At 39.4% G+C, this 144,179-nt stretch overlaps 1 protein-coding gene across 3 annotated transcripts; it reads left to right on the top strand.

Moving 5' to 3' along the window:
* Nucleotides 1–62,309: 62,309 nt before the first annotated feature.
* On the top strand, nucleotides 62,310–133,725 carry LOC127440087 (protein FAM222A-like). 3 transcript variants are annotated; one of them, XM_051696472.1, is made up of 3 exons: nucleotides 62,310–62,522; nucleotides 105,462–105,619; nucleotides 130,399–133,725. In XM_051696472.1, the coding sequence occupies exons 2-3, from the start codon at nucleotides 105,514–105,516 to the stop codon at nucleotides 131,844–131,846; spliced, it is 1,554 nt and encodes a 517-aa protein (XP_051552432.1). In that variant the 5' UTR covers nucleotides 62,310–62,522; nucleotides 105,462–105,513; the 3' UTR covers nucleotides 131,847–133,725. The 3 variants fall into 3 exon arrangements, with proteins under 3 accessions (XP_051552432.1, XP_051552431.1, XP_051552433.1); XM_051696471.1 differs by having other exon boundaries at nucleotides 62,310–63,342; XM_051696473.1 differs by lacking the exons at nucleotides 62,310–62,522; nucleotides 105,462–105,619 and adding an exon at nucleotides 113,105–113,468.
* The last annotated feature ends 10,454 nt before the right edge of the window (nucleotides 133,726–144,179 follow it).

The following is a 144,179-nucleotide window of genomic DNA, read 5'->3' as shown; positions in this document are numbered from 1 at the left end:
AACCCCGATATCCCAGGTGTGGATGACTTTCTTTCTTCTGCAGATCACATCTGCATCAATATCTCAGCTCAGTAGGTCCTTAAAATGCAAGTGGATGGTGATCAGACTTTTGAAGTTCCAAAAATCACAGATATAGCTGTGATCTCAGCATAAATGTCATCTATACTTCTCCAGTGGTTAAACTGTCTTCTAAAGCGATACGATCGTGTGACGTATTCACGTTGCCATGTTACGGACGTAATCTCATGTTCTCCTCTCGGTTGAGACATCCAGGATGAGCACAAAAATGCACCATTGTGAGTAAAGAAACAGATACAAATACAAATCTAAATCAAAACCAATGAAGATTCTGCAAAGCGATCCTCCTACTCGGTTGTAAACAGTGCAGCTCTTCCGGGTGTGTCACACAAAGGTCAGTTCTCGTGTGTCTCATGTGCCAATCTAATTACGTCATGCACATACCGCTGCTGAACGGAAGCATTTATTTTGAGTTAAAAATTTCTTAAATATTTATCTTTTTTGCACTTTGTCGCTTAAGAAGACATTGATTTAACAGCTGGAGTCGTATGGGTGACATTTATGCTGACTATCTGTTCTTTTTGGAGCTTTAAATGTCGGATCACCATCCACTTGCGTTTTAAGGACCTACTGAGCTAAGTATTTTTCTTAAAATGTGTTCTGCTGAAGAAAGAAAGTCATACACACCTGGGATATCATGATGGTGAGTAAATGATGAGATAATTTTTGGGTGAACTAACAATTTAACATTCAAGATTTTACGTTATTACATATATGAATGTTAGAAGGGAAAGTGTATATTTAAGTTGCTGTAACTGGTCACCATTTATTTCAGTTTTTTACCATTATTAATCAGCTTTTAGTTTTTTTTTTGACAGATCACTTAAAGCTGAAGTGTGTAATTTTTCTGATGTTAAAAACTTTATCCTATCCCAGCTAAATATCCCAAACTAAATAATAAACAGAAAAAAAGAAGATTTGGTTCATTAAGTGGACTTTTATTTATAAATAAGCCCAAAGCACTCAAGGGACTTTTATTTTGATGCAGACTTGGCTCCGCTACAATGCTATTTATTTAAGTATTTACCAAATTAATCTTTATACAGCCTATGTATTCACCAGATTAAGGGTTTTTATAAATATATACAGTATATTTCACCAGATAAGGTTTAATGAGGAAAAAGTTCTATTATTATTCACAAGATATTAAGTTGGAGACATGATGGGGCACGTTTCCATATAGTCGCAGTTTTCTTTGCATGCCCTCTCTTCAATTTAGAACATCTGATTATCTAATCAAAATAAAAAATATGCAGTGAAGTAAGGGTAAAAATGTGGATGAATTTAGTCAATGATGAATGATTTAGATTAAGCAAATCCCCACAGGACTGGATTTATTTTACCTCTAGATGAAGCTATTATACTGTAGAACCAAGCCGTTCTAACTGTATAATTCTCCAGTGCCAGCCACAGTGGAACACCGTGGAATAAAAAAAAACTATTGGCATAGATTTAGCCGATAACGATGGTTCCAAAAAGCAACTATCGGCACAGATTAATCCGTAAAACTGATATCTGTCTTCTTCTGTGCATACTGTATATTGTTGTCCCTTTATAAACATGATGCAATTAAAAACTATAATACAAGAATTAGAAAAAATATTGCATATAATAGTTTTAGATGGAGTAAAACATGTCTCACTGCTGTCTAATTACTTGAAATGCCATGTCAACTACCCAGTTATGATTAGTTTCATTTTGGGCATTTGAACATTACATATCTATGTGCACCTCCTTCCACTTAATCATCAGTTGTCCATTGGCTACTTAATATGCTCATTGTTTATTTATTTTGTTATTTGTTTTTTGCTTTTTTCTTAATTTATGGTCTTTGTTGTTGCAATGGTAGTGCTTCTTGGTGAAGAAAAACAGCTCTAATTCTGCCTCACAATATAAGTTTAATTACAGTGCAATTACTTATTCATCATTACTGCCAATAGGCATGTGGTAGCAGCCCTCACAGATGAGACCGAGCTCGGGTGCATACGAATGCTCCATTCCACACTGGAGCCAGTCTGGCCCTGAGTGCTCAGAAATAGAGGAAGAAAAAGTCAGACTACGCTTTACGGCGGTCTCCAGAGCTGCTCCTTCAGTAAAGTAATTAGGTTTTATTCTCTCGCGAACAATGGAGGCTTTTCTGTACTGCTGGAGGTGGGTAACAATTGCATGTTGGATCTGGCCTCTTTTTTTTTTTTTTTTTTTTCAGAGATCTACAGTTTCTCTCGGTAGATGAATCAGGCCAGGAAGTGTGTATTTAGTGTGTATTCAGGGGTCGGTCCGGTGCACAATAAAACTGAAATTAGAGAGGCAGAGAGAGAGAGCCAGCTGTGACACAGGTCGCCTTGTTCAGACACATGTGCATAATGGATCGCTTTCATTCCGCAGCCATTGCATTTGCACGAGAGAAAGGGGGGAGAGCGGGAGCGAGAGAGAGGGAGAACAAATGGGCATGGCTGTTAAATTAAGTGTGGAATGAATGCATTATGACCTATTAGGGCACAGAAAAGGAGTGTCCTATAAGACACAGGCGCATAATTGTAAATTCTGATGCTGGATTGTGAACAAAGCCCAACGGCATGTCTTTTGGACACAAAATTGCCCATGTGCTCCGGAGGCCTGATTTGGAATGGAAAGGGGGTTGTCAGGGTGACAGCTTTGTACAGTAGAGGCGGAAAGGGAGGCATAAGCTTTTTTTTTTTTTTCATTTCAAGCATTTAGGTCAAACTTTACCTCTGGTCCTCAATCCATCTGGCCCTGGTGCTCTAGTGTAGGTGCCCAAAGCCACAGGGCGTCATTCTGGCATTTTCTAGAGTCGCGTAACCTGTCGAGCATAGATTGCCCCCAGTGTGAGATTTCCTTATCGTGGGACTTTAATGCAGTGTTACCTCTCAGCACGCCTCTTCCTGTCTTAATAGGTAAGCAACCCACTCTTGCATCTGAGTTTCAGGTGTTTTCTCTGTTTAGCTGCATTCTCCAGGGAGCCGCAACCTGAATGGATTAGGCCACGTTTAGATGGATGACTGCTGGCAACCAAAGCTTTAAATGTATTAATCCCTCTCTTATCAAGCAGGAAATTATGAATCGGCTGAGCTTGCTCCAGGCTAAACTCTGCTGTCGTTTGAACAGAATCAAAGCTTTAAATCACACACACTGCAGCACCTGGAGATGTGTGTGTATGAGTGTGATCTGTTCCCTGTTTTAAAGTGATTTAGTAACGCTTTGACGAGGTGAGGGAGGTTAGGAAATGAGTATGAAAACTAAATTAAGAATTCTACGTAGGTTTTGATAAATAGAACTGCTGACTAGGGAAACTTCTTGCGGCTGTTGTCGTGCTCAATCCAATCTGATAAATTTCCCCATGGCTGCAAACCAGGCACAGCAGTCAATCAATGCCTTTTACAGCCTCTTTTTCATGTGAATTATGTGCTTTATGGCCCTGTCTGGCACCTGTACTCTATTCCTCAATGCCCTTTCCGTGTACTTCAGTGTGCACTTCCAAAAAAAGGAGCATCAGCACTCCGATTGCTCCCTCTGATGAGGAGACGTTCAAGATTCTGCTGTTCGTCTCGTTTATCATTTATGGCTTCAGGTTATCATCACGTCTGTGCAGCTGATAATGCTGTACAAAACAATTTCCGCACAGCATCTGAAACACATTTTGCTTCGGTAAACATTATGAAAGGTTTATAAGCACCAAAACAAAATCAAAGGCTTGTTTGTCCTGCAGTCTGAAGGCTGCTTTAATATTTATATTATAGTAGGAGACCAGGGTTAGGAAGTATCTCAGTAAGCAACTGAGGTTACATTATATCAGTGGCATACATTAAGGCAAGGGTCAACCATATAATGAAGGTACAGTTTCAACCTTCATAAAGATTTTTCATAAATGTCAGGATGGGGTAATTTGTCAAAAAATAAATAAAAAAATGTATTGCGTCAGGTTGTCACGTGTTTTAAATGTTGTAATTTTATATAATTCATAAAAAACAAAGGTTTGATATTTTTTATGTTGCTTTTCACTTTATTTGGTGTTTCATTTTCAGTGCTTCGTAATTATTTTACTGCTTAAACTTAACTAAAAATCCATTAAATTGCATATAATTGCCTGTTAAATGGCAGGTTCCTATTGTGACAACTGTAGGTCAACATGTGTTTAATGAGTTGTATCTTAGTTCCTGAGAATTAAGATTGTAGAAATATTTAAGCCAAGACTTTAAGGTATGTGTCTATATAGAAGTTAACTTTCAAAAATAAACCTACCCTAAGAAATATTCACTGGAGTAAGTGTGACAACTAGCCTTGGTCACCCTTATACCTTTAAAAACAGAGCAGTTTTTGTACAATATGTTGGATCTACAGCAAACCGTCCATATTTTTGTTTCTTTCCCCAATCTGTCCTTTTTCAGGGAGTATGAGAGCTATGCCATATTTTCACAGACAGGAAGACATCTCTGAATGTCTGTCTCAAAGAGACACAAAAATGTATTAAAGGCAGCAAGACCTGAGTCTTCTGATATGGCCACTTTAGAGGGGACCTTGGAAAGCAATTCAAAAGTGTTTCCTGGGACTTTTTTGAGTCTTAAAAAAGGCAGCAGGTGGTTGCGTTGTTTATTACGAAGAGTGCCGGGCACAATTTTTATTTTAAAGATTACCGTTGTATTTCACTCTGCCTGTTGGATTAGCATTATGTAATAATGCTACACCCAGGCCCATCTGTTATATTGTCTGTTGTGGCATTTAGAAGTGATGGTTTGATGATTTTCTTCGCAAAGGATCAATCAAATTTAAATGTCAAGTCTTTATGGTGAAATTCAATGTCACTTTATTTCAGTTCATAAAGTTGTAATTTTTGAGCTCCAAAACTTTCCTCTTGATAGCTTAATGGTGCCTGTGGATGTATTATTGAATTTGCACATTTAATCATATTTACATGGCATTAATCAACTGCCATTTTGATTCATTTTCATACCCACACGAATGAAGTGTACATGAGTGTGTTTAGAACAGTCAATAAATTGAAATCACTCACAGTAGTTTGTTGTAAATGTAAAATAGAAAAGTTTGTTTAAAAAAATACAGTGCAATATCTCTGATAATCAATGCATTTTTATATTCACTAAATCACCTTTTATTTTTGTTTCAAGTTATATATTTAGATGTTCCTTCATTAAAATGATTTTAAATGCAATATTTCAAAAGCAAGATCAAAAGAGCCTTTCAAATATCTCTTAGCAGACAGGGAATGTTTGGTATCTAATAACAAAGAAGTAGGACAATGATTTATTTTATTCAACATTAAGGGATTAATCATTTCTCCATGACATTTCATCTCAGCTGAAGGTGAACGTGTTTTTGTGTGTGTCTGTGTGCTTCAGTAATAATTTAATATAATCACTTTATCTGTATTTATATTAATTTTTTTTGTCACAATTGTGCTCTGTCTCTTAGTAGCTGTGAAAGATTCTCAGGGGGATTTATTAAACATGATAGGAATATTTCACACCAAAATGAAAATTCTGTCATCATTTATTCACCCTCATGTTGTTCGAAGCTTGTACAATGTTATATTTTATGTGGAACACTAAAGGAAAATTTGAAAGAATCTTCATGCAGTTCCACCGAATAAAGAAAGTAATGCTTGTTTGCAAAGACATGGCCATGTGGGTGAATAAATAATTACAGAATTTAAATTTTTTATGAACTATTCCATTAACAACATAATTGCTATATTTCTCCTTTTATATCATTAAACCAGCTGTCAGTCTATCTATCTACGTATACGCTGTATTGTTCAATATTTTTACCACAAGTCTTTAACGAGTGATTTTCATTGAAAGTGAGACTGCATAAAATATAGAATGGTACTGACTCATGGGCTGCAGTGAATTTTAATATGTCCCCATCTGCATCTGGGGTTTGTGGGTAAACTTGCGGACACTCGAGACAGCACCGAAACGAGAACTCCATTTGAATGTGTGGAGGTCACAGGAAACATTTGCAAATTATCTCACCGATGTGTCTTCCTGATCTCCACGCAGATACTGGAAAACCAATCTGGCCTGCAGATTGGTATCTTATCTGGCTGCGCTTTGGAAATTTTCACAGTTCGGTGCAGGGACAAAAAATTATCCCCCACTTCTCTAAATAACATTGAAATGTGCAAACACATGTGCCTTTTATTCTCTTCAGCTATAATTTATGGTAAATAGCCAAAGGTATATTGATAATGCTTGTTGAACATTTAATTTCAACACTATGGGCATTAAGGGCTAGTTCACCCAAAAATGCAAACTCATTCAGTATTTACCTTTATTCATCCATGTTGTGCAAAACCCATATTAGTTTCTTTCTTCTGTGGAAGTCAAAAGAAGATGCCAGGCAGAATGGTAGTCTCAGTCATGATGATAGTGGTGACTGTGGCTGTCAGTCCCTAACAATCTGCTTTCCTAATCTTAACATCTTTTTTGTGTGTTCTTGTGGATTTAGAACTACATGTGGATGATTAAATGATGAATTTTCTTTTCGTTTTGTTATTTTTTCATTTGGTCCCCCCTTTGCTACTCTAAAAGTCTGGGCTGTGTTTCCCAGATGCATAGTAAGCCATTGGCGCCAGTGGTCTCTACGATCAATTTAAGCTTTCAATGCTTTTGGGAAATGCAGCCCTGGTCAGTAGCTGTAAATAATTATCTGGGGCATTTATGAAAAGTTAGTGGAATATTTCATCCAAAATGTAAAATTCTGTCATCCTGTACCTATCTCTGGAACATGGATGCAGGGATTTGCTACCATTCAGACACGAACATCAATAAGGTCAGACATGACGGGGCCTGGCATGCAGTCTGCTTCCCAATTCATCCCAAAGGTGTTCAGTGGGGTTCAGGTCTGGGCTTTGTGCAGGGCAGTCAAGTTCTTCCACACCAGACTGAATAAACTGTTTCTTTATAGACATTACTTTATAGGGGTATTATGTAGGAACATAAAAAGGCTCTTCCCAAATTGTTGCCACAATGTTGTAAGCACACAATGCTCAAGAATTGTGCCAGCTGTTATGATATGCCTGTTATTGTATGCCAGAGAATAAAGATGTGTCATCATTGGAATTAAGTGGCCACATAAGTGGTCCACATCCTTTTCGCCATGTACTCTAACATTTGGAAGACAACAAAAAATATGAAACCGTTTCAACATTTTTAATCTGCTATGAGAAACGATGAGAAATGTACACTGTTTTGACAACTCAGTCTTTTTATAATATTCAAGAGATTTAAGACACTATATACATAGTGCCTGTATGTCAAATGCAATGTGGTAGAAAAGGCATATCCCTCATTCAGCTCTTTTCACTCTGTTTACACTCTGCCGTCTTCTTTGTGGTTCTTCATTTACATGGAGCTCACCCAGAACAAACCTGACTTAAATTTCACCTCAGAGATGAAGTATTTAAATGCTTTGTTCTTCCAAGTGGGGTTGCTGTGCAGGCAGACTGTGGGCAGTGTTGACTTTGTTTCTGTTATCCTTTAGATGAATGCTGCTGCCGCTGTGGGCATTACCTCCCTTCGTGCGGGGCCTATTAATCAGGGCCATGGCAATCTAGTACCTGCACAGGATTACTGTCTCCACCGTTAGTCACAATCCATGGCTCCGAGACAGCCACGGCTAAAATGTCCTTACAGCAGACAGACTAGCTTTACTTTTTGTTTATTAAAGAAGATGCTTGTATGGAAAACAGTAGTTTTACGTCTGATGCTTGGCAGACTTTACTCAGATAAAATACATCTAGGAGTGTCTGCACCTTGTCAAAGTAGATATTAATTTCAAAACGCTCTGGCTTGTGATGGAGATAGCTTTACCAGCTTTGCAGGTTTACATTTTAATAGATCAATGTGAGGTTTGGGTATAACTTCAAAATATTCTGCCATATAAACTTAAGCTTGAAAGATGAATTAAGCTTAAACTTAAGCTTAAAAGATGAATTCATTTGGGTGATTTGTGATGAATAAATTAATATGCATTACGGAAAGAAAATTTCTTGCACTAGTAAGTAGTCATTTGAAGGACACTTTTGTACAAAGCAAGTTACAAAACAATTATTATTTTCAGTTTCGGGTAAACTATCCCTTTAAGTACCTTGTTTAAGTGCAAAATGGTGATGGCTCATGGGTCACCCTGTGTGATATTATTTCATATTTCGTGCTTTAGATTCAAAAGAACCGACTAATAAGGGTCATTCATTTGGGAATCGGGCCACACTGGTCACGCAGTATTTCCTGAGCTGCTGATAAGTAGTGGTGTTGCAGTCCCGCTGAATGGTAACGCAAGAAACACTGTTAGTGTATTTTAGTAGGCAAGGTGTCTGTAAGAATACACATTTGAGAACCGTTAACGAAAACAGAAGTCAATGAAATAATTTGGTTCTGGTATTTAAAAAAAAAAAAAAAACATGGAACCAATTTTGAATAAGAAGATGTTCTCGGTTCCCAACCCTAACTGTATCACATAAAATTAGCTCACTAAATAGGCAATTTTTGCAGTAGCCTGCGTTAGGCACCAGTGCGGTTTAAACTGCCTCATGTTGCATGCTTGCATCATAATTATGTGGCTTTTAAAAGGAAGGAACATGCAGACATGTCCTAGTGTTTTTAGAGATGAGGCACAAGCTCTTCCTCAGACGAGTTCATGGTTGTGGTAATGGGAAGCTGATAAAAAGGACGTACTGAACTCTTCCAGCTATTAAGAACTATGTTTCAGTAGCTCACAAAGATCTAAGCCTCATTTTAGTTTTTCCAGTTGTCTTCCTTATCCTGACCAAAAAGACTTTGCATCCATGCTTGGATTATGAAAAGATATGTCCTTTTTTCCTTGTTCAAATTGAGTTATTACATTCCACTTTGAGGAGAGTAAATCAGGTAAATCACACTCTTTCGAAAGCAGATGCGAAGCAATGCCAATATTTTCTTTCCTCAAGATTTCAAGGTTCCATGGTGTCTGATATACTATTTTGAAAAACAGCCAACATATATAGCCAACAATACAGACCTTCATATAGCATACAGTTCAAACTATTCTACAACTGGTAAGTACACAACCCACAATGATATTTGGATTTCTTGACATATCATTTACCATACATTTGTCAGAATGCATGATTAAAATTGGCAGTTTATATTGTGTTTTGGCCTGTTGTAATTTCTGTCCCCTGTGCAGAAGGACACCCAATGCAGTTCGGTCTGATCCTCTTCAACCCCTATTTTAAATGCAAATACTGAGTGTTTATCTGAGCTTCTTTGCCTGTTTTGTGGCAGTGGGCTGTTGACCTTAAGGAAATGGAAATTTGCCATAAGTGAAGCAGCAGCCATCTGCCCTCCATCTGCAAAACAGAGGGAGAGATATCCCTTTCCCTGAGAAAGATGGACAGAGAGATTATACTTGTCTAATCAGAATAATGTTATTAGACTCGTAGAATCAGTGTAATTTTGTTAGACCGATAACTCTTGTTGCTTTTTAGATGCATCATTAGAGGAAAGCGCAAAAGTATTTTGGCCTGGAGCTCTAGTATTTATGTCCAGACAGATCTGAGTTGAAGCTAAAAGCGATCCATAGCAATATGGAATTGCCTTTTAAATTCCAGGGCTCTCAGATGGAAATCAGCTGCTTATTGACTCAATTGATTCAATTTTATTGATCTAGTTGACCTCTCTCTTTTTAACGTTTTATCCTGATTTCTTTGATATTGCCTTTTAAATGATTGACTAATTCTTTGTTTCCAGCTCTTCCGAATAAACTGGCAGACAAATTGTGAAGTCTTCAATGTCAATCAATGAGCAAGTCTTACTAAATCTTTACCAAATGCAGATGTGACTCTTTTCGTTCCCATTGATCAAGGAGAAGTCTGCAGGAATATTTATTTATTTTTTCACCTTTTCACCTTTATAAGGTGGTGAATGAGAGTCGATAGACAAAAAGACATTGATTGAATGGAAGCTGGAACAAACTGGAGTCGCTTGTTTGTCCATTCACAGCTGCAGCCTATAATTGGATCTGGAGTGAGTGACACCGAGATTCTAAAAGATACATCTGGCCAGCTGTCAGCATCTGTGATTCCATCTTCATTCTGTAGCCATTACTCATAAATTAGCCACCAGAAGTGGAAGGAAGCTCATCACTTAGATGAATGGTTTGTTTTTAGAGTCATGTTGGTCATTGGGGGGGATAAAAGAGTAGGAGGAATAAGTGGTGCTTAGGCATCATTTGTGCTATAGACATGAATGATACCTCAAATCATATGGCTTGTTAAAGTTGCTATTACTTTTCGAAGAAATCAGAATTACAAATTACATTTTTGTCTGGTGGGCAATTAAATGCGAAAAAAGACTTGAAGGAGGAACTCAAGTCATATATAAGGACCTGAATATCATGGAGACAGTGTGATTTTATTTATTTATTTATTTATTTATTTATTTTTTGGTGTGCTTATTACTTGGGCAAGTAAGCAACCACCTACAAACCACTTTTTACATAAATGTGTGTGTGTGTGTTCAGATAAAGTGTAACTAGAAAAATGGATAGCATAGTTCTTTTGGTCTTTGATGGGAAATGTTTGTAGTTATTAGCGTATTACCGGGCATGTAAACATAATTATTTTTAGATGATTCTAAAACTCCAGAGAAGAGATTACAGGTTCTTATCTTTTTTGATAATGCTACCTACTTATCAGACGTTTATCTGGATAAAAAATTCTTTATTAGCACTCTACTGGATCTCATTGCTGTCTTGGAGAAACAGTTGACATATTAAAGAGATCTAATTTATGATCATTCTTTCCTAAGACTACATGTAATTGTTTTTTTCATGCAGAATTTGTCCAGCTAAATGTTAAGGGAGACCAGAATCATTGAGGCTTTCTGCGTAGGTGTGTGTGTGTCTGTTGATGTATAGTTGTAGATATTAGGGAGGTTTGCAGGTTCAGCATGCCTCTGTCTCCTGCTGCTTCTCTCTGGCAGGAAGTAAAGATCATGCTGAAGGGGTGGACGGCAGCATCACAGGCATATGGGTAAATTGAGCTGCACAGCTGCAGCTCCCTGCTGTGTCCTCATTGGCCCCTGCAGCCCGTTGCCACAGTACCAAATGCCCAGCCATGAAATATGGATTCAGATCAGGCCGCTTGTTGTCATAAAAGAAAATAAACCCCAACCTGAGAAAACACAGAACTCGTATTTTCCAATTCTACCATCTGACCTTATTGTTCTATTAGTATGTTCATTATACAGAATCTCTTTTCCACCATATCATAACTGCCGGCAATGATCTTTGTTTAAGACCTCATGAAACCAAAACTGTAGCTTTTTACTCTATTTGCTTCTAAACTTTCTAGTGTATTCCTAAAAGTTGACAAAATGTCTTTCTCTTGAGGGAAAATGGAATAAACAATTTGATGACTCACCTTGCACTTCACATTTTGTCCAATCATATACAGTATTTAAGAATAAGAATACTACCTGCAACCAAGAAGAAAGTCATGGTTCATGGGTGTGATGTAAATAAATACTACTGGCTATTTAAAAAAGGCAGGGACGATCCATTCGATGTGTCCTTCCTAAAATGCCTGAATCAGAAAACTGCACTCATCAAACGATTTCATGCATACTAGTTTAAACATATTACACCTACACATATTTGAGCACGTGGCCAACGTATTGCCAACTCGTGGTTCTGTTGAACATGCTTACTGTGCGTTCTTGCTTTCTATGTTAGTAACAAACCTTGGTACTCAAGGGGCTGTAGAGTTACCTTCAAAAGTCAGTGCCATTAAACTGGATGTGTTATTATTCTGGTAATTTGCTATAAATATATTGACTTTACTCAAACTGTTGCTCAGCCATAACAGTAGTTGGCTTGAAAGATAAAACTTGCCGTGGAAGCTGACAGTTTACACTAAAGTCTGCTATAGCACCCCATGAGGCAACGGCCGAAACACTACGCAAGTACGTGAATGCAGACACTTCTAGTTATGCAAGCTCAATTTCCTATGTAGTTGCATTCCAAAATGTCTCTGTCTGCAGTTTAAAATTGCTTTTAGTTCTGTTACAGGCTGTTCTAGTGTCAGTGTAGGTTTGCCAGGTGTAAATTAGCCATGATAATCTCTACCCTTCACAACGATTCTTCTGCTGTAATGACCAAGTCTGCCAAAGCATGCTGTAGATCAAACCAAAAGAAAGCTCTGTGCTCCTTCTATACAAGAGGCTATAAGTGTGTGTGTTTGTGTATGTATGCGGTTGTGTGTACATTTATTTCAGTCTTACCTTCAATCCCTATATTTGGCAGGCCTGTTGGAGAGCCCTATACACACACACACACACACGCTGCTTTTGTAGAGTCGTATTATCTTTACTACGCTTCACGTCACATTAAATTTCCCCTCCATTTGTGCGTTTCAGCAATTAGCCATAGGGCCCAGAGCTGCTCTTCCCATAATGAAACCTTCTGTGGCTCGCCTTTAGCTTTGATTACCAAATGCCTCAGGAAATACTCTCTATTTAGTGATATTAAAATCAGATTAAAAGGTGACCAGTATCAATGTTATATCCTAAAGTTAAAGTGCAGAATTTTGCAGGCATCAAAAAAAATTTTTTGCATTGTAGCTTAATATACAGAGACAACTGGAAGTAAGCCATTCATAGCATGGATCCCTCGAAAAGTGAAAACACTGTTGCTCTGTGATGCTTTAAAAACATTGCTCTGTTTGATTGAGCATCTCGACTAGCCCTACATTGCAATATTGGCTCAATCTGTTTGTATGACCAATGGAAGGCTGTGAGAGTATTCAGTAAACCAAACCGATTAAAAAACAATCTTATTTTTGCAGTTCTGACGCAGAAATTACACACTTTACCTTTTAAAGGTTGAGATGTCCCAAAGAGAGATTTGGAGCCATGCTGAAGTTTCATGGTCCATGAATCACCAAGGTCACAGGTTAAATTCCCAGTGAACACACAAATAGATAAAAATGTCTGCCTTGAATGCACCAAAGTTGCTTTGGATTAAAGCGTTTACAAAATGCTTCATTTAAAAATGTAAATGAAAATGTAAATTATTCAGGGAATCATGGTTTTGGATGCCAAACCATCACAAGGATGAGGTTAAAAAGATGCATTTCTAACAACATGCATTACATGTCACTGATATGAACATACACTGATCAGACACAACATTAAAACCACCTGCCTAATAATGCATAGGTCCCCATCGTGCCGCCAAAACAGTGCCAACCCGCATATCAGAATAGCATTCTGTGATGCTATTCTTCTCACCACAATTGTACAGAGCGGTAGTCTGAGTTACCGTAGACTTTGTCAGCTTGAACCAATATGGCCATTCTCTGTTGACCTCTCTCATCAACAAGGCATTTCCGTCAACAGAATTGCTGCTCACTGGATGTTTTTTTGTTTTTGGCACCATTCTGAGATAAATTCTAGAGACTGTTGTGCGTGAAAATCCCAGGAGATCAGCAGTTACAGAAATACTCAAACCAGCCCGTCTGGCACCAACAATCATGCCACGGTCCAAATCACTGAGATCAAATTTTTTCCCAATTCTGATGGTTGATGTGAACATTAACTGAAGCTCCTGACCCGTATCTGCATGATTTTATGCACTGCACTGCTGCCACACGATTGACTGAGTAGATAATCACATGGATGATTGTTGGTGCCAGACGGGCTGGTTTGAGTATTTCTGTAACTGCTGATCTCCTGGGATTTAAACGCACAACATTAGAATTTACTCCGAATGGTGCCAAAAACAAAAAACATTCAGTGAGCAGCAGTTTTGTGGACGGAAATGCCTTGTTGATGAGAGAGGTCAACAGAGAATGGCCAGATTGGTTTGAACTGACAAAGTGTACAGTAACTCAGATAACCGCTCTTTACAATTGCGGTGAGAAGAATAGTATCTCAGAATGTCATTCTGAAATGCGGGTTGGCGCTGTTTTGGTGGCACGAGGGGGACCTACACAATATTAGGCAGGTGGTTTTAATTTTGTGGCTGATCGGTGCACATGCTATTAAGGAATTTGCTTGGAAAATGGCAATCATATGGATGCATCAGATTACTTCAGCTGGTTGATTTCTGGTGAGCCAGTATGTGATTGTACCACTTTCTTGGGGAAATTCTCTCTTCAGAATCCACTATGGAAACAGCATTCAATTCATTTTTTAATAATTTGTCCATACATGAGGGAAATGAGCCATAGAAAGTTTTTCTATTCTATAATTTGTAGACTGTTTTCTGAGAAAATGCTGTGTGATATTCAGAATATTCTCTGCTGTTGTGTCGGGAAACAATCAACTATGGATTTGTTGGTGAAACCTGTTCAGTCAGACATGTGACAGGAGGAAATGACACGTAGCGTCTGGTGGAAACTTACCCCCATCTGACTTAATGGCCAATGACCATGCACACAAACAGAGGAAATTATGTGTGAGATGCCGGTCTGCACACAGGAAGCGAAGGACTGCATGTCATTACAGATTTATATGACTAGGTTTCTATCGAAGGAAACCTCCCACAGAATTTCAATATTCCATATTCAGAGAGAAACGTAAATCTGCAACAGAACCTTTAGAATAAAATGTGACTGTAGAATCAATCAGCATTTTGAAAATATATTATATTTTACCCAAATATAAAAATCTGTCATCATTTACTCTTGACCCTCATGTTGTTCCAAACCCATATGACTTTCTGTCTTCGACTGAAAACAAGGCTATTTTTGCAGAATGTTCATGCTCTCTTTTCCATTCGAAAGCATTTAGTGACCAGGGGCTGTCAAAAAGCTCAAAATAGGACAAAAAGCACTATAAAAGTTATCCATGCTACTTGTGTGCTAAATTCTAGGTCTTTAAACAAGATTTTCAGTGAATAATGAATTTTGGTGTCTCTGCCTTTTGATTGCAGCACAGTTAAAGATATTGTTGAGATCGCTTCTGAAACTAGAGAAGACGCATGCAAGATTACTCACTTGGCTTTAAAGACTTGGAATATAGTGCATGAGGCATGTGAAAAACATCAATGACTTAGTGCTTTTTTTGTCATTTTTTTAGGCTTGCACTCTCTATTTTTATTGTGTGGAAAAAGAGCCACATGATTTTGAAAAACATCTATTGCATTCCACAGCTGGGAGAAAGTAATATCGGTTTGGAAGACACGAGAGTAAGTAAATGATAACAGAATGTTTATTTTGGGGTTAACAAATCCTTTAAAGAATTAGAAACATTAAAATGCATTAGCATACACCAATCAATCACAACATTAAAACCACCTGCCTAATATTGTGTAGGTCCCAACAGCGCCAACCCGCATCTCAGAATGCATTCTTCTATTCTTGATCGGTGTATTTTCCCCCTTTTTGTCCTTGTTTAAAAGTCTAATTTCCCTGGTATTGTAATCAGGTTTGAAGAAATGAGTCTCTTTTTATGTCTTTATAAATTGAAAGATATTTTCTAAAACAACCTTTGAGGTGATGAATCACAGCTGTGTTCTTGCGTTCCAAATCCCATTAAAAAAAATTATAATAAAAGGAGACGAAATGTCAAAAGCTACTCCCACTCTCTACTGCATGAGGTTGTCTGAAGAGGTGAAACCAATTTGTTTTCAATCTGAAAACACGACTGCCTCTGATCCCCATGCGTTCTTTAAGACAGGCCTTGATTATTGTTCTACGGAGGCCTTCAAAGTCAGTCTCAACGAAAACCATCTCACAGACATGCCAAAAGTACAAAGATTCAAAATAAACACTGTCAGATTTGACAGGTCGCTCAGCATGTTGTTTTTCAATGCTATATTGACTGAAAGAATCTTAATTTATATGTTAGTCTTTGAATTTCCTGTTCCTTGGTGATTTATTGAACGTTAAGGTCAACATGAATTTACATGATTTTACTTCTGTAATGTGACAATTCAGTGTGAAACAGAATATTCAATGAGAATTATGAAAGAAAATTAAATATGCATTAAATTAAAATACAGTAAACATACTACCATAACAAAGTAATGCTCAATTTTATACAATATGAAACAGGACCGAAAAAATACAGTTTCATCGAACAAAAAGGGAAATGTTAGGTAGGATGACATCCTCAGTAACCATTCACATTCAATGTGTGCAATGAAAATGAATGGTGACTGAGAATAACATACTGCCAAATATCTCCTTTTTGGTTCCATTGAAGAAAGATAGTCATACAAGTTTAGAACAACATGAGGGTGAGTAAATCATTTTGGGGCAAACTATCCCTATCTGCTGTGTATTGAATGGCTGTGTGGGGTCGCACAATATGATATCACTGTATGTGTGTGTGTGTGTGTGAAATTTGAGTGTGTGTTTGATCTGTAACCAAAGCCGTGGTCTTCCCTCACCTCTCTCCTCTCTAGAGGGCAGTGACTGACGTTCTGTTCTCGCTCATCTGCCACATCAAAAGATCTCATTACCTGCTGGCATATCCAACCCGTGTCTCTCTTGATTTCTTTCTCTCTCTCTTCCCTTTTCTCATGACTCTCCTTGCTTTACATTGAAACACAGAATTATAACAGTCAATGGCACACTACACTCTCCCTCTGATGTCTGTGTGCGTCTCTCTCTGCAACCTCCCTTACAGCCCTCCACCAGCCCATCACAGACACCCCTCTATAAAATTCCCTTTTATTTATGGCTTGTTTGCTTTTTATTAGGTGGCAGCGCAGACCTCAGCCGCTCCCTGCCGTTTGATGTGTGCTGCTCTCTTGTCACTGATTGCGATTCACATCTGCAAAAAGACAGAAAATAAGGAAGACGGGCTGTTAAAAAGAAAAGAGCAGAATCCCACTGCAGACTCGGCTCCTGCAACATAGAAGAGCCCATTTATTTACTGTCCTTCTTTTGTTTCTCCATGGCTCATACCTCAATCCATTCTTTACCCTGCTTAAAAAAACTGCCTAAGCTGGTTTGCTGGTCTAGTTGGTCTCCTCCTCTGTTGGATTATCTAGATGACCCCGGTGCTAAATTACACCCCTCTTTCTACCTCAGTATGACACAACTAAATCCACTAACAGGTCTGTTCTAAATATTTACAACTGGTTTTTTGCATGTTCTCCTTTGCACATATCTGTGAAATTGGTTTAGGACTAGGGATGAGAGATTGCTTTTGGATTGGTCCCAGTTTTCTAATTCTCTCTCTCTCTCTCTCTCTCTCTCTATTTCAATCTCTCTCTCTGCTCCTGCTTGGCAGGCCCACCTGGAGTCATTAATATCAGCAGTTCCACCTGTTAGCTCCAGGGTGGTGCGGCTGCAGCCAGGGCTGTCATTAGCCTGAGTGAGGTTGTGCTCCCAGCCTGCGACCTGCCTCGTTTGCCTGCCTAATTTATTTACTGCGAGTCAGTGGCAGCGTTGGACTCGCCAGGGTCTTCCAGAGCACTCTGTCTCTCTCTCCCCCTCTCCCTTACTCTCTCTCTTTCTCTCTCTCTTTAAAAACTAAAAAGAGTAGGCACCGTAAATTATGTGAATGGAGCTCTTTAACAGGGTGGGGTGAGCGGAGGCAATGATTGGTCACAGTTTAATGGGACTCCGGGTGTGCTTTAGAAAGCTCTTTAAAGCTGCCCGGCTTCGGTCCGACTTTTGCTTCACAGCATGCACAAGCACAAAGTAAAGTAGCATCTGGCTTCCTGACACTGATAACAATACATGTCTGACATGGCGAAGTGGTTTCATTTTCTAGGTAATTGGCTTTCTAAATACAGAGTTACTAAAAGATGTTTTGCATGTGTCATCTGGTGATTTTGTTTAAATAATGTGCCTCCTTTGGTATTTGTCTTTACTGTATGGATTGAGTAGTCTCGCATTGTTAGACTTATGACTATCAGAATAAAGCCTGGTCCACTTTGCAGATTTTTAGAGGTGCAAAAATCTGAAATAATTGGTACCACAATAACAGACTGGCGTGGAAAAAATAGTAGCAGAACAGTGTCAGTTGTACAGTAAGTGCGTTTACATGCATGATCTTACATTGATTATGCTTAAAAACCCGATGACGTATGTGGTCATGTAAATTCCTTTAAGGGCTTTCCTTTGTCGGAGAGAGGTTGTAAACAGTTTAAGCAAAAAACAATCGACATTACAATCGATTTTTGCCCATTAACATGATTACGTGTTGCATTTAAACATCTTTACCAGTGTTCTTACCAGCTTATCCAATGTATGCAAGTGATGAGCATATTCCAGTGTATGTTTTCACATCAAAAACATAGAATAATAGGATGATTTCAAATAACATGTAAACATTATTTTCTTGCATTGTCTGATTTTTTTAATTAAGCAAATTTTTGTAGCTATCAGCGTATTGGGGTGGGTGTTAACATACTCATTGAAGAAATGAGTGGAAATGTGTGTAGACTTTGTAATCAGAAGTATTCAAAAGTACAGATTATTTTACATATTAGCAAACAAAGCAGATTTACAATATGGTACCTCAAACAAAACACTGAAGCTGTTTCTCAAATGATGCACCATTTAGCATCACCCTAAATGGAACACTAGCATTATTTACTACACAGAATATTCGCTGTATTTTACCTGACAGAAGTGACATTTTAAATGCACACAATGTGTTGCTGCTATCTTTGGCACGTGAGCCAATCTCAGTCCAAAATGTATACCTCAAATTATGTCCATATTTACACAGTGTGGGATGATGTCAACTCACATTTGTAAGGTAATGTCCTTAAAGAAGTTTAGCTAATTTCACCATTAATTAAGATTGTTTTGTCAGGCCAATGTCGCGGCCAGGTAACCCTGCCCCGATCGCTATGTAGGGCAAGCTGTGACAGCTGAGTGTATTTAGAGTCCAACATTCCACACTCCTTTTTTTAGATTGAAGATGTGTATGATCCAGGCACTCATAGTGCTCTTCTTTTCGTTGCATTTTTAGTGTAAACACACTACTCACACTATTTACTCTACAAAATGCCTTAGAATAGTGTCATTGGGTGATTTGGGACACACCCTCAAGAATCGTTCAGAGACTTAACTCCACTAACCACGTAAAGCAAATCCAGTTGATTAATTATTTTGCAAAAACACACTTTGTAGCAACTGGGTACCTTGTAAAGCACATTTCCAGATGGACTGGTACACCGCAACTCCCAGAGGTTGTGTAAAACCAGCCAATCAGATTGTTGGTGTGCTGTCTGAGGCTGAGACTACGGGTTAAAGTGTCCCTTTTACTCTTTCCTTCACTTCAGAGGTAAACAGGAGAGCTAGGCAGAGCTGTGTGTGGCCAAAGACAGCACTGTAGCATCATGAAGGTGCTTTGAAGAGCAGAGAGAGGTGATTAATGTTCTCGTAAAGTGGAGAGCTGATTTTGATGGAGGACTTTATAGATTCTGCTGCCTTGCGGGGTGGGAGGCGGGGTGAGGGGTTCCTTATCCATTTATTCAGCATTCTAGAGGAGACGGGAGGAGAGTTAGGACTTGAGGGAAAGCTGATTTAAACAGTGTTGGAAATCTGGAGTTACCAAACTTACATTTGCTAAACCGCTGCCAGAAGTCCACAGAGAGCTCAATATGTCACCACGGGCCATCTCAGTACAACTGAGTCCAGTTAGCCATGCAGTCTCTGTCTTTCAAAACAGACAGTCTGAGCCTTTAGGGTGGGTACCCCCAGGGGCGTACAGACTCACACACACACATACCTACAAACACTGCAACAACAACCTCTGTAGCCCAAAGAGCAGCTGTTTGTCATATGGCGCTATCAAGAGCTAATCATCCAGGAACGGCTGGCCTCTAACAAACAATAAATCAATAGTTACTATGGCTATGGAATCTGGGGGAAAACAGCACGGCTTTTGATGAAGGCAGGTAATGAAATGATAATACCTTGCAGATGGAACGGTTGTCAAGGAGTCGCTGACCTTGAGTGGCTTTGTCACTTTTCCTGCGGGTGAAAGAGGAGAGAGTTCTGTCAGCAGGGATAGCGGGGGACCTCAGGGGAGCGTTTTCTGCACATGCACTGATAACATTTGTGTGTGTGTGTGTGAGAGAGAGAGAGAGACAGAGAGAGTGCATTTAGGTGAATGAAAAATCTCATTTGTTTATTCCTTTTTAAAATGGTTAAATGTCCTTCAGGTAGATTTCACTTATCCTTTTTAAGGGGAAGCGTCATTCTGTCACTTTTTTTGACAACCTTTCTTTCAGCATTTCCTCTGTCTCTGGAGACCATCTGGATTTAAATGCTTTTTATTCATGGTGGTTCCCAAAGTAAAATGCAAAAATAAAATGACTGAAAAACAGAAAAAGTTTGGGTAATTTATTGTGATGTCAACCATGGAGTGTCGCTTTTAATCAGTATTTCCAAAAATTTCCTTTAAAGAAATGAAGATACAAATGAGAAGATAAGTCCAGCAACACTTGTCAAAGGGAGAAATTTATTTAAAGCTGCACTATGGAAGATTTTTTGGTTAAAAATTAACTCAATGCTATTATTGATTGAGTATATTAAAAAAACAGTGTTCAAAACAACGTCCTTACCTCACCCCGATTCACTACGGTAAGCCTTCAAAAATAATTTGTATTTTGAGCTGTCAGGTCGGTCTTGACACGAAAACGCTGGCTTATGATGTTCATCCACACGTCATTACATCATGTCCGTAAACACAGAAAAGAAGTTCTGGCTGATACATGTTCTGGCAGGATAAACTAAGCTCTTCACTTCAGTTCAGTCAGTCCCTGTCACACAGTTCAGGACAGCATCACTGCAGCCTGGATGGATGTTTATCAATTATCTGTTTGGCGAAGTTGTTTACCTGATATAATGCTTGGATATGTTTACTGGTAGGGTTGTTGATGCTTATATTGCTTGTCATGCTCGTATGAATCAAACAATACTCGTGTGTTAACCGATCATGATGTACATTATATCTACATTGTCCGGTGAAGTTACTGTAGCAACTTCAACTTACTAATATTCATGACTTCTAAGTATTTTATAACATTGCTGTAATTTCTAGGTTCCCTAAGTGTGTGTGCCACTGTTTTCTCATTTCTTTTGCCCCAGTCGCGGAAATGCACAAGCTATCACTTATTGTCCTTTTAGAAGATTGTCTGTTTACAAGTCTGTTTAAAAGCCACTATAGGTACAAGCAGGGTTGGGGAGTAATGGAATACATGTAACGGGATTACATATTTAAAATACAAAATATAAGTAACTGTATTCCACTACAGTTACAATTTAAATCATTGGTAATTAGAATACAGTTACATTCAAAAAGTATTTTGATTACTGAAGAGATTACTTTGCATTTTATTGTCATTCGTTTCATTTAATATTTAGTCCTTTCAGATGGAAACATTTATACATATAAATGATGCGATCCAAAGTGCATTTGAACAGCGGTGAAACACTTTCTTATGATGTGTTACATTCATACGAGCAGACAGAGAAGTACGTTTGAAGTAAGTCTGGAGCAGAAGAAATAGAAATAAACCTTGTGTAAATTGTCAGCTTTACACTAAGCTAAAATGCTATTTCTAGCAATTTTACATGCACGTTACCAGGCACGATCATATTTTTATCAAGAAATTCATGTTGGATCATAATTTCTTTTTTTCTAGTAAGACCTGATATAAGGGCAAAAATCATATTCTTGATAATAATTTTTTTATTGTTTTCCTGTAAAAATATCTCAAAAATCCTTAAAACAAGATTTTGAACAATTTATCTTTTTTTAGAATTTGATTCATCTTGTTTTAGAAACAACACTGCATAAGATATTTAGGTTTTTCAGAGAATGTATTTTTAACGTGTATTTTGTCTTACTGTACTGGTAGAGTTTTTATAGTCAAAACAAGTGAAAAAAAATCTACCAGTGCTGAAGAAGTAATCCAAAGTATTTAGAATACGTTACTGACCTTGAGTAATCTAACGGAATACGTTACAAATTACATTTTACAGCATATATTCTGTAATCTGTAGTGGAATACATTTCAAAAGTAACACTCCCAACCCTTGGTACAAGTTACTACAAGGTAGTTCCCCATGAAATGTATAATCATCTCAAGTTGTTTAAAATGTACACATTTCACAGTAATGTAAATATTAATTTGCTTAGTGTGTAACCATCTATCTATTATTACTTTACTACTAAAGAAATGATTAATTAAACGTATTATTGTCATTTTTATAGTGCATATTTCTGCATATTATTTTCATGTTTAATGAAATATATTTAATCCCTATCATTATTAAATCCTCTTTTTATATTTTTAGTTTACAGTGTTACTGTGTGCTGTGCATAGAGGTACTATTGTAATATTATGTTTTTACTTGCATTATCAACTGAGGCTGTACAATATAACTGTACAATATAATCTAAAAAAAAAAAAGTCTTCCATTGAACTCATTTCAGCCATATCATTAGTTTCACAACGTACATTGATAAGTGTAATACAATACAAACAGTAATAGTAGATAAAACACTTGAATAAACATATTAAAATATACTGGTAACTGGTGGTGGTCACCCTGGAGTCCCTTGGTCTTTATGTAATAGCACTATGAGTGTAGTGTCAGAGAAGCACTATTAGTGTAAAATTAATTCATTCAAAATATGTAAAAACGAGTGATGTTTATCTTTCAAAGCAAGTAATATTTTGGTTTTAAATGTTGAATAGAATAACATAATATCAACATGAAAACAGAACAAATGACGCTGGCTCCGAATATCTCCCAATCATGGTCACACACAGGCAATGTCCAGGTAGGCTCAAATTATGAGCAGAAGAGCAGTGCCAAAACACAACTCAGGTAAAGTGTTCTTCTGTAAATTGCTTGCAGTTTTAAGTTTCAACCACAGACTTCACTAGAGAGCACAAAGGAGACCTGGCTGGAGTCACTCAGCATGCCCTGGATTCGAACTTACGACTCCAGGGGTGGTAGTCAGCGTCAGTACTCGCTGAGCTGCCCAGGCCCCACCAAAGACCTTTTTTACTTGGAATTAATGCTTGGCAATTTTAATCTCTGACCATGGGAGCCAGGAATGTCTCTCTGAGATATGAAACATAATATCAAGCAACATTCAGTACCATCAGTATATGTAAAAAAAATTAAGACAAAATTGCAAGCTATCACATTAATGTGACAATTGATTGAATTTGCATTCATTCTTTTGGTTGCAAGATTGCAAAATTCTTTTGAAACTAAAAATTTCCCTATTTTCTCAGGTGGAATACTCATGTGTTACTCTAGTCTTGCATCCAAGTTCTCTCGGTGTGGGGCGGCAGTCACACAGGGGTGCAGGGTGAAAGGTCACGCTCCAGGAAGCACTTCAGAGAGGAAGTCAAACTGAGCAATTGCATTGTGAAAACACAGTGGGTGACCGTGAGTGTTTGTGAGAGCGATGGAAAGAGAGAGAGGTAGAGGTAGAGAAAGAGTGATGGAGAGTTGAAAGTCAAAAACTGGGATTTTGCTTGCTGATTAAATTGAGGACTGTGTAGAGTTAGGTGAAAATCAACGGGCATGACTGAGCAGATCTGAAAATTGCTTTAGCACAGACCCAATAAGGAGGAACAGATAGCGAGAGAGGGAGAGATAGATTGAGACAAAGTGAGGGAGACAAAGAGAGAGAGAGAGCGAGAGGGCTCCCTGCAGGCCTCGGCAGCTCAATCCTATTTATTGATTTTCTGTCCACTCCTTCAATATGTGGAATGTGCGCAGGCCAATAGATGATGACAAACGGGGCCACCAGGGAAGGCAGCGGCTCTAATTGAACTTGATGGAGTACAGCTGAGGATCAAAGGTTGCACACACTCTGTGACATTACAGGTTCTCTTCTGTCGGGGAGAGAGGTTGGCTGTGTCCGAAACCTATTGCGGCTGCCTTGCTGCCTTGGCACCTAGTCGTTCAATTACTTCCCAGGCAGTGTTTTGTGTATGGTGGTACCTCCGAAAGAAACTGGTTTCAGACTGACATCCAGTGCACCATAAGGTCCTGTCAAATGTTTTCGAACAACTTCAAGTGAGCTTTACACCGTGTTCTAACCAGGCGCAACACAAAAGATTTCAGCGATACATGGCACAGTCACAGCCAATCAGAAGAATTTTGATGTTAAATGTAGTGGGATGAGGAGTGGGATTTTGGACCAATGAAATTCCACTTAGGGCTGCGCAATTTATCGAATTAATGCTTCTGATAATAATTACAGCTGCCGCAATTAACTAATTGAAGAAGTGTAAATTACAGCATTCTACATAGATTTACTCCCTTTGCATAAATGTTTTCAATTGATAATGTTTATTTTATTTTTTAATCACGGACATGTCTTTTGCTAGATTTTGTGTACAATGTATTAATAATTTAACAGTTTTGTTTTTTGTGTTAAGAAGAGGGCCAATGTGAATTTTACTGTTCACATTAGGTACATTTTTTTTTTTTTTTTTTGTAGTAGTAGTATTAAACAGTACTATTCAGGAATACAATTCTCAGCTTGTTTTGGATGTGTATCCTTTAAAAAGAAAATGACATGCAGGTGCACCACACAAAATAAGTATTTTAATAATAATTATATTAATTTTAATTAATAGCAATTACAATATCAAGGGAAATACTCTACAATTATGATTTTTGTCATAACCGTGCACAGTGGTCGACTGATATGGGTTTTTCAATGGCGATATCGATATCTAAAGAGCAGCATGGCTGAAATAAATGCAGATAAACTTGATATATTTTAACAACAGCAAATTAGAAGTAAATAAAATTTCTAAAGTGAAACAAACACTAATTTATGCAGTATTTACTCCAATTTGCATACACTTTAAAAGAAAAAACCTTCCCTATCCATTGGCAAATCTATTGGTAGATTTTGGAATGGACACAAGGGAAAGTTAACTCTCTTGTTAATCGGCCAAGTGTTCATGGTTTTCGGCCAATGCCGATAATCGCAAAATGGCCAAATATCAGCCGATTAATTGGCCTGGTTGATATGTCGTCTATCATTAATCTTGCAGCCCTATTGGGGCTACTTGGCCCAGTGCAACAGAAATAGAAACAAAGTGGCTGGTTTTGTTCCTCACGTTGTGTCTGATTAGGACAGTGTTAGAGATATCCAAGCAAATATTTAATAATGACTACAGTGCTTGTTTATGAGTTCAAATGGAATCATAAATTGATAAAAAATGAAAAACTAAAATTTTTAATTAATCTACTCTTTCTTATCTTATGTACTATTTTCAACCACTCCTTCAAATGCAGATTTGTTCACCTGTCACTGAACCAATCACACAGAATTATTAGACTGTAGGTAGCAAAGGATGCATCTATAATGGCTTCAAACATCAATCAAAGTAAATGTTTTAATAGACAGGATGTGATGCAAACAATGGATTTGAACATGCCTTGTTGCCTGCCTCTGTATACTGCCTGCATAGCATAATTTTTCATCTTTCGGGTACAGCTGCATATATCAGAGTTTCTATGAGTGCCATATGTGGCAAAGTAAGCATGCCAGGCATTAGAATATTTAGTGATATAAGTCAAGTCATTTTTATTTGTATAGCGCCTTTCACAACCACATCGTTTCATAAAATCACACATAATTAAGTGATATTATTGGTAAAAATAGCTTTAGCGATGTCATGAGCAATTTCAGGCCATTTTCTATCGATTTCCTCTTTTACATAGACTTCATCCAATTTCTGAAGCTTGCACCTAACCCAGACTTTCTCACTTGCACCCACATACTGAAAAGGCAAGCTCTGCCAGTGGGACAGTGATGGAGAGCGTGGAGAGGGGAGGCTTATGCCGTGGAAGAAAAGGTGTGATCCGGTATTCCAGCCCTTCCCTCCCTCCTGTTTCTCCTCCTTTTACTTTCACTGCTCGGTCAAGCACAATGGAACCTGGTGCTTTACAATAACAACCTCCTGCCAAAAGCACAAGAAAACAAGGGTAGAAGAAAAGCTCTTTGCTCAATTTTGATGAAAGTAACAAGCACAGCTTGTCGTAAATAGGCTTTCTGAGGCCCAAGGCAGCTCCTCCCCCCAGGGGAGCCGCTTTTTCTCTCACTCGTTCTGTCTCTCTCTCTCTCTCCCCGGGCTGCTGTCGCCAAGAGGACCTTGCAGCTGACACGGGAAAAAAGCACAAACAAGAAGTGTCTTCAGCTGTTCTGACAGAGGGAGGAAATGATATTTTCCGGGAGAATGCTCACTTGTTCACTCAGGTTTTTCTCCCCACCTCTTACGAGGGAATAAGATGTGAGGACGACACGGTGGAAAAGCCCAATGTGTGTGTGTGTGTGTGTGTGTGTGTGTGTGTGTGTGTTTTTTTTTTTTTTTGCTTTTTTATGAATGAAGTGCAGCATCCTAGTGTAGTCTTTAACTTGAGTTTTTCTGGAATTGGAACCCCAAAGACTTTTGTGAATGTGTGGGCTGTGTTTTATATTGTTATCATCTGTTGTGTTATATGCATTTTGCACAGTATAGTGTTGTGATATTTAACTTTGACGGTTTGTGTAATTTTTATTTATTTTTTTCACTTTCTGTTAAACTGTACGTCACTGTGTTACATTTTACGGTGCTGTTTTAAAATCTAGTTTTATTAGGGATATTAATCGGACGCTCCAATCAATTGTCCACTAATACATTTAGGCTGATATTCAATTCCTATGATTCGATCAGTGGTCCCATAATTTGACCAATGTCTTCAGTCCCAAAAGACGCAAGACTACTTTTAGACCTCAGCATCACCATTATGTCATCACGGGTGTGAGGGACCATTGCCCGAATGTTGTAGGACAACAATAATTGATTTACAATATACAATATTTAAATATTATAACACATTGGTAAATAAAATATGAATAATAAAATAACGAATGATAATCATTTATAAAATAGTGACAATGAATAAATAAACAAAACTATTGCATTCAATTTAAGTACAACTATGGGTTATCAGTTTGACTCTAAGCTGTGTTCATTATAGGCCTGTGTACTCTAATATCAGTAGGCCTAATATTTTGTGTAAGCCTGCTTGTTTTAAATAAGGCTGGGTAAAATTATTGAGTTTCTGATTTACAGTGACCTTTATTTTAAAAGATCCGCTATAGATTCTTAAAATCCCAAGAACGCTAATTTACTCCATGCACAACCCTCGACAATGTTTGTAAATCGCTTATATGTGTGACCAAATTCCGTGTTATGTGACTAAATGTCTGCAGTGCTGGGTAGATTACTTCTGAGTTGTAATCAGGGTACTGATCGGGTTCAAATTTCATGACAAAAATTGCAATCAGTAATGTAATCTTGCAGATTACAATTTTGTGGTAATCTAATACGATTACTTGAAGACTACTTTTGGATTACTTCCAACCTAGTAGTGCACCCCCCCCCCCCAAATCTAATGTTTTTAGATTAAACATTTAAAAGATTTAAAAAAGAGAAAAAATTAAGAATGAAGAAGCGATAAAGAAGCTGTGCGACCCCACTCCCCTTAATATGCACTCAAATAAAACATGTTGGTGAGACCCTTGCTGAACTGCTGCTATTCTTAAAGAAACAGTACTGGTTTAGCATATGTTCTAAACATCAATGGAAATACTTGTAAATAGTACAAATAACGCATGAAAACAATAAACATTTATTGGCAGCAAAATCGGTAACATGAGTATAGTAGTATATTAGTTAAGATAATATAAGTGCAGTGATGGACTGGCCATCTGGCACACCGGGCATTTTCCCGATGGGCAGGTCAAGCATTTGGCCGGTCAGTTGCCCCACTCTTATTTATTAAGTGCTGCCATTTACTGCTGTGCATGGAAAATGCCAAATACTCCATAAGTATGATGAAACACTGCTACCCGATTAAACTGTGTAGCGTGAGAGCAGAGCAGGACCGGCCCTCCCACGCAGCGCATCCACTGGCCGCAGTGCGAAAGCCAAGCGGGACCGGCCCTCCCGTGCAGCACATCTACTGGCCGCAGCACGAGAGCCGAGTAAGAAAGGCCCTCCCACGCAGTGGTGATGAAACTGCTCTGCGCTCGCACCGACTGCGCAGAGCAGTTTCATCAGCGCTGCGTGGGAGGGCCTTTCTTGCTCGGCTCTCGTGCTGCAGCCAGTCCTGTGGTAAACACAGTGTAAAATATAAAAACCTTCAAGGCTCTGTGCAAAGCACTTTAAACAGCAGTGATGGGGTAAACAGGAAAACATTGTCATTCACAGAGGTAATTACATTCTTTTCAATCCACACATCACCATTTTTTTGCATTGCAGTTAGTAACACTAACTGTATGGGGTTTTGGCAGAATATTTGAAATATATGTCACTTTAATTATCATCATACTAAATATTGTATATTAGGGGAATATGTCGATTTAATGGCAGTTTTTTATTTATTCTCTACTTGGATATTGTTTTTCATCATTTTAAATTCCATAGTTCCATAAGGAGCATGGTTTTACCTGTGATCACCATGCTCTTACTAATACCACAGTTAAACTCTGGATACCACCCAACCCTGAGTGGGCAGATTGGGCTGAGTAGTTCCAGGGCCAATTGTTTGTCCCAGTCCAGCCCTGTACAATTGCATTGTATCGTATTATGTGAAAATGTGCTATGTTGTGTGATGCTGTGTTGTGTTGTGCTGCTGTGCAGTGTGGTTCCATGCTCCACTGGTGAGGGCCAAGCTCAGCTTGTCACGCTCTGCTTGTCTGTGTGCACAGGTTCCTGATCTCTGATAACCCAGATGTGTGCTTATTCAAATGGAAGCAGCTCCAGGCTTCCCCTTGCAAATAAGAGGCCATCCACATGTATTGTCACACAAATTAAAAACGGCCGGTTGTCTGTCGGATAAGAGTCTGCGAGAGGTGTGTGCATGTCTGCGTGAGAGAAATTGAGAGCAGGAGAGCGAGAAAGGTGTGGACAAACTCCATTCGGGAGTGTTTGATGTGCACACCCGTTCTCCTCCTCCACTGAACCTTGCTACTTCCACTTCTTCCTGCTGCTGTCATCTCCGTCCCTTTGGGATACAGGAGGAAAGAAAGACAGAAAATTATTTTCTCTACTCCGCCATCTGCATTTGAGAGCCTTGATATTTTGGTGGTGGTGGTGGTGGTGGTGGTGGTGGTGGTGGTGGTGGGGGGGGGGGGGGTGTTCTCTCTGAATAAATCTTCACCCTTTTTCTCCCCCGTTGGCTTGAATCCCCAGCCGTATAAGCCAGTTTGATCCTTCCTTAATAATAAAAGTATTGCTGGCCAGTCTCTGTGAAAATGGGCTCAGCACATATCTAATTCACTTTAACTACCAGCACATTCAGAGCCCTGAATGAACGTCTCGTTAAACACACACACACATACACACACACACAATGCCTGTCTTTTTTGGTTAGGTCTCATGGACTGTTCTGTCTGTTTGTATGACACTCTGGAGTGAATCTGATCTATGTGTAAATAAGGAGGTCAGGCTGTCCCACATATGGAAGTTTAAATCCACTGTCTTTCTCTTTATCTACCTCTCTTTTTCTTTACCCTACCCTCAGGTAAATCTGAAATCTCCCACAAGCTCGCCCCTCCCTCTCTGTGGATAACAGCTGGTATCTGTGTGTTTCCAGCTGTGTGTTTGTGGAAAATCTCTAAAGCTGGCTACAGTATAGTGGACAGAACCACCTGGACACAAGCGAGACATGTCAGAGAGATTGGATTAGGATGCACAGGCATATTTCATTGTGAAATGCCCATTCCTCTCTTAATGAATGATGATGATGGCATTTTATCCAATGTGGAGCAGCATATAAATGTTTTCTCAGCCCTGTTTGAGGGGGCAGTTTCCCTTGAACAGCTTCGGTGGAGCAGTATATGGAGATTGGAGAATTATATTAATGTTGGTTGCCAAAAGTATGTTGTCTTTGTACTAACTCAGTGGTAAATGTTTTGATGGCAAACATTGCACTAGCTAGAGGGTAATTTGTTTATTTCCTGTTGCGGCTGGAACACTTATCCAAGGCTCTCTGATTTGTCAAATACTATTGTGCATTCTTTTCTTACTCTTTTAGTGTCCTCTGTTTAGCACAAGCAGTGCTTACCCTGCTAAAAAAAATCCAGCTTCACCAGCATGCAATTCCCATGCTGGCTAATGCTGGTTAGTGCTGGTTTGGTGCTGGTCTAGCTGGTGGACCAGCATATCTGTGCTTTTCACCAGCAAAACCCAGGTGGTGAAGTTGCTTGACCAGCATGGTCTTTCAAGTGAAGCTGGTTTAGTTAACTAAAAAGCCTGGAAGAGTCACCACCAGTACACCAGCATGCTATGCATCACTCAAAACACAACTTAAGCTGGTGACCAGCAATGCTGGATTTTTTAGCAGGGAATTTTCCACCATTGAGCTGAATGAGCACAGTTTTGAGCACAGTAGCATTTCCTCTTGAGCGCGGTTCAGTATGATAAGATTACAAACTGTTCCTGGCCTGGATATCTTAGCATTGTTAACTGACTGTACTCAGGACAGAGAACCGTGCTAGTGAAATGGCTTTTGTGGCGTGGCGACTCACAATTGGACACTTGGACACTCAGACTGATTTAGTGATGATTAATGCATATTGAACATTAGAACATTGGTAGCATGAAATCTTTGAAAGATACTCAGAGTTATGTTTGAGACACTGTGGCGAGCAGGGCGGGGCTGAGCGGCATCTGGGCAGAGCGAGACCGGGAAGATGAGTGATGAATGAGCTCTACCTGTGTGCCACAGCGTTCCAGTGAGGGGCGGTGGGAGCATTTGTGGAGAGGAGACAGCAGCAGAGTAGGGAGAGAGACACACAAAGCTGTCTGTCTGTGTGTCAGTGTCGTTAGTGTAATGCTGAAAAGCAATATGTGTTGGAGCTGCTAAAAAGCAGCTGTGTTGTAGTGTTTAATGTCCACTGAAAAGTGTCACAATAAAGTGTCTTACGTGTTTGTCAAGCTGGTCCCAGCTTCTTCCTTGCCCATCTTGTGAACTTTATTACAGACACTTAGTAACAAGTAAACAAGATGTTCACGATAAAAAAAAATTCATACAGTGCAGTTTTTGTTTTTTGAATTATGTCTGTGAAATAATCTGTATGCATTACTTTTGATGGACAGAAACTCCAGTTTCAAAGTCTATGGCCAAGTCATTTTTATCATAAAACCATAGTGAAATATCAAAGCTCCCCTGACGCCCCATGTTTTACACAACCATTTCACGGTTTTGTTTTTTACAAATGATCGAAAGACTACAACAAACCTTGGTTGGTTGCACAACATATCGGTCAGACAGGGTTCAAAACCTCTGAATTATATGTCATTCCAACATTCCTGTAAAACTACATACAAACCAAAAACTAAAGACTTTCGTTGGCTGCTCGTATAGTTGGATATCACGTAGAAGCTCTGAATGTCCTTACAATCATGTTGGACTCTGACACTGCAGTGGTTAGGATTCTCGATGGCCTGCAGCTACATAATTGGAGCAATGTTCATAACTGGAATTTCTGAGTGTACCGCAACTGTGTTCATTTAAATTCTTTTTATACAGAGACAAATCTGACAAAAATTAGCAAATTTAGGTGCAGGAATTCTAGGAATCATATAGCTGCAGTCTAGTACAGACTAGTGTGTGAGGGCTCTATTTTAGGGTAATGATTTGGTTGCACCACTCAAAGAGCTCACTGGACTGTTCCTAATGGGAACTCCATTTTATCTGATATATAAAGAAACTTGGCTTGTGCCCCAGTTTAGTCTTTCTGTTACGTTTTTAGCATTTATTTCCATGTTATTTGTGCAAATGGTGTAGTGGCAATAAAGTGATTTGATTTGATATAAAAAAAAAGGGTCCTGACCCTTTATAACCAATTAATTTCTATGACATTTTCAAGACCTTTCCAGTCATTTGTGATTACTGGATACAGTTTTTTTAAAAGCATTTTGATTCAGACCAGTTTGCTAATAAATCATTTAGAATGGTTTGGACCAATTAATCAAAAAAGGAAATGACTTAAAAAAACTATTTGCTCATCAGCATCACTCCACACCACATTACTAAACCTTATCCTTTACTACAAGCTCTGCACAAGAACAATTTAGAAAAGCAAAATTAGAAAAATGTATATTCACTATAATCTTAAGATTTTATTATTTTTATTAATGAAACCCTTCAAGTCGTAAGACTGTTTCAATCAAATCATCTTTCTTTTGGCAACCAAATGAAAATGTAACAGGAAAAACACACAGTCAGAATCAGGCTTGACATTAAGCACAAAACAAGAGCAAGATCATATATCTGCCACTTCCTGGAACCATGACCCACCGCACCTCTTTGCCCGTGACCCCTCTCTGCTTAAAGACCACATAGACCATGAGGTCAGATTTATGAAAGCACTTAATGGAGTACCAAATGGGAGGAGCATTAAACCTGCAAATCACATATCCACATAATCCATATAAACCCGCCAATCACAGCACATGGGTGTATAAACAGCCACTGATCTCACTCAGACAATTGTGACTGCATCCCAACTCCACCATTAATTTATTTTTTGTATTGCGGTTGTTTCCTGGTGCAATAAACAAGAGATGCTACATCAACAATTACTTTTAATCACTTTCATACAAATCACAATTTAAACGGCAGATTATAAGTTCATAACCATTTACTCTTTGCCCTATTCCACACAATGCCATAAATAGTGGACATTTCACCTCAGAACTGCCACGACACTTGTAATGAACCACTTTATATAATTTTGCAAATATTTTGCCACAGTCACGTAACATTTATAAGATCAGGTTGTTCATTTTATTAATACATCCATTTATGATAATACATCCTAAGCTCACAGATATAGATAAAATAGCTTATGAACACATACAATTGTGTAATGAATAAAAAATCTAATTAATGAAATGATATATGGATTATTAAAGTAATCACAAATAACTGCATATTTAATATTTGCTGAGAAAAGCCTCCAAATGCGGATAATTCAAAGACATTACATTATTGCGGCAGACAAGTAAAACATTGATTTCAGAACCATGGTATTCATTGAAGTACCTTGCAGTACCATCAATCAATACCATGCTATCATAATTTCAGAGAATTTCAAAGAAGGCATTACCTTCTGATACCATTATTGTACCATGGTACCATCACATTAAATACTTACAAGGACATGATGAACTCCTCACTCAATCACTGGCAGTTTTGATGGTTTTCCACAGGAAATTTCCCATCTTGCAGTGTTGATAGCATTAGTAAAGTAGGCTCTATAAATGTGCTGTGTGCGTTTTTACTGTTGTTGTGGTCTTTGCAGGGCACAGCGGTGACGTTTCAACACTAATAGCATAAACACAAATAACTGCTGAGTGTGTGCATGACATATAGCAATACATCTCAAAACCCCTCAGCAGTGTGTGTATGTGTGCATATATGGGAGTGCATAACAAGCTCGGCCCTCTGTGTGTATCAGGAACCTCTCAGCAGAAATGTAGCAACAGTGGTGATTTATCTTATACTAACCCCACACAGTACCGCCACCATCTACATGCTGTGTTTAATAATATAGGTGAAATACAGAAAATTCCCAATAGGCAGCCTGAATATACCGCATGTAAACAATGTAACATGCACATTTTTATTCCAAGAGTGTATCTACAGAGATATAAAAACAATAAGTAAATGCTTTTTGAACATTTGCAAACATTACAAATGTACTCGCCCTATTAGCTTTCGCAACAGTTTAGCTATTAAGCTCTGTTGTTTGCACTGCAAAAATCATTTTCTTAATCAGTTTCGTCTTATTTTCTAGTAAAATATCTACGCATTCTTAAAACAAAATAAACTTACGTGAGAAGCATTCTAGGGGGATACTTCACACAAAAATTCAACATCATGTTGTTCCAAGTCTATATGACTTATTTCTTTCCATGGCACACCAAAGATGTTAGGCAGAATTTCAAAGCCTTTTATTAACTTTCAAAGCATTCTACAAAATGTCTCCTCTTGTGTTCGACGGAGGAAATAATGTCATTAGTTTGGAACAACATGAAGTTGAGTAAATGATGACAGAATTTTAATTTTGGGTGTGCTAAACTTTTAAGACTTGTTTTCAGAGAATAGATATCTTGAATTAAGTTTATATTTCTCATGCCATTGATAAAATATTTCTTCTTTTAAAGGACAGTTCACTCAAAAAGGAAATTCTGTCATCATTTACTCAACCGCATGCCATCCCAGATGTGTATGATTTTCTTCAGTAGAACAAAAACAAAGATTTTTAGAAGAATATCTCAGCTTTGTAGGTCCATACGATGCAAGTGAATTGTGATTAGACATTTGTAGCTCCAAAAATCACATAAAGGAAACAGAAGTGATTCCTAAGACTCCAGTGTTTAAGCAATATGATAGCTGTGGGTGAGAAACAGATTAAAATGTAAGTCAAATCTCCACTTTCACTTTTACATCTGAAAGTCACATGTGGTGCCTGTTTAGTTTCATTTTTCACATCTGAGTTAAAGTTATAGAGGAGATTTAGAATAAAAAAGGACTTAAATATTGTTCTGTTTCTCACCCACACCCATTATATCACTTCAGAAGATATGGATTTAACCACTGGAGTCTTATGAATTACTTCTATGTTTCCTTTATGTGATTTTTTGAGCTACAAAGATCTGATCACCATTCACTTGCATTGTATGGATCTACAGAGCTGAGATATTTTTCTAAAAATCTTTGTTTGTGTTCTGCTGAAGAAAGAAAGTCATACACATCTGGGATGGCATGAAGGTGAGCAAATGAAAAGAGAATTTTCATTTTTGGGTAAACTATCCCTTTAAGAATGGACTTAAAGGGATATAACATATGTGAGAATGCTGCACACATGTGAGAATGCTGTTTGTAGACTACAGCTCAGCATTCAACACCATAGTGCCCTCCAAGCTTGATGTGAAACTCTTAAACAGCTTGCTGTGCAGCTGGATCCTGGACTTCTTGTCAAGCAGACGACAGGTGGTTAGAATGTGTGGCAACACACAGCTCCAATGCCATCATTAAGTTTGCTGATGATACGATCGGTGGTAGGTATGATCACTGACAATGATGAAACAGCCTTCAGAGAGGAGGTACACACTCTGACACGCTGGTGTCAGGAGCACAACCTCTCCCTCAACGTAAGACCAAGGAGCTTGTGGTGGACTTCAGGAGGAAAGACAGAGAACACAGCTCCATCACCATCAAGTGGAGAGAGTCAGCAGCTTCAAGTTCCTCGGTGTCCACATCACAGAGGATCTCTCATGGTCCGTCCACACTGAAGCCGTTGTGAAGAAGGCTCACCAGCGCCTCTTCTTCCTGAGACGGCTGAGGAAGTTTGGAATGCACTGCCACATCCTCACACGGTTCTACACCAGCACTGTAGAGAGCATCCTGACTGGCTGCATCACTGCCTGGTACGGCAACAGCACCGCCCTCAACTGCAAAGCCCTGCAAAGGGTGGTGCGAACTGCAAGACACATCATCGGAGGTGAGATTCCCTCCCTCCAGGACATATATACCAGGCAGTGTGTGAAAAAACTCGGAGGATCATCAGAGACTCTCAATGCTACCATCAGGCAGGCGGTATTGCAGCATCAGGACCCGCACCAGAAATCAGACTTTTGAACTCTTGATCTCTCACGATCAATATACATCAGCACTGCACTTTATTAATCTTATTATCTCATACTGGACTGTCTTAAATTATATTCTCTCTTAGCAACACACTGGCAACTGACTATCAACCGACAGCCTGAATGTCAATACAGCACAATACAACATACTGTATATTTTATATATACTATTTTTATTGTGTGTATTGTATACTGTACATCGTATATTATTATTTGTATATTGTGTTATGTGTAATTATGTGTATATTAGATATGTAAATTGTGTTGTGTAAATCTGATGTTTACTGTAAATTGGTATATGTCTCATCACTGTCATGACTGCTATGTTGCTCGGAACTGCACCCAAGACTTTCACCCACTGTTGCACTTGTGTATATGGTTGTGTGACAATAAAAGTGATTTGAGTTTGATTTTGAGGTGAAAAGAGTTACAGGATAAGTTACAGTAAAATTGTAAAAATATAATCTCTAAAAAAGTATTATTTAACTTAAATTATTTCCCAATTCTTTTTTTCCCAAGACATTTTATCCTGTTTAATGGATGTTTTGATATTATATTTGGTAAACAATAATACAAAATAAAAAAAAAACATTTGGAACATTCTACAATGAACTCTGAATTTACTTTAGGTGTTTGCTTGCAGGTTTCCATTATGTCTGTCTGTGACAGAGTCTCTAGCATTCAGGAGACTGTCTGCATCCCATATTTCAGACAGTTTTCTCATTAAATGGGCTGAATGTGCGGGCGGGCCTGAAGGAAGACAAAGCACTAAACTCTGAGGGTTGTTTAAAGGCAGTTTAAGTTGCTCTTCCTCCACACCATGTGTGCTGTCTGTCAGAAACCTGGAGCACTTCAGTTTGACATGAACTGAGAAAGCATGATGGCTGTGCTATTATATACGCACATAATCTCCATCCTTCAGTCATTTATTATTTATTTTTTCCACACTCCATCCATACATATATACATATTTCTCACAAATCATGTTGCAGCCTCCATTTAGTAGAGAGAGAAAGTAAGAGATAGAGAGATGGAGGGATCTAGATCCATTTATCCATTTTACACCTCTCAGAATGTTCGTTCTATGTCTCTCCCTTCTAAAATAATAGTTTCAACCCACACAAAACATCATTGAACCCTGTTTGCCTGAATTTATTACGCTCCCCTCACCTGCCTGTGCATGGAAAGGCACTGAAACACACAGATACACTTGCATTGAAGCTGAAAGTTCCACCCTGTGCACTTTTCTCGATCTGATTTCACAGGTTAATTTCATTGTTTTGTTGGGATGTTTTTAAGTTTATTCTGACAAACAAATAATGCTAATCATTTTGTGGATAATTAAATGGACCTCGACTAAATGAACGCCCCCCTCCTGCACTTACCCACCATTTCTAATGAAAAAGGGCTCATCTCCACAACGTTCAAGTGTTCTTCACTTTGACAAGTGTCATTTACCAAACGTCGTTGTTATGGCAACGGCAGACTCATTACAGTTAATTCACTAATTGCTAACTGGAGCTCTGATTGTTCAAAATTACCTCAGGGACATGGTTAACCCTTCACTTGGTATGCAGATCAGGGGGCCTGTTAGTCGCTACTGTACATAAAGGCCTTTAATTTAGCACAATGCTCTTGAAATTCACTTCCTCCCCCCTCCCATTCTCCATTGGTCCCCTTGCATCCCAAAGCCCTATCAAGCAGTTTGTAATCAAAAGGCGGTTGCCATGGTGATTAATCGTTGCCTTTTCTGTCAGCAGTTTTTAGAGAGATGGGGCTTGATGTTTGTTTGATAATGGGCCTGTAAACAATGGGACTGGATTTTTAATCACCTTCATGGATTTTCCTGCGGAAGGTTCCATCGCTAAGATTAAGCCCTCACTGTATCTGAGAGAAGAGAATGAAGGACAAATCTGTGTTACAGAATAAACAATAGACCTAGGCAGTGTGGAGACAAATCTGATTTCAGTCAGTTTCAGGTCATTTGCAGGACTTTTTTATTTTTATTTTTTAAATTATAATTTTTTTCCATAGAAAGTATTGTGGCTTTGTTTATTGTTGGACTTTATCATCTATTATGGTAACAGACATTCAATATGTAACAGGAAGTGATAGAGAGAATTGGAGAATTTTGAGGGGAGGGTGTCCAATTTCATGCCGGCATAGATCACTCATTATGTCAGTCTTTTACTGCATGATGATGAATTTCAAAATGTAAAAGAAGAAAAAGAAAGCACTAAAAAATGGTAAACAATTTCTCCTAGTTATATTTGCATTTACTCTTTGCAAGTAATTTAGTTCCTGTATTACATGAACTTAAGATGTGTGTAGACATTCTGTGAAATTCTTGTGCATGTACATTACACGTTTTAACTTTTTCATATTTTCCGCTTGGAAGGTTATTTCCGGTTAAAACTTCTTGTAATTGGAAAAGTTAAAAACCCTTGTTTTAGTGCAGCGGTTGATAGACAGGTAAGTAGGCGGTGCAATGCTGCTGTTCAAATGCATTTGAATGGATGAGTGTTCACTCTATGTTCCCAAAGTGGTCACATGTGTTTTTGACCACAATTGGTTGTTTCGCCTCCATATGTTGATTGAAGTGTGCAAATCTCAAAACATTTTGGACCCTATTTACTCCTGTCTTTAGCGTAGTCCTGTTTCAAACGGATCACCCAAAACACATCTTAATACCAGGTGTAATCAGGGCCAGACTCATGAAAATGTCACAAGTTTCAAAATCCCATCACCCACATGGGAACCATAACTGAATGTGTCTAGAGCATATGCACCAACAACTAGGCCTTGGCTCTGACAGTAATAGGATTGTTAAAAAAATACAGAGCAAAAAGTTCATGTGAAATATTCCTTGAGTTTGTCTTAGGCCAGAATCATACTTTACGTGAGTATGCAAACACACGCGCACACATTTTTAACTAGTGCGTTGCTATCTTGTGATTCTGATTTATATACTTATTGTACGATTTTGTGTACTGTGACCTTAACAAACCATAGTAATATCAGAGATGGTTTAGCAGACATGGACCACTTGACCAAAATGAACAGGAGACATTGGAAAGGCCAATGGATGTAGAAAAGGAAGCCCCGCCTTACAGGTAAAAGAACCAATCACCTTATAGATACAGACATCGTCAGTCAGCTCTAACAACGTGCATGCGAATTTGCTGAACTAAAGAAGCACACTAATGGTACCATTGTTGACAGATTTTACTGCTGATTTTAAATTTTCTTTGACCAACCATTTTGGAGATTTTGGCCAAGAAGATAGGAGCTGTACTTTAGTGCAGCTTGTTTACGTTAAAAAATATCTGGCCAGCCTGACTGGAAGCGTTCCAAAGATGGCCGCCTAGTGGACTGACTTGCCTTGATCTTCAAATATCTATGTCATTTATTACACTGGATGTTATTATTCTGGTACCTAGCTATAAACATGTCCACTCTTTAACTAACTTCTCTTCAAACTGTTCCTTCACTGTTACAGTTGTTGAAATGAAAGTGAAAATTGCCTGTAGAAGATGACTGTTTACTAATGCAAGCTATAGCGCCCCTTGTGCCAACTAATGCAAGCTATAGCGCCCCTTGTGCCAAATGCATCTTAACACAATTCAAAATGTAACTACATCTGAAATCAAGCTTGTGTAGCTAAAAGAATCTGCTTTCAGAAGTATGTTTTGGACTAGGCAACTGGTGATATACCAGTTAAATCAATAAACCAGTCGAAATATGTCAGCTGATAGGAATTTTCGATTTCTTTAATACAAATAATATTATATTGTAATCATGCCATCATTTTGAAGTAATTTATAAACAATATATAATAATATATTATAATATAATTAAATCAGTAAACCGGTCGAAATGTGTCAACTGATAGGAATTTTCTAATTTTTTAATACAAATAAACATTATATTGTAATCATGCCATCATTTTAATATAATTTATAATTAACATATAATAATATATTATAATATAACCAACATAATACTTTTGCATTATTTTTACATTATAAGGTGCCTTTTTCTAACGGTATTGAATAAAAAAAGCACTGCCATGTTTTAATAATTAGATATTTATATTATTTATTATTTATTTTATTTATTTATTGACAAAGTTTTATTGCAATTAATGGACATAACAGGTCTACCACTAAAGTTTATGGATACCCTTTTCAAAAAAAAATATGTACCAAAAAATGTAAAGGATATCATAAAATAAATTTTTGCTTACATCGCCAACCCCTATTTTGGACCTTAGGAAGCATAAAAGAAACATTGCAATGACAAAAACAGACACATATGAACTGATGTCACAATCAGGCTACACCCCCACCACCTTCAGCCATAAACAGTGACCTGCCAACCCCAGCTTTCTTTCAGTGGTCCATGAACACTTATGCCTGGATGACATCGTGCTTGTTTGTGTTTGTGTGTGTGTGGGTGAGGGAGTGTGTGTGTGTGTGTGTGTGTGTGTGTGTGTGTGAGAGAGAGAGAGAGAGAGAGAGAGAGAGAGAGAGAGAGAGAGAGAGAGAGAGAGAGAGAGAGAGAGAGAGAGAGAACCCTTTGAAGCACACACAGCTCAAAGGCCAGGGAGGCAATCTGAGAACTTCACAAGCACAGGATAAAATTGCCTTGAACCCAGAGGTGCAGGGAAAGAGCAATTTGTGTTCCATCTGTTCGGGCACTACCTATTAAGGACATGGGCACTCTGTGCCTGAAAGAGAGAGAGAGACTGCAAATCCAATTATTTTAGTTTAGTACCATGCTTTTCCTTTTGAGGGGAAGAACGTCTTTGTTTTGTTGTTATTGTTGTTTTTTTCTTAAAGACCAAGCCTCTGTCATGCTCTAGACAGGAAATCGTCTCACACTCAGGCTTATAGTGTAGAGGGTATACGGTATAGGTCAAGAATTAACTGTCTGCTCAGTCACCATTCACAAAACATGGAATTGGAGGAGAGAGTCACGTCTTTAGCTATGTTCTCAAACCTAGTGAACTGCCTACCTAAACAGCATTTTAAGCCGTCATATGTGGTTTCCCGACATGAAGGCTGTTCCAAAAAAAGTAGGCAGAATAATTGTGCATAATTAAGCTGCTTTGTTAGGTACTGGTACTTTTTTTTTTTTTTTTTTTTTGGTGGCCAAATTCTGAGGCAGCATAGCAAGCATTCTTGACAGAAAAGGCAATCCCAAAGACCCCGTTTTCACCTGGTTATATAAGTGCTGCGTTCCATTTGTCTCGGAAGTCGGAGCTCGGGACTCGGATCGACATCATATCCGTTAAAAAAAAACAAGAAATCAAAATTGGATGCGTTCCATTACACACAACACGACAAGTCGGAAAAAAAGATGGATGCCTCCAGGAAAGTAATTGTTGCCGTAGCTGTTTTGGAGTACAGAGAGCTACAAAATAAGTATGCCCTTCACCTGAGGAAGATGACAGAAAGCGGAGAAGGTATGTTAATGTTTCCATGTATTTGATTGTATCAAAACATGTTAACCACATTTTAATCGAACCAGCGGTGGAAACAAAGGGCAATGCCCTATGGAAGTACAAACGTATATTTGCAATATAAATTTGCCTAACAGGGTTTATGTGTAAACGGTTTTACGGTTTAACGTTAGGCAGTGTTGTTGTAGCAACATTGACCTTGTTCTTGTAGCAGCAGCGACCATTGTTGTTGTTAGCAGCAGCAACCTAGCCAATTTTAGCTGTACCAGTTTATAAACACATTATGCGGTAATTCATGCATAACAGGATCGTAGCAACATGCCTATAGGCAACGGTAATACAGTATTGTGTATACGACTTACTAAATCGGACACAAAAAAGACAAAAGTGCTAAAATAAATCTTTAAACCCACAGCATACTACAGTCGATGCTCTTCGCAGCCATCTTGCTTTCTGAACTCGGGGTGCTCTGAGTTCGTCCGACTTTCCGAGTAGGAATTCTGACATCGGGGGGCGTTCCATTTGTCAGTTCCAGTCTCGGAACTCGGAAAATAACTCGGAGCTCCGAATTCCGAGACAAATGGAATGCACGATAAGATGTGTTCCGGGTGATCCGATCACAAGTGGTCAGTGTTAAATACAGGTGTAAACAGGGTGCAAAACATTTTGCGATTTTATCACTAAAACAAAAAAATGAAGATAGTCAAAAACACATGTGACCACATCGCATTTGAGGTGATCCGTCCTGAATGCGTCCCGGACAGCACTGAAGCACCACCCCTCACCTGTAAATCAACCGCTGCGCTAAAACAAGTGTTTAGTCTTTTCTCTTATGAGCAGCTTTAAAGAGAAATAACTGTCTGATTGGGAAAAGTGAATACATACACAAGCACGAGAGCTTCACGTATCTTCTTCAGTGTGTCTGATATCAACATGCAGGGACACAGATGAGATGCACAAAGATCTGACCATCTGATGCTCCTTTAGTACATGTACGACTAAAATAACTGAGAATTCAGCTCGAAATGTTGTGTTTGTGCATAGATTACATTTCAACTGCATCTTGGAGAAACAGCACCCTGGTTTTATTCCCACTTTCTTTGTCTTTCAAAACTTTTTTGCAGATTATTATCATAAGCATATTTATAATTCATTTAAACAAAAGTATTGATTAAAAAAATAGTTCAAGTTTTAAGTTTATTATCCTTTTAGAGAAATTTGGTTTGCAAACAGAGTTTTTGAGAGGACACCATTAATACATAAAAACATAATTATCTAAAAAAAAAAAAAAAAAAAAGAAAAGTTAAATCTAATAAAAAATGGACTGGTACTCTAATAAGCTAAATACACAGCACATAGAAACACTGGGTAACAGTGTTTCTGTGTGCTGTGTATTTTACTTATTAGAGTACCAAATCATTAGTTTCAAACTAGTCTCATAAAATCACATTACTGTACATACATTTTTGCAAAATAATTTTTATGTGGCTTGTTGTATGCACCGCGGCAGTTTCCTTCCCTACAGCAATGACTTTTATTCACTTTTACACAAATCACAAGTAAAACGGCAGATTATCAGTTCATAAACACTTAATATTCCACCCTGTTCCTCACACAATGCTATCTTATGATATCAAAACACTTTTTCTATAGCACATGACTTGTATGGAGATACATTTTACTGTTTGCATTCAGAACCAATTACATTTACAAGCCTGGTCTAGTTAGATTAAATTGTGCTGTAGCTCAAATGATAGAGCAATGCACTTGCGATGCAAAGGACTGGGGTACAACTACTGAAGACCACAAGAGTTGACACATTATCCTAAAGTGTCAAAGAAGCCCCACAAAATGACACGGTTGCTTCAGCAATTGCGTTTTTCATCTCGCATTAGCTTCTAATGACGCTAGGTTTAGGTTTAGGGTAGGAAGGTCGGTTTTGTTGATTTAAAACTTGATAGATTATTAACCTTAGAAACCTCATTTGCTGTTTATGACACTGTCGGTTAGGTTTAGGATTAAGGATAGGGTAGAAAGATAGGTAGGTTTTGTTGATTTAAAACTCAATAGAATTATCCATTAAAACCTTTGTTACAAACTTTCAAAAATCAGTTTGAGAGAACATTTAATTCACTTAGCACCAAACAGTGGACATTTTACCTCGGAACTGCCACGATTCGTGTAGTGAACCATGTAATATTATTTTGCCAAAATTTCACCACAGTCAAGTAATTTTCATGAGATCAGGCTGATTAGTTAAGTAACAAGCTAGCTCCAAATTCATTGAAATCAATTGTGATTGTTTCTCTCGCAGACATGAGTGATGTGAATGGATCGGTCCTCTTAACTTTTCACCTTCTGCTGAATTAACATAACACTAGCCAGGAGGGAAGTCTGTTGCCTGGGCAACACATTGCCACCGTTTGCAATGGGATCAGAGTTTCAAACTGCAAGGGTGAAACCTTTAGCTTTGGGTAAAAGATGGTCCCAGACGGTCTTACGCCTGCCAGAGCCTCCAGAGAGAAGGGAAATCGAGTGGTGGAATTGCTTTGGCAGCTGATTACATGGCCTTAAAAAAAGACTGAGAGATTAAAATGCTGCATAAAGTCACTCACCCAAAAGTAATCTCATTTTATCTGATGTGACTGCAGAGTTCTGGCTCTTTTCTCAGTAGGAAGTCTCTAAGGATCAATGATGGAAACAGAAAAGACCTGAAATCCAGCGAGTCTTATGTTCGTCTTGTCGTCTGTGCGAGCAACGGCTAATCAGCCAGTTCTCGGCAGGGAACAGTCACTGATGAGAGGCACTGCAGATTTAATTGCGAGAATCTTAAAGTGTCTGACATTTTAGCTCAGCTGCACAATAATTCCCCACACCCCATGGTTTGGAGGCAGCCAGACAGGAAATGCTGTTTTTGGCAGCATCTCCTGTCCAATCACAGTCACATAATGATAGTGACATTCCTCACCTTCGCTCAGAGGTGTGTGTGTGTGTGTGTGTGTGTGTGTGTGTGTGTGTATATGTCTATGTGTGTGTGAGTTCTCAGCAAGAACCCAATTAAAGGATGTGGGGGGAAGGATTCCTTGGCCCAGCCCTGCATTAGTGAATGACAATAGCTGCATTGAGAGAGACGTGTCTCCTGACAAACTGATTTCCTGGTGCTAAACAGCCTGCAACTCCTTAACGCCTCCTCAGGAAAGGAGGGGTAGAGGGAAAGGCTGGGAAAGACAGAAGTGGGGGGTCTAGTTTTTATTTTTTAAGGTGCTTTATTGGCAAGACAAATGTTTGTACATTTGCATTACTAAACATTTTCAGCAATTAAAACCTGTTCCTCACACTGAGTTATTGTATGATTTCTGGAGACTTTAAATGCAGCATGAGTGATTTGGAATACATTTATTGAGCTTTTTTGCCTTTTATTTTTAAATTATTGTGAACAGGGCAGTTTCTAGCTCTAAGTGGTATAAGTAGCCGCTTAGGGCCCCTGAGCCACCAGCGAAGCAAAGTCTTTTTTGTATTTTTAAAAATATACTAAAAGCTGCGAGTAAGACTCAGGCAGCTATTGTGGCTCAATTAGACAGTTAAAGGGGGGCCCCCTTGTGGCCTGAGAGGGAAGGGAGAAATTCTGTTGAACAATAATGCACACAAGCACATTGTCATTCATTGTTAATTTGTATAGATATTTATTGTTTATTAATTGTAATTTTTGTGTTTTGTGTACTTACTATATTCCAATTTTAAGTTAATATATTCCAATTAGTTGAAGACTGTATTACGGTGTCATTCTTGGGTGGGCCAGGATCCCATGGGTGGGTGGGGGGCCTCCAAGTAGGATTTCGCTTAGGGCCTGATGTGAATAGAGAATGACAAGGACGTTTTCATGATGCATATTGAAAGTCGTTACAGTGACGTCTTCATTATAAGACTGCCCTGTCTATCTACTTGAATAATAGTTTTGTCTTCTCCAAAACTATTGGTCAAGATTACGTTCAAATAACGTATTTTAAATTAATGTTCTGACGACAATGGCAATATACAGTAAGTTGTGTTCCTTTAGCTCAAATCAAACAAACCTGTGCAAACCATGGTCTAACAAAGTACACGTGTGCATTCTCGAGATAACTGACAAGAAATGTTCTGTCAAAAAGGTTATTGGCTAAGGTGGAACTTCCAGTCTGACACCCACCATTTTTAGTATTACAATTTCCTCCATTTATACGGTAAGTATACAAATGACCATTTTCATCTTCATAAAGTCCCTGCTTCAGTTCCCATAGTTAGAAGGGCTGTTATTCCATTATTTGTCCAAGTTTAATATGTGTGGTGTTTGAGTTGAATTTTGTTGTAAAATTTTCCTCGGATGTCTGTGTATTTTGTGCATTCTGTCAGAAAATGCAGCTCTGTCTGTTTTGCTTTGGTCCAATTTACAGTCTGAGATATTAACAGAGGCAGTGTGTTGCAGGGATGTGGGTGGACAGACGATTAGCAGCAGCGGTGCTTTACAAGGAGGGTAGCTGGCCTCTCCTAGTGCCAGCTGTGAAACAAATGGTGTTTAAACACAGTAATACAGTAAGACTGGAAAGAGAGAGACAGGGATTTGCACACAATGACTGACTGGCAGATGGAGAGGGAGGAGAGGCAGCCAACCTTTAAGAAAGCATAGTGAAGAAAGACAGCGAGTTTAATTAATAGATAGGCTGGGCCGGGTTTAAACATGGAGGATCTTTCAGGAGGCATTAGACGGGGAGATTTTTGGGTCAGAAATGAGCAGGTGCCGCATAGGGGTGATTTGGAGATTGTGGATGAGAATATTGAATACTGCCTCTGCAGCTGAGAGAGAAAAAGGAAAGAGTGGTAAAATGAACATGTACATTGGAAAGAACAGGAAAGGGGGTTGGGATGGGGGGTAGCATGAGGGCAAATGGAGTTGCACACCTCAAAATTGAATTGAGTGGAATAAAATGCATGAGACAGAGAGTGATTAAAAGAAGCAGGAAAACTAACAGGCATGAATGGTATGGGGGTGGGGGGGGGGGAGGAGCAAGCATGGAAATGAGCACCTGGAGCTTATTTATCTAAAAGCTTCTTTTAGCTTGCACTTTTTATGACATAGCAGGAAATAAAAACCACTTTGTGAATCAATTATGTCCCTGGAATGGTATATGGACTATTTAATTGTACAGTTCTCCATCCAGTAACTTTACTAATTGCACAGCACTTCCTTCAGCTGGGCTCCCCCTTGAGTACTGATTGCAGGTTACTTCTTTCTCTCTTTTTGTTTTGCCTCTAGTGGTCTGAGCCTCCTTGTCTTAGCCTTCTCGATAAGCCCCTATATTCCTAGAGACAAAATGAGGTAGGAATTTATTCATGCACATATTTCCGACCAAGAGGAGAGACTGACATTTCTTGTTTTATTCAGGTGCAAACCTATTCTAAGAAAAGCATTCTAATATAGGATAGTTTTGAGGTCATAAGTTCCCAGGTTCCAAAAAAGTATGCAGCCTTTTTTTTTTGAGGTTCTGCTGAAAGATAGCCTAATTCATGAATGGAGTTAATAAAAGTGCCCATTTGACCCTAATCAGACACACAATTGATCATTTTAAAGCGTGCGATGACCAAAAGAATACCTAATTTAAGTCTCAAAAGAAAACTGCGAATTAGTTGAACTTTAAACCGCACAAAAGTTCAAGAATCCTGCAGTGACGACACAGGGGTCTGATTATGAGAACCAGAATAAGAATTCTTCCTTAATGTGATCAGATGCCCATTTTAAATGGAGAAAAATGGATACTAAAAGGCAAAGCAGGGCAGAATGTTCCTCATTTGGACCTTGCACCTCTGCTAGTACCAGTCTCTGCCTGTACCTATTATTTTTTAAAAACTGAAAGATAAAGAGGAAAAAAGATGATGACACTTTGAAAGAGAGAAAGAGAGGGACAGAGGGAGAGAAAGATTACTTAAAATCCCAGATGGCAAAGAGGACCTGTCAGAATTAATGGTGCTGTATCAGGTGAGAAAGGAGGTGCAAAATTGGTCAGAGCAGAATGTTCTCCACAATCACACACGATCAGTCTTACTTTACCTGCCCTCAGTGAGGGAGAATAATTATGAGCTGTACTTCAAAAAACACATGAACGTGGATCATAATGGTTGAGGGGATTAAATGCTTGATATTGCTTAAAATAGCCATACATGGACCTACTGGATATACAGGGGTCCCTGAAAGTATTTTGACATCGAAATCACACTTAAAATGTATGAATGTCATTGCATTGCATATCAAACCACGTGGCACCTTTTCTCAGAATGCTTTTAAACTTCTGGTCGCAGGATCATTTTAGTGTATTTATGAAGTCAGTTCCCCTCAGCTTCAGGTATCTCATGTTCATGGAAAACCTGGAAATATCAGGGAATTTAAAATGTTTATTTATCTAGGCGTGAAAAAAGTCATGGAAATTGATAAAATCTTAAAAGTTATGGAAATTACAATAGTGCATATTTTTTCTAGTTTTCCTCTCCTCTTAAAATATCTCATCAGCTAGATGTTACTCTTCAGACCAAGCACGTTTTTGCACTAAAAAAGCTAGATGCAGCGCTATGAATATAACAGAATGAAGGTGTCTCAAGACAATGAAAAAACACAGCAAAAAGATGCCTTGCATGTTTACATAGAAAAGTAATTGAAAAATGACAGACGAATAGAAAAACGCATTTGGTGTGAACGACACCTAAAATGTCTTATGTCCGATTTGTGAGAGAATTGTTCTTGTAAATCAATTACGGGTTAAAACGCCTCATAAATCAGTCTCTGATTCATTAGTGAATCTGGTCTGATTGAAAATAAATTTTTAAGTTAATCACAAAAGCCTGGAAAGGTCATAAAAAAGTTAGGAAATTTTATTGGGCAAAAATTGTGTGAAACTTGAAGTTCATACAGATGTCCAAGCAGAGAAATTATTAGGCAATGTAACCCAGGTGTAGTTCATTACACTGACCACATTTGCATGCACTTAAAAAAATGGTTTATTCCGTTGTTTTTGCAGAATGAAATGTTACGTAAATGAGAATGCCATTTTCCTTACGCCGTTTAAGGAATTAAGAGAAAGCGGTTTAACACACCCTGGTTTTTCTCAGAGAACATGGCTTATGTGGCCAAGTAAATGCATAAGCAGCATTCCTACAGGTTTTTGAAGAGTGCACATGTGCGTGGAACAGACTGGGTAACTAACTTCATAGGATGGAGCCATACATCATATCAGCAAGTCAACACAGTGGAAAGAATACAATATTTCTGTTGGTGTTTATTTTGTGAAAATGACCGTCTGACTCCTCATTATCCAGCTTATTACAAGACTATTTGCCAAATAAACAAATAAATGGACACGAAACTTAGATTTGCATTGAAATTATGTAATGATATGAGAAGAAATAAATCGCTGAACAGCTGAAATCCACCTCCGGTTTGCGTCGATGATCTGTTGGTGTTTATTTTGTAATTAATGAATGTCTGACTGCTCTTTATGCATCATATTACAAGACTACTGGCCAAATAAATAAATGAATATGAAACATTGATTTGAGTTGAAATTATTTTATTAGCTTACTTGTAGAGATCTCACAGTGATCTGAGAAGCAGGAAAGATGGCTCAGAGACCCAGATGAGCGGTCTGATTCATGGATGTGCGGTTGTTACTGAGAAATATCAGACCACTAGATTTCGCCATTGACCATTCAGAATCATGTATTCTGGAGAGCCGTATAATAAAAGTATATTGGAGGAATCCCAGAGATTGAAATATGAAGGAAACCCCTCTATTGTAGTGTAATTACACTGCAGGTGCGATGGAAAGTGAAGGAAACAAACACAGCAACAACTATGGAATATCTGAAAATAAAGTGAAGCAACAGAGAATAAAATAGCAAAGTCTTCCACGGATCCTATGTTTGTATTTACGCAAGCATCACGGGGAAATTACGTTGCTGTGGAGAAAGTTGCTTGAACTACTGAACGAGTTGCGTGTTTACGGGAGTAAAGAGAAAGCCGCGAAAACAGAGCATGTAAACGGGAATGCTGCTTTCCAGCCTTCAGCAGCTTTCTCGCAATAAACGGCTTTCTCGTGTCCATGTTGGACAGTATTTCTTGACAAGCAGAAATACTGTCCAAATATTTTTGTATCATTTTTAGCAGTTAATTTTAAACCTAATAAACTTTGATTTTTTTTTTTTTCGCTTAAAAGAGTTAAATTAAAAATGTAAATAAATAGTTTAATTTAAATGCTATTTGGTTGATGTTATCTAATAAAATGACAATGATAAATTTTTAAGTGTTGCTTAAAGTAAGTATCAAAGTTTTTGGTGTTTGCAACTGTATGTACCCACCATTAATCGTATGTACCCATAAAACACTATACATAATTCACTTTTATCATTAATGTTAACCATTCCACACCAACTACCTTCTGACTGCTGTCAGACACAGAGAACTCTCATGTCATCAGGCATACTAGTGCCCTCTCCTCTGTCTCTGAGTGCCTTAAAAAAAGCCAAGCATGATGCTGACACAAAGAAAAAAGCCTAAAAGGCCTGTTGCTGGCAGCTCTGTCCAAATCAACTGTTGATTATAGAGAAAACTGGCAATTCACTGGTGGCTTCTGTCAAAATGGAGACACATGGTGTCTGAAAGAGTCTTTTCCGTGGGAGGACACAGTCTCTGTGCTGTGACCTTTTGTTCAGATCTCTGGCCATGCAGTGCCAGTGACTTGGAGTCGTTTTGCATTTTAAAAGGGGATGGAGCTTTAGAAACATTTTAACTGCTTTATTTTCAGCCCAGGTGGCAGAATTACCCTTCACATGCACAGATAAAAGTAATCCAGGCTGAATTCACCTTTCCACACTGGATGGTCTTATCTCATCAATATCCCTTTGTTATATTACCTGGATCACACCTGTCCCTTTGTTCTGCAAAGGAAAGCCAGGGGAGTAAATCACTTTTAACAGATTCTTCAGGTAAGCAGACCCTTTGGAGCCAGCGTGCACCTTCACACCCAAAGGTTTAACACTCACACAAAGCCAAAATCCTCCACAGTGCAGCACTTCGGTTATACTGTCATGGAGCACAGTTTCATTGTCCCAATAAAATGCCCTATCACCATTTTCCATCTCAAATGCAAACTTCACCTATTGTAAAATTTCACTCTAACTTAACCGGAGCGGCATATAACACAATCTTCCTCTCTTTTGAAAGGGTGTTATTCAGATAAAATATTAAGTTAAAAAGATTATAAAGTGGCAGTGGAACTATTTAAATATTGAGCGATTAAGAGCACAATGGTGCCTTACACCCTGTCCTAACCAGGTGTGATGCGACATTTCCAGCAAGAAGTTATTTGTCTGTCCACACTAAAATAGAAAATTGTAGCACATGCTAATCAAAACATATTTGAAACAGTGGAGCGGAATTTTGGACCAGTGAGATTTTTCGGTGGGCAGAGCTCGCACGATGCTACAGAAATACACAAAACACCATTAGGGTAACACTTGACTCTAAAATAATGTAATAAATATTAACTAAACAACATGGAACATAAAACACCCCAATGTCCATAAAGTATATTAAAAATAAGAAATATTTAAATAAAATATAATCAAATGTGATGGGCTTCTGGGAATGACCATTTTATTTGATTTTACCATTAATTTAACTATAGTTTACTGTAAATGTACATGTACTGAATTGTCTTGTTAAACTTAATATACTGTAAGTTTTCACCATTAAGTGTAAGGTAAATCTTATATATGTATATGTTTTACTACTAATATATATATATATATATATATATATATATATTAGTAGTAAATATGTATTACTATTCACTAAAATAGCACCAATTCAAGTAACATTAAACATTAAACTACTATTCAGAACTCACACGGAGCTGAATAAAATGTCAGAATCTAATGTCAAATCAGTACGTCTCAATTGCGATAAAAAAAAAAAAAATCAAAAGTAACAGTCAGTATCTAGTGTGGCCACCAGCTGCATTAAGCACTGCAGTGCATCTCCTCCTCATGGACTGCATCAGATTTGCCAGTCCTTCCACCAAAGCACTTGCAAGTTCCCAGACATTTCTGGGGGGAATGACCCTAGCCATCACCCTCCGATCCAACAGGTCCCAGACGTGCTCAATGGGATTGACATCCGGGCTCTTCGCTGGCCATGGCAGAACACTGACATTCCTGTCACATTCACACACAGAACGAGTAGTATGGCTGGTGGCATTGTCATGCTGGAGGGTCATGTCAGGATGAGCCTGCAGGAAGGGTACCACATGAGGGAGGAGGATGTCTTCTCTGTAACGCACATTGTTGAGATTGCCTGCAATGACAACAAGCTCAGTCCAATGATGCTGTGTCACACCGCCCCAGACCATGACGGACCCTCCACCTCCAAATTGATCCCGCTCCAGAGTACAGGCCTCGGTGTAACGCTCATTCCTTCGATGATAAATGCGAGTCTGACCATCACCCCTGGTGAGACAAAACCGCGACTCATCAGTGAAGAGCACTTTTTGCCAGTCCTGTCTGGTCCAGCAAAGGTGGGTTTGTGCCCATAGGTGACGTTGTTGCTGGTGATGTCTGGTAAGGACCTGCCTTACAACAGGCCTTCAAGCCCTCAGTCCAGCCTCTCTCAGCCTATTGTGGACAGTCTGAACACTGATGGAGGGATTGTGCATTCCTGGTGTAACTCGGGCAGTTGTTGTTGCCATCCTGTACCTGTCCCGCAGGTGTGGTATTTGGATGTACCGATCCTGTGCAGGTGTTGTTACATGTGGTCTGCCACTGCGAGGACGATCAGCTGTCCTTCCTGTCTCACTGTAGCGCTGTCTTAGGTGTCTCACAGTACGGACATTGCAATTTGCATACTTGGACTCAAGATGGCACCGAGTATGGCTGCTGCGTTGCGAGCTCCGACACAGCATGGTAGTGTTTTGTTTGTTTTGTTCACAATTCTTATGTTTTTTGTCTTGAATGTTGTCTGCCTTATTGTCTACGACAGACAAACACTTTTGGACATTGGTTCAGCAATTTCACACCATAAACCGGACTTCAAATTCCTCAATGCCGACCCGCTGTTTACAAACACGCAAGTGGAGCCCTTTGTCTGGGCAGCACAGCTGCGGAAACGCAGGAGGAAAAGGGGAAACAGAGCCGGCGTTCTCATCAGAGTAAGGCGCCGTGCAAATCGACCCCCGCTACCCAGTATTCTACAGGCAAATGTTCAGTCTCCGGATAACAAGCTCTGCGAGCTGAAAGCGTGGATCTCTTTCCAACGAGAGACGAGGGACTGCTGCATTATCTGCCTAACAGAAACTTGGATGTCTGCGGAGATTCCAGATTCAGCCATTGAACCCGCGGGGTTCTCCGTGCACCGAGCAGACAGAGCGAAAGACCTCTCAGGTAAAAGCAGAGGTGGTGGTGTATGTTTTATGATCAACAAATCCTGGTGAGATCAGAGGAACATACATTCTATCAAGTCTTTCTGCTCTCCTGATCTGGAATTTCTCATGCTTCTGTGTCGACCATTCTGGCTACCGAGGGAATTCACAGCGGTCATTATCACTCCTGTGTACATCATGCCACAAGCCGACACAGACCGGGCAATCAAGGAACTGTATGGGAGTATAAGTGAGCAGGAAACCGTGCACCCTGAGGCCGCGTTCATTGTGACCGGGGACTTTAATACAGCCAGTTTCAAATCAGTCGCACCAAAATACCACCAGCACATTAGTTTCAACACACGAGGGGACCGGGTTTTGGACTATTGCTACTCTCCCTTCCGGGATGGCTACAAATCTCTCCCCCGCCCACCATTTGGCAAATCGGACCACTCTTCCATTCTGCTTCTGCCCGCTTACAGGCAGAAACTGAAACAGGAAGCACCCACCCTCAGAACGATCCAGTGCTGGTCAGACCAATCAGACTCTACGCTACAGGACTGTTTTGATCACACGGACTGGGTGATGTTCTGGTCCACCTCTGATGACGACATCGAGCTTTACGCTGATAGCGTAATGTGTTTTATCAAAAAGTGCGTGGAGGACGTAGTTCCGACCAGAACAACACGGATCTATCCGAACCAGAAGCCATGGATAAATAGCAATGTTTGCGCGGCACTTAATGTGCGGACCTCTGCTTTCAATTCCGGGAAGGCGGAGGAGCATAAACAAGCCAGTTATGCCCTCCGAAAAACAGAACAGCAAAACGCCAGTACAGGAACAAGATTGAAGGACAGTTTAACACCACCAACTCTAGAAGCATGTGGCAGGGAATTAACATCATCACGGACTTTAAAGGGAATAAAAACTCCGCCATGAACACCGCTGCCTCTCTCCCGGATGAGCTAAATAATTTTTATGCTCGTTTTGAAGGAAATAACACCGCCCTCATGGAGAGAGCTCTCGCAGCCGAAGCTACAGAGGTTAGTTCACTCTCCGTCTCTGTAGCGGATGTAACCCGATCCTTCCGACGGGTGAATATCCGCAAAGCCACGAGCCCAGATGGCATTCCGGGCCGCGTCATCAGAGCATGCGCAAACCAGCTGGCTTGTGTTTTTACAGACATTTTCAACCTTTCCCTCTCTTTGTCTGTAGTCCCCACATGCTTTAAAACATCCACCATTGTGCCTGTTCCAAAGCAATCAAAAATAACTTGCTTAAATGACTGGCGTCCTGTTGCTCTGACCCCCATCATCAGCAAATGCTTTGAGAGACTAATCAGAGATTACATCTGCTCTGTGCTGCCTCTTTCTCTAGACCCATTGCAGTTTGCTTACCGCAACAACCGCTCCACTGATGATGCCATTGCATCTACACTATACACTGCTCTCTCCCACCTGGAAAAAAAGAACACTTATGTGAGAATGCTGTTTGTAGACTACAGCTCAGCATTCAACACCATAGTGCCCTCCAAGCTAGATGAGAAACTCCGGGCTCTGGGCTTAAACAGCTCGCTATGCAGCTGGATCCTGGACTTCCTGTCAAGCAGACACCAGGTGGTTAGAATAGGCAGCAACATCTCCTCATCACTGACCCTCAACACTGGAGCCCCACAGGGCTGTGTTCTCAGCCCACTCTTGTATTCCTTGTACACACATGACTGTGTGGCAACACATAGCTCCAGTGCCATCATTAAGTTTGCTGATGACACGACGGTGGTAGGTCTGATCACTGACAATGACTGACAATGATGAAACAGAGAGGAGGTGCACACTCTGACACACTGGTGTCAGGAGCACAACCTCTCCCTCAATGTCAGTAAGACAAAGGAGCTTGTGGTGGACTTCAGAAGAAAAGACAGAGAACACAGTCCCATCACCATCAATGGAGCACCAGTGGAGAGAGTCAGCAGCTTCAAGTTCCTGGGTGTCCACATCACTGAGGAACTCACATGGTCCATCCACACTGAAGTCGTTGTGAAGAAGGCTCATCAGTGCCTCTTCATCCTGAGACGGCTGAGGAAGTTTGGAATGAACCGCCACATCCTCACACGGTTCTACACCTGCACTGTAGAGAGCATCTTGACTGGCTGCATCTCCACCTGGTACGGCAATAGCACAGCCCACAACCGCAAAGCACTGCAAAGGGTGATGCGAACTGCCAGACACATCATCGGAGGTGAGCTTCCCTTCCTCCAGGAAATATATACAAGGCGGTGTGTGAAAAAAGCTCAGAGGATCATCAGAGACTCCAGCCACCTGAGCCATGGGCTGTTCTCACTGCTACCATCAGGCAGGCGGTATCGCAGCATCAGGAACCACACCAGCCGACTCCATAATTGCTTCTTCCCCCAAGCAATCAGACTTTTGAACTCTTGATCTCCCACGATCAAAATACATCAGCACTGCACTTTATTACTCCTATATCTCATACCGGACTGTCATAAATTATATTATTATTATTTTATATTCTCTCTTAACAACTTACTATCAACTGACAGCCTGAATGTCAATACAGTACAATACAACCTACAGTACATTCTATATATACTACTATATATACTTTTTTTTTTTTTATTGAATAATGTGTATCTATATTGTGTATTGTATACTGTACAGTGTATGTTATTATTTGTATATTGTTGTGTGTAATTATGTGTATATTAGACTTTAAATTGTGCTGTGTTAATTTGATGTTATTATAAATTGGTATATGTCTCATCACTGTTACGACTGCTATGTTTATCGGAACTGCACCCAAGAATTTCACACACCATTGCACTTGTGTATATGGCTGTGTGACAATAAAAGTGATTTGATTTGATTTTGATTTGATTTATTGCCCTGGCCACATCTGCAGTCCTCATGCCTCCATGCAGCATGCCTAAGGCACTTTCACGCAGATGAGCAGGGACCCTGGGCATCTTTCTTTTGGTGTTTTTTAGAGTCAATAGAAAGGTCTCTTTAGTGTCCTAAGTTTTTATAACTGTGACCTTAATTGCCTACCGTCTGTGAGCTGTTAGTGTCTTAACGACCGTTCCACAGGTGCATACATTTTTTATGGTTCATTGAACAAGCATGGAAAACATTGTTTAAACCCTTTACAATAAAGATCTGAAAAAGTTATTTGTATTTTTACAAAATTATCTTTAAAATACAGTGTCCTGAAAAAAGGATGTTTCTTTTTTGCTGAGCAGCCCCACACAGCAGAGATGCTTTCAAAAATAAGAGAGATATATCAATTACAAGCTCCAAAACTTATCCAGGAAGAAATCATTATTATCCGTCTTTGGCATTTTGTTGTAATACAAATCACAAATTATTAAGCAACTGCGTGAAGACATGGTACCATTAAGGAAGGTTAAACTGTTATTACTGTTATTAGTGTCATTGCGACAAACATACTGTATATACTGTATCTGTATATATAGAATAGCAATTGGATGAGAGACTGAGAGTGCACATGTGTGATTGATACCATGTTTTTTGTTGTTGTTAATTCATTTTTACATCTGTTTGCAATATTTTTGTCCCATCCATGTCTAACTGTACAGCGAGTCAGAATTACTACCCTAATGACTCTTGAAAATGGGCACCTTACAATTCATACACATGTAATTCACACATTTTAAAACATACCGGCATATTCATCTGAATTACAGCATGTCTGAAAGTCTAAATTCACAAATGATTAGAATTGCCAACAACTCACTCTTCAGTGGCCAAAATATTCTTTAAGGGCTGAGCAAATGCTCATTTAATAGAGTTGCAGTGTATGTGTGATTTCGTGGATGATGCAATTGAAAGCAGATCAGCCCTGAATCTATGCACTATATCGGCCAATTGCCGATCACAGATTTAAGACCAGCTTCAGCCGATTTAGATTGGTGGTTGATTGATCGGTGCATGACTACCTAAAAGTACATGTATTGTCTTGTTAAAGATAATATTCTTTTTTACCATTAACTATACAGTAATTTATATTTTTCACTTCAAATTTATTGTTATTATTTTACTGTAAAATTACATGTATTATCTTGTGAAATAAAATAAAAACAATCACTGTACATGGTAACTACCAGTTAACCAATTAACAGTGTTTTACTGTAGCATATTTTTAAAATGTATCGAAGTGAAAAATTATAGCTTGGTTCTCTTTTAAATGTGTAATTTCTATTGACAAGAACTCCTGATAGGGTACAATGGGCACACCTAAAGGATTTTTTATTTATTTTTTTGGTCACAAAGTGTCTCAGGATTCAAGAATTACATTTATTTTTTATTGAATATTCATGGGTCAACACAATTTGTGTTGAAAGAAATAACAGAAGGTTGCTTTGAATACAATTCATTTTTGAATTTTTTAAAGTGGTGAGGGAGCCATTTACCCCACACCTGGGGTAAAAATCTCCCTCACTTGGGGTAAAAGGCCCCCAGGGGGTTAAAAGTGATATCATGTAGATACCAGGGCAATGGTTATTGGGAACAATGTCAATTTAGGGAAATACTTTTGAGACAGCAATATGCTTTGTTTAGAAAACAAATTAAGATAATTCAGATTCAAAATAACCACTTCAGAAAAGGGTGCATAATTTCAATCATATTTGGCATTTCATAACATCACAAGTATTCTATAAACAAACTAATCTCTATTATGATTGGATGAGCCAATGTGAGCCCACTTTGAACATTTGTAACGTGTGCTGGCTGCTGGCAATGATGATGAAGACAAAGATGAGAACCCAAATCTAAATTACATCTAAAAACCCTAACTAAATATAAACATGAACATGGCTTGACTAAAAACGTGGCCTGACATAAACTTCTACACTCACATTCAATACTTGACAACCAGCCAATGAAAACATGAGGGCTTAAATACAAGACATGGGAGAACATAAACCAATGAACAAACAGAACTCATAACAAGCTAATTAAACAATAACCCAATGAAAACATGACCCAAGAACAAGGAGGGAAAACAGAAAATCACATGACAAGGGAAACAGGAACACATGACATGAACCAGGAACTAGAATTTCAAAATAAATGACATATCCCCCCCACTAAGGGGCGGCTCCTGATGCCCCAACACAAACAAAACACGTAAAACATGACATAAATTCAAAGTTCTTTAGGGAGATGCGGGGGGGGGGGGGTGTCTTGAGGCATGGCAAGAAAGGGCGAGGGGCATGGGACCATGGCAAAGTCCGTGGGGGGTGAAGCCATGAGAGGCTCGAGGGGCGGAGCCATGGAAGGTGGAGCCATTAGAGGCTCGAGGGGCGGAGCCATGGAAGGTGGAGCCCGGAGAGTAGCCAAAGACTCGAAGGGCCAGGGTGGAGCCGATGGCAGGGAGGACCAAGGTGGTGCTGGAGGCTCGGAGCAAGGCGGAGCTGAGGGATCGGAAGACTGAGGTGGAGCCGGTGGGACTGAGGACCAAGGTGGAGCCGTAGGGAAGGAGGTCCCCAGTGAAGCTGACAGATCGGAGGGACAAGGCGCAGCCAGAGGATCGGAGGGTCAAAGCGGAGCCAGGTGACCGACAGACCAAGGAGGAGCCGGAGGGACGAGGGACCCCGGCACAGCCGACAGGCTGAAGGACCGTAGTGGAGCCGAGGGAACGCCGAGCTGAGGCAATGTCGAGGGACCGACAGGCCAAGGTGAAGCCCAGGGCTCGGAGGGTCCAGGCGGGGTCAGAGGGCCGAAAGTTCCCCTTGCCTGCTCAGCAGAACTAAGGGTGGGTATAAGGGTGGTAACCATCTCCAGGTCCCACTGCTCAGGTGTGGCCGTGACGTGGAACTCTGGCTCGGCCGCAGCGTGGAACTCTGGCTCGGCATCCGCCTCCCCCACAGTGAACGGGGAACCGATGAACCGTAGGGCGAGGTCGATATATTGAGCCAGGCTGAGGGAACTGCGACCGCCAGGCATCAAAAAAGAAATGGACTCATTCAGTCCAAATCTAAAACAGTCTTTGAGGGCAACCTCATTAAAGTCCACCTGGCTGGCTAGACCACAGAAGTCCTCAACATAGTCCTCCAGGGGACGATACCCCTGACGTAGGCGCAGAAGTAAAACTGCTGGGTTCATGGTTGGTCTAGTATGCTGTAATGTGTGCTGGCTGCTGGCAATGATGATGAAGACGAAGATGATGAGAACCCAAGTGCAGTTTTAATTACAGAACGTGAAATCCAAAAACCCTAACTAAATATAAACATGAACATGGCTTGACTAAAAACTTGACAAAAACTTGACAAAAACTTGACAAAAACCATGGCCTGACATAAACTTCTACACTCACATTCAATACTTGTCAACCAGACAATGAAAACATGTGGGCTTAAATACAAGACATGGGAGAACATAAACCAGTGAACAAACAGAACTCATAACAAGCTAATTAAACAATAACCCAATGAAAACATGACCCAAGAACATGGAGGGAAAACAGAAATCACATGACAAGGGAAACAGGAACACATGACATGAACCAGGAACTAGAATTTCAAAATAAAAGACATGAATCAACACAATACACATGACAACATTTTTCATAACAAATCTATTCCCCCCACTTAAGAAAAAACAATGTGTTTTATAGGGACCTTTCGCCCCTGCAACAGGGGGGCTTTATACCCCAAATACTAGTCTTTCACTTATTGGACAGTTATTGAAAAAGTTTTGATACAATTACCTTGAACAAAATCGAAAATGACAAATAAGTATTTTGTTTCAAAGTAAATGTGAAAATTTCCAGGATATTCATTATATACATAAATGTACAAAATTTTAAAAAATGTTAAATATTAGATCAAATTGCCAATAAATCAAACTTTAGACATCACACGCAATGATCTCATGGAAGAGGAAAATTTTGCAGTTCATAGTGTCAAACAGGTGTTTAGGAAAGTGCTGTGGTAGTTTTTGATGCTATTTATTGTTTACACAATTAACTGCACTTGTGCTGCTGATCTCAATGAAAAACATGCATCTGACTTTGACCTTTACTGCTGAGCCTGAGGCCACACAGCAGCAATAGCCACCTGCAGTGGTTTGTGTGTGTGTGTGTAATACTGTACCTGTGACCCTAAACCCGACTCCCTATTTCTCAATCTCATCAGATCACATCAGCAGCTCTATTTTTCAGCTTGATATCCATTTGCCCTTGCCCTCCTCTGTGCTCTCCATCATCACATTGCCCTCTCACTCTCAGTCTCCCTCTCTCTTCAACTCTCTCACTCCTTCATTCTCTTTCTGTGTCCTCTGACCATCTGACACCTTTCGAGCACCTCCTGTGTTGGCAGACAGCGCACGTTTCACCTGGTAGCGGAATTCAGTGATCCAGCCCTATCGATGGCAGATAAATCAATGTTATCTCTTTTTCCCATGCCTCTGTTTCCATCGATTTCTCACGGTTACCTTGCTGTTGTGAAGACTTGAACCTCACTCAATTAAACTGCATTACTTCGCCCAAGGAACAAACTGAAGCACAAGACTGGGGTCTTTGCAAAGACATATCACATATTATTCTGAGTCAGATTAAGATGACAGAGAGAGATGGAGAAAGATCAAGAAAGAGTAAGAGAGGGTTGCATCGGTTCAGATTCCATTCCACAATTCAGCAGTAATGTCATTCTTTCCAGTGACATTTTTGTCAGAATGAGCAATTTATCCAAAGCAACGATGAGACATTTTGCCATTGTGCATCTCAGTAGCTGGTGAGTCATGTAAATGCTGTTTACTGAGACAACCTTCCTGTTGAGTGAAATCTCATCAGTCAGAGACCAGAAACTTGTGAATCCCCCCTACACATCTTACACATCCTCTTTTTATAAAAAACAAAACAAAACTATAATTAAACCACAAAAATACAGCACTAAGCACTCTCTTAGCAGAAATCTCATTAAAACAGTTTATTCCTCCATAACAACAGACTGTATAATATAGCCTACTTAAAAACATTAGATATAAAGGCAAGTCTAAAATAAGTTTGTCAGTATATGAGTAGTTGATGCAAACATCAAATTCCATTAAAATTAAGGAATATTTTAAATTTTTTAGTTTTTTTATTATTATTATTTTAGGTGCTGCTGATCACTGTTTGAAGTTTTTCACAATTTTTACCTTTCACCTTTTTGCCTTTAATAGTTCCTTTTAAAGGGTCCTGTTGTGTGACCAGTTGTGCTTTAAAAAGACAAACATGCCATGTAGTTGTTCAATTTATATGTATAATAATTATTAAAGAATCAGCAAAATGCTGTTTAAAATGTTTTTAAATGAAGTATGGCATGCAACACCACAAGACATATCAACTTCCCAAAAGTATTTCTTGTCAACTACCCATATTCAACAACGCTGCTTCAACATTTTAACTGACAAAACAGTATGTGGTCGATAACTGCTAAGAGTTTGTAGAGAAGAATAACCTGTTTTTAAATATTTCTATTGGTCTATGTAGGTTCTCGATAACTCAAAGCACAGTTTGCAACCTCATATCAATATTATTTATTTATTTAAACTTAATGATTTTTACATTGAGCGGACAGGGCTGTGAGAGATTCTGCTGAGTTGATTTCAGATGAGAAAGGCATGGAAAGGCATTAGTCAGAGCTGCAGTCTGCTGTCAGAATCCTTCCTTAGGCCATCAGGTCATCAGCTTCTCCCCAGTAGATCCTTCTGTAGGATTCTGCGTCTTCATATAATTATTTTCAACATCAGTCTGATTCCCTGGAGCTTAAATGAGAAAAATAGAATAGAATATAATAGAATGCTTTTGCTGTTGTGAATTTTATGGTCTGTTATCCTAACACTTGGATTAATAATACATAGGCTTGTGTTTTCTTGTGCACACTCGCCTACCTAGCACCTGATAACCGTGCAATCTCATCTCTCTGAGAACAAGCCATAGGTAATCAATTGAGCTCCAGTTATGCATTTTATCTGTTGATTCCTTAAGCAGATGACTCGAGTGACATTTCGCACGTGTTTGCGTGAGTCAAATGTCATATTACACTGGATCATTTCCCACTGGCTAAAAAGTAGCCTTTTAAAGTGAGAAATGGCCGTATGCATTAAAGTTCTTAAAAACAGTGCTAGGCCTGTATAGGAAAATGCACAAAAAAAAAAAAACAACAACAAAAAAAAAATCATTCGAGTATTTTAATATAACCAAACAGATGCCTTCTGTATGTGATGTTAACATTTGCGTCATCGAGGTATTTTTTAATAATTTAATCAGTAGCCATCTTAAGCAATATTAACGAATAGGCAGGGCAATTCGGCCTATGAAACATATTTGCCAACTTCTAAGGCAATAGAATGCATCGTTTGTAAGAGGTCGAAGTTAAAGCCATCCCCTTTTTCACAAGATCAACGTCCAGTCTGTGACGCAAAATAATAAACGCACTTTCTAACATGACGTTTGGACGCTGACAGCGTCACCATGGTAACAGCCCTCAATTACCCATGATTGGCCGACCCGTGGGAATGTTTAAATCCCCTCTCTGCGCTGATTGGCTGGTGGGCGGTCGGTGGAGCTGTGAGAGTCTGCATCGTTCCGGGTTATTGTCAGTCTCGGCAGCCCGGCGGAGAGGAGAGGTGCAGTGCTTATTAGCCTTCCACAGAGCCGCGGAATACAGACACTTTATTGATTTAAGTTAATTCATTCTTGCCTTATGTTAATATGAACATGAACCGTAGCCTTTGGAGTCCATCAGCGGAACAATTCAACGGGCATCGGAGTTGAAATCGCGACGAAAGGTTTCCGAGCAAGGGGATGAAGAGAACAGCTGGAAGTGAACGGTGATTTCTCTTCTCCGGCGTATATTAAATTTCTGCACCTGCTATGAAAGGAATGAAAGGAATATCGCCTTAAACACAACCGGGGCTTTTCAGAATATATCAAGAAGAAAACTATCCATTTCGATTGTAAACGCCAAAGACTATTCGCTGGATTTATGGACATTAATACGAATCTGAGTTTATTTCATTGGCAAAGCACTTATTTACCGGATTCGTGTCAGCTGTGGTATATAATAAGCTATTTGTACTGAAGTCTGCAGTTGCCTACTAAGCCTTACTCGGAGATTATTCCAGTAAGCAAACGTGTAAAAAACCCTGAGCGACTGAATCATTTACGGTAGTCAAAACGAAGTTAACGGAGTGCAATTGGCACACGGCATTTTCCTTTTTTTTTTCTTTTTTTTTTTTTTTTTTTTTCTTGGGAACAGCTCCGCACTTTGATCCGCAGTCGTCTCTAAAACAGATCGGATTAATAATAATAATAATAATAATAATAAAAGGAAATCTGGAAGTCCTTCTTTTAATTGAAAACAAAGGGGAAAGTGCCCAACGAACCTGCAGAAGAGGCTTTTTTTGGATGACTTTTACCATTTTTACGCGCGGGACGTAAAACGTAGATAAAAGGAAATAAACTTTTATAATAAGTCGAATCTACCAGGGATTATACATTTTCCATTTTACCCGAGAACAGAATGAGATATTTTTGATTTTTGTCTTATTCTTTCCCTCATTCTGTTCGCTCGGCCGCTGCGCACGTTCCCCCAGTCCCGTCGGCAAGAACCTGCATGGAAATCTAGTCAGCACCACAGAGCAATTTATGGTAAATACTCTCCCTTATTCATCATTTCATCTGTAATACATCTTAAAGCGAACAAATGTATATTTGTCAGCTTTTAAAAAGGACTTCCCTGACTGTACTGCCCAACTTTCACATGTTTTAACGCCTTTTCGTGTTAAACTAGCCTACAACCAATAGTCTCACGAAAATGAGTTTCCAGCAAAAATATCATACTGAAGTTGTTGTTGTTAGTACTGTAAAATCTTTGTTCTAGAGGGTCTCCTTCAAACACTTTAAGAATCGTTTTGTTATCTTTAGGATGACACTATAATAAAGTTCAAATTTAAACGTTAAATTATAAGAAAGTTGTGCAGTAGGCTACAACTAGTAAAATCCAATGTATGCAAATTGTGTGACCGTAACTTGTGAAGCAGACTGAAAGGCAACAGGATCGCCTTTCACTGTGGGTGATTTTTTTTTTTTGTTTGTTTGTTTTTTTTTTTAATTATTATTATTATTTTTTTTTAAATGATTAGCTTCATTTGAATAATGCACTGCTACTGCCTCCATATAATCCTGTGAAGTGATGTCGGGGGCGTCCTTTTGGGTCCCTGACCGAATATACAATCTTTGTTTCACGGTTTTACCTGCAATAAATAAAGGAAGTGCTGTAAAAATGGAGGTGTCGGGCGCTGAATGCCCGCAGGACGCGCATTTGATGTGCAATATTGGCGTTTTAAAGTGTGCGCTGCTGTTAAAGCCGCTGACAGTGGCGACAGGATGAACGCTCGCTCTCAAAGCATAAAAGCTGGTTACAACATGATGGCAGGCGAGAGAATCTGAATACAAGGTGTGAAAGTCTTTGCCAGCACCCCTCATCCTAGTTTCAGGTGTGTGTGTGTGTGTGTGTGTGTGTGTGTGTGTGTGTGTGTGTGTGTGTGTGTGTGTGTGTGTGTGTGTGTGTGTGTGTGTGTGTGTGTGTGTGTGTGTGTGTGTGTGTGTCGTTGCTTTATGGTGGTAGCAGCCTAGTGGTTGAAGATCTAAGATGATAAGTGAAGGGTTTAAGGTTTGAACCCCAGCTGTGGTAATCCATTAACCACCACAATTGTGCCCTTGAGCAAGCCACTTAACCTCAGGTTGATCCAGGGGGGGCTGAACCTGTAATAAGTGCACTGCAAGATAATTTGAATAAAGGCTACAGCTAAATAACCAAATAGTTGTAGGGCTGGCCTTTTGCTCAAATATGCAATTTGTCCATATGGATGTTGGGGTTGGTCACCATGGCTTTCATATAAAGCTATTATCCTAACGCTCGGCTGTCAGCTGTTCCTTGTCCATGTATCACTTGCAGCAGCAAGCAGTTTCCAAGAACTGACGTTTTGCATGTTGTGTCTCTATGAAATCTAATCAGTGAATGGTCTTTCAGGGACACAGGCTAAAGAACAGCTTAGGTTTTATTTGGGCTTTGAACACAGGTGAGTTGGTCTAAACAAAAGGTGACCCCAGTATCTAATAAGTATCTAATTAACCCCTCCCCAAATAAATACATCACAATTTTAAGTCTCATGAGGCCAAGTCCCCCACCCGCCGTTATTTCTCTGCTGCTCTGACTAATGCGATTGGCCCCCCTGCTCCACAGTGGACGTTCCACTCTGCAAGTCATCACTCTGGAGGCTTAAGGCTCTGGCTCTTAGCTCAGATCCAGCATGTGGCCTTCCTCAGGACCTGGCAGCCTCATTACTCCAGCAGAGACTCTCACTCTTAGGGCTGCGACTCCCTCCACCCACGGAGACAGCACCTGTCAAGGAGTATGCTCACCACTCTATTGAATAAAACATTTGGTGATGTACGAGTGGAAAGGTTCACCTCCGGGGTCCAGAGTTGCCTCATTTCCTACTCCTGCTGCACATCCGTAACCCGCTGAGCAAATTGGCCCGGTATTAGCTCTGTGGTTCGATCTCACCTAAACAAATAGAGCTTCCAGCATAATGCTAATCTCAACTGAGCTGAGTGTGTGTGTGTGTGTGTGTGTGTGTGTGTGTGTGTGTGTGGTGTGGGATGGGGGGCAGTCAGAGAGATAGCTGGTGAGAAGATGGTATGGTTTAATATTTAGGTCACCGAATGGCCTTACCATAGTTTCTCATTTTTCTTTAGCTTATTTAATACTTTTTGTCAGTTTCTTGTTGATGTTGACTTTTTTTGCATCTAACTTTGCCGGTTGCATGGTAGATTATTTGTTTTGAGAGATGGAATCAAACTCTTCCTCAGATACTGTGTGGTATTTTATCATAGAAGAAGCAGCCTATTTACGAAGAGATTCACAACAGAAAACTGCTGTCAAGATGTTTTGGAAAGATGTCATGCCCTAAAAGCCATCTAAAAACTCATTTTATTGCATCACCGTCAGCAATACAGTTCGTCTTTATGGAGAAATGCAATTTGGGGGCAATTTAACCTCCACCACCAGTATTGAATGAGATATCTTAATGAGATAAAATCAAGAGTGAATTTCCAGAGGTATGAAGTTGAACTCATACTCATTTTACTATTTCTGCTTCAGTGGCAGATGTTGATGGATAGTTTAATTTTGGAAGGATATTATTAAAGAAACGTGCACTGTTCATTTGAATATAGAGATAAATGTGTGGATTGATTGATGGATAGCCATAAGGTGAAATCACTCAACCATTCTCTTATTAAAACTAAAGCAAATGGAGAGAGTGAGAGATTCTCTCATGAATATCATTATATTAGTAAAACTTTAATTTCCTGCTCTTTATATTAATCTATTTTTGTCCCAGTAAGATTTTCTGGTCATAAGCATAACTGGAAAACAGGAGGATATTTCTCTTTGGAAATCAATAACAGAGAGGAAAAAACTCCAACCGACACACAAAGTGCTTTTATCCGTTCTTCAACCATAAATAAGCTTTTACAGTAACACAGCTTTTGGAGCAGCAGTGGACACATGGCCTAAAACAAGTGCTCTTGCATTTTACCTTCTTTCCTTTTCCTGAGAGGTTTGTGAAGCAGTTAGTTGGATGGATGGGGCAGGACATGGTCCTTGAACTTATCTCTCTGGAGTGTCCAAACAGTGGGCCATTAAGTACCAACATCTCTCTCTCTCTCTCTCTCTCTCTCTCTCTCTCTCTCTCTCTCTCACATATCCTAGTTTTGCCTCATGATAAAAATATTAAAGTATAGTATATTTATGTATTGGGTTGGGAACCCAGAACTGTTCCTTTTTTTTTGTTTTGTTTTTAATACCAGAACCTGATGATTTTCATAACTTTTAATTCCGTTAACGGTTCTTGAATGTGCATTCTTCCTCTGATACGGATGGAACACTGTGCTAAAATACTCTGACAGTGATTCCTGTGCTACCATTTAGCTGCACTGGAACACTGCTATTGAATCAGCTGAACAAAACAAAGCAAGTCAGTGTGGTGCAATTCATGAGCCGGTTCTTTTGAATCTACAGTGCAAATCAAACAGCAATAACTCCTGAATGAATGACTCTCATCAGATGGTTCTGTGAATGAAAACCTTACTGAACTGCAAGTCATTTATGTTGTCATGTCTGGCAGTAAATCGATAAATAATTGCTTTTCTTATTTCCAAGTATTTTGCTCAAAAGTACTTAAGGAACTGGAAACGTTAAGCGGAATCGGAACTGAAAGCATTGAATTCCTTACAATTCCATCCCTATTTATGTACATAGTAAACATGTTTTTGCCCTGTAGTTTTTCTTTCTTTTTTGTTCATGGGACTTCTGCGCCCTCAAAACTGAATTCCTTTAAAATAGTTTTTCACATATGACAGTGTAAAGGAGGCTATTGCCATCTGAACCCTTGGTTGCTCTCTTTGTCTTTTGAGGTTCAGTTGACTTTAAGCACAAGTTAGAGATGGGGATGAGGGAGGACCTGATGTGGACCTTGTCCCAGATTCAGCTGTCACCCATGGTATTGTTCAAAATGGCAGCCCTGATGTCCACACACTAGCACACAAAAAAAGTGTCTAAACTTGCTTGTTCCTTCCGCCTTCACCACCAGAATGAGTCTTCTTCATCTTGTGCATTTTTGAAATCACTGGGACTTTGAAAAATGAATAGACCAATTTACTGCTGCTGCTGATAAATATAGAATAGAAAAGAGTGTCAAAAGAAAAATGTCTTTGTTAGTTGTGAAAGTGCATTGAATGGATTGTGAAAGCTCCTGTCTCGCCGCTCTCCTACAGAGCTCCTCCTGCGAGTATTGAGCATTAAGGAGGTGCCATTGTTCTAGAAGAGCTATTATATCTGTGCCCCTGGTAATCCACAATTCCTGTCCTCTCTCCCCCACTCTGTACTCCGAGCCGTTTGTATAATGCTAATGTTCCCAACATCTGTTAACGCACAGCACCTGCGTTGGAGACTGTTTGATTTTCTCCTTTATGGCATTCCTTTCTCGCCTGTTGCTAGATAAAAGGCTCAGTCTGTGTTGCTTCCGTAGGTGAAATTGATTAAAAGTGTCTGAAAGAAAATCCAAGCATGGAAATGGTGTCAAGATGCGCCACTCTAAATGGAATTTCAGGATAACGTGTGTTGTTGTTGTTTACTTGACCTTTGCGATGCTGCGGTTTCAATTTCGCCAGCTTTATCCTCATCCAGATGAGACGCCGGGCTGCGGTTTGTTGATTTAGCCTTTTCAAGGTCCTCCCTTCTTTGACACCTCAGCAGCTTCAAGGAGACGATGATTACACAACTTACTCAACATTTTCTTTGCTTTCTTTGTCGCTTCTGATAGATTGGAATCAAAAACTTCTTTTTTCAGATAGTTTGGCCTTCCCAGTTACGTTAAAAAAAATCTCCTCTTTATTACTCATTGGCTGAGTGAAGATAGATTCCCAAAAAGGAAAATTCTGTAATTTACACACACTCTTTGTTCCAAACCCAAAATACATGCTTTTCTCCATGGACCACAAAAGGAGGTCAGAACTACAGCTTCAGTCACCATTCACTCTCATTGTATGGACAAAAGATGCAATGAATGTGAATGGTGGCTGAGACTAAGGCCATGTCTACACTAATCCATTTAAGTTTGAAAACTCAATTTTCAATTTCTTAACATCATTAGTTTTCCAAAGTATGCAGCTATGGAGAGCTTTTTTTGAAAGTATCCATTTCGAAGGAGGAAAACGCAGTTTAACTGTGGATGAGAGGAGGTGTGACATCAAACAAAAACATATACAAATGCAACTTCCTGTTGGTCAACGTGGCAATTTTGCCTGTCAGAGTTCAAAGAAGTTCAAAGAAATTCACGATCGTGCAGATTCCCATTGAGATGACTGTATTTCACCAATGGAATTTCAACGTGCAAGGGTGTGTGTGACCACTCCTGTTTCACAGAAGAGAGTCTGTCATACAAGTTTGGAACAACATTAGGGTGAATAAATGATGACTGAATTTTCATTTTTGGTGAACTATCCCTTTAACACAAGTTGCCTCTTTTATGGCTTATCCTGAAACAGTTCAAAGTCCCTTCTAACTCTTTGAGCTTTTGAAGGAGTTGTTTTTAAATTCTTCAGGGTGAAGGAGATACCTGTGGACACGTTTATCATTTAATGGCCCTTTGTGCATTAGAAGTAGGGCAGATTAAATGGTGTATGAATTCATCTCTGCTTCTGAGCCTTCGAAAAGACGTCCTCTCTGTTTCATAACTAATCGTACTAGCGAACAGGGATCATGTCAGTGCCACTGTTTGTAAACGGACCACAGAGCTCCTTCAAAGGGCAAATTGTTGTTCTTTAAAAAACAAATGGCCGTGTAATCGGCCTCCTGGGCAGATTGATTTCCTGTTTGTCGCAGTGGGGAATGCTGGGAAAGTGGCCCTGCAAGCTGTTCTTAAAGGACTGAAAAGTTTGCCTGGGCATTAATCATTGCAAATTACGGGAGTGTGTTTTAAAAGAACTTTTCTAGAGAATTCATAGTGCATCCTGTTCCCTCTTGTAAAAGGAACAGTTCAGTTTCAATGAGTTACTACTTCTTGTTTTCAGTTACTGACTTTGTACTCCCTTCACTATTGTGTCTCAGCCAGTATAATTCACTGAAATGCTTTCAGAGCAGCCCTGTTTTATGCTTTTGCTGAAGTCTTTGTTCTTTACCCCATTTTTGCAACCGATTTGGGCAATGCCTGACTCCCACACCCTCCCACGGTTCATATCATCTTTGTGACATGCTGTAATGAATCCAGCGCTTCAATCCAAAGATTGCATGATTTTTTGCCCATTTCTTAAAGGGTTACTTCAGCCAAAAATAAAACTGGTCATCATTTACTCACCCTCATGTTCCAAAACTGTATGAATTTTTTCCGGTGGAACACAAAAATTTAAAGAATATTCATGCTGTTTTTTTGCATACAGTGAAACCTTATAGTGGCTAGGTACTCAAAACCAGTTCTAAGAGCATCTGAGAGCTACGGAAGAGGAAGATTATTTGTGAATAACGTCTTAAATTTGGGTCAGTTTCTTATGCATGGCTTCTGAGGACTTGGAATGTAATCCACTAGTCATATGGACCACATTTATGGTGCTTTTATGTACTTTTTGGAACTTGATAGCCCTGCAAACTAAATGCCTTCATTGAATGGAATAGTTGCGTAAACATTTAGGCTAAAATTGATCTTTTGTGTGTTCAGTGGCAGAAAATAAGGCCACATCCACACAAATACATTTTTTCATTTGAAAACACTTTTTACATTTGCTGTGTTTATGCCTTTCGTACACAGTATGCATTCGTCGAAAACGCCTCTTACATACAAGGGCTGCGCAATAATTTGCAATCACAGTAAAATCGAGACCTAAGCATGTGTTTTTTTTATTATTATTTATTTATTTATTTATTTATTTATTTTATGGCAGCAAGTTGCAATTTGATTGTATTTTGTTTTCTCAGAAGCAATGTTTAATTCAATATTCTGATTGATGCACATCGTTTGCACTTTGCACACTGACAAGATCTCTCTAAATTGAATGCAGTGCTCAAAAAAGGCACCAGAGAGAACAGAAATCGGGAAAGTGAATAAAGAAAAACAAACAAGCATAAAGAATTAACTGACACCATCATCTGTTACTTATGCAAAATACATTTTTTCCATCCTGCAGTGTGTTTTTGAATACTGAAATTTTTGAATGTAAATGTACGAATTGTCAAATTTCCAATTACAATTGCAATATCTATCAAAAAATCGTGATTCTTTTTTTGTTTTGTTCATATTGCACTGCCCTACCACATACTTTGGAAAACAATGATGTTAGGAAACTGAGAACAGAGTTTTTAAACAAAACCGGATTAGTGTGGATGGTCATATGGGTTTGGAATGACATGAGGGTGAGTAAATGTAGGTAAAGGTAGGGTTTTAATTTTTTGGGTAAATTATTCTCTTAAGAGACAAACGGCCTGTTTGTCTGTCCTCTGTTGATTTTTGACTTGCTCCCTGCATTCACACAAGTCTTATGCCTCCTCATGGCTCTGTAGCTTACCTTGGATCACTATCACACTCCTGTCGACCCCTAAACTGCCAACCCTGTTATTATAAAGAATGGTTTTATTGTTTGAACAAAAGAACCTCACTGATAGAACATGACACATGCATAAGATATGGTGTTACTGTAGCACAAAACAGAGTGGCTGATGCTCTCATGGAGTGGAAAGTTCTAGAAATCCCTCAGGAGGGTAAGACAGGATATGCTGGAAGTCAAAGCTCAATTATCCGTCTGTCAATTGGTCACCTTTCCAATAGTATATCCTCTTTACTTAGTGCTATTGAAAGATACACATAAAGCAAATGGGCTGTGAAAAACTAACCGTTGTATTACTATGTACAAAATTATTTTGTGGTGGTACAATAAAAAAAGTAGATTTTTTTTTTTTTTTTGTTTTTTAACTCTTATTTACAAGCGAGATTGGAAGAGAGAGTGACTAATATCATACTCCCTCTGTACACCTGAGTCTTAATTTTTAACGTTGCAAAGGGCAGCCTTTAAAGTGGGGAAAAAATTGCGTGCTTGTGTGCCCTGTTCCAATGTATTAAAGCTATTAAAATGTAGTGAGAGCCATAGACTGTGACCTGTTTACAAATCCTGTTTAGTTTACTGCCAAGGAAAATGGGTTTTGTCATGCAGTGCGGTTCAAAGTTTAACATATTTAATTACGCTCTTAACTGTGTCCGAAGAGGAAAGTTAAAGGACAATGTTTATGCTCCCCTTTTGCACATTCAGAGGACACAAAGTGGGTTTATTTAAATCAAGGTAGTCACAATAAACACTAGTGTCATTGCCAATGACTTGGATTGCCTCACAAACACCTACACACCTCAATCTGTCAGTACAGGTTGTGTTTCTGTAGAGGCTGTTAGTCAACTCTTGTAGTGTTGTCGGGAGGTAATGAAATTTCCACCGACAGCAGGAAACAATGCCTCCAGCCTCGGCCGTGTGCGATTAGCAATCCCACACCCCCGCCTTCGGCTTCACGCTGTGTGCTGGGAATGCAACGGGCTGTAATAAAACTCGGGAGATTTGTATCACGTTTTATCAGGCCTAGACGTGGAATTGTCAATGCCATTAATGGGTTGGAATACAATATCTTGTGCCCAAACAGCCCTTCGATAAGTTTGTTCCACTTCAGTGGGCTTTTTTGCCCACATTAATATTATTGTTTAGAGACAGTGGCGAACAGCGACGCGCACACAGCATAATGTAACGCCATTATTGCTGTACAGCTCTCTGCTGCTGTAGGCTGAAGTTTCTGCCATCCTCTGCCAGTGTTATTGCTCTTGTCAAAAGGTTCTAAACCAACAGTGATATTAGGCCCTCGGGCGTCTACTTTTCTGCATGCCTTCCTCCACTCGAGCACAGGAGCCAGGGACGAAGACTGGACACATACACGCACACACTTTTCACCCAACGCTCCTCCTTTATTACGTCCTGCCTGCTGCTGGAATTGCTTTCGTCCCTCAAGTGAGCTGGGCATAGGCAGCTTTATTGTGTTAACCTATTTGTGTGTCAAGAGCGATTGCGCCATTCTTTATCACTGTTTGTATTTGGATGGTTAGGGAAGGGAGGGGGGTAGATGGATGGACAGTCACCTCGCTCTCCTCTGGGGGATAATGACTGGTTGCTAAGCAATTCTTATACCCCCCCCCCCCCCCCGCCCCGAACCCTTCATCCATAGTAATCACTTTTATCTCGCAAAGATGTCATGTATAATTATGAGTCAACTCTCATCCTGTGAAACCTGCCTAATGGCACTTTCATTTATTTCATTGGGAAGGCGTATGAGAAGCTGTACATTCACTGACCGCCTGTTTGCTTCGAGACTAATCAAAATATTTCCAGAATTGCATCAATTCTGAGTGGTTGGTCAGAGCTGTGGAATAGTGGGTAGCATGCACGCTCCAGACTCCTTAAGCTGTGGTGCTTGGGGGGAAATGTGGATTAAATTATTTTTCACATTGTGTCGTTGTGTCTCATTACCACTCTCCAAGTTCTCTATTGTCCTTCTGTTTTTTTTTTTATTTTTTTAATTTCATTTATTTAATAGTTTTCCTGGGCTCTTGGCACTTTATAGTTAAGTAAACTATAAATTGAAGGGGGTGGAGGGGTGAAGTTAGGCATCAGATGCATTTAACCTTGGTTGCCCATTTAGGTACCTTTTGCACAATGTAAAGAGCGTAACAGTGCCCATTCACTTTTTCAGCTGGCTTGCTTCCGGAAGTATTATTCCCATTCATAGGGATTTCATAAGGTACTTCATAAAATAATTCTAAGCCATGAACTAAACCAACCAGCTCCAAGGTGAATCACAACATTACAAAAATTGGACAAAAAGATACAAGACTGTGTACCTAACTTCTTTAATGAGGTAATGAATCCCATTAAGCAATGTGAATGATATAATCGAATAAAAAAAAAACCAAGGGAAAATATAAAACTATTGATTTAAGTATCGAAGCAATATATTTAAAGTATACTGAAAAATATTAATTTATATATACAAGTATAAGTAGTTTGAGATTATTGGGTGACCTATTTGATAGCATCATTTGCATTGTGTCATGAAAGTGGGCAGTCACTGCACTGCTCTTTTGCTGCGTTTGTTAGCCGCAATTCTCTGATTGGTGGATCTTTCGCCCCCAGGATCATGGAAGGTGCAGTTCATCACCAGGAATTCTTCTATTAAACACAGTTGAAATGAGGTGGACTGATGGCTTTAGCAGAAGCAAATAACAATTAACAACCTCTTATGGTAGGTCTGTCTGTAAAGGCTGATAAATTATTGTTAATAATCAGTTCCTCAATAGAAAAAATGAATGGGATTTTTACTTCTGGAACCAGATTGTTGCATTCTATTGGAGCGTGTAAATGCCCCCATAGTCACATCTCTGATGGTATCAAATTTTCATATAATAATTGCTGAAGCATTTATCATGGTAAATGGTATTATCACGGTATTGGGTTGAATTACAAAACAGATTAAAAGATGAATAAATTTTATTGTTCTTAATTACAAGATTTAGCTACTTGATTTGTACTTTTTAAATGAAACTATCACAAAGAAAGTAACTTTGCAAAGATCAAACCATGATGATTCAAAGAGACATTGTGGCTTTTAAAAGTCTGAGAGTCAATGGGTCCAATGCTTCTATTTTGCATTTATCTAATTTATTACGGTTTATTTTCATTGCAAATGAACAAGTAACAACAATGGTAACATTTTGAGGGAAAAGTTTAATTGAAAGAGAAACATGAATTTTACACTTTCCTAGTAATTTGGTATGTCTATTATTGTAAGAGTTATAGTGTTGGGAATGTTGATTTATTGATGGAAATGCTACAGTGCATTCAAAAAAATCTAAACAATTTGGTTAATGGGTTATCTAGAAATTTTCACAGTATTTTGAAGTGCTAACCATTACAATATTGTGCATGTTAATTGTCACCGGTATACCTTTTATTATTGAAAATTGGCAAATGTCTACTCTGACCAATGTCCTTTTCAATTAAAGTGTGAAAAGCCTCAAAGCCCCGAATTTCACTGAGAAATTGTGAAAAAGGTTTAGAATGCAGAAAAAGCTATTTTTCTCTGTTGTTGTGTTATCTGTCCTGCAGTGTTGATCAGTTACTGCTCTATCTAAAAACCCTGAGCATACATCTTCCATTCAAACTTTGGACCTTGATATGACAACAGCCTTGTAGTGACAAGGACATGGTGATAGGATGCCTGCTCTTTGCTTATTGGCCCATTTGTTGTGTTCTTTTGGTAGACTCTTAGTTTTATTAACATTCTGATTAAGTTGGTGAAACTGCTGATCCTCCACGGAATAATGAATTGCTTGCACTGCTTAAGGGAAATAAGAGGTTTGGCAGATATGTTTAGCCAAAAGCAGAGTGTTTTATCTGCCGACTTCACTTGCTGAGAAGGTAGACGAGAGCCTTTTCAAAAGAGCTTTTATTGTTCATAAAATCCCATGTTTGCTACCTCTTCTGTATGCATGATTGCGTGTGTCTGCATTTTTTATGTTACCATCTGTGTCTGACCCCAATTAAGACGCTGCCTTTTCCTGGAGAAAGTCATTGATGTTCTTTTAGCTTGCGCCGAGTTTCAGGCGTAATTCGTGTGCGGCTAATTATCTCTTCGACTTTGAAGACTTTCCTATTGCTTCTCCAGGTTGGGATGAAAATTAATTTTGAGCTTCCCGAGAGCCTCAAAGCCCAAATTAGATTCTGATTTAAAAATCAGGGACCTTTTGCTTTTAATTTGACATTTCAGTTTTTATTCCTTTTGGGCTTGGAAACACCTTAATTGGAATTTGAGCCACTGCAATGATGCCGAAAAACAGATTCTTTAGTGCTTACTGCTGGAAATATTATTATGTGGCATACTGTTTGAGTAAATTTCTAGTTAGGCATAGAAACACACTTCCAGAACTTTGAACTGGTGATGGGTTACTATGTTTTGTTGGGCATGTTTGCTGGTCTGTTATCTGTCTTGCATTTACGTTACTTTGCATGCACAAGTTATTTGTTATATTGATTGGTAATGGTTAAAGGATATGGCTTAATTCTTGATAAATATCAGTCAGAACCATCTGACGGTTCATAGTTCATTGCTTTAATTTCCTTCTTTAAGATCTCCAGGGATGATTCTACTGCAGTTCCATCAATAAACAAATTAGATGTTGAAATGAAAACGGGGCTCGTTAGTGAGCCATCATATCATCTGATTTGTGTTTAAGTTACTAAAAAACAATGTAGCATTAAAAACCACATGGCTGCTCTATATTGTATGACAATTTAGAAGGTTTGGATGTGTTGTGGAGTTCTGTTAGCTCATCCTGTCCCTCGCTCATGCGGCTCCGCACTGATTCCATGGGATCCGTCTGCGAGACCGGCTGTGACAGCTCTCCTGTTCATGGAGTCAGAATGCAGATATGCTGAAAACATAGCGCACATGTTCTAAAGCTCCCATGTGTGCCTCCTCTGGAACATCTGTCCAGCTGTCAGCCTGTCTCAGCCAATCAGATCCTGCTTTGGGCAGTATCTGTGGAAGTGTAGCTGGAGCAGTGTGTATGTGTGTGTATCTCTGAGGAATATGAGTGTGTGTTGGAGCATTGCTATGTGCTTTTTCACCAAACATGCACACACTCCCTTGGTGCCTGTTTTCCAATAATGTGCAGAAATGTAAATGGAAGATGGCACTTCATTTTTCTCTCCTTTCATTTTTATATGCATGATTTTTTCAATATTTATTAGTTTGTATTTTATCCCTGTTTCCAGATATGGGTGTCAACTTCCCTTAACATTTTTAATGGAAATGGTTTGGCATTTGACATTTATTATTTTGGCAATACAATCATTAAAGAAATCAATATTTTAGTAGTGACATCCAATTTGTGAACGAATGCTAATTTAAAGTTCTTTTAGTCATTTGGCCGATCTGAAACCATGAAGTGGTTGACATGTTGAGACCATGAGAAAGCAATATTTGACAACTTATAAAACCGATTCAAAAGCATAGCAGTAAATGGCAATGATAATGAAATACTTGTTTTACTACATGATGATGAATGTGATGATGAATTGATGAATCGGTTTTTGAACTGTTCATGGAAGCAAAATTGTTCAAGTGCATTGATACACTAAAATGAATCTGACATTGTCAGTGGTAGTGCTATGCACTTAAATATTCAACAAAATATTTGTTTTACTGCAAAAAAAAAAAATAAATAAAAAAAATAAAATATAACCTTTTTTTTTTTATGGTTTATTGAAACAAACCATTAGAACGAACCAATTCTAGCTTCAAGTTCTTTTAAGTTACGGTCACACTAACCAGTTTTCCAACTATTTTCATTTGTAGTTTCCAAAAGTCAGTCTTTTTAGCAACAACAGTTCTCAACCATTATTGAGTTGTTTAGAGTCAGTTAGTGTACCGCTAGCTTTACACTTTTTCATGAATACTTTAAGGATAATTTTGGATTCAATACAAGCTAAGATTAATTGACAGCATTTGTGACTATGTTGATTTCCACAAAAATAATTTTGACTCATCACTCATATTTAAAATAAATAAATAAATAAATAAATAAAATAAAATCACGCTTGTAGACCAGTGAAGAAAGAGCCAGTCCATAAACACTATAATACACATAGTTTCCAATGTGTAGCCACAAGATGTAAACATTGTTTGTGTTATTCATGTAACAATAATAACATGATTTTAGTTTGGTAAAATCGCTTGCTAACCATATCTGTGCAAAGTGGTATACAATATTACAACTAAATTGTCATGACAACAAAACCCTGTAATTCCAGTTTTGGAAATAACTTTGAACAGATAAGGTGAGTAAGTGATTTTATCACACTAAAATCTCTTGGCTGTTAGATCATAGCTCTTTCTCTTGAATGCTTCACTGAGAGGCTCCTGGTCTGAAGCCCCATTCCTCATCAGTGGCACAGGATGGCGCTTGAGATAAAGGAGGAGAATTCTATTTATGTCTGCCTATAAACAAAGTCCCAGTGAGGGAGAGCTAATGGCCTGGAACTGACGAGAGCCTGCAGGGATATCTCACTCTCCTTCCTTCCTTCCCTCCCTCTCTTGCTCTTCTTGCCACCTGCTTTTCTCCTCTCCCTCTAGTCATGGTGGAAGGGGTGTAGTAGATGGAAGAATCAGGCTGAAAGGAGCCATGTTGAAGTAGTCAGTTTTCAATTGTGAGGAGAAAACTTTCAGGTCCTCTGTCTGATAGAGAGTGAGAGAGAGAGAAAGAGTGGAAGACCAGAATCCGGGAGACCGAAGTGAAATTTCTTCTGGGAAGAGACTGTGTAGTGAGAACAGCTGTTCAGAATGTACTCTCTCTTTCTTTGGCCCCAACTCTAGGTTCAAATTCACTGCACATCAAACATTTAACATACACATTTAGATCAATTCCTCTAGATGTTGGACCAGTGATTTCTTTTAAGGCCTTTTTGATCTTGGAATCCTTCAAGTTCTCAAAGATTGAAAGAGTGAATTCAGTTTACCATGACATATGGTTGCAATTGCATATTAAAAGTATACTTTTGATTGGTTCCACATGACTTGACCAAACTCTTACATTCTTTTTTTTAACAGATTAATTACCATATTAATTTATAAATGATGTTTGATTGATGTTTCCTGCGAGCTGACAGCTGCTGGTTATTGGGGGGGCGCTTGATTGATCCACTCTGATGGAGCAGAGACAAGCCATGAAGTTTTTCCATTGAGTGTCACTTACGACGTGTCTTGAAACGGCAGCCCCATTCTGTTCTCCATCTCTCTCACGAGTGACAGACTTGTGCCGCATATTGAAATGGGGATTGTGAAGCAGGCATTCGGTGGTAAGTCTTTGTGTTATAATTGAAGGGCAGAGACGCCATCTTCTCAGCAAAACCTGAATTCAGAAAACTTCTCCCCTCCCTTCCTTTTCACGTCGACATATTCGCTAACCCTGATGACAAGCGAAATGCTGCAGCTCGTGACTTTTCGTTTTGTCATTCAAATTTGCCCCATTGATGTCACTAGCTTTGATTGACAGGCAAACTTGAGAGAGTAGCAATAGCAATCAGTCCTCATCAGCTGCGTTTGTTACCATGGACAATAGTTTCTCTCTTTAGTTTTTCCCTGGTTTTCACACTGATAATTTTTTTGTATGTTCCCCCTGCTGTCACAGGAAACTCAGACGATTGCATTTCTCTCACGACAGAGGGCTATTAATCTTTTAAATCCAAGCCAGACCTGAGCAGCATTGTGTTCAGGAAACTGAGAGCACTCTGTGGAGACCACTCTGTGGAGACCACTCTGAAAGAACGAATTGGGGGGGGGGGTGCAGAACGGGCTTGTTCTCTTTGTAAAAGGAGAAACCAAACACACACAATATTAGAAATCTTATCTTTCAGAGCGTGATAGACGAGCAACATGCAGATGGTGAGCTGATTGTGAAATCAGGCTGGCCGCTTTTACCTGATATCCCTCAGGTCCTTTGCTTGCTCTTGCTGGCACTCATCTGTCCTGTTAGTCTGTTAAGTGTCACGGGGTGTATTTTTCTTGTCGAAACAGGCCCATATGACTCTTTAACCTTTATTTTTATTAGTGGAAGGTCATTTGGGTGGTCTTTGCTCTTTTGAAAGGTTGTCGTGCTGAGGTCATGGGTTTAGGCCAGGAGATACAGATTCGTTGCAGTCAGGCACCCCTGGAGTAAATCATGCGAGTTCATCGCTTTGCTCAAGGGCAAAACAACAGTGGAAAAAAACAGGCACATTAGAACCAGCACACTGGTTACAAATGTTAAAATCACATGTGTTCTGTGTGGAATGTGCCCCCCAGTAAATAAGCTGTGTTATAACTAGATATTCTGAAGAAATTTGAGTGGTGCTTGCCCATGCAAAACTCGCCACCACAGAGCTATGGTGTTGAGGATGGTTGCTAGGGTGTTGGTGTGTGGTTGCTTGGGTATTTTGGGTGGTTTCTGGGGCATTGATAGGTAGTTTCCTACTGGCCCAAGTCAAAAGAGCCCATCAACAAGTCTCTATGATATTCTGGTCCCTCTTCTATGTAAATCTGTGGGATTGTTTTCCCTGCTGTTTTCATCATCCGTACAAGGCATACATGATTGTACATCTGATAATTTAATGGTGATTATACTGCATCAAAATTTGTTCATTCTTTAAAGTACATTCTTCGTGTATGCAGGTGAGTAGTATTAATACATTCCTGGACGTACTTTATACAGGAACATGGGCATTGTCCCGTGACCTGAATATATGACACAGTAACAACAACTGTGAAAACAATTTACTCTGATTTTGTAAAAAAAAAAAGAAAAAGAAAAAGTACAATTTAATGACAAGGAACAAATTTCTTTGTATACAGTATATAGCACTTACAATAGAATAGAGCTGCCCGACTCGCAGTTCTCCACCATTTATTTAAATTCAGCATTTTGAATATGATACCTCCTCAGCTCCTGTGAGATAATGGGATAGTAAAGTGTCCAGTGGATGTGCACTTCAGAATCTCACTGGATGTAGTAGGTCATCCACACTTAGGATTCAGACATACTACTTAATTGATATAATGCTTTTGGCATACTAAAGGCCAATGTATACTTCAGGTGTCCGCATTGTGGATCGCTTCATGCAAAGTATGTGTGACGCAAACTGCACGATCAGCACAGCTGCGTGGCTTTACTGCGCGCTTCTTAGATTTTCTTGACCCGTGCACCCAGTCCTCAGCTGTGTGCATCGCTGACACATGCGCCTGCTATTGACTGTACTAAGAGTATCTCAAAGAAGTTGTAGTGGGCATGCATCAAATGCATTCTTATTCACTAGTAATCAGAGGTGTATACTCACAAAGGCAACGCAGTCGACCAGGTGGGAGCCGATCCGGAAAGCACAAAAACAAAATATACCTGGACCGTAAGTAGTGGGGAAGTATGCATATTCGGATGCAGGGATAGGCATGCTTGCTTTAGCATTCATCACTAATTAAGTTGACTATTCTTTTTTCTTTTCTTTTTCATGTCAAACAACAGACATTTGAGAAATCAATGCTAACCTTTCATGTAAGCTTTTAAAGCAAGGCCACTGACTCTTATCACAAAACTAGTAGGCAGTTCTGCTGGAAGACTTTCACTGTTAATGAAGTGTCGTTTTGTAGGAGGCTTAAACTAGCGAGCTGAGGAATACAGCAAAGAGCCTCTGATAAACAGTATTTTACAGTAATTATTTGTGAAGCAGGGTTATTAATATTAGTTGAAACGTGCTTCTTGCAATTGGTTATTTGGCATTTAGCAGACACTTTAAAGTCAAAGTGACCTATGGAGCACTAATTGCAGGAACAGTCTCCCTGGAGCAACATGAGGTCAAGCGGCTCATTCGAAGGCGAAATAGTAATCGGTTTCTCTGGAACTTTCCATTTTCACCCCTACCTGGAATCACTCTATTTTGTCCCAATGTCCTCTGCTCCGGCCTCGGCCTCCTACCCCCAATTAGAGTGAAGTGTTCAGGTCCCCACCTGGGGAAACTCGATCTGACGGGTGGAGAACTCCAGACAAGGTTGGCTGGCTGCAGTGATACACAGCACTGTGCTACTCGATAGGGGTTTCTCCCATGGACAGCTTGAGGATGAAGCTCCATTGACTTTCTCTTTCAGAAAACATGTTTTTGTCATGCAGGACTCCCAGCCAGGGCTGATAAGGGGGAGCTGAACTTCTCCATTGGTTACCAAAGATTCAGTGTAACAGTGTATGAATTTATCTGTGTTTTAGATAGAAGAAAGCTAAACAAATGAGCACAGCAAGACAGTCTATTAGTTACACTTTCCTGATCCTCTACTGCATGTGAGCTTTGGCATGACTAAGAAAAAATGTTTGAAGCATCATGAAATAGCATTGAAATTCATTAAGCTTCCATAATTCCCTAGTGAAATGGAATATCGGGGGCAAATAATGTAGGAAGAAACTTGATTTTTATCCATCAGGATTAGGTTGAATGGTGAAACGTGGGTGTTCTACTACAGCGTGGAGGCTATAATATTATTGGTTAATATTGCTTTACCTCACCCACATGGACTTGGTTTCATCAGCAGAAAAGTCATTTCAGAGGCTGACCAAGTTGTTACATTTTCACAAAGGTTTTTGAAAACAAGAATTTTTGTTCTTTATAAGAACATGCACTGATGAAATTAGACCAATGACATTTGTTTAGAAAGTACATAAGGCAAGTTTGGATTTTATGATGTCGTGATGCGCATTTCTGTATTTATGCTAAGTTTTAAAACATATTTTATCAGCTAGAAATTGCTCTTTTGAGACTTCAGTCTCTATAAAAGAGAGATTTAAACATTAAACTTAATTTTACATTTTTGAACAATGTATAAATTCTGTAATTATAAATGACTGAAAAAGTCTTGGAATTCATTAGTCTAAAGATGCAGGAACCTTGGAATTGTGTCACAGGTTTACATTTAGTCTCTATCATCTTCTATTTCTTTTAACCAAACAATTTATTTGTCGAAATATTTTTAAAGTATCCCAGCTTGTCGATAAAAGGAGCTGTTTGTTTAGATGATCTGCTGTTTGTCAGATATCGTATCATCTCTGCCAGCAATGTTTACTGTCCATTTACGTCCGAGCTAACACAGCCGCCGCTGTTCTTGTGTGCTCTCCGCACAACCTGTCTCCTATAAGTCTGGATCATAAAAGTGCATTCAATGCTTTGAAATGCCTCTGCTCTCCCAAGCCCCAGACACTTGCTGCATAGCTCAGCTGTGTGGAAGCATTTCTGCCCCCAAACCCCCCTGCACACCCACCCTTGCGGCTGCCACAGCCCTGCTCCCCACATTCATGCATCTCTCTTGACTTCTCCAGAGCTTTGTTTCCTCAGGGGATGGATTCAGTGAGCGGGGAGGGTGTGAGCTGTTCGATCAATAGCCTCTCCATCTGTCGGGCCTGTGGCTTGGGTGGAGGGTGGAATTCAGAACCGTCTGTGGGGTGTATGCAGGGGGCTTGTCGCCGGATTCTGCTTTGAATGGGGGCTCAAGGGCTGTGGCACTTGGGTGGGGCGGCTTTTGCTTTTGTGCCGGCTCCCTCATTGGCACGGTGATAGCTGGCTGGTGTGTGTGGATATGTGTGTGTGTAGAGATGAGAGGCATCTATTGTGTTATTTCACAGGCTCCCGGGAGACAGGGTCACCTTGTCCCCCACACAAATGGTGCCCTCTCTGGATATTTTGGCTGTGTGTTTTATACGAGGGCCAGACACCCAGGCTCTGAGCACATCTATCTCTCATCTCACCCTTTTCAGATTCCCCTCTATTGAGCGAGAGAAAGGCTGGAACCAGGCTTTCAAAAGGGGACATCTGAGATAGTTGCACAGTTGACATCATTCTTCCTGTGAGACACTGGAGAAGCACTGGATCGGACTGTGCAGCTGAAATCTCCATAAACTGTCCTTTTAGGATACTGAAGGCTGTGTATTCAGACTGTCAAAAACCATGCTGGCCATTCAAGACATTATGCTGATTAGAAAACCTGTAATCAAATTTGACCCTATTTGCTTGCTTAATGAATGCCCCTGGTCTCATTTTGTACAATTCAAAAGTGTGTGCTATTCTTAAAACAAAAAAGGTTAATTTCTTAACCTTTCATTAAAATGTAATAACGTTCTCTGTCTCTGATATGTCTCTTCCGTTGATGTAACAAAATGTAGGTGGGGGGAAATTATTTTAGCCAAAAATATAATTGCTAAACACATTGAACTTTGTACAATCTAATCAAATCAACAAATTCAATTAAGTCCCACCTTGCATTATTTCCCCCTGGATGTTTTTTCACATGAAAGTATGCATCATTATTGTACATACAGTATATAAATTTGGCAGATACTTTCATCCAAAAAGATTTGCACTGTGTACATTTTATCTGTCAGTAAGTTTACATGCGCAGTTATCAAGCTACTGGGAGTTTTTGAGGTATCGGGCTACAGTCTTCATCTGTCTGTCCAAGTATACATGACACAGTGAATAATTGAATATTTGTATAAAGAACATAAGCTTAGGAAGTGTTAAGATCCACACCGCATGTCACATCTATATTTCGGACCATGTGCACAATGCAGAGAGCAGTTGAGGTCTGATAAATATACAGGTGCATCTCAATAAATTAGAATGTCGTGGAAAAGTTCATTTATTTCAGTAATTCAACTCAAATTGTGAAACTCGTGTATTAAATAAATTCAATGCACACAGACTGAAGTAGTTTAAGTCTTTGGTTCTTTTAATTGTGATGATTTTGGCTCACATTTAACAAAAACCCACCAATTCACTATCTCAAAAAATTAGAATATGGTGACATGCCAATCAGCTAATCAACTCAAAACACCTGCAAAGGTTTCCTGAGCCTTCAAAATGGTCTCTCAGTTTGGTTCATTAGGCTACACAATCATGGGGAAGACTGCTGATCTGACAGTTGTCCAGAAGACAATCATTGACACCCTTCACAAGGAGGGTAAGCCACAAACATTCATTGCCAAAGAAGCTGGCTGTTCACAGAGTGCTGTATCCAAGCATGTTAACAGAAAGTTGAGTGGAAGGAAAAAGTGTGGAAGAAAAAGATGCACAACCAACCAAGAGAACCGCAGCCTTATGATTGTCAAGCAAAATCGATTCAAGAATTTGGGTGAACTTCACAAGGAATGGACTGAGGCTGGGGTCAAGGTATCAAGAGCCACCACACACAGACGTGTCAAGGCATTTGGCTACAGTTGTCGTATTCCTCTTGTTATGCCACTCCTGGCGTCTTACCTGGGCTAAGGAGAAGAAGAACTGGACTGTTGCCCAGTGGTCCAAAGTCCTCTTTTCAGATGAGAGCAAGTTTTGTATTTCATTTGGAAACCAAGGTCCTAGAGTCTGGAGGAAGGGTGGAGAAGCTCATAGCCCAAGTTGCTTGAAGTCCAGTGTTAAGTTTCCACAGTCTGTGATGATTTGGGGTGCAATGTCATCTGCTGGTGTTGGTCCATTGTGTTTTTTGAAAACCAAAGTCACTGCACCCGTTTACCAAGAAATTTGAGCACTTCATGCTTCCTTCTGCTGACCAGCTTTTTAAAGATGCTGATTTCATTTTCCAGCAGGATTTGGCACCTGCCCACACTGCCAAAAGCACCAAAAGTTGGTTAAATGACCATGGTGTTGGTGTGCTTGACTGGCCAGCAAACTCACCAGACCTGAACCCCATAGAGAATCTATGGGGTATTGTCAAGAGGAAAATGAGAAACAAGAGACCAAAAAATGCAGATGAGCTGAAGGCCACTGTCAGAGAAACCTGGGCTTCCATACCACCTCAGCAGTGCCACAAACTGATCACCTCCATGCCACGCCAAATTGAGGCAGTAATTAAAGCAAAAGGAGCCCCTACCAAGTATTGAGTACATATACAGTAAATGAACAATTTCCAGAAGGCCAACAATTCACTAAAAATGTTTTTTTTATTGGTCTTATGATGTATTCTAATTTTTTGAGATAGTGAATTGGTGGGTTTTTGTTAAATGTGAGCCAAAATCATCACAATTAAAAGAACCAAAGACTTAAACTACTTCAGTCTGTGTGCATTGAATTTATTTAATACACGAGTTTCACAATTTGAGTTGAATTACTGAAATAAATGAACTTTTCCACGACATTCTAATTTATTGAGATGCACCTGTATATACATGCTGGACGAAGCCAAGCTACAATCTCGTTATCTACAGTAGGTATGTTAGTCCAACTTCCCAAAAATTGGACTGGTATGATTTCAATTGGATTAAAGTGTTAACATGATATTTAAAAAAGATGTCGTGTATTTAACAATTCATTATTTTAGTTAATAAATGGAAATTTTAATGTGCATGTGAGTATACTGACTGTTCGTTCCCTGGCAATCAAACCCACACTTTGGCATTGCTATGTATAGACTATACTGTATAAAAATATAATGACTATTACATTATTTTCCTCCTGTGTAGTAGTTAACTTACTACTATCTTTTCCAAAGTAGGTAAGACCTGCATATAGGCTGTGTTTTTATATGTTAAAACTTTGGTTTATGTAGCAGCTGCTTTGCCTTGATCTGTGTGCACTGTGACAATGATTGTGGTCCTTGGAGAAACTTTTCTCTGCTTATTTAGTGGCATTGCCTTCACATGAAGGACTGATAAAGTGGCTCTCTCAGGGCCACTGATGTATTTTTCAATTCTAAAAGATGGCCCATGGAAACAAAGTGTTCTAATCTGAGCCTGTTTTTCTGAAATTACTATCAAATTGACGAAAATGATGCAAGGATGGTCAAGAATGTGTCAACATTCTTATCTGTCTCTTATCAGCTTGGTCATTTCTTTGATCTCAAACAGCAGAGCTAAATTTAAGGCTGACCGTTCGCGAAGGCTGTTGGCTACAGCTGCAGCATCTTGTCACGTAAATCTCAATTAACTTCAATTCAGCCGTCAGAGACCACACCACTCCTAAACGAGCACTTTATTACCTCATATCTAATTGTGTGGCTCATTAAAGTAGCTAATCAAAGAGACTCGCATATCCAGCAGCAAGGTTATGCCTGACATCTTTCAAACAACTAGCATGATGGCAAATCTTCAGTTCCTTCAACTTTTATGTCATTATAGGGACTAGTGCTACATTCATGTCCATCTGAATTACAGTAATTATGAGATGGCGAGCTGAGATTGTACTTTTGTTGATTAAAATAGTTGAAGGAATTGTTCTCTGGAGTGGTTTAATCCATGTCTCCTGAAGTGATCCAATCGGTTTTGGATGAGAAACTGACCAAAACATAACTCCTTGTTTGCTATACACTCTGCACATGGGTCAAGTACGAGGAAGTGTAATTGAGTTTTTCTCACAAACGTGCCAAAGAGCTGACAATTAACTTTTTTGATGATGCTTTTTGGAGCTTGAAAGTTTTGGACCACATTGACTGGCATTGTATGGATATAAACAAATCATACATCTATGAAAATATCTTTGTTTGTGTTCAACATAAGAAAGTCATATAAGTTTGAGTCGGCATAAGGGTAAATAAATGAGAGAATTATAATTTTGTTGTGTGTACTATTCCTTTAATTCATCCTTGAGTTCCCTTGCAAAATGTTGAAGTGGGTCAGGAAACATTGGCTACAATGAAATTAAATATAAAATGGTATCTATGGAACAACAGTCAAATGGGATAAGAAATAGTTTTCATAAAATTCAGATGTGTTAAATTCAGCTTTTGTATTTAGGAGTTCACGTAATTGGTATTTACTACTCAACTTGTAATAAGGGTAATTTCATCATGATTTGAATGGCTCTGTCCTTGTGCCAACAAGTTCACAACCAACATGTGCCATTAAAGAGCACCTATTATGGTTTTTAAACATGCCTAATTTTGTTTTAAAGGTCTCATACAATAGATTTACATGCATCCAAGGTCAAAAAACACTTTAATTTGCTCATAATTTAAATTGCAGCATTACCTTTTTTTCCCAGTGTCAAAAAGGACTCGTTCAATGATCCGTTCTAAAGGATTAATTCTAAACTCCTCCTCTCAGAGAGCCTACTCTGCTCTGATTGGTCAGATGTCCCAGTCTGTTGTGATTGGTCTACCGCTTAGTGTTGTGTTTGAGGGCGGGTCAAAGCTGTTCGTGAGCAGCCAATGAAGACCAGAGGCAGGTTTTTTGTTACCAAATTACGTAGGTTAGTACAGGAAGTAAGTCGGGAATTACTAACGACTCATTTCAGGTGTTCAGAATCGGTTCTTTCTTTTGGGAGTCAGTAACTTTTTTTGAAACTTTGCAGACTTTTTTACATTCACAAACAGCTATATAACACACTACATGAAAGGTAATATTTGAAAAACCATAATAGGTGCTCTTTAATGCAAATCCAATATTATTTATAAGGGAGAGAATATTAATGCTTTAGTGCAGTTTTACAGACATTTAAGTTTTACCAGCAAAAACCTTAATATCAGGAATGAAAATTCCAGTTCTGCTTTGCCAGCATAGCACAGCCCTTCTCAGAACTGTGTTCTTCCTGGTGTTCCCACAAGAAGCCCTGGGTACCTCTGTGTTTCTGTTCCTCAGCAATATTGGTGAAGAGAAAGAGCTGTGGTGGTCACAGAAGGGTTCATTTGCTCTTAATGGAAGCACTCAATGGCTATTTCCTCAAGCCAGCCTGGAGCTAATTTGAGACAAGGTGGATGGGTGTTTGCTGTCTCTCCGTGCACTTCCCACCTTGTATGCTTTTATCGCAGTGTTTTAGCAGCCAAGGTTTGGCAGTGAGAGAGAGAGGGAGTGGAAAGGGACATCTGCCTTTTGTGTCTCTTGGGTTCTCCATCATCTCTTACTTTACTCTCAATTAAGAATATTTAAACAGACAGTGTTTGTCTTTGTCCACACTAAAGAGTCAGCCTCAGCAGGTGTGTGTGTGCCTGTGTGTCTAAACAGACATGGCTCAAAATCTCTTTCCGTCAGGCTAGGTTCGTTTGAGAGTAGGGCGGCTTTCAGTGCAGGGGAGAAAACTGCAGTGACGGCACAATGAATAAATTGAAAAAGGCTTGTGTTGTAAATTGTCTATCGCTGGTGACAAACGATCTGATAGGAGCGTGCGGGGGCCGCCGACGCTGCTGTCCCTGCAGAGCTGTGAATAACTGGCCTATCTGCGTGCTGCTTAGCGCACTGGCCTCACGCGCAGGCTTAATAATTTATACACCATGAAATATTTTCCTTGCCGCACAGATCTGCCAGAGCGATGGCAGGCGGTGGGGACGAGCTCTGGGAATGTCCCTTCAGTGCTAATTTGGGGGACAGTGACATCCAGAGGGTTTCTTCTTTCTTCCTTACTTTTTTTTTTGGAAATGCCCTTGGTGAATGCCGTATTATAAGCTGCACAATTCTAACATTTTGCCAAGCCCTGTTTAGAATGGATAACTCCAAAATGGGAAACTAAAGGGACAATGGAAGTCTGCCAAACTCTGATGCACCATGTTATCTGTTTTGCTGACTGAATGTCAGTGGCCGACACAGCAGAAGCCATCAGTAAGCCTTCGTATAGCACTTCACATTGTGTTTTCGGTTTACTTGAGTGCTGTGTTGTCCTTATGAAAAGATTTTGAACTGCACCGCAGGATTGGCAGGTTTATTTCCACCATTCCTGGGTGGGTCTGAGTCGGAGTATACCTGAAAGTTGTTATTTTCCAGAGATAAGAGGCGCACACATTGAGCACATTTACATGCAGTATACTGATAAGGACCAAAATTCAGCTTATTCTAAAAATCTGACAACACTAGAAAACCACATTTACATGAGATTTTAAATAATCGGTTTATTTTCTGTTTTACACGACAAAGCATGAAATCAAGGTAATGGGAACAATTCTATGTGAATCGATCAGTTCATATGCTTAAACTGTTTATGACCTTAACCCGATAAAAGAATGCTGTTTTTATGACCTTACACGTTGCTGACTTTAAGCATAATCAATGTAAGATCGTACATGTGAACACACTCACTGACACCAAATAAATAGCTGTAGTTCACCAAGGTGCTAGTAGTCATTCCTACATGATACGGTTGCAGCATCTGAAGCAACTATATCACTTGAGCTCCACTGTCTGCTCTCTTACTGGTAATTGCTACATCGCATCCTTTGCATTAAGTTCAACTATGCTAAACTTTGTGTCACGAAAAGTAAATAGTCTCTGTCGCTCATTGTGTCTTAAAAGTCACTTTGGAAAGGAATGACTTCCGGGTGCTACAAATCTCTGCGAGTGTAAATGCCCCTTTATTCTGTAGCGGACATAACGAAATGTCTTGCTGACAGGCTTTTATTTTTTCTTAGGCTAAATTTCTCACTTGTCATCAAAATTTCAATTGAGAGTGAAGGCTGTCAGAAATGAAGTCCATCCTCTGTGGATATGTCCTCTCTCTGTTAGATGTCCCTCAAGTCCAACTGTGAGGTCCAATTAAACCAAAAAGCCGTTCATGGCTGCCCTCAACTCTGAGTTTGTTTGTGTGTCAGGGATTTACTCAGTACATACATATCCTGTGTGTGCACTTATACAGAATGTACTCTGTGGCTTTTGAGTTCCTTGCCCTTGTTTTTTTATTTAATAAACTAGGTTTTTCTCGTTTGGGCCCTGCAACCATTTATGCAAACTATTAAAAATGTAATGGGCACAGTCTATTATAATTTAATCCTAAAGTAATAGATTCTGTTAAATATGCATGAGCTTGGCTTTATAGATGAAACTGGAATTAATGTCTATCAGAGACCCAACCAGGAAGGCACAGAGGGAGGGGGACGGGGGGATAAAGGAAAAGAGGAGACGACGAGATATCTTATCATTATTCAAAAAGGATATGATTGCAATGGATAGAGGCAGACTGTCTATGGCCAGACGGGACGACTGGTTTAATTATTGCAAATATTGAGCACATTTACTGAGGCCGGGCAAGCTGAGACTCTGAAAACCGATCCAGCCATCCCCCGGTTCGATTGTCTCTCTTTTTGATGAGGAAGGCTGTGTGCTTAAATGGGAGGAAGATATGTTTTGAGCTCTGGTTTGTTTTTGGCAGGCCGTATGACAGCTTAATGAGGAAGTTAAGGAGCGTGCATCGGAAGGTCAGAGACTGCCGATCAGAGAGCGAGTCGTATATCTCCACACAAAGTCTCCTCACCCGTATCCTGTACACTCAATCTGTCAATCTCTCATCAGCTCCGCTTACCCCACCGTGCTTGCCACACAAACAGATCCATTCTTTTGGTCCGTTTACCATAAATTCAAAGGAGCAATCAAAGGAAAAACACTGATTCCTGTGCTACTATGGACACCTGTGAACCACCTTTGTGTCGTGTTACTTCTTATGTAAAAGGTAAACTGAGACTATATCGACAATAATGCGTTTTTGTTTTAATGGCGTTTTTGATTTTGCTACATTTATGCCTCTCACTCCTTACACTAGAACTGCTTTGTAGTGGGTTTTCTTGGTATGGTGGGTCTAAGCTAGGTGCTCATTGAGTTCTGCGAAGTGGAGAACATCTGTTGCTAGCCCTTAACTTCCAGCCTGACACTGCCATTAATCCCACAGCAGCAGGCAGACTCTGTTCAGCAGTGCTTGCAGGGCAAACGCTTCATTTCAAGAAAGACTGCAAGGAGAAATAAAGAAGCTTATGATGTATTAGACTATTTGGTGGCTGAAGTTTTTCCTTTGGGATGGGTGTGCTTTTCTTCTCCTGAAGTATTTGTTGGTAGTGTGTGGCATAGAGTCTAAATGATTGGATGGTTCCGGTGGAGAAGTTGTCAGCAGACTATGTGCCAAAGGACAGATCACAAATGACAAATGTCTTTCAGAAAAGTTTTTTTCCCGAAAAAGTAATGAGATTGAATGGAGAGTAAATGGAGACTTGTGCTTAAATCTACTGCTTCTCAGATTTTTCTGCTGAGAATAAGTAATTTCCAGTAATCTCACATTTCAGAAAAGATCTCAACACTGGGCTCAGACTCCCAAAAAGCCCAATGTCTGCAATGAAAGTCAAAGATTTCAGCATTTCAAGCATTTCTAATTAAATTCTTCCAAGACCAAATGATCCAAACTATGCTATCCACATAAATGTTATACTACTTTCTCACTTATGTCAACAATTTGTTTCTATTTTTTATTTCTAATGAGTTTTAGGAGAAAATTTGATACAAAGGAGTAATTGGCCCTAAAATGAATTTGCACATATACAAATTAAATTCGAGATCATGGAGGGGCAAGATTTGTATTTTTGAGTAAACTATTCCTTTAAAACTGTGGCTCCTTTGGGCGTGTGTGTGTTTGTTTGAAGTGTGAATCCACCAAGCAGAGAAGCTCAAATGTGACACCCGGGATTAAAGGAGGGCAGTAGGCCCGCAGGCATGATTTATGAGTAGCTAACCCCTTTAATACACCACGCATATCTCAAACTGCGTTTAAAAACCGACCCAATCCCTTCCCCCGTTTTCACCAGAAATGCATATTAATAGATTAGAGATATGAAGGGTTTTGTGGATAGGTTCAGGAGTTTAAATGGAGGGTGAGTTTTAGTCTCCCGCTGGTCTATTTTATGTAATTTTTTTTAAAGGCCACATCCTCTTCGCAGTGTAATTTAATCGGAGGCTCTTGGCTGTGGGCAGCATCTGCGCTCTGTAGAGATAAAAAAAAATAAAAAAAATAAAAAACTTCCTAACTAATCCTCAGATTTCTCTGCTCACCAAGCCACAGATCACTCTGCTGGGTGAAGACAATTACCAGCCTGCTTGTTCATGATAATACAATCTCTAACTAGAACTCTTCCCCAAAATGTGAGGGAGAGAGTGGGAGAGATAGGGCGAAGGAAATTTTTTTTTTATTTATTCTTTTTTTTTTTTAAGATTAACATTTAATTATGAACAGTTCCCCGTCAAGGAAGTGGAGGGTCAGGAGAAGAGGGCAGCGCACAGAGGGGAAAATGGCAGGCGGTAATTTAAGACGCTGAACTCTGCTTAGGGATGTGTGTGCCTCGCTGAAGATAGAGAGAAGGTCAGAGGGCACGTCTCATCATAAGCAGGGTTTTGCATGACTGCACCTATTCTCGAGTGCTTGTGTGAGAGGTTTTAGTCCTTGTGTTTGTTTAGTGGTAGGATTTTATGACATCGTCCACAGAATAAACAGTGTTCTTGAATAAATGGATCGGATCAGGGAATCTGTCTCAGAATAATTTACCAAGCTTCACTTGTGACCTCGTGATCGTCAAGCTGTCAGTGTCGGTTTAGTGTCTTGTTCACAAGCTGCATAAGAGGCTTCAAGGCAACATTCACATCGTAATCCAAAGTGTCCTATTCCGATTTTATGCTCAAATAATTTTGGTCAGGTTGTTCCTGTCATTGTAGCTGTGGCCTGTATCAGACACTCTTCTAAACAAGCTTAAAACACCCATCCAGGCATGTTCATTGTAATATCATCAACAGATTACGTAATATGTAAAACGCAATATCATAATTTGTTACATTGCTTTCTGGAATACTCTATTCTGATTGTTTAGTTGGTCAATTCAGCAGCCTGATATTTCCTAATAACAACTGCACATCTGGGGATAAAGTGACATCCAACTGGTCATCTTTCTTGCTTCTCAAATCACTCAGATGTGCGATAAAGCTGTAAAGACTCCACGATTAATTTCTTCTCACAGAATAGCAAAGTTTCAACACTTCAGGGTGACATAAGTCCTGATCACTCTGTCTGGGTTTATTTTGCGATAACGACAGCCTGACTGTACATTATGCCTTACCTGTTGTATAAAATGAGAACTGCTATTGGCTTCTATGCATTAGCATTAACATTTTATCTTCCATTTCTTCCTTTGAATAATAACACTTCTATTGTCACTGTTAAAATGCCACAATATTTGAGACATAATATTATCAATATACATTGATAATGTTGTGTAATACTTCGTATAGTGCAATTCATGAATTTGTTTTATAATTCAAGGGTAAATCAAGTGCGCAACTGTGATACATTTCGAGTTAGATTCAGGTTAAAATCACATGAATTCCGAATGACTGTTCACACTGAAGTCATATTGCAAAAATTCAGATACAGATCCGATTTATGCATTTTAAAAAATCTGATTTGGGCCACGTTGTTCTGTGGTGTGAACATAGCCTATGCGAGAAACCTTCTTATGACTACGCTCTCAGAGAATTTGACATTTCGGTTGAGTGTCAGATGTGGGAGTCGATGGCTGCACGTTGTGATTTATGCAAGCATTCCAGGTAGAGTCTGTGTGTTTGGAAATGCTCTGTCGTTTTGCAAAGCAGCTTGGTCAGCCGTGCACAAGTCTGTTTCGTTCAGGAACGCCTCATGTAGTGACACAAGTAGATAAAATGATCTTAGTAGTGTTGAACTCCTGCAAAGGCTCTCACATAGGATTATTTGGGCACTTAATCTAAATGGCCACTTACTATAGACATCCATTGCTTTTATACAAATCTAATTGTAAAAACTGTAGACTAAACATAACCCACACCTTAACCCTAACAGAGGATGTTTGCATTTTATAAATTTCCAAAATAAGGATGTCCCGAAATGTCTCCAAAGGGAGTTTTTGTCAAGAAAAATGTGTCCCCAAACTAAAGCCAAGTATGTACACAGCTAAGACTTATCAAAGCCTTTCTGAGTGTAGAAAGATTACCTTTGCACACACATTTCCTTGTTTAGTGGCCACCTTCACACACATACACATGCACACATGAATTGCAAACATACCCCACCTCACACTCGCCTTCACTACCTCATGTCTCTCTGAAGGGGAATGATAACGTGGGTCTTTATCAGAGGTTTGTGTGATATGGAAGGTGCCGGATGTTTCCTGCCACTGTGGACAGGGCCGTTATTCGCTCTCTCTCTGATTTGGACAGAAAACTCTGATAAATTGATAGATGAGAGAAGAGGAGATGTATGTTAATGCCAGGTAGAGGCATGCACTTGTTTTTGTGTGCATGCATCGCTTCACGCAAACCTGTGGGTGATTCTAAAATTTAGTGAGAATGGATCAAATTCGGTTAGGTGTGCGGGGCAGAATTGGAGGCGGAGTCATTTGTGCTGTGAACCAATAACATGAATGGATCTGAAAATTCTGCTAATTTCAAGGCGAGCTACACATGCAAAAGGACTAAATCAGTATATATTTTTTTTGTATTAATTATACAGTAATTTTATATTTTCTAAAGAACATATGAGTGGGGCAAAAGTTGCCGCAACAACGCTATGGTGTTGTGGCTGCCGTAATGTTGCTATGGTGTTCTAAGTGGTTTTTAGTGTATTGCTGTGTGGTTACTGGTAGTGATCAACTAGTAGTGATTTTTTTTTTAATGGCTGATGCCGATATCTTGAGAACAGGGAGGCCAATAGGCCAATGTAGTGCTGATAAATAAGATATCAAAAATTTAATGTGATAGAAAATTGCATGTACAGAAAATTGCTAAAAATTCAATTAACTTTTAATTATTATTTTCACTCTTTCATTCAAAACTTAAAGCTGCACTATGTAAGATTTTTTTGGTTAAAAATGAACAAATTGCCATTTATTGATTGAGTACATCAACAATCAGTGTTCAAAACAATGTCCTTACCTTACCCTGATTCACTACTGTAAGCCTATAAAAATTATTTGTATTTTGAGCTGTTGGGTTTGATTTTGCATGAAATCGCTGGCTTATGATGTTCATCCTTGCGTCATTCCGTCATGTCTGCACACACGGTAAAGAAGTGCCGGCTGTCTCACGTTCCGACTGGAGAAACTAACTACGCTGTTCAGCTCAGTTCAGTAACACACACACAGTTCAGGACAGCATCGTTGCAGTTTATCTGTTATCTGTTTGAAGTTGTTTACCTGCTCTAATGCTTGGATATGTGTTCTGGTAGGGTTGTTGAAGCTTATATTGCTTGTGATGCTTTTATTAATCGAACATTACTCGTATTTTAACCGTTCGCGATGTATCTACATTGTCCGGTGAAGTTACTGTGACATGTATATATGACTTTATATATATTGCATATTTAAGCATATTATTTTTATGTTTAATAAAGTATATTTTATCCCCATCATTATTGAATCCTCATTTTATGTTTTTAGTTCAAGTTGTTATTGTGTGCATTGCACTGACATACTATTGTAGTAACTGAGGCTGGACAATATAGTATAAAAATAATAAAGTCTTATATTGAACTCGTATCAGCCATATCACAAGTTTAACCTCTTAAATTGTAAATTGTAGTACAATTCAAGCATTAATTGTAGATAAAACACTTGAATAATCATATTAAGATATACTGGTGGTGGCTGAGGAGAGTCCCCTGCTCACTATTTAAAAGTGCTTTTTGAGTGTTGTGTCAGAAAAGCGATTTAAGTGTAAAATTAATTCAAATATGTAAATAAGAGTGTTGTTTCTCATCATCAAAGTAATATTTCAGTTTCAAATGTTAAATCGTATAACATAATATCAACATGAAAATAACACATTATGTCTCTGGCTCCAGTCATGATCACACACACAGTCGATGTCCAGGTAAGTTCAAATTGGGAGATTCATCCGCCAGAAGAGCAGCGCCAGAACACGACTGAAGTAAAGTGTTATTCCGCAAATTGCTTGCAATTTTAAGTTTCAACCACAGATGTCACTTGAGAGCACGAAGTTACGTAGTGCAGCTTTAAACTTTGTAAAAATAGAAAAGAAATATTTATATGTATTATTTAGTTTGATGGTCGATAGCAGGTTCTTCTGGTTTGTTTAGTCATATAGTACTGGGTGATATGGCTACAAAAATTACATATCATATTTATATTCATTAATTATATTTTTAGCCTATTTAATATATTTAAAATATTGGTAACACTTTACAATAAGGTTTCATTCATTAACATTGGTTAATGATTTAGGTATCATGAACAAACAATGAATAATATATTTTTTACAGAATTTATTCATCTTAATGTTAGTTAATAAAATACAATTGTTAATCGTTAGTTCATGTTAATTTATAGTGCATTATCTAATGTTAACAAACAACTTTTGATTTTAAAAATGTATTAGTATAGTTTGAAATTAACATTAACCAAGATTAATAAATACTTAAAGTATTGTTCGTTCATGTAAACTACTGTATACATATAGAACCTTATTGTAAAGTGTTACCAAAACATTTAATGCATGAGCTAAAAATCTATTTAAATATAATGAAGCCATGTTTTTCACTATATGAACATAAGGGAGCATGATATTTAATCATTATGTACTGACTTATATTTTACTAAAATGCGTGTGTGTGTGTGTGTGTGTGTGTGTATATATATATAAATATTATTATATATTTGTTTTTTTAAATGAACAGGGTGTGCAAAAATTACAGCACCGCAAACTTTTTGGAAGCCAGTTGAATGCTGTTATAATACTGAATTATTAACGTGGTACCCACAAAAATTTATTATTATAATATATTACTGAATTATTATTATTTTGAGGATTAGATTTGTTTTAATCAATATATTTCTGGTGTATTTACTTTACTCAAGATGCCCAAGCTCAAAAGATGTTTGAAAAATGTCAGATTATAATAATTCCTTACATTTATATAGCACTTTTCTAGGCACTCAAAGTGCTTTACATAGTATAGGTGGAATCTCTCAACCACCCCCAGTGTGCAGCATCCACATGGATGATGCAATGGCAGCCATAGAGCACCAGTATGCTCACCACACACCAGCTATTGGTGTAGAGCAGATTGATACAGCCAATTAATGGATGGAGATTATTAGGAGGCCATGATTGAGAAGGGCCAATGGGATTTTAATGACCACAGAGAGTCAGGACCTTGGTTTAACATCTCATCCAAACAAGGGTGCCTTTTTACAGTATAGTGTCCCCATCACATTACTGGGGCATTAGGACCCACACAGACCACAGTGTGAGCACCCCCTGCTGGCCTCCCTAATACCTCTTCCAGACCTTAGTTTTCCACAGGAGATCTCCCATCCAGGTACTGGCCAGGCTCAACCCTGCATAGCTAAAGTGGGCAACCAGGCAAGAGCTGCAGGGTGACATGGCTGCTGCATGGGAAATTGAGGTCAGAACGCTGACACTGTTGCAGTGTACACAAAGCTAAAGAGGTGTAAAACTCTTTGGCTTCAGTTATTTTCTGTTGATTTGAACTATAGATGGTATATTAAACTTTTATTTATTGCAGCTAAACATCTGTGTGCATAATTCAATTATTTGTATGTCTTAGCTGTCTCTTTTTCACTCTTTCAAATGACAGCAGCTCATCTTTCAGACTTCAGCCCCTCAGGCTGTGATCAAACGGCACAACAAACAATGAACAAAATACGGCAAGAGAAGACACTTGAATATTCACACTAACTAATGAATGCCTTCGAGGGGTGGGAGTGTTATGCGTAGAATAGGCCATTGTTTTCATCTTGTGTTAACCTTAAACAGTGTCCCTGTGATGTGAATGAGTTTAATGTGTGATGGTGTGATGGCCTGCTCTGTGCTTTTATAGTATGGTTGCGCTTTTTTTGGGATTGTTATGGTTTATTATTTCTTAATGACAACCAATTGCTCCAATGTCTCTTTATTTGGATTTGCATGGGCTCTGTCTATTCCAGTTGTATATTTACATGCATAGGTGAGAATTGCACCCATTGCTGTAGCTTTCCAAAATCTTTCTATAAGGGTAGTTAACTTGAAATCATTTTTAATATTTAATAAGTCCTGCAGGGTAACATGCTATAGTCCAGGGCTAATCAACTGGTGGCCCTGGGCCAAATCCGGCCTGCCAAACATCTTTGTCTGGCCTTCAGACTGATTTTTTTATAAATTTGCCTCGCCATCTGAAATACCAGAGCGTGCTCTGTGCAAAACTCAGCGTTTGCAGGCGTGAGCCTCAGCAATCAATGATAAGTTTAACCAGAGATGGGCCACTTTTTGTTAAAATGAATGGGACAAATTGGAACACCCAACCAAGAAGCTCTAGCACCCAATGGTCAACGAATGTTGAAAGGATGTCCCACCTTACAGGTAAAAGTGCCAATCACCTTTTAGACACAGACATCACCTGTCAATCCTCTCAAGAACGTGCATGCGCATTAGCTATACAAGCCGGGAAAATTGCGTTTTTGGGGTAATCTGAGGTAAAGAAGCACAATTTAAGATTCCAGCATTGTCAGATTTTACTGCTGATTTGAAATATGTTCTTTGATCGTAATCTTGGCCAACCATTTTTGAGATTTTGATGTTCCCCCATTCAAGTAGATAGGAGCTGCACTGGCATTACTGGAAACAGTCTCCAGGGAAATTCCAAAGATGGCCGCCACTGGACTGACTTGCTAGACAGACTTTGATTTAACAGCACTCATTGGCACGTGCAACAGCATTCAGCCATCATCAGTTTTCCAGACCAGAGCGTGTGTTTAAGCTTTTCGGGCAATAGTTTAGTTACACTTCTTTGCTAAACATGGATCACACCGTTAAGGTGAGCATTTGATCACGTCTTTTTCAATCAAGTGTATTTATATAAAATTGCTTAGTTGTGTGGAGTGTGGTCAAATCTACAGATGTAAAAAAATGATCACCGCAGTTGTTACAGAAATGTTGTCAGCACATCTTAGGCAACAAAAATAGAAATCAATTATGAAAACCGAACATTCAATGAAAATGTGCTGAAAAGTTTGCTTTTATTCACTATTCTTGAAGTGTCAAACAGGCGTGTCTCATCAGTTCAGGGTTGGTAGTACGCGTAAAAACAGTGATATGTGAAAATGAACCTGCAAATATCCTGATTATATTTGGTTCTATACAGCTGTGAGTCAGCCCTCTCAATCATGCACAGCACCAACTCAGTTTTTTCTTCTTTTGCCAATGATTATCTGCACAGATTTCTGGCTCCTGCACTGGCTATTGTGTGCAAATTCACAATATTTGCAGGACTAATTTTCTTCACTGAATAGGATGATACTTTTTAGAGAAAATGGAAGAATAGACATTTTTTTTTTTTTTTTTTTTTCCAAAAAGGAAATTCAATTTAAATGCATCCTTAAGTAAACATGGCATTTCTATATGACCATTGTTTTCATATGTGGGTCGATATTGTGAGAGGGCTTTAGCAGATCTAAATGTTTCTCCTCGGTTTTCATAATTTGTAAACAATAGCGATAAAATGATTAATTTATTATGTTTGTTTTTTTGTTTTTTTTTTCCAAGTAATGTTGATAAAAAATTATTTGTTGTTAAGAGTATAAGTCATGTTTATTTTTCAGCCATGTCTTATTAAGCAATTTATGGCCAGACCTTAAAAAATTACATTCATTATAGAGTATACCCTGACTATTTTAATATGAATAAATGCACAGTATTAAAGGTGTTTTTTTTTAAGTAACATGTTAGTTGCAGTGAAAGTGCTAGCTAAGATGAATACTGAAAAAAATGTTGGCCCCTGCAAAGTTTTCATCTGGAAATCTGAAATATTTATTGAGAGACTACATGAAATATTTGTACTTTCATTTGTCACATCACAGGACCAGGATAAAATTAACTATTGAAGTATAAAAATGGTGATTTAAAGGTGGTGGAAAACAGAGAAGGAAGTGTAAGCAGTTACAGCACCTAAAAATGTGTTTCCCTTATACATAATACAAAAAGCTAATGGAAATATTATGCCTCTTCAATGCAACTTTTCAGTCTTACGACATTAGATATATATTGAATAATAATAATAATATACCTAGCATTTTTCATTGCATGAGGCAAATCGCATGATGCAATTTCAATGTGTTCAACAGAGGAAAAAAAATGTGTAAATGCATGACATTTCTTTTCGGCATCAAACAAAAATAAGGTAGCTACTCTAGATGAATTTGGCCTAACTGTCTGAATGTCTCTGCATAATTTTTATGGATAGAAAAGGATCTTGGATGTATATTGTGACTACATCAGCAGCAGCTCTCTTTGTTCCATGGAAAAACTTCCCATCCACTGCAATCTCACACACACACATTTCGCTCAGCGTTTTGTCTCAGCGGTCAATTAACTGGTGCTCCAGCCACCGCGGTGACAGCATTAATGTGGGCTACTGTAGCATGATTCGAGATAACAGGCGTGCAGTCTTGTGTGTTGTGACAGAGATAGACTTCATATTATCATCCGATTCCCGCATGCGGCCCAAGCTTTGGCTTGGAAAGCAGAAAAGGAAGAATTTACTGCAACAATATGTTTGTGTACGTTCTTCGAGATGCAAAATATATGATCTTCCATCTGCTTACACTTGCAACAATGGCTGACCTGTTTTTGACCCTGGAATGGAAAAAGCACTGTAGCAGATGTGGATATTGTTAGGCTAGTTATTGAATGAGATTCTATGTATAGTGTGAGTATATGTGTTTGTTTATTTGTTTGTTAGCAGAACTGTTTGTGCTCTGGGTTTTACATCCTCACCTGAATTCTTGTGTCCAGAGGCTAGTATTGTTATGGAAGCATTGAGTCGTGTGTGTATGTGTGCACGTCTACATGCAGCCTAATTAACAATCGTTCGATTTATGTCTCTGGGTGTGTGCCCATGTGCAGATGTCCACTCTGAAGGTTTGTTTGTTTAGCATCCTTGTTTTTCCTTGTCCTACTGTTTTATGTGTGTGTGTGTGTGTGTGTGTGTGTGTGTGTGCAAGACTTGATGTGCTGTTCAGATTGTGTTAATGTCCCGCCATGTCTGGTGTGTCCCACATCTTGTGTTTGAGTTTAGTTGCAAAATATACAAAATTGTTCCTAGGGGTTTTCAAACTATGGTCTGGGCACCCCCAGGGGGGTGCTAGGGGGTCCAGGGAAAATTTCAGAGGCAAAACAGTAAAAATGCATTAAATTATTTTTTTAAATTTCAAGATTGTAGGATATCATGAGATTAATGGCGTTAATTGTATTCTATTGACAGCGATATTTTCTCTTCAAGGCAAAGTACAGCAAGGCAATATTTCCTGTAGAGCTGACCATTAGTCTGTTGTCTGTTGGCTAGTCTGTTGTAATTATAATTAGCTTTATATAAAAAAACAAAAGAAGTCTATGGTGTGTTCCCATTTCCATAGCTAGTAGGTAAAAGTGTGTGTGTGCCTGCATGAGTTTTTATATAATAGATGCATGGTTAGAGTATTGCTCTCTGTGTTGAGTATCTTAAGTGTATGTGTGCTTGCTCTGTACTAAAGTTAACTCTCTCTGTCCCTCTAATGGGCTCTTTCATTGCTTTCCATTCAGCAGTGTGGTGTGTGTGAGGGATTATGGGGGACTGTAGTGGCTGCTTGTTAAAGCTGAAGAAAAGGTTCTGGGTGTGTAGATTGGATTAACTTGTTTGGGCTTATTAAGAGGGGAGACGCACAGGCCTTTTAAAAGCACTGCATGGGGCTCTGTCTCTCTCACACACTCTCAACGAGCTGGCAGGTCACCATTCAATTAGGAAGAGAAGCCCCCCTCCCATCATTCCCCCTCTCTCTCGATTATCACAGACAAATGCAAACCCTCTCTCCTTTACATCAGTATACAGAGACTTGCCCTATAGGGAATCTGTGTTGGTTGTAATGGAAGAACCGTCTGGATTTTATAGACAGGAAATCAGGAAACTTTTCTCCTCTTTCCCCCCCACCAGGCTTTTTGGCTTCTCTTCTTTTATCCTCACTTACACCTCTTTTCGTTCTCACCTTCCCCTCACTTTTCAGTCTATAAAACTCTCATCTCTCCCACAGAAGTGCACTTCAGAGAATATAGCGGCTCAGCCAGCTTGAGGTTAATTCGGCCACTAGAGATCTCACCATGTATCACACAAACTGTGTATGTACCTGTACTATATATTGTTACAAATTCAAAAGCACTTTCATTGTGGAAACTGAATAATGCACCGTATTGCCAGACTGAATCCGTACTCTCTCAGTTTCATTCATACCACCATACTGGGTTTCTAAATCTTATCATGGCGCCAGGGTTCAGTCATATCTTCTAGAATCTGTCTCACCATTTTTAGAACATCTAGTTTTAACTATTAACTGTGACAGACATTAACAGACATTGATAACAGTGCATAAAAGAAAATAAGTAATGTGGGCATCTCAGGAAATGCACACTAGAGAAATCTTTAAACTGTTTGCCGTTCATCATGCTGAGCTGGTACAGCTATTGACCGTATAGAGACAGCGATGAATGTTGTCTATAGTGGTGGAGTCTTGCGCAGGAGGAGTTTATATTGCCATTGCAGTTGATTTATTCAAATGCACTGATAAGCACGTTAGCTGACATAGATACACAATTTCAAAGTGGATGCTTGTGTACTATAAATAAATATTGACAGACAGACCGACCAAAATCACTTGTCGATCTCACTCTCATTCTCTGCTCAGTTCCACATTATCTGCTCACATTCATATGCAGATTATTTGAAAACAGAGTCTGAGGAAGGCTAATCCATTTCCCTGCTGTGACAGAAAGCCATTGATGAGAGAGAGAGAAAAGAGAGATGTTTACCGAGTTGCAATCTTTAAATAACACAGATTATTCTCATGTCAATAAAATAGAGCAATTCAGCACACTCTTGGATTTGTGTTTTTTTTTTTTTTTTTTGGTTGTTGTCTGCAGTTTGAGGTTTTATTCCCTCTAAGAGTCAGACTGACAAGATGGGTGGTTAAGGGTTGTCAGGCATTGTTTTTTGCTGAGCTGCTTTAGCTTTATCACGCCACCATTGACAGAACTGTAATTTACGCAGTTGCCCTTTGGAATGACTTGATTGAGCCAAGTAGGACGTGTTCCTTTATTGGTCCTGGAGCAACATTCCTGTCAAGCAAACATCACACTAACTCTGACCCTATTCCTAACCATAACCAACCCCTAGAAGCAGAGGGATGATTGGTTAAAATGAATAGACCTTATTCACGCTAGCACCATCTTTGATTTTTAAGGTAATGACAACGAGGCTGTGAGGGATTAGACTAACAGTCTCTTCAATGGGCTGCACTGCAGTTTAAATTGTTTTTGGATTGTTCCATGGACAAAACATTGATAAAATATCTGTCCAAGAATATTCAGTATACAAAGAATTCCAGACAACAGGACTCTGGTTTATACAGCTTTATACCATTAATGCCATTGAAGAGATGGTAAGTCTATCCCTCACAGCCTCGTTGTCATTCCCATTAACAATCAAAGATGGCGCTAGCGTGAATCAGTTCTATGTTGTTCAAGCCCCTCACTCCAGTCATAAGCCTAAAACCTGATTTGTTGATAGGAATGTTGAGCCGGGACTAATAAGGATATTGATCCAGGAATATGTTCTACTTGGGTAAATTATGTTAATTTCACTTGTGCATTAACAGCACTCATAGAAAATTTCTGAATATGTGCACTTTTGCTTATTCCAGTGTTAGCCTCAACAAGTCCTTCTGGAAAACACACTCCACAACAGGAATTATAACACTTCATACCATAAACAGTGATGAAAATTGACCCAAATTAATATATTAAGTTCTTGAAATGATTGTAAATGTTTAATGTCTTAATGATATCAATGTGGAGTAAATTAAGACCGAAGTACTGTACGTGTTGCTTGCACATTGTTGATGAAATCAAAGTTCTGAGCTAGGTCGCTGGTTCGTACAGTACAGTGGCAGATTCTTAAGTTACAACCATCGTGACCTTAGTCTTAGGCACTTAACCTGAGGTAACTCCATTGTCACCTAACATGCTGCTGTTTTATGGTCATTTTTAATATGATACAGCAATTGCAGTGCTTCCCAGAATTGTGTGAAAGCTGGTCTGAGTCTCTGGTAGTGGGCAGCAATGTTGCCTCAACCGTAGTCATATAGCCCCTTTACACATTCACCATAGCTGCTGTTTCCTGTTGCCGCCTGCCTGGCACTTCACCCCTTTCTCTCTACCTCCTCTTGAGCGAGGGAACAGAAGATGGAGTGAGGCAGAGGAGGAATACAGCCAGAGATTTATGTCCTGGGGGAGATTGATTATGCCCGTCACTGGCCATGATGTGCGCTTGGCATTTGCACCCCACCCTACTCATCAGCATGTTACACACACACACACACACACACACACACACACACACACCCCACACACACGTTGGTGCTGCTATCCTTATGAGGACTCTCCATAGACATAATGATTTTTATACTGTATGAACTATAGATTCTATCCCCTAACCCTACCCCTAAACCTAACCCTCACAAAAAAACTTTCTGCATTTTTACATTTTCAAAAAAACATAGTTTAGTGTGTTTATTTTTTAAGCGATTTGAATTATGAGGACACTATAAATGTCCTCATAAACCACATTTATAACATAATACCCTTGTAATTACCAGTTTGTAACCTAAAACAAATTGTCCTCGTAAACCACCCAAACCCACCCACGCACACGCGCACACACACACACACACACACACACACACACACAGACAATATGGACATTTAGACCAAACAAACACTCTGACAAGCTCCTGTAAATCGCCTCTAGTCCTTTAGTAAACCCTCTCAGCTGTCACCATCTGAATTTCAGACAGACTCTTTTTCTTGTTCGTGTTTTACCCATCATTTAATAAAAAATACACATAAGCACCTAGAAAGTGTTTCCCCCAGGTCAACGCATGATTTGCTCTTACCGTGTGTGTGTTTTGAAGTGGTGATGGATTTTTTTATTCCTCTGGTGATGGAAATAAGTGATGGGCTGTTGACAGGTGGTGTTTTGGGATGGCCAGGAGATGCAGCAGGTGTGTGTTTGTAATTCATACCACAGAACCGAGGGGCAGCTGGAGCCGCATTAAGCCTCCATCTCACACACTCCTGTATTTGTGTGTGTCCTTCTACTGCGCTTCCCAGGTGTGAGTTAATTGAACTCAATGAAAGATATACATGTCAGAGATGTGGCTTGGTGGTTAGTGCACATGTTTTTTCATATTGACAAAAGTTGTCGCTGATTTCCTGATTCTACCCCCCTTTCTCCATAATCTCTTCTCTCCTCTACAATAAGTGTTATGAATATACAAAAGGTTATAAATATTTTTATTTATCTCTTCTCTATAATAATTGAAAAAATTTAATTACATTAACATAGATTTTATTTGATCTAATTGTGTTACATATTACATATAAAAAAATACAATAATTTCATTTTACATAGTAAATTTAAAACTAAATGAAATGCATATATTCCTAAAGTGTTCCCATATGGCCATTCCTAACTGCTGAGATCAAGTTTCCCCATCTAAATCAGCAGATAGATAGATAGATAGATAGATAGATAGATAGATAGAATTATTATTATTATTTTTTAAATTTATTTTATTTTTTTTTGCTTTTCTATTGGCCATAAATAATTAACCTGCAAGTTAATTACTCATAATTCATCTGGTTCTCAAAGGGCTACTCCAATCTGTTGGAGATCAGGTTTTCACCATTTAGATCAGTGTATTTCCAATAGTCTTGCCTGTAGTTTTGATGGTACATTACTAACAGTTAAATATTTTCATTTTTCTACAGGTTGGCCTTGGAAAACCAGGGGCTGTAGAATCTTACCTGCGTCTTCGCAGTCATGCTGGCCTGCTTGCAGAGGAGGCAGAATCCTGCACCCCAGCACGCCACGGCTGCTTGCAGCAGCAACAAGAGTCTTGAGCCAACGCAACACATCAACCGCAAATGTAAGCAGCAAAACTTATCACAGTATCTTTTGTGTAGATGCACACACTCATCTGTTCATTGAAGTTTAGATTTTAGCATTTGCCTATCATTTTGGCATTTCTGTTGTACAACCCCAATTCCGAAAAAGCTGGGACAGTATGAAAAATGCTAATAAAAACAAAAAGGAGTGATTTGTCAATTTTATTCACCCTTTGCTCTGTTGAAAGCACTACAACTACACATTGTATGATGTTTTACCTCATGAATTTTAATTTGTAATTTTTTTATTTTTTTAAATTTACAGTAATTTCAAATTAGGTGATTGCAACACGCTCCGAAAAAGTTGGGACAGTCGAGTGTTTACTACTGTGAAACATTACTATTTCTTCTAATAAAACTTATTTAGCATTTGGGCACTGAAGACACAAGTTTGTTATTTCCCCCATTCATCCATTATGCAGATCTTCATCTGCACAATTGTATGGGGTCTTCATTGCCGTATTGTGTGCTTCATAATGTGCCACACATTCTCAATTAGAGACTGGTGAGGACTGCAGGCAGGACATTCTAGCACCCGCACTCTCTGATTACACAGCCATGCACTTGTAATCTGGGCAGTATGTGGTTTGAAGTTATCCTGCTGGAAAATGCAGGGACGTCCCTGGAGTGCTGGATGGCAGTATATGTTGCTCCAAAACTTTTACATATCTGTCTGCATTAATGGTGCCCTCACAGATGTGGGAGTTACCCATGCCATAGGCACTGACACTGGCACATACAGATTCTGGCTTTTGGACCTGACGCTGATAACAGCTTGGATAGTCCTTTTCCTTTTTGTCCCGGAGAACACAAAGGCTGTGTTTTTCAAAAACTATTTGAAATGTGGACTCGTCGGACCACAAAACACAAATTCCACTGTTATACTTTCCATCTAAGAGGAGACCGAGCCCAGAGAAGTCAGCAGCGCTTCTGGACAGTGTTGATGTATGGCTTCTGCTTTGCATGGTAAAGTCTTAACTTGCATCTGTGGATGCAGCGGAGATTGGTGTTGACTAACAAAGATTTATTAAAGTAATCCCAAGCCCATGTTCATGAAATCCATTACAGAAGAATTACGTTTTTAAAGACAGGAACATCTGAGGGATCGGAGATCACACGCATTCGGAAGTGGTTTTCTTCTTAAACTTTACGCACCAAGATTTGACCAGATTCCTTGAACATTTTAATTATATTGTGCACTGTAGAGGGTGAAATGCCCAAAATCCTTCCAATTTGTCTTTGGGGAACATTGTTCTCAAAGTGCTGGATTATTTGCTGAAGCATCTGTTAGCAAATTGACAAGTCTCCTACAATTCTTGCTCTTGAAGGACTAGGCTGTTTTTGGAGGCTCCTTATATATTATGACAGGATTGCCTCACCTGTTTAACATCTCCTGTTTCACATCGCCTTGTTATTTTAACTTGTCAAATTGTTATTAGTCTTAAATTGCCCCTGTCTTTTTTGGAGCAATCATCTGATATGAAATTATTTTATATTTTCAAAAAAACAATTATATTCACAAAGTAAAACATCATATAATGTGTAGTTGTAGTGCTTTCAATATAGCAAAGGGTGAATATAATTTACAAATCACTCCTTTTTGTTTTTATATGCATTTTTCATACTGTCCCAACTTTTTCGTAATTGGGGTTGTATGATTCATTTTTATCATAAATGGCATAGCTGGTTGAGAGCAGACTGGTTTGTCTTGCTGATTGTTGCTGGCAAAGTGTATTAGAAATGATGTCATTCTGAAGAGCCAGCTCTCTCAGACTGAATAATTAAATCTGACTCTGCAGTTAGATTCTGATGACAATGACGATGAATATATGAGCTTTGACTAGAAACTTTTCTTTCACACTGTATTCTGTTGACACAGGCTGTTTTTTATTATCAGCATGATGAAACGCATTCATGACATCAGCTTGAATGACCCTCAAAATGTTTGTATTACACTCATTTCATGCCCCAAGAAGCTTCACTTAGTTCACAGTGGCCTTGTTTGGACATGAATAGTTAACATCTTGTTATTTGTACCCTTGAATCAAGTGCTGCTGGCTTTTATCCTTGTGCCTGGGACCCCTCACAAACTTGTACTCTACTCAATTGGGCTGGGTAATGATACAGATTTTTCTATTCGATTCCGTTTCACAAGCTTTCGGTTCCAATTTCGATTCGATATCGATTTTTATGTGTATATTTCAGTTATAATCTCCCTTTTGCTTCTATATGAAAGAAATTCTCTCCAAGCTAATGCTGTTAATTATACAGGGGTTCTTCTAACTAGGTACATTATGAAAATATTAATTGTACTAATTATATTTATTAGTTTTTCATAATTTGTCACATTTAAAAATGAGCAAATCCATGCATTCAATCAAACAATAAGATATTATATTTCACATATAATATTTTGTTACATGTTTATTGTTTAATTGCATAATTTAACCATTTACAAGTGTTTACACTGATTTGTTGAACACGTGCTAAAACCTGTACTGTCTCTTTAACAAAGCCAGCATTTCTGTAAAGAGCACCTGTACAAACGTATGAGACTTGAATGGCTTTATCTCGTCTGTGCTATGCATGATTAGAATTATATTTTAATTTTAAAAAATTTTTATCAACAACTGACTGTAGAGGACAGAATGGGTATTAAAAGAGACATTATTCAATGACAAATGGGTCTCGTGGATCTCGTCTTTAAACATGTAATGCGTTTACATGGAAAAACTTTTACTCTCAACGCTCATTACACGGAACAACTTTTACTTTCAACATGCGTTGAAAGAATCTTGCTGTTGAACAATTAACCACTATACTACACAATCACTGTTGAGTGAAATCTAAACATTTACCAAATTGTTGCCAAATAAATACATTTTTGTTGCATAGCGAGTGATTTCCACTTATTGTAGTGAAGGGTTGCACAAAGAGAAAAAGATGAAGCTTGGGATTTAACAATCGATATCAAGATGAAAAGTTCAAATGAAGATCGCAATGCATTGGAAAATCAATATTTTTACCACCCCCTGCTCTAGTTTCTGTGCTGTGCTCTGCTCTAGTCTACTCTACTCTTCTACGAATGCTCTACACTACTATATTCTGTCCTACACTACAATAGTCTTCTGTGCTCTTGTCTTCTATACTCTTCTTTAACATGTATGTTAATTACCACAACCATCTCAGTTCTGTTAATCTAGTTGTGTAATTTTAAACCATCACAATCTGTTTTAACTGACTGTTATTTTTTCCATGTGTTTCTATCCTCCACACGCTCTTATATCTTGTTTATTATTATAATCAAATCTCCCTGATGGACAGGAATAATAGTAGTAGTTCCTGGTAACTTCTACAAAAGTAATACAGAAACAGAATTTTTCAACTAAACTTATGTAACAGCTCTGTCTATATACTGATCTATAACTACTGGGTCTCGCAACAGTATATCGAAAATTTGCAGTCTGTTTATCCTCATAGTTCAGGAAAGTTGCAAGACAGGAAAATTGAATCAGCAATAATTAAAGACTTGACCGCAGAGGTTCACTAATGAAGCTTCAAGGTTTTAACTCAACTCTAGCCCTCAGGTTAGCTAAACATTTTCAGCGGTGGATGTCCTTGCAGACCCACACATATGCAAAAACACAAACAAATTTGCTCATTTGCCATATGTGGATTTCACACGCACACATGAGTAAGACATGCAGAACAAATACTCAGGTTGCCACGCTGTGTGTGGGTGGGTATGTGTGTGTGTGTGTGGGCGGGTTTGGGTGGTTTACGAGGACTTTTTTTTTTAGGTTACAATCTGGTAATTACAAGGGTATTATGCTATAATATGTGGTTTATGAGGACATTTCTAGTGTCCCCATAATTCAAATCACTTAAAAAACATACTAAACAATGTTTTTTTGAAAATGTAAAAATGCAGAAAGTTTTTTGTGGGGGTTATGTTTAGGGGTAGGATTAGGGTAGGGGATAGAATCTATAGTTCGTACAATATAAAAATCATTATGTCTATGTAGAGTCCTCACAAGGATAGCCACACCACCGTGTGTGTGTGTGTGTGTGTGTGTGTGTGTGTGTGTGTGTGTGTGTGTGTGTGTGTGTGTGTGTGTGTGTGTGTGTTTTCATGTGTGTGTCCATGTTTGTTCAGGGTTAACAGGAATTTTACAGACCAACTAAACTGGTTCTGACAGGCTCCGGTATTAAAGAAAGTATAGAACAGCCTACCGTTTTTGTCCAACAGAAGAGCCCAGGGCTCTGCTTAAAGCCTCAGATTAGATTTAAACTGGTGGAGCTCTTCATGTAATGAGAGGGAGTGAAGAAAGGAACAACTAGAGAGGGAAAGGGTTTTGTTCTGCTTTTAGAACGTTCCATATGCCTTCCATTCCGTTTGTTGACATGGTGGTATACCACAGGCACAAGCTGATTACAGTGAAGACAGGCAGACGAGCAAACAAACATGCAAGGTCTAACCACTATTGCTTAGGTTCAGCTCTTAGCTCAGAGCAGCTTAAAGGTAATAGGGTGGCATGTTCCTCCTGCTGCTCACAGATCAGCATGGTGTCGTTCTGCTTTCTCCTTCCTGTGCATATAGGAACAGGAGGAAATGACAAGTTTTGTACAAAAGGATATCTGCTGCCCTTATCTGAGATATTTGTGTCGAGTGGACAGTGAAATGGATTCATTGATAGACTAGAGTCTCCATAACAAGGTTTGGATGAATGGATGGATGGATGGATGGACAGATGGATGGATGGATGGACAGACAAACAGGTGATGGTGGATGATGGATTGATGGACAATTAAATAGGATGGATGATGGGTGGTTGGATGTATGTATGGATGGATGGATGGATGGATGGATGGATGGATGGATGGATCAGAAATGAACCCATGATATGGAATAGAAAAAGTGGGAAATGTGAGGTATGCTTGAGAGAAAAATAAAGGCAGAGAAAAAGAGTGCTAAAGAGAGAGATGGAGACCGCCATGGCTGATTAAATTGATTCCCTCCCTCCAATTTCAGCAGGATTTAGCCACTTTCTTTCTGGACTTATTATTGAGAACCAGTCAGTGGTGGTCTGGTGCTGAAATCAATAGGAAATGAACAGTTTCTTTCTCTCTCTCTATCTCACACACAGAGTCACTCCTCCTGGCCTCCTCCATTCGCCTTTGACAGTAAAGCATAAGCTCATAACAATAAGTAAAAGACAACTGTGTGTTTGTAATTAATTAGAGTATCTGTATTTGTATCTTTGCTGTTGTTTTGATATGGACTGCACTGTCTGGTCAAAGGCTGAAGGGCAGACAGATGTCTAGTTTTAGCCAGAGAGAGAAGACAGGCTATGGGCTACTGTCTGAAACCATTCCCTTGAGCAGCAGACCAGCAATCTGGAAACTATGAATGTACATATTTTTCGTACTTCACATATTTTCAAAATCAACAAGTCGACAAATCAGTCCTAAGGAAGCCTTGTATAATTAGGCTGATTTTGTGTTCACTTGACCCAGAGCAGACATTTTTCTTAGGGGATCCTTACATAAGATGCGTTCAAAAACATTCTTGTGTTCAAAAATAGCTAGACTGAGCACAACGGAATGGAACAGAATACAGGTGTGTCGAGATGTGTTTTTAAAAGTTGGACAATTTTTGTACTTGACATGCCCTCTTAAAAATGCAATGCCCAATGTGGCATGCTCAAAAAACAAAATAAGACAACTTAATGGCCAAACTTTTCAGAGATGGTTTTACTGTCTAACAACTAAAGTGCAGCACATTGGCAGTACGCTAATTGAAGCAGCGGTGCTAAAAATGTCAAACAAAACAAAAAATCTAGGTAAACTGGTCAACCCCACTAATTGACAAGTTGTTGGATGACTAGTCAACTATTGTGACACATCACTACTGGAGATAATGGAGGAAGATAGTTACAGCCAAAGTATTCTTTGGTTTTCCGCATGCTGGACATCTTGCACACAGTCTGTGTGTCGTGAATTTCGTCATCAGCACAGTACTGGGTGTCCACGTGCAGCCTCTTTTTTCTTGACACGTGGAAATTCTGTGTTTTTTCGCATCGTTGACGCATGCGCCTGGTGTTGACTGCAAAAAATACATCACAAAGCAGGTTGTGGTCAAAAGAGTATACTTTGAGAGGCTGAGCGCTCGACCATGTGCGAAACAGAATGGCACCCAGAAAAAATGTGTACAAAAAAAAAAAGTGTATCCTAGCTTTTACCTGCTAGACCAGGTTGGCTTTGCTGTCCTTTTCTCAGATTCAGCATGCAGGTGGTATTAAAAAAGTAAAACATTCCCCCTCTGCATGCAGATCCTGAGGGCCTGCACAGTTCATTGATGCAACTCCCATTAAAAATGCCTCGTTCCCTCAATAAAAAAGGACTTAACTGGCTCCAGTATCCGCTGCGAGTGCTCGGATCGGCCCGCCAGACAATCAATTTCCCCTGAGTCTTGGAGCTTAGTGGGCAAAACGAGAGAGATAGAGAGAGAGAGAGAAAGAGAGAGGTGGGAGATAGGAAAGGGGGTTGTTTTCATTATCACACCTCTTTCCCTGTCTTGCAGAAAGAGAGCTTGAAAAAATGAAAGTGTGTTGCAAAGTGGAGGTAGCATGAGATGGAGGGGGGTGTTGAGAGTTAGACAGAGCTAGAGTGAGAGCGACATGCTTTTTAAAAACCCGTTGACCGCTTGCCCTTAAAAATACCGTATTAGATTAGCTTCAGTGAGGAGGCCTTTTGAGTTTTCCCCCTTCTAGCCAAGACATGAAAAAGAAATGCAGGCATTAGTTAAATTATAAATCATAGACGCTTGCTTTCAGCATGCCTACATTTTCAGAGTATGTGGCGGCACTCTCCCGCGTCAGGGCTTGTCATTCCTAATTAGATCTCCCTGTTTGGGTGACATTTGTAGCTGTCATCCAGCCCCCCGCCAATGTCTGTCTGCCAGTAGCTTAGATGGCGACATGAAAGTATGGGCGAGAGGGCAGAGCCTCATCAGAGTGGACCCTGGAGACAAGAGCACTGGGGCCAGCCACATTAGAGTCACTACCACTGACCTCTGTGCTGGACTCTGGCTGTTTTGGGTCTTTTTTCCTTTCACTCTCTCTTTCATTTTCTTTCGCCCCTTTTTTCTTTTGCTATTTTTCTTGCTCTTTTGCATATTTTCTCTTTCACTCTTTTTTCTCTTTTCTCTTTTCCTTCCTTCTTTCCTTCCTTCCTTTGTTCCTTTCTTCCTTCCTTTCGTTTTTTCTTTCTCAGTCCCTGTCTTTCACACCGTGTTTGGCTGTTTGTCCCCCCAACAGTTTAATTTCCTCTATAGGGATATGTGTGTAGATTGGATGCATATTTTTCATGTGATCCATAACACACTCATCTGTGTAAGTTGTATGTCTCTCATCATGTGATTGGATCAGAACCATTTCTTTTTCTTAAGCCCTGAGCCACAGCAGTGTTTGGCAGCCAATCAGATGCACATATGGCACTGGGACATCATGTACAGGGTCACAACGACCAATCCGGTAGAGGGAGATTATCACCTCCAATAGCCTGATGGGAAAGATTTCATCCACGTGAGAATCAGTACCATGCTATCTCCGGACAAGGCATCAGATGTGAACCGAATCTTCAGTTCTTACATTAATGGAAAAAAGCTTGTATAAAGGTCATGTGATGTTTGCCATCTACCAGATTGTCTTGGTACAGCAGTGCAGTGTGCCTTCTGTCCAGCAGAGGAAAGCAAAGCGTGTTTAAACATGCTTACGGGGGCAGCTGAAATGCTAAGCTGATTTCCTTGATGGCCTGCATAGATTGAGAGTGAGTAGGACTTTGTAGGTATCTGCATGCTTTGATCTTTTCTCATGGATTGAGCACTGTTATCATCAGGAATTACCTCCAAAAGCACACTCCTCTTTTATTGTGTGGTCCTGTTTGGATAGAAAACAGCTTTTTTTGTAAATTTTTCATCTCAGTTGATTGACAGCTACCCTCTTTCCTTATTTCTCTATTCTTTCGTGAACCCATGTACTTAACGTTACCTTTTCCTCTATTTCATTACTCTGGTGTGTGTTAAGAGAAATTTGTGTATTTCAATTGGGCATGTTTGACCATCTAGAGCCTACATTACCCATAATAATAATAATAATAATAATAATAATAATAATAATAATAATTCCTTACATTTATATAGTGCTTTTCTAGGCACTCAAAGCGCTTTACATAGTATAGGGGGAATCTCCTCATACCAGTGTTGCCAACTTAGCGACTTTGTCACTAGATTTGGCGACTTTTCAGACCTCTTTAGCGACTTTTATTCAAAAAAGCACCTAGCGACAAATCTAGCGACTTTTTTGACAAACCTTAGCTACCTTCCGTAGAAGAAAGTCGCCTGTACTGCCCCACGAGCGCGTGGTCTGGCTTTCCTGCCCGGACTCGGAGGCACACCTCTCTCTGCGTCTATTCTGTTCAGTGAGACTGACAGAGTGAGAGAGGTGATCAGGCGAGAAGACGGAGCAGCACAATCAGTTGACCGCACGGCAGCTGACATAGACGTGAATGAGCTGCGCATGTGCAAACAGCGTGGTCAAGGATTAATCACAAATCTGTATTGTTTTTGGGTTTTTTTGTAGACATGCACATAGTTTTTTTTTAAATATGCACATAGTGGTTTGTTATGGCTGAGTGCTGCGTGAGAGGAAAGATAAGTTTCTGTTGCTTCTAACTTTCTTTCTGAGTGATTGATAGATATAGGGAATTAATAGGGTATTACAGTATGTACAGTAAGCACAGAGAAGCAAACACATGTAAAGGGCGGACACTATGCAAAATTCAAATGAGACGCGATGACATCACGAATATGCTAATTAGCGTATGCCATCATCTAGCGACATTTAGCGACTTTTCGAGCAGGCTTTAGTTACTTTCCATTGAAACTAGTTGGCAACGCTGCCTCATACTCCTCATACTCTGTTTGGGGATGTCATGGCAATCAACATCAAACTGACCAGGTTTATCAAGGGTGTAACATGTCTGTTTGTATCTTGGCTATGTCCCCTTCCAAACTTGCACCCTGCCAGCATCGTCCAGAGGCTCATTTCCAGACACTGCTGGGGACCCACCAGCCTTTCCATTCTTTCAGTGCATATCCTGGTGCTTTGGGTGCCACAGGCAGAGAGGGCAGGGCAGGATGGGGAAGAGGGCCTGGGATGCTAGCGGCTGTTGCCGAAGGCTTTGGCAGGCGTAAGCGAGGTGCCCTATGCTGGCATGTGGGCCTCCAAGGTGCACATACTGTTTGGAAGGAGGGATGGAGGGCAGGAGAGTAGGAGGTAGAGATGGAGGGGTTCCAGGGCTCCTAGAGTAGCTGAGGAAATTAGATCACACTCGGAGTCTGATCTTCCGTCAGGGGCCAGAAGATGGAGAGAGGCTAGAAATACACACATCAGTCTATCTATCTATCTGCGTGTCTGTCTCTGATTTTTTTCTCTATCTAAAATATGTCTATTTTAAGAAAGGGTGAATTTAGTGAAGAAAGATGAAAAAAGACAGATTTAATTTTGATGATGTGTTTGAGAGACAGAGAGAGATAGAAGTGTGTAGTACATGATGTGCAAGACTAACATTGCTGCTGCTCCTTTGGGACCTTGAACATCAATTAGAATAGCCTGCCTTACACACTCACTCTCCTCTGGGTAAAGCATGTGTGTGTGAGTGTGCACACGCGCGTGCTAACAGTCTCTCTGGCAAATTAGTATCTGAAGCATTAGTATTAAAGATTTGGTGTGCTTGACTGGATTTCTTGTTCTCTGTTCTGACATGTCTCTGGTCTAATATTCTCTGACATATTGTCAAAAGCAAACAAAGACAGGTTAGATATAAATAAACAAATGTTGTAGATGAAAATCTGTCTTGTTTGTGTCGTTCAGTTGTGATCCCTGTTGTGATTTGGCTGTCTAGTGAGATTTTAAGTAGGTCACTGATAATAACCGGTCATTGGCTTTATATTGTTTTTGCCAGCACTGGAATGTGTGTGTGTGTGTGTGTGTGTGTGTGTGTGTGTGTGTGGTGTTTAATATTCATTTTGAAGCAGTGGAGGCCTTGTTTTCAAAATGAGAGAGCAGAAGGGTTGAGACTTGCTCCAGGCTAGCTGCAGGCAATCCTCATTTTCTATTTACCTACAAACTCACAGCGAGATCACCCTCATACTGACACATGCACACATGCATATATACACACACAAACTTGCAGACCCTTCATTTTTTCTTACTGTTATCTACTACTGAAATCTTGTTCATCCATGTAACGGGTTCAGGATGGGTAAGGAGGAGGTGGGAACCGGCAGAACAGTCAACATAACTTTAATGACATAAAAGAACTGAACATAACATAAAACACACAGATGCGCACACACAGATGCGTGTGTCTCTCTCTCGAACTGGCGCCCCGGCTCATCTTTATCCCCCTCCCGGCTGATTAGGTGACTCAGTGCCGGCCGTGCACCCTCACAGCCCGGCCACGCCCTCCTCCTCGTCACACTCTTCCACCACCCGATTCAGGCTGGGGAAACCTCCGGTATGACGTACTCTCCTCCCTTCCTGGAGGGGAGGTGTTATCCTTCCGGCTGTCTTCTGCCGGCAGGACTTCCCCGCCTCTCTGGAGCCCTGGGAGAAATGAAGGGAGGGAGAGGGGAGAGGGAAAGAGTAAGGGGGAGAGAGAGAGAGAGAAGAGAGAGAGAAAAACTTCCTCGCTGGTCCCCGGACACACCATCGCTTGGTCCTCAGCCACTCCTCCACCCTCTGGTGGACGACAGCTGCTCCTCCCCTGGTGAAAGGCAGCATGTCCTCCGACCCCTGGTGGACAGAACGGCTCCTCCCCTTTCTGGCGGATGAACAATCTCACACACACACTCCGCCGGGAGCGGTTCCTCCTTGTCACAGTCTATATAATTACCAATCAAATGTTTAGATTTGTCTCTCTACCACACACTGTGCGTTTGTGAGTGCATCTAAGAGTGTGTGTGTGAGACTGTTTTTAAAAAGTTTTTCTTATACTAATCAAGCAGTCGAGAAAGAGGTCAGCATCTCAGAGATGAGCAAAATTTTACTTTTTTCTCTTTATCATTTCACATTTTGAAATCGCTTCATTATCTTTAGCTCTGTCAAGCAGCTTGTGATGTCGTGATGTGAGATTTTCTTTGATGGAGGCAAATTTTTTCCCGTCATGCTCGTCGTCTCTTTTAGGTCTTTTTAATTTTCACCCTCAGAACTTTTTTTTTTTAGAACATCAGAGAATGAGTTGCAACACTGGAATTCCAAGTGTCCATTAATCCCCATTTACTGCCATTGCAGCGAACCTATTTTCATTGTTGCTTTCCCAGGAAGATGTGTTCAGATACAACAGAGGCCTATCCTCGTTGTCGACTTTAGGACCTCAGAAACTCCAGAGGTGAATGAGGTGGTTGAGGGATTTATTAAAGTTAGATGAGTCTGGTGTTTAAGAGTGAAATGGGCTGCTTAATTTTTTGGTTTTTCGTGGGTGGCTTTTGGTAGACCTCCGAGTAGAGAAACACCCACACACACTGTTTGAAGAACGTTATTTACATTTACATTTATACATTTGGCAGATGCTTTTATCCAAAGCGACTTACAAAAGAGGAATAATACATCATAAGCAATTCATCTTAAGGAGACAGTGGTACAAAAGTGCTACATAAAGTTTCACTAGCATCAGAATAGTAGTATCCAGATTAGAGTACAACAAGAATATATATAAAAAAATTTTTTTACTTTTTATTAGTGAACAGTTAAGTGCTCATGGAAAAGATGTGTTTTTAGCTGTTTTTTGAAGACGGAGTTTTATTGAGACACTGTGTGTCTGGGTGTGGGTGGATGGGTGGGTGTGTGTTGGTGGGCAGGATAAGAAACAAGGACAGATAGGGTGCAGGGAGGGAGGTGGACGTTTTTTGACAACTTACCGACTTTAACTGCCATGGTGTCCCAAGTGGTCTCTACCACGGAAAGTTCTTCCTTTGGGCACCGCTTTGTCCATTATGCATCTTAACGGATTTGTAATGTGTCCACAATTTTTTTCGCTGAGATGCAGGTGCATGACGTCACACAAATATGCCGACATTTGCAAAGACTGGTGTACAAAACACAATAAATTAAACTCTCTTTTGATGATCGTACACCTGTAGCACAAATGCTAGCGTAGCAGCACTGTTTATCCGTTGGGTTACTAGGAAACAGACAATCCCCTGTTATGCTAACTGAAGTGTAGAAGTTTTGGTTGTTTAAACGTCATTTTCCAAGCATCTGGCAATGGAATTCCTTTATGGTTGGAGTTCTGAGAATTCAAGTAGGAATATCCCACATCTGACTTGAACGAAATGCAACACGCATGTCTCTCTAAACTCCGCCTTTGGCATTGACTGCGCCTCAATCCCCAGTTGGCCTTCTTTGGCCCAAGGGTAAAAGGCCGTTGGCCCCAAATAAGCCCTGAGGAGGCACAATTAAGCCCCAGAAGTGACAGTGTGAATGCAACTGGCCTTGGCACGCATTAGTACGCCTTCATTTGGCCCGACAGTGGAAACATGACTAATGAAAGCTATGCGTGAAAAAACAGTCAAGCAAACCCTGTTTACTGTATTAAAAGAGAAATAATAGTATTTAGTGAAGACTCCTTCACACTCTCTTTGATCTAAGAGACTTATCCAGTGGGCAGGTATATCCCTTAGATCTGGCCCAAAACATTTTAAAGTTTATGTTGTGAGTTTCTTTATATTTTAACAAAGCTTTTAGGATTATCAAAATTGTTGATCCTGTATTGAGACTCCTGGAGTTTTTCTTCAAAGCATTTTTGAAGTTGTTTTGGTTTTGTCCACCAACAGACTGAAAGCGGTATGTGCATTTCCCATTGCGATTTGCTTGGATTTTGTTCTGCATTGTTTTCATTTGCCAGTGAGCCGTGTGGCATGGGGTGTGAGGAAAAACAAAGTCGCCCAGTTCTCGTCCCACAATGCCCCTGACATGTCTGCTGATAGTTAGCATTCCACACAGGCACGAAGAGGACATTGCTCGCTGACTGCTGTCCCTGTTGTTGCAAATGATGAAGAGGGGCTTTCAGAGGTGTTAGGAGGAGAGTGAGTGGATGGGGTCTGTGGGGTTTTCCTCTGGGAGGTGAGCGGTTGTTATCCTCCTCCTGTTGGCTACAAGCTATGAGGAATTTTTATTATCTTTCTATATAATCTCACAAACCTAGTGCTCTCCTTAACAGTAAGGAGGGCAGAGAAAAGCCGTTCTGTGCTGAATAACAATAACCTGCACAAAAAAAAGCCCACACAGACGACACAAAAAATATTACAAAATATACAAAGGTATATGTGTTTGTGGAGTGTGTGTGTGCAGGCAGCCTGGCCCTGCTGGCCCGATGCAAGCAGAGAGCAGACAAATGCAAAGCGACATTTGTGTGTGTAGAATGGTATTTGTAGTGACGCTTTGACCGCAGATAATAAAGTGTTTGCCCTGAGGTGATTCCAGTCGGCAAGCACACCCAACAAAACTCGCTTACTCAGAAAGAGAGAGAGAGAAAATGGAGAGATAGATGAGAGAAGAGAAGAGGAGAGAGAGGCCTATCGAGAGGTAAGGGAGAGGGATATAGTGGTGAGTAAAACAATTTTGGACTATCTCCAAAAAAAAGGCATTTTGTTTCATTGAATTAAAATTTTGGAATTGGCTTTAAAATGGTGTCATGCTGGAGAGTAATATAAATGAAATGGTTTTGCATCTTTGTTTGGATATTGCCTCAAAATTTTATTTCCTCAGAGAAGGTCTTAAGTACCTCGCACATTATCATGTGCATTTTAATTTGACTCGGAGCCCCTGTGCTTATTAGCACTGAGATTCACCTTTGATTGGGAACTCTCTGGTATCAGTGGGGAATTGGCTAAATTACCAGAATATATTTTGCCAGTTTACCCAGAGCAGAGCGGGAAATGAATCAATTAAAATCAGAGCCAAGTGTGGCCTTAACTAAATATTAGATTAGATTTGGGATAGCTTTTATATTTGTTGTGAAATGCTGTCATTAAAACTAAGTTCTAGTGACAGCCCTTGCGGACAGAAACCAGTAAGATTTGATTGCTCAGAGTGACGGTCAATTTATCAGTTTATCAATACTGAACAATATTTTTAATTATGTAGTGTCAGGATTTGAAGCCGACAATTTGAGAGCTTATTTTTCCCCCCAATTCAAACAGTAACTCTTTTTTCTATGAGATGTTACAAAATATTAAATGGTTATCCATCTTCTTTACTGTTAAGTTTTAGAAGTGTGGACATTTTGATTAAGATAAAGATTGAAAAAAACGTTTGTAAAAAAAGCAAAACAACAACTGACAAATCAATAGAGAATAATAAAATCTAAACCACATCTTTGCATCATATCGGTTATTATTAGCCATAACAAAAATAATTATCTGTAATTATCAACTTAAATTTCGTTCGTGTGACTGTTTTTATTCCTTTAACTAATTTTTTTATATATCAGTACGCTAATTTCTTGAGCAAATGTATTTAAATTAGATTGTTTTAAAAACAGGCTATGTGTGCATGGTATTTGGAATCCTCCCCAACCGTTTTGCTGTATTAACGATTCCTGAAAATTGCCATTCATATTTGCAACAATGTTTTCCCCCTCATACTTTGATCATCCATTGCCTAATATTGTCCCTATCTGATTTAGTTATCATACACATTTATGATGCATAATTAGATCTCATCATCTCTTCAGAGCTTTTGGCTTTTCTGATCAGACAGGTCCACAGTCCTGCTCTATTATTGTCATTAGTGTATGTGTGTGTGTGAGGGGCAGAGATCTGTACCCGAGCCTGCAGTGCAGTAGGTCTGGGGGAGGACAGCCATGTTCTTTCAGCTCTCCACTCAATTAGAGCCGGAGAGGCACACAGTGGCATGCTGGGTTAATTGTAGAGCTTCAAACAGCTGCCACATTCAGGGTTCCATTGTGCCGGCAACGGTTGTTACAGCGACTGGGGGCCTGGGTTTGTAATCGCTGAGTAATCAGTGTGAGAGAAGAGCAGATGACACGTCCATTAGCAACATGCAGGTATTGTTTAGAATACAACGACACCAGAAGCCCTTCATGCTCACTGTCTCTCGTTCCCGCTCTGCCCCACTTTTCTGAAACCACTCTGATGCTGAGAGGGTCAAAGAAAGAGAGACATAAATCTCTGGTTGTGTTGGTGTTTGTGGGGAGTATGCATACTCCCGTCAGTCTTATGTACTCTAATATGCAAGGTTACAACTGGAATGTTCCAAATCATAGTATGTTGAAAAAAGTACTTCAAAGGTGCATTATAGCAGACAGTTTCTGGTGGATTTTTTAAGTATGTATCTGTCTGTCCTATGTAGTATGCAAGATTACAGTTATTGTGTTCCACATCATAGTATGGTGAAAATAGTACATCAAAGGTACCTGAATAGCATACTATTTCCAATGGATTTTCAAAGTATGTATCCGTCTGTCCCATGTAGTATGCAAGATTACGATTAGTCTGTTCCAAATCATAGTATGTTGAAAATACTACTTTAAAGGTGCCTGGATGGCATAATATTTCCAGTGGATTTTCAAATGATGTATCCATCTGTTCTAAGTAGTATGTGAGATTACAATTAGTTTGTTCCAAATCATAGTATATTGAAAATAGTATATCAAAGGTACCTGGATGGCATACTATTTCCACTGGATTTTTAAAGTATGCTCTTGTCTATCCTACATAGTTTGCAAGATTACCAAGGTCCATTTGTGTCTATATTTAAACTATAGAATATCTACAGCACAAGGAGAGGCACCTACGTGCAGTGCAAATACTTTTGCATATAACGTCCAATGCCAAAGCTGATAGCTGTCAGGTCCCATCTAAACATTCATGCCGACAACTCATCTTCTTTAAGAAGTGAGGCTTTTGCAAGGGGTTAACGCTTTGAACCTTATGGAGTGCATTGCATATGTGTATGTTTCTTAGAATCAGTTCCTGTTTATCTGTGCCTTGCCACAACCCATATCTGTTGAGCCAAAATTGATGTGGTTTTGTGCGTGTTCATTGTTCTGTTGAAACCCAGTGCCTGTTAAACCCCTTCACTCCCGCTTCTGCAAGCATGATCAACACGACTGGACATTTCTCCATTATTCTTTCACCACATTTCATTCACAGTGCTGAAATATTTGACATCAGCTGTGCTTCTGTAATCTGCTAATCTCCATGGGAGGTTGATGTTTTTTTGTGATTAATTGAAAATGTGACTCTGAAAATATTCACAACTTTCATTTCTGCATCATTTCCTGCAGACACCTCCCTGAGGACATGTGCTCACATCTGGCCCCTCTCTCTCTCTCTCTCTCGTTCTTTGTGAGTCAGTCAACAAATCTTTTTTGGCTTGATGGTCAGCATTTACATACAACATTTACAACATTACCAAAACATATACAGTACATATAGTTCCAAATTAGACAATACAGAAATACAGAAAATAAATAGGGTGAAGTACAAAAAAGAAACATAGGAAATGAATGAAACAAGATAAAAAGATAAATGAGGATGAATTTACATACAAAATATGGTATATGTGTGTTTCAACCTCTCCAGTTGTACTGCGTTCACAGAATATTTAATTAGTTAGTTTCCAGGATTATTTGTGTCTCCACTTTTTCCATGGCTAGTCTATGGTCCCTAAGCCTGTATTTGATCAGGGTTTGTCTTGAAAGAGTTGTCTTTGTCTTTCGCTTGAAGACACTTTAATTTAGCTGCAACCTGGTCTCATAGAATGAACGTTACTCTATATACTTTTTTGCAAACTGACTTGTACGTGCCACTTTCTATGTTTCACTGCAGTTTCCTGGTGAAATGAACACTAGAGGCGCTACAACAAGTACAATTGCTGATTATGACTTTATAAACACTTATTCTTCACTCTATTACTCAACCCCCGCTATGTTATGATATCAAAACACTTTTATTTTATCGCATGATTTGAAAAATGACACATTTTAACAATTGTATTACAGACCCACTTACATTATGATTTGCTTGCTTGGTGGCATACCTGGTAGAGCGTTGGGCTTTGGACTCAACAACCGCAGTTTGCGTCCAGCTAAAAAGCACGAACATGAAAGTGGCTTAGAAGCGACACATAATTACCTGGTTGCTTTAGAAAATATGCTTTCCATTTCGAACTTGCATTTTAAAACACTATCGGTTAGGTGTTGGTTAAGGGTAAAGATTTAGGTTAGGGAGGTACGTTTTACTTATTAAAACCTCAGTCTAAAATTCACCTTAAAAATTCACCTTGGTTTTGGTAACCCTGCTGGACATTTCATTTGGAAACTGCAACCAAACATGTAATGAAGCACGTAATTTCAGTTTGCAAAAACATTGCAATGCTCACATCAATTTCATGAGATCAGGCTGCAGTTTTGTAAAATTTATGCCTGTCATCCACCCTGAAACAATGTTTTCCTCCACCGCAAATGAAGCATTTTAAAAAACACTTTACTTTATCTCATGCTTTGGAAAATTATGAGGTTAGTAAACTGAAAACTGAAGTTTTTAAGTAAAAACAGATTTGTGTGGATGTGGCCTTAGCTTGGTGCCTCTGATGGTACTAAGTTATTCAGCCTTCTGAGTAGTTATACTCTCTTTTTAGAGTTCTTTATCATTTTAGTCAGTAACTGTTTTCAATAACAAATTAACAGCTTATACAGCCATTTCTTCTTTTTTTAAAGACCTCCAATTACAATTTTCCTCCCACTCTTATCATTCTGATGCCCCCTTCCAGCACACATACACTCTTGCTTCTAATTAGAGTAGTTTTAATTGAGTATTGAGGATTATGCTTCCTCCACACTGTCTGCTTGCTCAAGGGCAGTCCAGTGAGTGTAAAGGACACATGCTCTAGCCTTCATCACTCTCCGTCTGGCCTCATCCTATCCACAGCCCAGGCTGACCTGGGCCTTTCCTAGCCCTGACCCATTTTCCCCATGGTGGGACATCACTTTTTGGACCATGCGGGTATGTGTTAACGGTGCGATTGTGTGGCTGGATGGCAGGGAGATTGCGGAGATCAGGCCTTGTGGAAATGTTGTCTTTTGTGTGTGTGCGGTGCTCTGGATGCTGTGTGTTGCCGGTAATGAGAGATGGCATTTAGAGAACTGCTGCTCTGACACACGGGCACTCAGTGCCAGCCGCGAGTGATTAAGGACAGAGGTCATTCTGCTAATTATCCCCCTGCCATCCTGCTTCCTGCAATCTTCCCCTCCCATCCTCCCTCTTTCTCTCCGAGTGCTTTGTGCCTGGCAGGACTGGATCATTTGTCCATATGCCAAAAGAGAAAGCCACAATGCATGAGTGAATACACTCGCTGAGGACAGTGCTGATATTAGATTGCTGGTAAACATATGGCATCAAAACAGCAAGTGAACGCAATGGATCATTTTGGTAAAAAGAAGAGAAATAATCAGTAATAAATGGACAGGACAGGGCCGGGTGTAATTCAGTTTGTTCTCAAAGTGTTGGTGTGATTGAATGCACTTACACACACACATACTCATTAGTTTCTACTCTGTAGATAGAGAGAGAGTGCAAGGAATGGATTGCTGCCTTCCTCGAGGGAAATAATTAATCCGTACAAGGCTGTCACATGTTGAGATGAAACAAGTGTGAAGCATTTTGCCCAGGAGGCAATGCAGACTGTCGCCCATGCAGACACCTGTTAGAACTCCTGCCCCAAATTAACATACAGCAACACACACACATCGCAAACAGAAACAACCACAACACACCTCACTCCACTGAGCCGGCATGTGTGCTAGAGTGTGGTTTCATGCCTGCCTATTTACTGGAGTATATTTTGTTTGCCTTTGCGGCATGTTTGCTGCAACCGTGTCTCTTGTGTGGATTTTGTATTGAGTTTATCATGTGGGTGTGTGTGTGTGTGTTTAGGTGTGAGTGTCTGTGTTTATCACAGGACGCCATCTGCACTGTGCTAGCAAGCGTGATCAGAGACATTGAGCATCAATAAGTCACGCAGGTCTGAGCAGATGAAAGATCTCACACTCACATACACTCACTCAGGGGATGGCCTACTTGACAGATAATGTCGGTGTAATATCTGGGGAGGGGGAAGTCAAACAAGTTGTGTTTTGAAATTTCAGATGCATTTGGCCATCTGGTTTTTATTTAATGTCATTTATTTATGATAAGTAAAAATCATTTATTACTGACATAAAATCAGGGTTTCCAAATTACTTTTCACCACACGTCAGTGGTGGGGGAATTGGGTAGTCTTCAGATGGGGTGTATGTCTTTGATTTGAATCATGTCACTTAAATCAGCAAGGGTCGGACTGACAAGTATGCAGTTTTAATTTCAATTTCAAAAACATTTAAACTGCGTACTTGTTAGTCGGCTGGTTACTTAAAACGTAATTGCAAAATTACATGGTTGTAATTGTAAAAACGATAGCCCGACCCTTAATGATTTTATTTTCTCACCAACGGCAATTTTTATTTACATCTTATGCTTGGCGAATGACAACTTTATGGACCGTGCTTATAACCCAAACATGAACTTAACTTTAATTGTTTAAGAAATCGGCATGAAATGGAAGTTGCGACCGACTTCCACATTGTGGCGTGTTTTTGAGTGAAACTGCTTTCCGAACAAGAAAAAAGTGTAGGGTGGGGACTTTATTTTATTCATCGGTTGTTGATTGGTTTGTAAAAAGTGGGCTTTGCATATCCGAATGGAGGCAGATCTGAATGCGAGTTTGCAGTCGACACAAACACACCATGCTGCTCGAGCCAGAGCCGGGTACCAGGGAAATTGAGCAGCAATCTCAACACACTGATGATCAAACTGACAACATGAACGCACGAGCACATCGCGGTCTTTGCTTGCGTCTTTGTGAGAAACAACCGAGTAAAAGATCACAATATTTCAACATTTTGAATCACATTACACTAAATATAAAGGGAAAAGAACATGCTGCAGATGCTTATGCTGTACATCCCAAGATATCTGCTTTCAAAAATATGAATAAACTCCAGAGGCATCGAGTTGCGACGTATTCAGTAGTGGTCAGGTACATAATGTCTCGAACACAACCGCAAATTCGCTGTTATTCCTGCTCCTCCGAAATGTGAGTTCAAGCCAGCTGTCCTGTAACCAAGGAACTTTGGGGTGAGGAACAGGAGTTTTGGAGGAAAACATCTCCATCTCTGCATTAGCTGCAGGTTTGTGTGCATAACTCTTGAAGGGGCGGGGTTAAAACTGACTACCACTGCATGCGTCAGCAGAGAATAGTCAGTCATTTCACCGGAAGAGCAAGTTGTAACATTTTGATGAAAGATTACGAGGTCAATTTTTTTTTTTTTTTATAAAATATCAAATATGCATGGATGAATCATTCATAATAAGACCAGTAACATGCATTAATATAATAAATAGGGTTACGGTTTGAGGTTTGAACTTTTTTTCTAGCTTAGATCAGGTTTAAAACGCTTTGAAACCTTCAGTCTTTGGCCGCCAAGACATTCTTAGGATATTCATCAAGACTGCACGATTGCGATAGATGTTTGATTCTCTCATTGATATCCGTACTATTTGATATGAAACGTCCGAAGCGGTCACGTCCATAACACATTATAATGGGAATTTAAAGATGGGAGAATGTTTGTTCATCGTACTTAACATGTGCACAGTGCCAAGACCAGTTATTAGGGCTGCCCCTAATAGTCGACCAAACATTAGTCAATGAGAAGAGTCTTGGTCGACCAAGTTTTGATTGATCGGTTGGTCGCAGAAAAAAAACTCCACAGGAAGTGGTGAAATCACACAGTCAATGATGGACAGACATGATTGTTGACATGGCTGGTCCATGCAGTAATTAATTATGTTGGGCAGGAAATCCAAAGTCAGACAAAAGCATTTACATGACCTTAAAAAAATTATTATTGTATTAGTATGACTGAAATCAGCTTTTAATGTGCATGAAAATGTATTGAGTGATGGCTACTTCAAACTCGCCTGTCTGTCTCTCTCTCCACCGTTGTGCTCATAGATGCAGTGATAGGCAGAGGTCTTTGTGGGTTGGAGCAGCTCTCTATGAGCCTGAAAGGTCTCTAATCCCTGTGGCCTGTGAAGTGTGAAACCCTTTGATGGTAGGTCGGGTGCTGGAGGCTTTCGCCTGTTGACAAACAACAAGAGTGAGCCAGAGAGAAAGACAGCAACTTCGGCTTTAGCCATTGTATGAGAGAATTCAACGGAGCAGTTTAGACACAGAAAATATGAACCTGTCACCCAAAAACACAGAGGCAATAGCATTAGCTGCACTTTAATGGTAATTAGCAAATTTTTGCCCCTTGACGCAGCAAGATGGAATGAAGAAAGGACCGAGATAGAAGGCTAAGGAAGAGTGACATGGCAAAGCCTGGTTCCTTAATTAAACCATGTGATGATCAAAGATACTTTTTCCTCTTTGGAGCCAATGAATTGAGGAAACTAGTTTTGGTATTGCATACACACACACATGCACAAACCCTCCCCACCCACACTTCTGTGCTGGCTGTGGGGAAACATCAAAGCGACGAGGCGCTGCTGTCACCAAGGGGGTTGAAAGTGTCAGCCCCTGCGCTGGCCCTACATAGTCCGGACAGATGCTTGACAGCCCCCATTTAATCTGACCCATTTAGAACACCTCCAATTAGACTGTGACAGCACTGAGATGAGCAGCCTTTCATCCACTGCCCGAGAAGATGCCAAATAACGTACACACTTTAAAAACTCTGCAGACCTCTGTAGCCTCAGGAATGCTTTAAAAATAGTCAGTAGACATAAAAGAGCTACTTCAGAATGCTGAGTCTTTGGAAGTATTTTGGATTTCTGCCGTTTTGGGTAGAGGAATAGGTAGTGAGTACAAGTTTTTAATTTTCATCACGTTCACACCTTTTTTTATTTGTGATGTTCATTCTTTAGACCATTTATTCAACTGAGATATGATGCTATAAAATAAATGTGAAAATATTGTTTTAGAAAGGAATATTTTACCTAAAAAAAAAACTGTCATCATTTACTCACCCTCGTGTTGTTCCAAACCAATATGACTTTCTTTAACATAAAGAATATTTACACTTCTATTTTCCAAAGAAATACAACAAAAGCATACATTGACCATGGGCAATCAAGCTCCAAGAAAGCACCACAAAAGAAATCCATATGATTTGTTCTTAATATTTCAAGTCTTTTGGAGAAATATGATAGCTTTATGTGAGGAAGAGATCAAAAATGTTATCATGATTTACTGAAAATCTTACCCACTGCAGTAGCTCTGAAAATTCATTCACACTTCTGCATATACAAAAAGCCACTTTGGTTCAAAAATGACCTGGTGTCAGTTTAACAAAACAATAATTGTCTTAAGTTATTATAATGAAGGACATTTTAGAGACCATACAAAAAATTCTAGATAATTTCATAAAGCTTCTCAATATTATTTGCTCTCAAGAATCTTTGTGCATTTGCATTTTATTACATGAAGCAAAGAACTGCTACAGTATATAGACTTTTATGTGTGTGTGTTTTTCCCCATGATGGCAGATTTGTAAGTGGTTTGACACTGAAACATTAACTGCTAAGGGCTAGTTACATTGACTCTGCTTAGATATGTAACATCATCACTTTTCTATTGCCAGTTTTTTTTTTAAATGTGCTAGACGATTTAAAAGGCTTAGAGCACATGGAATGTGTAGATTTAGCTATTTGAGTGATTGACCCATGCCAGCATAATGGAAGCTGAGGAGGAAAGGATGGTTGAAGTGTGGCAATCTGAAATGTGAAAACTTCCTCACAGATAGATCCCTTATTTTTGTAAAATCTTGTAAAATCACTCTGACATTTGCTGACGTTTTAATTTGTGGCAGTTTAATTTTAGTCAGAATCATAAAAAAAAAAAAAACAACCAAAAATGTATCCCTTTAAAATAATTTTTTTACGAGGGCTGGTAGTCATTTGTGGCAGTTGATTTATCACTTGTAAATTGAGTGCTTTGCCTGCACTCTTCTGCCTTTTTGTAACACTGAACTAAGTAGCCATGAAATTGCCTGAATAATGTCGTTAAAATCCAATCTCAGCACAGCCCTTCACCTTCGCTCATCCTCTCTGCTGCCTCGTGCTGCTCTTTCTCCTTGTTTCCCTTGTTTTAAAATATACATTTTTGGGGGCTTTTTGCTGATTTTATTGATAGACAAGGTTGAGATGAAACAAGGTTGAGGAAAACAGGAAGGGGTGAGAGAGGGGGGAATGGGATGAGAACATAGCTTAGACTTGAACCCTGGTCTCCCACATGAGTGCAACTGCATGAACCACAAGGCCACAGCTCAGATGTTTCTTAACTCCCTCAGAATCCCAAAGTGACTAATTTCCCCCCAAAAAGCCAGATTCAAGGTACTTTGATCAAGGCCAAAGAGGATCCAATTAAAAGGTCACATTGTCTTGCTGTCAGAAGACAGTTAAACATTAAGGCTTATTAGGTTTTGTACCATTTCCTGCCCTGCCCAACATGTGGTTAAAGACGTCTCGTTTTAATAGGAGTAAGCCAGTAGCACGCATTTTTTAATGGATGTTTCAATTACCATTTATGGCAAAGCTCTTGCAGTACATTTTGTCTCACACTTTTCATCTGGCAGAAAAAAAAAACCCGGTTACAAATTCCCAGTGGACGGAGTTTTAGGGGGTTGTGGGAGGGGTAATGTAGGTCTGTCTCTTCATTTGGAGATTGTCTGATTGAGTAATTGAGAAATTGGCCTGGCCAAGGCTAAGACCTACTGGTACTACTTATAAATCTCAAATGTGTCAATGCAATTAAACAAGCCTTTTATCCTCCTTGCACACTCTCCTTTCTGTCTCCAAGGGTAACCCAATTTTGAACAAAAGAGAGGCCAAATTAATTTCACAAAGCACTGGTTTAATAAAGGTGCTTGATTTCGAGTTAAAAAAGCACTATTTGTCCAGGGATAAACGTCCTCTGGAATAGAAAGAGAGAGAGAGAACTGGGGTAAGGAATGAAACATTGTTTGTACAGGGAGGCAGGAACATTCATAATTAACAACATTGTGACTTATGTGGCTGCAGTTTGTACAATTACCTTTATGTTTTTAGCAGACACTTTCTTACCAATGCAGGTTACAATAAACTACACATCAGGTTAATGCCAATTACTAGACAGGTAGAGATTACATAATGCATGGGTGTTTATCATGGAAGGGCCTTATTTTCTTTGTTGAGGAGCATGAAGAGACAAAACTGGGCAGTTGTCATGAAGTGGTCCACCAAGAATAGCAGGTCATCTAGGGTGACAAAGTGTTGTTGCACACCTAGAGGCAATGATTGTATTAACTTCAGACAGAATGATTTGGTGATAGAGGTTTTGGCTAGAAGGAAAAGAAGCTGAATCTTTTCAAAATTCAGCTTGAGGTGATGGGTCGACATCCAGAAGTCAGAGATGCAATACAAAAGCTCTCATAAAGCAGGACACGTCTCTATGGCTATGGATGGCAATAGATGGCAACCAGAAGCTATCAAGCTCCAAACAGGACAAAAAAGTAGTCCATGCAACTTTTGCACTAAATTTCAAGCCTTCAAAAGCCTGACTCATGATATTCTTTTGTTTTTGCCTCACAGGTGAACTGACTGTCCCCATGTCTACCCCGCGCTACCCCAGCGCAGCAGAGCTGGATGCCTATGCGCAGAAGATGGCCAACAACCCACTATCCATCAAGATTTTCCCCACGAACATCAGGGTCCCACAACACAAGCATCTTAACCGGACTGTGAACGGATATGACACCACTGGACAGCGGTACAGCCCCTACCCCCACCTCCACACTGGAGGCTACCAGGGTCTGCTAGCAATTGTCAAAGTCTCATCATCCTCATCTTCTTCATCCTCATCATCTTTTGTACCCTCAAAGGGCGTTCTCAAAAATTCAGAGGGCAGGAGGACTAAGTTGTCTCCGGCGCAGATAGCAGTGGCTCCTTATCCGCCTCCAAACAGCAGCACTTTAGGTCATTGCCATGGACAGATCATGTACCACGCAGGACCTCCCAAACCCCCAGAGGCCACCACTCTATCAGTTCCTCCCAATGTCACTGTGGCTGGCTCCGTGATCCCTGTGGCTGGGGGCCGGGGGCTGAATGTCCCTCCTCAGTCAAACCTTCCCTCCATCCAGAGCATAATTTATCAGATCAACCAGCACTGCCAAGCCCAGGCTCTGCAGCAGGTGTGTCAAAATGGAACGTCTATGGGACCCCTGAACCCCAGCCCATGCAAACAAGGGACCACCAACTCCTCAGGAGGGACTTATGTCAATAGTGTGGCTCCACAAGGAAACATGGCCTATTCAGGGACGGTGCTACCAGGGCAGAATGGGGAGGTGATAAAGGCTGGAGTGTATCCTGAAAGTATGGACTACCTGCTGTGGCAGAAGCAACAACAGCAGCAGGCGGTGTTGAGGATGTACAGCGGAGGAAGTGGAGGAGGAGGAGCTGTCAGCAAGTCACCCGAAACATGTGCCCCAGGCACATCCATCATGCTGGGTGGGGCGCAGGTGTCTTACTCTAGAGGTTATCCAATGACGGCCAGTATGAGTGGCGGGGGTGGGCTTGACAAGGTCAGCTCCTCCCCTTTGAACTGTGTGGGGATGCATGGGAACTTTTCCGTTGGGCAGTATTTCGCCCCTCCTTGGAACAGTGTTCTGGTTACACCAGACAGTGACTGCTACAACCCTCAAGAGTTGCCAGGAGCTACCACCACGGCTGGACCGGCGACAGGGCACAGAGAGCTGGGTTTCCCCCACCATCACCAACACCCTCATCATCATCACCACCACCATCATCATCATCACCCTGCCATAGATAGCACGGGTGGTTTGTGCTGCAGTTTGCCCAGTAAAAGCCTGTGTAATACGTCAGTGTTGAGCAGCAGTCTGCAATCATTGGAATACCTGATCAATGACATCCATCCTCCCTGCATCAAGGAGCAGATGTTGGGGAAGGGATATGAGACTGTGTCTGTGCCGAGACTGTTGGACCACCAGCATGCACACATCCGCCTCCCTGTTTACAGATAAGAAGAGGTGTACTGGGTGGCAGTGGGTCAAGCTGACCAATATGAAGACCTACTGGGAAATCTTTAATCAAAAGCTGCAAATGTTGCCATTGCGGATTGCCTAGATTCGCTGTGGAATTTTCATGATACTGCTTTAAGCAGATGGAGAAAATCTGGATATAAATACAGAATGAATGCTGGAAAGCTAATTGGTGCCTCTCGGCTTAGAGCTGGGAGAGAATGGCTGGCTGGGAAATGGAATGTTGCAAGATCCGAAATGCGGATTCTGTGGTTCTTTTTTGTTTTTGCGAAGAGGGATTTTTGGTTGTTTTCCTGTTGTTTCTTTTTGTGATTTTTTATTTTTTTTCTTCTTCTTTTAATTATTTTATGAGACTAATAATAATATTTTTTTTTGGTGAGAGTCAATGGTTGAAATGAAGTAAAATATGGCCTCCTCTCCTCCCGACATATTGAGTAACTCATTGTGATTAACTTGATGAAGATGATGGTCTTAAAATTACAATATCTATAAAAGTATATGGCTGAACCTGTACTCACAAAACACTGTAAGAGGTAAAGGTATTCACACATTGCAGAATTGCAAAGATCAAAAAGCAACAAGATCAGTGCTTTTAGGTGAAGTTAATGGATATTTAATTGAATAAAAAAATAAAAATAAAAAAAGCTTAGCGGTAATAATTAGGGATTATCATAGAAAGAGCACTGCTTGGGGTGTGAAATTTTAAAGTGAAAGTACTGGGAGGTTGGAAATTAGAAGTATGAATATAATGTATTTAAAGAACTTGAAGACTTGAACCTATTTTTGTTTTATATATTTGTAGTATATAATATGCATTGGCTGCTAAGGGAATAAGAGTGTAAAATGCTTAGGGTTTTTTTATGTTTCATTTTGTTTTGATTTTATTCTCCTTTGGCTGCAGTAAAGTTTCAGCTGTTCTCATGGTTTAACTACTATTGAGAGCCAAACAACAGAATCGGCTCATTTATTTACCTACACTGGAATCCACCCTCTCCAAATACACAATTTTAATGGTTACAAAAAAGTTGCTCTAAAATGAGACTGCCCTCATTACCAAGTTTGGGCCTATCTGCCTTTTTGGTGTGTCTTTAGATGGAACATCTTCTAACTTAAATCTGATTTCAAATTCTGGAAATGAGCTGTCTGTTGTCTTTAGAGCTGAAGCTTTTAATTGGTTTGGGAACAAATGACTCCTCCCTCATTGCTTTGAATCAGAGCGGTGTGAAAGCTATTGCTTATAGTATTGTCGCACTCAAGTAAGCAAAGACCTGAGGGGAGCTGACCTATCAATGGTGTCACTTGACCATTCCTCTTTTTGAATAGATAAAAACAATCATTGTGTGGTGCCTCTCTCATCTAGAGGTGGAAGGAGAGAGGGTGAGATGTTTCTCTCAGCTCTGTGCTAGCGGTTTAAGCAGGGTTGAGGCCGCTCATAAGCTTTGTCTCGACACTGAAATATTTATTCCGACTGTGACTTTCCTGTGAATGTACTGCACTTAGTTTACTGAGAAGACTAATGCCTTGTGGGATAGAGAGGCGGGAAATAAAGAAAAACTGGATGGCACAGCAGTTCCCGGCGTTAAATTAGCATTTCTTTTGTCAGTCAAATTTCAGCTGTAAATTGAATTTAGAAACTCGAGCAAGGCGACAGAGGGGTTTCTGTTGGAGGCAAAAGCTGGCTACAGTCTAGATTTATGAAGTGCAATTATTATGACTGTATTAACAATTTTGTTTTCTCTGAGCTTACACCAAAAAAATGTAAACTACAGCTGTGTCTACATTCCCAATGTACCACATACTCATTCCCTTCTTGTTTTGAGGTGCGAAATAAACTGATTTCAAGAATTTATTGAAAAACCCACATCTTTGTTTTGACCTTGTTTTTATTTAAAAAATATTTCCTAAAACGAATAAAAAGGCATTATATTCTCATGCACACACTGAACTAGTTTGGAACAGGGAAAATGAATTATCTCTAGCACTACACACTATTGGGCTTTTCACATCTGGGTTTATGCATTCCTGGATTATTTTGTTCCTTGTTTACACTGCTCATACTTTACCTTCAGGTTTTGACCTTCACATTTTGAGATTTCAAACTACATTTGTAAACCCTGTGTTCTTGTTAATGTGCTTATTTGCATATTTAAAATCTTTTGATAAAAAAACAAAAAACAAAAAAAAAACATTGATTTATACAAGTTCAGCACGCAACCTGTTTTATAACTGCTTGTCCATCTGTGGAAAAAAAGTTGCTTCAGCACATTTGCTGTCACTGTTTTGACATTTTCCCTCAAGAGGCTGCACACAGTGTGTGAAATATTTGCAAGTGTTGAACATTACATGAATACTGAAAGCGGCAAACACATAGTTTATGATTGGTTGTCTGTTGCAAAAAAACTCGTCGTAACATTCAAGCACCACAATGTTTCACATTGTAAACCTTTGGCACCACAATTCAGAGTTAGCACTGCAAAAGTGTGAAATATTGCCCAACCCAGGGTTAAAAAGGGCCTTAACCTGGGGTTTTAAAAAGATTGTGTTGTAAGGAGCCTTAAATCCAGTCTCTCTTAAATACAAGAATGTAACTTTTGTCCATCACCCATCACACTTTAATAATTTTTCAAAATGTATTTCTCAAAATAAATTTGACTGAGTAATAAAATATGTTGCTTCCTGTGTTTCTCAGCTTGGAACATTTAATCTAAAACTGTTTTTATGATGTCAGGAAGCCGCTAAAATACTTCGCTAGAGTTTGTCTCCTCAGAAAACAGCGAAAACACTAGTGTGTCTCCTAAGACAGGGGTTCTCAATGGGGGCGGTAATGCCCACCAGGGGGCATTCAAAGGATGCCAGGGGGCGCTGACAGCAAATTAGGTGGGGGTGGGGTGGGGGGTGTGCGTTAGGTTGCAAATAGGGGGTGATTATAACTAATAATAATCAAATCTATCGTTAAGTTCCTCTGCATTAAAACGTTTATCTAGACTTGGAGCATATCAGTTGGTTCTCAATTATACGGGTTGGTACGCATTTGTACCGCAGTTCATCTGATTTTGAAGTCTAGCGATGCATCTGAAGTATCTGGTTTAGCAGCGTCAAATACACAGGCAGTGGCACAACCTCAACTAATGCACCTGTTTGACTCTGTAGATGGATACGGCTCATTGGACAGAGCAGCGCGAGCAGAAAAGCTCGAGCTCTTATTTTTTATTTTTTTTTACATTACATATGTTAGCCAGCAGTTGGTGGCAAAAGATAATTTTTGTGTGTAATATGAGCCAGTTGGTGACATGAAGTGAATCCGTGTCAGCCACTGTTTACATACAACAGCACTCCGTGATCGCTGCTACACTACTAAAGCTAGGAAATAGCTTTAAACGGCTTTAAACAAACAACTTTAGCATTACGGCTCATCACAGCTGAGAGACACAACAGACTGATTGATTACAGAACTCAAGGTGCTTACCTCTTACCGGAGTTTCCACATTGGAGAGAAAATACTGTTCAAAATGGCAGAGAAGATTGCGGTTTCTATAGAGAATGACTCTTGCACACCGGCTACTGTGAAATAGAGAGGAATACCCCACATGAATGGCTATTTTGCCACTGAGAAAGCTGATCTTCAGAAAGCTGATAGCATCTCTGCTTGGGTGTGGCAACAGGTGATCGCACACGCTCCGTCTCTCTCTCTCTCTCTCTCTCTCTCACACACACACACACACACACACACACACACACACACATCCATCCTTGTTTATCCAATAACTTGTTAGAAACAGCATATGCCCTGATACTATTTCTGAAGTGACATTTTTGAATTACTAACAAAGGCTTGGACGCATCATTTGGTTTGAACCAGCAACGGCAGATTCTGATCCAGCGCATAAGAAAGTAGTTCCAAGCACAAATGCGTTTTTATGACCGTACTTAGTTTTTCCTAATTTTTAAAAATTTACTTGTTCATTTAACTGTTGTATATAAGCCATAACACACTCGCAATCGTGCGATATGGCCCTAATTCAGCACTGCTGTGATTACCTACGGCACTTGGCCTGCGGCCGAATCACAGCAGTGCTGATGTAGGGCCATATCGCACTCTTGCTCGTGTGATATTGCATAATTATCATATCACTACTTCAGCTCTTTTAAATTTGTCATAGGCTACTTTAGGGGAGTGAGGGAATATAATACATTTTTGTTATAACTTATATTTATATTTTGTATGTAGTGAAGAAGATCCATGCTTCCCTGTGTTTACTATGGTCTTGTTACAAATACCATTGTTAAAACTAAAAAACTAAAAAATTAATAAATTAAAATTTTCAAAAGGGCAAATGCAAATACACTATTTAAAAAAAAAAAAGATGAAATAGAAAAACAAAATAGGCTAAAATATTTTTGTTTGAGTGTAAGAAAAAATAACTGGTTTACTTTTTATAGATGTTATAGGTAACCTTACTTTTGTTGATACGAGTAAATTTACATCTGCATCCAACTCAAAAATAATGCTGTAATGTAGAATGAGCATTTCAGTGGGACAAAATATGCAATATTCTTGGTCTTTTCACTTATTTTTTAAATATATGAACAATATCACTTTAATTATTAGTTTCTGTCTTCGCATTTTCATTTTATAAGCCCCAGATATAGCCCTCCATCTGTTTGAATTCAATAAATGCAAGGTTTGGTCTCACAGTCATGATGCGTAAGCCTGCCGAATTTATTAACAAAATTTTAAAATTATGCAATGCTTCGAAGATGCATCGAGCAAATTAAGCAAATAACATAAATATTGATGTGACGAGGAGGAGGGTGTGGCCGGGCCGAGAGGGTTCACGCCTGGCACTGAGGTGCTCAATCAGCGGGAGAGAGATAAAAGTAGGAGCCGGGGATGCCAGAGAGAGAGAGAGAGAGAGAGACATGCATGCAGCAGTGTTTGTGTGTGCGCTTTTGTTTCAGTTCTGGTAGAGGGGCGTTCATCAAAAAAAGGTTTAGAACCACTGTCCTAAGAGATCCTTTCTCTGTAGAGTGCCCATGTTAGAAATTATTGTTTTAGTCATGCTTGCAATGTGCCATATTGATCTGCTGCAGATTTGCTCATAATAGCGCGCTGCTTTTTTTGAAGACAAACAAGGGGACCTGTAGGGAATACAAGCAGCAGACCTGAACTCAGCCATGTCTGAAACATGCTCTCACAATGATAAATTCTTCATTTCAATTCAATTATTATTTTCCTTCTTAAAGATACACTATATAGCCAAATAACTATAGAAGCAACTTGACATACTTTTGGCCATGTAGTGTACATAATTCCAACCTATTAGTCAATTGATGCTGTGTTTATGTTAGATAATGGGTGAAATCCCAGGTAAAATGTGCTCAGAAGTATTTGAGCTCATGTTGGTTTAGAGAAACAAGGTTTGCGACAGTCCATAAACATTTTAGAGTGCACGCTGTCTTTTTTCCAGTGTGTAGTTTTTGTCAGCTTGAAAGATGTGCCTGTGATCACATCCTCGGGGGATTTCCTCTCTGCCTCCCTACTGCTGTCATCCTTTATGTTCTTTCTCTGCTGTGTTAATGGATTGAAGGAGTTCTCTGCAGAAAAGCACTCTCTCTCTCTTACTTTCTGCCCTCCATATCTCAAAGTATAGCCTTTATTGTTATTTATTTGGAAAAACAATTAGATGCTGGTAATCCAGCTGTGTATTTTTCATCTTCCAACAGGTCACTTTGAAGAACTTAAGGACACAAGTCACAGAGAGTACTTGAACTGTCAACTTTAAAGGTTAGCAAGCACTTTTTGAACCAACCAACTCATTTTAGATAAAAACTCTAGACAGTTTTTGGTATCACTTTTTCTTACACATGATTATACATTGCCTGGACAAATAATTAAGTCATCGTTTGGATTTAAATAATGGTTATGATCTGGGGTTGCTTCAATTGGTCAGGTCTGGGCTCAGCAATGTTATGTGGCAATAATATGAAGTCAGCTGAGTATCTGAATGTACTGAATTACCAGGTTATCCCATCAATGGATTTTTTCATCCCTGATGGCACGGGCATAGTCCAGTATGTCAATGCCAAGATTCATCAGGCTCAAATTGTTAAAGAGTGGTTCAGGAAGCATGAGGAATCATTTTCGCACATAAATTGGCCACAACAGAGTACTGACCTTTGAAGACCCCATTGAAAGTCTTTGGGATGTGCTGGAGAAGAATTACGGAGTGGTTCGACTCTCCCGTCGTCAATACGAGATCTCGGCCAGAAATGTATGCAACTCTGGACGGAAATAAATGTTGTGACGTTGCATAAGGTTGTCTACACAATGTCACGACAAATGTGCACCATAATCAAAGCTAAAGGCAGTATTGATGGTATTGAGTTGAACCACTCCGTAAAGTCTTCTCCAGCACATCCCAAAGACTTTAAATGGGGTTAAGGTCAGGACTCTGTGGTGGCCAATTCATGTGTGAAAATGATTCCTCATGCTCCCTGAACCACTCTTTCACAATTTGAGCCCGATGAATCATGGCATTGACGTCCTGGAATATGTCCGTGCCATCAGGGAAGAAAAATTAATTGATGGGATAACCTGGTCATTCAGTACATTCAGGTACTCAGCTGACTATATTTTATTGCTGCATAAAGTTGCTGAGTCTAGATCTGAACAACTGAAGCAACCCCAGATCATACCACTGCCTAAAATCCAAATGGCGATTATTGTTTGGCCAGGCAGTGTTTAATGCTTAACAGTGCTGGTACTGGTTCAGGTTGCAGTTTGCAGCCCTGGAGCGTGAAGTCATCCTGGTTAGTAATCAGGATAATTGCAGCATTGCTAGTGCTTTAGTCTCCAGTCTCAGAGTGTGTGCCTCTGTGGCCCTCTGTGCAGATTGGCCCCTTAGGCACCTAGAACCAGGCCACTGCAGTTCACTACTGCAAAAAGAGAAAGGGTGAGACAGCTCAAAATCAGGTCTTATTAAACATACTTATCAGATTCACTTAATAGGAAGCATAAAATTAAAACTATGATGAAAAATATGCCATTGTGACATTATTCTTAAAGTCTACAAGAAATCAAAATTGACCCTTTTATGTTTCCTTTCTTAATACACATTCCTGGTCCAGGGCCATTCACACTGAATGTGTGTTTTTGGCCATCTGTGCTGTTTAGCAATTGTTTTCCAATTTAAACATGCACTAGATAGATATCTTTGACCGTTGCACCGCATCTGTGTTTTGTTTTTTTGTCAGCGTCTCACACAGGAATGGCACATTTTTCCGCTGGTGGGGGGGTGGGGATGTTTTCATTATTTTTCATCTTGTATGACTTGTGTGCCTGAAAAATAAAATTACCCAGTAACCAAATAGCTATTTACACATTGTTTTGAGCTACTGTTGTAGGTAAATCCTCCACAATAGTAGCCCTCCACAATAGACTGCAAACTGCATTCACGATTTAATCAATAGAGCGCAACAGTGCCCAACCCACTTTCTCAGCTGTCTTGGTTCAGGAAGTATTTTTATCCACTGATTTTTCCGATTGGGTTTTCATAAAATTCTTAATAAAAGAGTTCTAAGCCATAAAGCAAACCAACCAGCTCCAAGATGAACCATCATTATAAACTTTGATCTGAAGCAAAAACATATTTGAAAATAAGACAAAGAGACAAAGGTGCAAGACAGTGTACTTAACGTCTTTCATGAGGTAATGAACTACAGTCCCATGAAGCATTGCGAATCATGTAATTGAATTAAAATTGGAAAAATAAAAAACTATTGATTTAAAGTTGTTGATTATAAGTATAGAAACATATTTTAGGTGTACTGTAAAATATGAACACTTCTTGTCTAAGCTCACTGGTAAGTAAAATTGGGAATCGTCAGCATAACAGTGATAGGATATGATGTACTTCTGGAAAATAGTGCTTAGAGGAAGCATATACAAAGAAAACAATAAGGGTCCTAAAATCGACACTTGAGGGATGCCACATTGTAAATGAGCTGATGTAGAAGAGAAATTCCCTACATTTACAGAAAACGTCCTATCTTTTAGATAGGAGGCAAACCACTGAAGGCGATACCCTGGATGCCAACCCCACAGACAAGACGACTGAGAAGAATGCTAGGGTCTATAGTGTTGAATGCGGCACTAAGATCTAATAAGACTAAGACAACATGTAAGCCTGAATCCATGGAGAGAAAAATATCATTAGTAACTTTGAGCAATGCGGATTCAGTGCTGTGCAAGTGTCTGAAGCCAGACTGAAATGTGTCTAAAATGTCAAATGTATTTAGATAGGAGTAAAGCTGCGAATAGACAATTCTCTCCAAGATCTTAGAAATAAAAGGCAATTTAGAGATTGAACTATAATTATTGTGTATTGCCGGATCCATAGAAGGCTTTTTTAACAAAGGATGTAGAATTGCATGCTTAAAACTGCTAGGAACAACTCCATTAGCTAAGGAGCTGTTAACTATCGCTGTCACACTGGAATTAATAGTTGTAAAAACGTCTTTAAAAAGTTGCAGAGATAGAATATCCAGCTTGTAACTGGAACACTTCATCTTGGAAACTACGTCTGCTAACTGTTCTGACGAATCTGGTTCAAAGTGAGTCAAGGAGCTGGACGGGGAAGGTACTAGTGGTTGATCCACTTGCAAAGGTACAATAGCACCTTTAATATGTTTGATTTTGTGAGTAAAAAAGTTAAAAAATTTGTCAGGTCTCTTGAGTAGCATCCAAAAAAGCATCTTGAATAGGGTTTAAGACAGAATGGATAGAATTAAACAATACTTTTAGTCGATTTGCATTATCAGATATCACAGATATCATTGGGGCAGTGGTGGCTCAGCAGTTAAGGCTCTGGGTTACTGATCAGAAGGTTGGGGGTTCAAGATGCCACTGTTGGGCCCTTGAGCAAGGCCCTTGACCCTATCTTCTCCAGGGGCACCTATCATGGCTGACCCTGCACTCTGACCCCAGCTTAGCTAGAATATGTGAAAAAAATAATTTCACTGTATATGTGCAAATGTGTGATAAATAAATAAAATTATAAATTAATTATCATGTTTATAAGTTATCATTAAAAACCTATTTACCTAGAATGGAGATTTTTATTTCCGGACTAAACCAGACTGTTGCGCTCAATTCCTGATTGGTATCGATTGGCTAAGTTCCTCCCTACTTTTTTTCTTGTTGAATATCCTGTTTCACTTGGAAATGCATCACATGACACAAGTAAAAAAGGTTGCATTTGTTATTTCATGTTGACTTTATGGTGGATTGACTGAAGAGGAAAATTAAATGGACTTTGCATTCTATCCTCGTTTGGATTCAGTATAGAAGTTTTTGTCTTTCAGCCTCACTGCTTCACTTTCCTTCTCCTCTTTATGCCCACACACCTTGACACGCTCAGCCACTCTGAAGGGATTTTGTTGTCACTTAACCATTGAAATGGCAGAAGGGGTCAGAGCATCCCACTGACAGATCCATATGTGGGTATTCATCCAATACTCTGTTTCTCTCGAGGGGTCTTTATTCTCTGTCTTCCTCTCTCCCTGTCTGTCACACACTTCCCTGCTGTATTTCTGTCTCTCTCATTGTAATTTAAATAGCTAAACCATTGCTACTATTCTACTATGCTGGTTCAGTGCTACAGTCATTAATTAGTTTATCTTGGTTCTGTTCAGCTGTTGGTGGAAGGCTCCGGGTTCAGCTCTCTGGCTTAACTCTACCATATGGATTTTTTCTCCTATGGCTCTGTGATAAGGTAAATGGGATTAGAGCGCTTTTTCATAGGAAAAGCCTATATACAGTTGTGCTCAAAAGTTTGCATACCCTGGCAGAAATTGTGAAATTTTGGCATTGATTTTGAAAATATGACTGATCATGCAAAAAAACTGTCTTTTATTTAAGGATAGTGATCATATGAAGCCATTTATTATCACATAGTTGTTTGGCTCCTTTTTAAATCATAATGATAACTGAAATCACCCAAATGGCCCTGATCAAAAGTTTACATACCCTTGAATGTTTGGCCTTGTTACAGACACACAAGGTGACACACACAGGTTTAAATGGCAATTAAAGGTTAATTTCCCACACCTGTGGCTTTTTAAATTGCAATTAGTGTCTGTGAATAAATGGTCAATGAGTTTGTTAGCTCTCATGTGGATGCACTGAGCAGGCTAGATACTGAGCTATGGGGAGCAGAAAAGAACTGTCAAAAGACCTGCGTAACAAGCTAATGGAACTTTATAAAGATGGAAAAGGATATAAAAAGATATCCAAAGCCTTGAAAATGCCAGTCAGAACTGTTCAATCACTTATTAAGAAGTGGAAAATTCGGGGATCTCTCGATACCAAGCCAAGGTCAGGTAGACCAAGAAAGATTTCAGCCACAACTGCCAGAAGAATTGTTCGGGATACAAAGAAAAACCCACAGGTAACCTCAGGAGAAATACAGGCGGGGGCGGGGCTCTAAAGGCACGGGGAATCTTGTGAAAATTGATGGCAAGATGAATGCAGCATGTTATCAGAAAATACAGGCAGACAATTTGCATTCTTCTGCATGAAAGCTGCGCATGGGACACTCTTGGACTTTCCAGCATGACAATGACCTTAAACACAAGGCCAAGTTGACCCTCCAGTGGTTACAGCAGAAAAAGGTGAAGGTTCTGGAGTGGCCATCAGAGTCTCCTGACCTTAATATCATCGAGCCACTCTGGGGAGATCTCAAACGTGCAGTTCATGAAAGACGACCAAAGACTTTGTATGACATGGAGGCATTTTGCTAAGACGAATGGGCAGCTATACCACCTGCAAGAATTTAGGGCCTCACAGACAACTATTACAAAAGACATTGACGCTAAAGGGGAAATACACAGTATTAAGAACTAATGGTATGCAAACTTTTGAACAGGGGTCATTTCATTTTTTTCTTTGTTGCCATGTTTTATTTTATGATTGTGCCATTCTGTTATAACCTACAGCTGAATATGAATCCCATAAGAAATAAATGTGTTTTGCCTGCTCACTCATGTTTTCTTTAAAAATGGTATATATATTACCATTTCTCCAAGGGTATGCAACATTTTGAGCACAACTGTAGTGTGTGTGTGTGTGTGTATGTATATATATATATATATATAATATTAGTATACAGTATATATACACACTATACATCAAAGGTCACCAATTAGCAGACTGAGGTCCCAGATCCTTACCCAGGATTGGCTCCAACTGGACTGTAAAATTATTATTTTTTTTTTTTAAACAAATACATTCATCACCCAAAATTGTTCTTTTCTCCAAGCAGTGACAGCTTGGAACAGACTATATTTATTATATGCTACAGTAAAATTACATTTTTCATTTAACTATTTCACATTTCATTATATATATATATATATATATATATATACACAGTATACAGTTGAAGTCAGAAGTTTACATACACCTTAGCCAAATATTTAAACTCAGTTTTTCACAATTCCTGACATTTAATCATTTAAAACACAATTCCTGACATTTAAAACATTCCCTGTCTTAGGTCAGTTAGGATCACTACTTTATTTTAAGAATGTGAAATGTCAGAATAATAGTAGAGAGAATTATTTATTTCAGATTTTATTTCCTTCATCACATTCCCAGTGGGTCAGAAGTTTACATACACTTTGTCAGTGGCGGCCCGTGCATTTTAGGTCTAGGCCTTCAGTGCGATTCATGCCATTAAAAAAACAGTTTCACAATAAATAAGACACCCTATGGACATCATACATTATGTCGGATATAACACCAACTGACATTTAAAAAAAAAAAAAAACATTCACACATACGTAAATACTCAAGCAAGCCTAATTTTAACTGCAACATGATTGTTTTGTGAAATAAAAGTCTCCCGAACTGACATTCAAAAATCATAATTTTTCATATGAATCTATCAAGGAGGTCTATAATACCTGGAAAAAGCTATCTAATAATATTTTAGATTTAATAGTTGCTTGCAATAAAAAAAAAAAAAAAATTCATCAGGGTACACGATTACTTTTCAAATCTTGAAACGACACTGAATGCTCAAGCCAGCCTAATTTACACTTAGTAAATTTAACTCCTGATGTTGCTATAACAATGCAGAGAAGGCTTTGCTGGCCCTGAGAATTCGCCACTGCACTTTGTTAGTATTTGGTAGCATTGCCTTTAAATTGTTTAACTTGGGTCAAACATTTTGGGTAGCCTTCCACAAGCTTCTCACAATAAGTTGCTGGAATTTTGGCCCATTCCTCCAGACAGAACTGGTGTAACTGAGTTAG

Source organism: Myxocyprinus asiaticus, chromosome 4, assembly GCF_019703515.2.
Source record: "Myxocyprinus asiaticus isolate MX2 ecotype Aquarium Trade chromosome 4, UBuf_Myxa_2, whole genome shotgun sequence".
Classification (NCBI taxonomy): domain Eukaryota; kingdom Metazoa; phylum Chordata; class Actinopteri; order Cypriniformes; family Catostomidae; genus Myxocyprinus; species Myxocyprinus asiaticus.
The sequence above is the reverse complement of the archived record's forward strand: the minus strand, read 5'-3'. Positions and strand labels throughout refer to the sequence as shown.

Excerpts from the sequence above, each read along its gene's own strand:
- LOC127440087 (XM_051696472.1), top strand. The coding sequence starts at position 105,514 with ATGCTGGCCTGCTTGCAGAGGAGGCAGAATCCTGCACCCCAGCACGCC. Across the intron at positions 105,620-130,398 it reads GCAACACATCAACCGCAAAT|GTGAACTGACTGTCCCCATG; the intron begins GTAAGCAGCAAA and ends TTTGCCTCACAG.